The sequence below is a fragment of the Camellia sinensis genome, chromosome 9 (genome assembly GCF_055761805.1).
Source record: "Camellia sinensis isolate YWXY chromosome 9, ASM5576180v1, whole genome shotgun sequence".
NCBI lineage: Eukaryota > Viridiplantae > Streptophyta > Magnoliopsida > Ericales > Theaceae > Camellia > Camellia sinensis.
In genome coordinates, this window is record NC_138969.1 from 22,681,749 (window position 1) to 22,825,927 (window position 144,179).

The 144,179-nt window shown below is 37.1% G+C and overlaps 8 protein-coding genes across 13 annotated transcripts; 3 read left to right on the top strand and 5 right to left on the bottom strand.

Moving 5' to 3' along the window:
• Window positions 1-27,670: 27,670 nt before the first annotated feature.
• Window positions 27,671-29,297, bottom strand: LOC114312339 (uncharacterized). Its single transcript, XM_082888843.1, has 3 exons — window positions 29,211-29,297; window positions 28,649-28,832; window positions 27,671-28,314 (listed from the first exon to the last, which is right to left on the bottom strand). The coding sequence occupies exons 1-3, from the start codon at window positions 29,295-29,297 to the stop codon at window positions 27,671-27,673; spliced, it is 915 nt and encodes a 304-aa protein (XP_082744969.1).
• Window positions 29,298-35,156: 5,859 nt separating this feature from the next.
• On the top strand, window positions 35,157-42,757 carry LOC114312304 (U3 snoRNP-associated protein-like EMB2271). Its single transcript, XM_028258527.2, has 7 exons — window positions 35,157-35,833; window positions 37,068-37,410; window positions 39,129-39,353; window positions 40,592-40,817; window positions 41,040-41,230; window positions 41,938-42,003; window positions 42,287-42,757. Exons 1-7 carry the CDS (start codon window positions 35,400-35,402, stop codon window positions 42,362-42,364), a joined length of 1,563 nt encoding a protein of 520 aa, XP_028114328.2. The 5' UTR covers window positions 35,157-35,399; the 3' UTR covers window positions 42,365-42,757.
• A 1,386-nt stretch (window positions 42,758-44,143) lies between these two features.
• LOC114312303 (SIT4 phosphatase-associated family protein) lies at window positions 44,144-63,596 on the bottom strand. 6 transcript variants are annotated; one of them, XM_028258523.2, is made up of 20 exons: window positions 63,118-63,523; window positions 61,828-62,018; window positions 59,224-59,327; window positions 56,084-56,170; window positions 55,864-55,939; window positions 55,697-55,771; window positions 55,475-55,528; window positions 54,261-54,320; window positions 54,031-54,147; window positions 53,290-53,384; window positions 52,984-53,186; window positions 52,126-52,223; window positions 51,835-51,938; window positions 51,561-51,726; window positions 51,165-51,287; window positions 50,775-50,857; window positions 47,652-47,793; window positions 46,859-46,888; window positions 45,603-45,673; window positions 44,144-45,204 (listed from the first exon to the last, which is right to left on the bottom strand). In XM_028258523.2, the coding sequence occupies exons 2-20, from the start codon at window positions 61,945-61,947 to the stop codon at window positions 44,583-44,585; spliced, it is 2,430 nt and encodes an 809-aa protein (XP_028114324.2). In that variant the 5' UTR covers window positions 61,948-62,018; window positions 63,118-63,523; the 3' UTR covers window positions 44,144-44,582. The 6 variants fall into 6 exon arrangements, with proteins under 6 accessions (XP_028114324.2, XP_028114323.2, XP_082742420.1 ...); XM_028258522.2 differs by having other exon boundaries at window positions 47,646-47,793; XM_082886294.1 differs by lacking the exon at window positions 61,828-62,018 and adding an exon at window positions 58,569-58,893 and having other exon boundaries at window positions 63,118-63,469.
• Window positions 63,597-67,743: 4,147 nt separating this feature from the next.
• CPSF30 (cleavage and polyadenylation specificity factor 30) lies at window positions 67,744-89,635 on the bottom strand. Its single transcript, XM_082886295.1, has 7 exons — window positions 89,100-89,635; window positions 83,903-84,289; window positions 78,754-78,916; window positions 78,458-78,568; window positions 72,867-72,935; window positions 72,449-72,535; window positions 67,744-69,003 (listed from the first exon to the last, which is right to left on the bottom strand). The coding sequence occupies exons 1-7, from the start codon at window positions 89,471-89,473 to the stop codon at window positions 68,113-68,115; spliced, it is 2,082 nt and encodes a 693-aa protein (XP_082742421.1). The 5' UTR covers window positions 89,474-89,635; the 3' UTR covers window positions 67,744-68,112.
• A 2,153-nt stretch (window positions 89,636-91,788) lies between these two features.
• ACD11 (Glycolipid transfer protein (GLTP) family protein) lies at window positions 91,789-97,685 on the bottom strand. The gene is made up of 4 exons (XM_028258519.2): window positions 97,263-97,685; window positions 96,007-96,179; window positions 92,750-92,895; window positions 91,789-92,089 (listed from the first exon to the last, which is right to left on the bottom strand). Exons 1-4 carry the CDS (start codon window positions 97,464-97,466, stop codon window positions 91,983-91,985), a joined length of 630 nt encoding a protein of 209 aa, XP_028114320.2. The 5' UTR covers window positions 97,467-97,685; the 3' UTR covers window positions 91,789-91,982.
• A 1,721-nt stretch (window positions 97,686-99,406) lies between these two features.
• Window positions 99,407-105,892, top strand: LOC114302910 (uncharacterized). The gene is made up of 8 exons (XM_082888844.1): window positions 99,407-99,653; window positions 102,955-103,117; window positions 103,205-103,446; window positions 104,043-104,264; window positions 104,354-104,446; window positions 104,531-104,635; window positions 104,734-105,086; window positions 105,590-105,892. Coding segments are annotated over exons 2-8 (1,170 nt in total). The 5' UTR covers window positions 99,407-99,653; window positions 102,955-102,963; the 3' UTR covers window positions 105,591-105,892.
• A 2,257-nt stretch (window positions 105,893-108,149) lies between these two features.
• On the bottom strand, window positions 108,150-109,279 carry LOC114312337 (protein FAR1-RELATED SEQUENCE 5-like). Its single transcript, XM_028258574.2, has 2 exons — window positions 108,756-109,279; window positions 108,150-108,684 (listed from the first exon to the last, which is right to left on the bottom strand). The coding sequence occupies exons 1-2, from the start codon at window positions 109,277-109,279 to the stop codon at window positions 108,150-108,152; spliced, it is 1,059 nt and encodes a 352-aa protein (XP_028114375.2).
• A 5,004-nt stretch (window positions 109,280-114,283) lies between these two features.
• On the top strand, window positions 114,284-116,340 carry LOC145799296 (uncharacterized). The gene is made up of 4 exons (XM_082888845.1): window positions 114,284-114,731; window positions 115,150-115,542; window positions 115,985-116,043; window positions 116,335-116,340. The coding sequence occupies exons 1-4, from the start codon at window positions 114,284-114,286 to the stop codon at window positions 116,338-116,340; spliced, it is 906 nt and encodes a 301-aa protein (XP_082744971.1).
• The last annotated feature ends 27,839 nt before the right edge of the window (window positions 116,341-144,179 follow it).

A 144,179-nucleotide genomic window follows, 5' to 3' on the forward strand; every position in this document is an offset into this window, starting at 1 on the left:
GTAGAAGAAGGCGGCCGATGTTACAACCACAGTGCTTGTCGGGGGCATGGAGATGAACGATGAGAGAAAAATATCAGAGAGGTGTGGGTCCATGGATAAGCAATTTGGAAGCAAAGGTGAAGGTATATTTGGAGTGAGAAATAATGGAATGAGAGGATGTGCACAGAGAATGTGAGGGTATATTTAGAATGTGAAGTGTGTGGATTGAGATAAAAAAGTAAAAATCAAATTACTAAATGTGGGAATTGAGAAAAGATGTATACAGAGATAATTCGGTGTGCGGAAATAGAATTTCTCAACTTTAAGGAATGTATTTATGATTTAGGGGAATTGACTAGTAAATCTCATTTTGTAAACTTGTAATCTATAAGGTCCTAAATGTTTTTATTTTTATTTTTATGACTGAGTGGTCTCTTAAAATATTTGTTGACTGTTTTGCCAATGTTAATACAGTTGAGGGACAAGTGGCATGGTTATGTATAGGGAAGGCGGTGGGGTGTTTATGTGTCACACTATTCGAAAAGCGCACTAATAGCTTTTTAAAGTTTGGTTATTTTTAACATACGCATTGTGGGACGTGAATTCCTTACTAATTATTTTTTGGCACGTGACGTGAAGACACGCAGTAATTCAATCAAATTGGATCCACCACGTTGAAGTGTCACATATCACGTTTAGAAAAAGTACACTAAGGAGTTTTTAATTTTTTTAGAGTGGCCCAACATACCCGCCACGTTGTTACATTTGAAAAAAATATACTAAGGAATTTTTATTTTATTTGGAGTGTCGCATCACACTTATCACGTTGTTACATTTGGAAAAAGCACACTAAGGATAAGTAAAAATTTTGGAGTGTCACGTTATACCTGCCACGTTGTCACATTTGAAAAAAGTACACTAATGAGTTTTTAATTTTTTGGGAGTGTCCCATTATTGGAGTGTCATATTAATACTTTCCACATTAAAGTATCATACCATACCTGTCACATATTCCAAAAAAAAAAAAAAAAATTCCCAATTAACTAGTGAGGGTATATTTGTCTAACCAATACTCATCCATGTTTGAAAAATGACTTACTAGTCACACACTATATTTAATAAGGACTCCTCAATCAACCATTTAAAATGTAGGACCAAATGGTACAGAAGTTCCCAAAATTGGACTTTCCAATAAATTTCCCTATAATTTATTGAAATAAATTAATAAATAAATCAACAGAATTGGCCTGATTGACTATAACTCCTGCACCTCAGTAGGGATTAATAATTCGAATCTCCTCACATATGTTTAGGTCTTGTTTCCCATGTATTAATTGAGACTTTCTCTTTCACTTTGAGAGTTCTCTTTGTAAGAAAATTTATATTGTATTTGATTTTCATCACTATGAGTATAATTCACTGGGTTTTATTATAATATCGTATATGAATCAAATCTAAAAACTAAATTCATAAATAAATAAAATATGACACGTATATCATTTTATTAATGCACAACATTTGAGACTCACAAAAAAATTCTCACAATTTGACCTACATGAAGGTATATGATAGGTGTCAACTTTTGATTAGTTCAATGATCAGTCTACCTTCATTGTTTGAATGAATTTGTGGATCTATGTATAACGGAAGAGAAATTGTAAATCGGTAAAAAAAATGGACAAATTATTGAGCCTTCGTTTGGGATGTAAGTTGACTTTTTGGCTTTTTAATTTTTTGATTATCTTAGCTTAGGGTTAAAAAGTTTCATTTTGGATAGGCTTTTTGGCTTTTTTGACTTTTGTGAGAGAAAAAATGAAAGAAAAAATTATAGAAATGGTCCCTATAGTTTACCCGTAGTTTCATTTTGGTCCCTACACTTCTAAATGTATCAATTTTGCCCTTGCAATTTGGTTTTTGGCTCGAATTAGTCTAATAGTTAACCGTCGTTGGGATTTTTGACGGAAACCCATTTTTCCCAAGGGCAAGGTTGTCATTTCAACACCCTCATACCCATTTTCCCCAATTCTGCAACTGATATATAGATATATGTACATAATATATTACGTATGTAGGTTGAGGGCAAGACGAAGAAGATGAGAGAAAGAAAATAAAATCAATCTGTTGCCAATGTGGGTTGAGGGCTCGAGTATATGCATATCTTGAACTGAGAATAATCCCTCAAGAAGGTTTATGGGTTGTCTCCGTTATGGAGTAAGTTAATATATATATATTGAGAGGGTGAATTGAGAGGGTGATTTATGCTCCGGCGTTGGGCCGAGGTATAAACCGAACAGGTTGGGGGCCCAGCAAAGCAGTGGGCCGAGATGATCGACTGTTCACCCGGAGATGGGCTACCAGAACTTGGGCCGGGCAGAGTTTGGACTATGTGCTGCCCCGAACCGTGCAGAAGGTGCTCGGCCAGGAAGTGACCGGTCAGACCAGGATGCTCGGTCCGAGGATTGTCGAGATCAGACAGAACGAGAGGCCGGCGCTCGGAAAGGCGCGGTCAGCCGAGGTAGTTGACTGACCGGCGAGAAGACCGACCAAAGGAGGATCCCGGGCTAAGCTTTGCCGAGATGCCGCCTAGCCCGGTCCTTCATTCGGTTATCCGGTCGGGCGCTTAAGGTATGAAGCATGGTATGACCGAGGTAGGGCAGCTCGGCTGCCGAGCTCCAGCTATGCTGGCAGGCAGTTGAGAGCAGGTGATGAACGGCATGGTTTAAGCTGACAGATGGGATAGCAGAGCCACGTGTCAGGAGATGACAGAGAGTGGATATGGGGCACAGAAGGTATATAAGCCTGTCTGCGCCCCCCATACGCGACAGACGAACACTCTGTAAGAAAATCCTTACACTCAAACACTCTCTCCCTTCTCTCTATTCCCTCTTAGGTGTGTGCTAACTTGATCGTCGGAGGGTGTTTCCGGCCACACACCGCCGGGTAGCTCACCATTCCTTGCTCGCAGGTGATCGGACATCGACGGAGCTCGGAAGAAAGGAGTACGGGCTTGCCGGAATATTTGCTCCCCGTACAACTGGCGCCGTCTGTGGGAAACTTGACAGACAAAACCTTGTCTTCCAGGTTCATCTGATCGCCGTCCATGGCGAACAACGACGAGTTCCCGTTGTCTGCCATCGATGGAGCCACCCCGGAGTATATCCGAAGGAGAGAGGGACCACCTGCCGTCCATCCAATGGCTGAGTTGGGGACGCCCACTGGAGGACAGTCAGGGGACGCGCGGGATAAGCGCGGAAGGAGTCATGGGCATTCACGGAGTCCAGACGGTCACCGGCAGAGAGACTCACACGCCAGGCGACTGGAAAGCAAGTTAAGGGACCAAGACGCTGTCATCAGGCGTATGGCGGCGGAGATGGAGGATCTTAAACGGCATGTCAAAGGGAAAGGTGTAGCTGGAGTGGGTGACCACAGTGAGCGCACCCTATCCCGCCGTTCAGGTGGACAGAGCCAACGACATACTCAGTCCATATCTATCACCAGAAGTTACCAGGTTGGTGATTCCGACGTGCGTGCAGAAAAGTCCAGCGCGCAAGACAGCACCTACAAACCCTCACGTCCGGCGACGACGTCGAGGTATTCTTATTCGGCTCATTCAGAGGACTTACGGGCAGTATTAAGGAAGCGGGCTCGCCGGCGCGAAGCTCAGAGAATACCTGCTTTCCAGCGGCTCTCCTACGGGGTTCACGGCAGCGAGGAGGTCGGAATGCCTCCACCCCGCCCAGCAGCGCCAATATTCGAAGATACAGACTTGGCAAGGCTGAGTGCCACTCCTTTTTCCCTGGAAATAGAAACAACGCCGCTTCCGGCAGGCTTCCACCAGCCAAAGTTCACACTCTACGACGGAAAAACCGATCCGTACATGCATGTAAGCCACTTCCGACAGGTTATGGCCGGACATCGGCGCAATGACGGACTTATGTGCCTAATCTTTCCGTCAAGTTTAGGCGAGCTGGGCTTAAAGTGGTTCGAGAGGTTGCCGGAAGGGAGTATACAAAGGTGGCATCAGTTGGCCGAGGCGTTTGTTACGCGCTTCAAAACCAACACAAAAACACCAAAGGAAGTTGATCACTTGCTGAGTGTCAAGATGGAACCGTGCGACACACTGAAGGCGTACAATTCAAGGTATTGGGAAACCTTCAATGAGATCTTAGACTGCCCGGTCAACCTTGCTATCACGCAGTACAAGCGCGGTCTCCCGGTCGGACATAGATTGCGGGACTCGCTTACCATGCACCAACCGACTTCCATGGGCCAGCTCATGCAGCGCATCAACGAGCACATCCGAGTAGAGGATGATGCGTCGGCTTCCACCGTGAAGGCCACTCCGGTCGGAACAGACAAGAAGACAGCAGGCAAGGTGCACGCAGTTGGGCAAGAGTCCAACCGCTCAAATGACCGGGCAGAGGAATCAGACCGAGGTTCTAATCGAAAAAACCGGGGTAGAGGACGTCGGAATGACCGGGATGACTACCCCCGTGATGACGTTGAGGATGCAAACAGGAGAATGAAGGCAAGGTCAGGCATAACCACGGTCTTTAAGATTCCAATCTATCGCATACTTAGCGAAATCCGAGACGAGGAGTATGTCCGGTTTCCTGCTAAGTTGGGCGATGGACAAAAGGGGTACAACCCGCGGTATCGTTGTACGTTTCACCGGGAGAGGGGCCACCGGACTGAGGATTGTTTGCCTTTGCGACAACATTTGGAAGAATTGGTTGCGGCCGGGCATCTGGACCTTTACATTGATGGCGGAGTGAAACCAAATCAGGCTCCGGTTGATCCCAGGGGACAGGACGACCGAGATGCACCACCACAAGGAGTCATTAATGTCATCCACGGCATCGTGGAACCGGAGCGTGTCTGCGAACTCCGGGGCATGATCAAGAAGGCAGAGCACATGAGGGAAGTTTTGTCAGTACAACCCGCCATCAAGAGGGGGAAGACAGAAGAGAAAGACGTGATAAGTTTCACCTCAAGAGATTTAGAGCGCATCCAGACGCCGCACAATGATGCTCTTGTAGTAACACTACGCGTCAAAGAATTTGATGTTAGACGAATCTTGATCGATCAGGGAAGCTCGGTCGAGATCATGTATTATGATGCGTTCAAACAGCTCAAACTCCGTGAGACAGACTTGGCTCCGGCCACTTCGCCACTGGTTGGATTTAACTCGCAGCCGGAATGGCCATTGGGAAAGATTATCCTGCCGGTCAAAGCGGGATCCGTGGTCAAGCAAGTGGAGTTTTGGGTGCTACAAGTCCCTTCAACGTACAACCTTATCCTTGGAAGAGGATGGCTTCACGCCATGCAAGCCGTAGCATCGACCTACCACCAGGTGATGAGATTCCCCTCGGCTATGGGGGCAATTGAGGAGATTTGGGGTGATCAGGTCATGTCCAAGCAATGCTTCGTGGCGGTCAATGGGAGCCGGGCTGCCAAAGGATTCGTTCAAATGATCGAGGGACCGGAGGACCAGAGTGTCCTGGATGATGTTGGCACCAAAGCCGAGGACAAGGCTGTCGAAGATTTGGTGGAGGTGCGGATTGATGCCGAGCAGTCGGACAGATTCTTCTTGCTCGGTTCAAGTCTCTCGGCCATGGAGAGAACCGAGATGATTGAGTTTTTGATGGCAAATATTGAAGTCTTTGCATGGTCGCCCTACGACATGCCCGGCCTTGACCCAAGTTTTATCTGCCATCACCTCAATGTCTTCCCTGGCGCTAAGCCGGTCATCCAGCGGACAAGGAGGTCGGCTCTGCATCACGCCGAGGTAGTAGCAGAGGAGGTAAAAAACTTACTTGAAGCACGAGCAATACAGGAAGTGCACTACCCTCGGTGGATTTCCAACACGGTAGTGGTGCCTAAGAAGAATGGAAAGTGGCGAGTTTGTGTTGACTACAAGACAGTCAACCGAGCTTGTCCAAAAGACAGCTTTCCTTTGCCGCGCATTGACCAGCTAGTGGATTTGACGGCTGGACACAATCGGCTCAGTTTCTTGGATGCGTACCGCGGCTATCACCAGATTGCCATGCATGGGCCTGACCAAGAGATCACCTCTTTCACGACGCCAAGGGGACTCTTCTGCTATCGAGTTATGCCCTTTGGTTTGAAAAACGCCGGGGCAACCTTTCAGAGGATGGTGACCAAAATGTTTGCTCCTTTGCTCGGTCGGACAATGGAGGCTTACATTGATGATATGGTGGTAAAGAGCAGACAAGAGCCAAACCATTTGTCCGACTTAACCGAGATGTTCGCCATTCTGAAGAAGCACAAGCTGCGCTTGAACGCCTCGAAGTGCGCCTTTGGTGTGGGATCCGGGAAATTTTTGGGCTTCCTAGTCACGAACCGAGGCATCGAAGCAGACCCTACTCAGATTAGAGCCGTGCAAGAGCTGAAGCAGCCCAGCTCGGCTAAGGACGTGCAGCATCTGGCCGGGATGGCCGCCGCGCTTAATCGATTTATAAGCCGGTCATCAGATCGCTGCCGCCCTTTCTTTCAAGCCTTGAAGTCAAAGTTCTCATGGGATGACGAGTGTGACCAAGCTTTGACCGAGCTCAAGAATTATTTGTCTTCTCCGCCACTATTGGTTACACCAGAGCTCGGTGAGGAACTCTACCTTTACCTTGCCGTCTCCCAGCACGCAGTTAGTACGGTGTTAGTCCGGGCTGAAGGGATCAAGCACCTCCCAATTTTTTACGTCAGTAAGACCTTGCTGCCGGCTGAAACGAGGTACTTACCTTTGGAGAAGCTTGCGTTGGCACTGATGATGGCTTCGAGGAAATTGGCACATTATTTTCACGCCCATACCATCGTCGTATTGACCGAGTTTCCCCTCAAAGCCTTGTTTGAGCGCGCAGACTTTTCAGGCCGCATTCTAAAATGGGCGGTCGAGTTGGGACAGTTCGATGTGAAGTTCCAGCCGCGCACCGCGATCAAAGCCCAAACCTTGGCCGATTTTGTTGCCGAGTTCTCACCTGGTACTCATCCGGTATGCCCGGTCGATATTGCCGAGGCAGATGATGAGACGCACACAACGCCAACCGAGGAACAACCAGCCAAAGAAGGTCGCGCCGCGGAGTTAGCGCGCACCTCCGAAGTTCCCTCAATTTGCACGGACATACCACCCCGCGATGCGATGACGGAGTTGTGTATCACCAACACATCCACTCTGTCCGGCACCGCATCACCAAGGGGGGAAGGAATGGTTCCACACAGCTCAGAACTTGATGATTCGCCTACGGACTTGGGCAGTCTGAACCAACTTGCTGAGTCCGGTGTCGAATCATCAATGGGGGGAGGAATGGTTCCAGGCAGCTCAGAACCTTCGGCCGGCTTCACACCGCAACCTGGTGATTCGCCTACGGACTTGAGCATTACTGACCAACGTGCTGAGTCCGGTGTCGAATCACCAAGGGGCACTGAATTTGAACCAGTCAACACCAAACTTGGCACCGCGCAGCCGAGCAGTTGTGATCCCATTGCCCTTCGCAACTCTCAGGACCCATCTGACTGCTGGAAGCTTTTCATAGGGGATATGTGGAAGCTTTTTGTTGATGGAGCGTCCAACCGTCATGGCGCCGGCCTCGGTATTGTTCTCATCTCCCCGGACGGCCTAACCATTGAGCATTCTATCACACTCGGCTTCCCGGCGTCTAACAACAAGGCTGAGTACGAGGCGCTTCTTGCCGGGCTCAAAAGCGCAATTCAAATGAAGGCTGCCGAGCTTCTGGTATATAGTGATTCCCAGCTTGTGGTCAACCAAGTTTCAGGGATTTATGAAGCGAAGGACGACAGGATGGCGAAATACCAAGCTCTGGTCAGGAACCATATCAAGCAGTTTGAGGCAATCCGAGTTCAACGAATTGGCCGAGAAGAAAACAGCCGGGCTGATGAACTCGCCGGCCTCGCTTCCATGGTCAATAGTACGTCTCCAAACCCTTTGTTGATTGATTTTCTTCCGCGGCCGAGCATTGAAAACACCGGGCAGACGGATGTACTCTGCGCCGAGCTAGGCCCCTCATGGATGGACCCCTTGATCTTGTTCCTCAGAGACCGGATTCTTCCGACAGACAAGAAAGAAGCGCACAAAATCCGGGTGAAGTCAGAGCGGTTTTGGCTCTCCCCATCTGGCGCGTTGTATAAGAAGTCCTTCACCGGTCCTTATCTCAAGTGCGTGCATCCGAACAGCGTGGAGGCCTTCTTGTTCGAAATTCATGAAGGCATTTGTGGCAGCCACATCGGGGGCAGGTCCTTGGCCTACCGAGCTATTTCGCAAGGATACTGGTGGCCGTGCATGCAGGCCGACGCGCAAAAACATGTCCGCAAGTGCGAGAAATGCCAGAAATTCGCCCATCAGATCCACCAGCCTGCCAGGGAACTTCTTCCCCTCACCAGTCCTTGGCCTTTCGCCATGTGGGGGCTAGATATAGTGGGACCGTTGCCAACAGCACCGGGCAACCGGAAATTCTTCATCGCGGCCACAGATTACTTCACAAAGTGGGTTGAAGCTGAGCCCTTGGCCACCATCAAAGAAAAAGACGTGAAGCGATTTGTCTGGCAGAACATTGTCACGCGATTCGGCGTCCCCAAGATTTTGATCTCTGACAACGGCACCCAGTTTGACGGTCGCCTATTCAGAGGATTTTGTGAAGATCTGAAGATAGAATTCTACAACTCCACCCCGGCCTACCCGCAGTCCAATGGTCAAGCCGAAGCATCAAACAAGACTATACTGGATGGGTTGAAGAAACGGTTGGAAAAGGCTAAGGGCAAGTGGGCTGAAGAATTACCGAGCGTTCTTTGGGCTTACCGAACAACCCCGCGACGTTCTACCGGGGAGACTCCATTTGCTTTGGCTTATGGCATGGAAGCGGTCATACCCTTGGAAGTTGAAATGCCCACCCTCAGAACTGAGAGTTTTGAGCCCGAGCTAAATGCCGAGGCTATTGCCTTGGAGTTGGACCTAGCGGAAGAGCGCCGGGAGAAAGCCCTCATCCATGTGGCCGCCTACCAACAAGAGCTCTCCAAGAAGTATAACAAGACAGTGCATCCCAGACCGTTCAAAGTTGGGGATTGGGTTTTGAGGAAGATTATGGGCAACACCCTGGTGCCAGGCGAAGGCAAACTAGGGGCAAATTGGGAAGGACCCTACAAGATCACTGGTCTGGCTGGCAAGGGGGCTTACCACTTGGAGGATCTAGAGGGAAGAGCCATACCCCGGCCATGGAATGCGGCCAACTTGAAATTGTATTATTTTTAAGCTTTTTACTTTCCCCTTTTTGTAAAGCAATTTTTTGGCTTGCAAAGCAGAATGTAATTCTTTTTTGTCAATCTATAGAAGTAATTTCGCCCAGCACTAGCACTTTTGTTCTTTTAATGCTTAAAACCGAGATGATTTGCTCCGGTTGGAAGAGTTGGTGTTTTGTCCAACTTAGGATTCCCAACCGAGATGATTTGCTCCGGTTGGAAGAGTTGGTGTTTTGTCCAACTTAGGATTCCCAAACCGAGATGATTTGCTCCGGTTGGAAGAGTTGGTGTTTTGTCCAACTTAGGATTCCCAACCGAGATGATTTGCTCCGGTTGGAAGAGTTGGTGTTTTGTCCAACTTAGGATTCCCAACCGAGATGATTTGCTCCGGTTGGAAGAGTTGGTGTTTTGTCCAACTTAGGATTCCCAACCGAGATGATCTGCTCCGGTTGGAGGAGTTGGTGTTTTGTCCAACTTAGGATTCCCAACCGAGATGATCTGCTCCGGTTGGAGGAGTTGGTGTTTTGTCCAACACTTTGGAGTCCCAACCGAGATGATGTACTCCGGTTGGAAGAGTTGGTGATTTGTCCAAAAATTCCCAACCGAGATGGTGTATTCCGGTTGGAAGAGTTGGTGTTTTGTCCAACTTAGGATTCCCAACCGTGATGATGTACTCCGGTTGGAAGAGTTGGTGTCTTGCCCAACTTTGGAGTCCCAACCGAGATGATGTAATCCGGTTGGAAGAGTTGGTATCTTGCCCAACTTTGCTACAACCGAGATGGGTATTTCGGTGGGTGAATTTGTTTTGTTATGCTCAAGTTCTTCGACCGTGTTATGGACTCCGGTCGACAAAGTGTTGAAATGACAAGTTATACCGAGATGGTTTGCTGAAGACGGAACTGATTACTACCGGGCTAACACTTGACGAAAATTCAAAATTTTTCATTGATAAAGAAATTCATTACAAAAGGTGGGGACAAAGCCCGGTTACATCAAGTGTATTGAAAGCAAAAATACAAAGAAAAGAAACCTAAACTAAGGGGGAAAGATTGGTGAACTCATCCTCGGCAGCATCAGCATCAAGGTCAACAGCTTGGCTTGCTTCTTGGGCGCCGGGCTCATCGTTGCCGGGCTGTTCAGGCACCTCGGCCTCTTCTTCCTCAGAATCTGTGTCATCCTCTCCATCTTCAAGTCCTTCCTCGGCCTCCGCTTGAAGCGCAGTAAATACATCATTTGCATATGGCACGAGGTAGACCGGTAGTGAAGCTTTGGGAGGATTGGCAAAAACGTCGGTGTCAGAGCCCTGGCCGAGGTGTTCACAGGCAGACTTCCAACCGGCCTTGAAGTAGATGTCTTGTGTTGCAAACACCTGCTTCTTATAGCTCTCCTCGGCCTCGTTGAACCCGGCCTTGTTGGCAGCCCGGCAAGCCTTCTTCTTCGCCTTCTTCAAAGCGTCAACCTCGGCCTGAAGCTCACTTTGTTTTTTCTCGGCTGCGCCCAGCTGACCGAGCAGTCTATTATTGTCATGGTTGGCCATTTCGAGAGAAGCTTTAGCCCGGCCGAGCTCGGCTTGGAGGCTTTCCACATGGCTGGCAGTGTCGTTGGCTTTCTGCCTAAGCCGGTGGATGCGCTCTAGGACCAAATGTTGTTTTTGAATTGCCTGCACAAAGAAGCAAAGTACATCAGAAAGGGGACCGAGCAAGAAGAACCGAGCAAACACTTGTGAAATGTTAAAAAGAACGCCGACTTACCCTGGCCATCGACTTCACAGAAGATTTTACCAGCCGGGTGTCAGGGACGTGGTCACTGCCTACCACGTCGCCCGGTAGGAGAAATGCTTTGGAGAGATCGAAGGCAAGCAAATGTTCTTTGTCTGCCTTGATCGATGCAGTCGCCGGGATGTCCTGTCCCCGGTGCTTTAGCTGAGGACGCCAAGCGGGCACGGGAGCAGGAGTTTCAGCAGGATGCTCGGTTGTCAGCTCGGTGACGAGCTCGGCGGAGGGATCTGCCCTTGGTCTTTTTCCAGCCCGGCGCGCTTCTCTGGCAGATTGCACGGCAGCTGGAGCTGGAGAAGCAAGGGCTACAACGGCTGCACTCGATTGACCGGCAGCCGGGGAACGGGTGGTGACGCTCGGAATCTCGGCTGAGGTCGCGGTTAGGAGGTTTTTGATCCGAGATCTTTTGGCCATTTCTTGCTCGTCGGTTAACCGGATTAATGGGACGTCTGGTAGGGTTGGATCTGGAGGTGGCGAAGGAGCTCTGAGGAAGTCGGTTACTCTACTCCGGCGCGGCGCAGAATATCTGTAGGTGGGTGTGTAGCCGAGCAATTCGTTGCAGTCTCGGTGACGGTACCTAAGCACGGCCCGAATTGCCTCGACGTTGGGGAATTGGTAGTTGGCTTGCAAGGCTTGGATAGCTGCAAAAGAAACAGGGAAACCGGTTAATAAAACTAAAAGAATAAAGTTAACCGTGCAAATTTGAGTGGCTTACATGAAGAACCGAAGTCCTTGCTTATGAACCAGCCCGGCACCTCGGCTGTTTCGTAGTTGCCGGACACCCAGAAGAAATCATCATCGTGCATATCTTTGTCCGGGGTGCCGGTTACGATTTTTTCCTTGCCCGGTCTTATTTTTAAGTAGTAAGCTAGTCCGTCACCGGTGTGGCCCATTGTGTATTGCCTCAATATCTCGGCTAGGCCTAAGTTGGTGCCTAGCCGTTGGTTCAATTCATGTACGCCGTTGATTATTCTATAAGTGTTGGTGGACACTTGGGTTGGCGCTAGCCCGGTACGGCGTAAGAACTCGGTAATCAGTGGGTTGAGAGGGAAACGAAGGCCCCCTTCGACAATGGACAGCACGGTGAAGGGGCATTCCTCCCTACCCCAAGGCGTGGTCTCTTCTTCGGCCAGCTCGAGATGGACATCGGCCGGGACGCCGTAGTCCTCTCTGAAAGCGGCTAGCGCGGCCGGAGTATCCACAAGGAAGCGGAACTTCCCCATTTGTGGCCGACTTACTATAGCCCGGTTGATGGGTTGGGCACGGTGATAAATTGCTGCAGCTCGGTCCTGAGAGGTTCAGGAATGACAGGGGTCCCCTTGGACTCTGCAGGAAAAGGATGGCAAGTGTAAGTGTGTGGTTTCGTAAAGGGAGCTAGACTTCAGCTCGGTCGGTAAGGGGGCCAAATTACCTCGGTTGTCTGATTAAGGAGCTCGGTCGCCCAAGCAGACCTGATGTTAGCCCGGTTGAGCGACCAAGTCCTTTGATTATCTCGGTTTTTGCCCCGGTTGGAACAAACACGTTGTTTGCCCGGTTTGGCTGGCTTCTTGGATCAAAAAAAGGTCCAGAGCCCGGTTCACCCCAGTTCTTCGACGTTCTTCAGGAAGACGAAGAACACCAAGAACAGTGGGAGGTTTAGAATGTTTTCTATGGTCTAAGCCCTAAAAGCTATGTTTTTGGGTCCTAATGTGTGCAAAATAAGAGTAAATAGCAACATAAGAGAGATTGGGCATCTTACCTGTAAAGGGCTAAAGGTGTTCTTCCCAAACACGAAGAATGGCAGGATGGCAGTCAAGCTTGGGTCTGAGAATCGACAGAGATGGATGCAGCAGTAGAGGAAAAATGGAACTGGAGGGGCAAGTTTGTATAGGCGTTAGAGACCGCCCAAATTCAAATTCTGGCAAAAACGGCGGGTTGGCTGCCCGATGACCAATGGCAGACCGCCACGTGTCACCATTTATGGCTTTGGCAGGACTGAAGCGACGGGTTGAAAAGACGAAGAGCCAACCGAGCTACTTTCAACGAGAAAAGGTCAGCCGAGGAATATAACCGGTCAAATCTGCGGACAATTGCGTCAACTAGCTCGGTCGAAGCTTGGCATCTTGACGACCGGATAAACGTTATCTCGGACGAGGTGAATAATCCCAGTCATGCTTCCGCGGACGGAATTAAGGGGCAATTGAGAGGGTGATTTATGCTCCGGCGTTGGGTCGAGGTATAAACCGAACAGGTTGGGGGCCCAGCAAAGTAGTGGGCCGAGATGATCGACTGTTCACCCGGAGATGGGCTACCAGAACTTGGGCCGGGCAGAGTTTGGACTATGTGCTGCCCCGAACCGTGCAGAAGGTGCTCGGCCAGGAAGTGACCGGTCAGACCAGGATGCTCGGTCCGAGGATTGTCGAGATCAGACAGAACGAGAGGCCGGCGCTCGGAAAGGCGCGGTCAGCCGAGGTAGTTGACTGACCGGCGAGAAGACCGACCAAAGGAGGATCCCGGGCTAAGCTTTGCCGAGATGCCGCCTAGCCCGGTCCTTCATTCGGTTATCCGGTCGGGCGCTTAAGGTATGAAGCATGGTATGACCGAGGTAGGGCAGCTCGGCTGCCGAGCTCCAGCTATGCTGGCAGGCAGTTGAGAGCAGGTGATGAACGGCATGGTTTAAGCTGACAGATGGGATAGCAGAGCCACGTGTCAGGAGATGACAGAGAGTGGATATGGGGCACAGAAGGTATATAAGCCTGTCTGCGCCCCCCATACGCGACAGACGAACACTCTGTAAGAAAATCCTTACACTCAAACACTCTCTCCCTTCTCTCTATTCCCTCTTAGGTGTGTGCTAACTTGATCGTCGGAGGGTGTTTCCGGCTACACACCGCCGGGTAGCTCACCATTCCTTGCTCGCAGGTGATCGGACATCGACGGAGCTCGGAAGAAAGGAGTACGGGCTTGCCGGAATATTTGCTCCCCGTACATATATATATATATATCTTTTTCCTGTGTTCAATCATGTTATTTTGAATTTTTTTTTTTTTTGGTTTGATAAATGCAGATATGGAGTAAGTGAAAATAGATATACAGATATGTATATTTATCCTCTGTTGAATCGTTCTTGGTTGAATTATTATTTATTTTTTTTTTTTTGATAAATGCAGAGTAGGGGTGCTTGTGGGTTCTTCATGTGGGTTGATCCTCCTGCTGGTACTCGAGTTTAAGAGGTGATTAATGGATTACGTAAAAAGAATTAGGGTCATTGAAGACCAGGTCCAATTGCATAGAGGAAGAGAAAGGAAGCTACTGATCTTTGTAGTGATGTCATGGATATTTTTCTTATGGTGCTACCTCATAACAGAGCAAGATGGAAAAGTTGCTGGTAGCAACAATGACAATGATTCGACATAATGAGAATGAGAATTGTAGATGTAGGTGTTTCATGTTTTAATGTTTTGAATTTGGATTGTGTTAGTTTTGTAAACAATGCTAGAATAGCATATGCAATGATAACCATGTGTAATGTTGTCTGAATGGCTGAAATGAAATGGGTTTTGTATTTTTGTGAATTGCAATGCCATTTGAAGATTATGTATTGAATTATGTGAGCCTTGTGATCAATGTTAGACTACAATTGGATTACATACAAATGTATAATGTGTTGTGATTTGGTAATATTGATTGGCATTTCCAATAAATAGAACAATACAATGCCAAAAGGCAATAAGAATAAAACAAATACACTTGGTTAATATTCATTCATTAAACAACAAAAGGCAATCGCATTGTTTACCAACAAAAGACAAGATTCACCAACAAAAGACAAACTAAATACAATAGTTGATCAACAAAAGTGATTACAAACCAGCAAAATGATGAGCACATCTAGTCAAAAAGTGTAACTACAAAAAATTGATCAACATTGTTAACCATAGCAAAAAACAGTAGGTCATAGCAGTTCATGTACAAAAGACAATTGGGCATTGTCCTTGACTGCCACTAATTTGCAGTCTTGTTGTTGGTTGCACTACTTGCTATGATACCCATGTTCCGTATTATGCTAATTTATCCTTCTTATGCATATGATTATGTGTTTGTTATGATTTTGAGTGCCATTTATATGAATATATGTGGTTTTGAATTTCTATCTGTTCACCGTAGGAATATCTATTTGATTATCTGCCTTGGAATTTAAATTGAAGGCCTTATTGGCCACAGAACCCGAAATTGATTGCGCCATCGTGATTGGCATAATTTTTAGAGTCTACGATGAAATTTGATTGAAAATTGATTCGGATCAGGTTAAATTGATTAAATTAATGGATTAAGTGCCCAAATACCTTATATTAAAATATTGTGTTGAGTAGGGGTTTATAGTGGGCCACTTTCACTCAAATTCTCTTTTTAATTCTCATTTGGCTAAAGAGAACTCTAAGAAAGGGGGAGAGGGTTGGCTATAGAAGAGAAAGGGGAGAATTGTGCAATTTTGGTTCAGGACTTGAACCTCTTGAAGATTAAACTCAAGATTTGCTATAGATTGGGAGAATTAAGCCTCTAAGTGAGTAATTCATGGATCCTAGTTTGTAATCTTGTGAATTCAAGTTTGAATAATGGTCAAGAGCATGGATTAAATTGATTATGAGGAAATTGAGTTGATGTTGTTGTATTTGAAGCCAATAGATGCATGCATGTAGGAAATTGCTATAAATTTCCATGTTTGGGCATAAAGTATGTAATACATGTTGAATCTTGTTTGAAATCTATGTATTTGATCATCTCTTCACCAATTAAGTTGAGAATAATATGTATCTCCCACATGCAAGTGTATGAAAGTGTAAGCTTTGCATGTTTGAATTGATGTGTTGGTGATGAATTTGGGTTAATTTGGGACATGCATGTAAATAATACAAGAAATTGAGCTTCATAATGATGTAATTTGGTATTCATACCATGTTAGTATATGTATATGTGAAGATTGAGCAAAAAACATGCATTTTGAACCTTTGTATATCAAGTTGAAGCGCAAGAACACAGTTCTAGAAAACCCAGAATTTATGACGTCCACTCGAGTGTGGAAGGCCCCACTCGAGCGAGGATTTTGAGCTCCCAGTATTTTCTGCAGGCGTGGTGTCTGCTCGAGTGGGGAATTTGACACTCGAGCGGGGAGCCATGTAGAGAGGCCTTCCGCTCGAGTGCCGGAGTGGACGATCGAGCGTAAATTTGACATAACCAGTACTTTTGCAGGCCTCAAGGGTCCGTTCGAGCGGGGAAGTCCACGCTTGAGCGCGGACCCTGTTTCTGAAAATTTTGTGTGATCGTTCTGTGTTTCGTTTTCCGTTCTCTTTCATTTGCAAGCACTCTTAGGCATGCATTAAGCATTGTAATTGAGTTAAAGAGATAAAAATGAAGCCTAAAGAGGAATATGTGAATTAAAGAATGGATTGAATCGTTTGTGACCCATATGTGTTATATGATGTGTAGGGTCAAACTCCAGGGCAAATCCACAAGCCGATCACTGTGAGTAATATCGATATTTTGAAGTTTGTCAATTGTCCAATTGCTTATTTCTTTACAAGTTTGCTAGTTTGAATTGTGGACAACCGATTGACATAAATGATTAGGCCGAAGACCGTTTTGATAAGAATAAATGATTGGGCCGAAGGCCATTTTGACAAGAATAAATGATTGGGCTGAAGGCCGATTGACCTGAATGATTAGGCCGATGTCAAATGGTTGGGCCAAAGGCCGTTTTGACACAAATGAAAGTTTGACATGCATGAATGGGCCAGAGGCCAGTTTGACATGCATGAATGGGCCAAAGGCCAGTTTAACACGAATAACAGTTTGACACTAATGAATTGGGCCCGAGGCCGTATGATGTGTTTGGAATTGCAGTTACTTAACTTACATATGTCTATGTATGTATGTATTAGTAGAAATATAAATTGGGCCCAAGGCCGTTTGATGTATATTGTTCCAATATATATTCCTTATTTGATATTATTCACTGGGCTTTCGCTTACGCTCATTCATGTGTTTGTAGGTGAGCCAAGAGAAGTCCAAACCCAGCCCCAGTGAAGTCTATTTGGAGCAACTAAGGTTTTGAAGAGTCAGCCCTTGCGTATCACGCACGAGACACATCTTCGCTCTTCTGCCATTCTATGTTATTTTGTCATGTTGGCAAGGACTTTGGTGTACGTCTATATATAGCTTTGTTTTGGCTGACTTAGATTTGAATGATCCTGTCTGTATAGAACTTCATGTTACTATACTTTCTGTTGTGAGTTATTAACATATGTATGTATGGAATGTTATGATGTACATATAAGCACGGCTCTATGGACAAAATTTTAAATTTGCTTCCAATTTGGCCCATTTACTCTAATGAGTTTTGTCTGGTTTGACTTGAGGCCGTAGGTAATCTCGTGATTACTGACCGGTTATGGCCTTAACCCATAGGGGCGGGTTTGGGTCGTGACAGAGTGGTATCAAAGCACGAGTTAATAAATCACACACTTGTCCAAAAGAGCTATAAGCGTCTACAGAAGATCTAGGATGCATTCATATGATAAGTGTGCATTTGGAAGCATCGAGAATATGCCTAACTGTTTTGATATGAACGATTATGTGCTATAAGTTTGTGAATTGCTTATATTGCAAAATATTTGACTATGTATGCTCTTTAGTATATGCATACCCGTGAATCTTTGGTATAAACTATAATGCGAGTTTAATCAAATGTTGAGAACATGTGATTCTATGAGATACAAATTGTTATACTAATGTGTATAACAAGTTTGTTTTGTTATAATGCACATACATGAACATATGAATCATGAAAAGTTGCCTATGTGCATTCGATTCTGCAAATGGGTGTCTATGTGAAATATGAACATGATTTGAGTATATAACTACCTAGTAAATGTTCAGCATGCGATATATGATAAGTGTGCAATCATCTGTTACGTATGTGATTAAAAGTTGCCTATGTGCGAATGTACGCATGTGTATCTGTGTTTATCTTTGTATTGGGCATCCCGGTATTAGGCAGGGCTTAATAAGAATTTGTGTAGAACACGGATAAAGTAAAGGCATACGAGTTGGCAGACTCTTCCATGGCCCGATTTGATAGACCGAAAAGAATAGTACAAGAAATGGCCGAGATCTTAAGACAACAATGCCAGTTGCCGCTATGGCAAGAACCTTTGCCACCACCAGTGTAAGAAACATTGAGGAGTTTGTTATCGGATTTCTGGGGTTTGTTATAGGTGTGGTGAAATGGACCGTATGGCGAGGAACTGTCCCCGGATTGAACAGAATGTGAATAAATCTTCTGCCTCAACTAGATCCGTACCAATGGTAGGAATTGCTAATCAGGATAGAGTAATCACACTCATCCCAGAAAACGCTCAAAATACTATGACCGTTATCCAAGGTATCTATACTTGTAGACACCTCATTTTTGACCGTCCTCAAGACTTGGACGTCATCGTTTGAACACTCAATGATCATCCTTGTTCGTGTTCGTCTTGAGTTCTCGGAGGTTTCGGTCGCGCGCCTTGCCTCAAGACCTCTCGACTTGTTTGTTTTGTGCTTGGTTGTATACCAAACACTTGTGTTTTTGTTTCTGAGGGCAGGGAATGGCTTGTTGGCCATCCCCATACCTCACCGGCCTTGGCTTGAGGCCACCGGCCTAGTTTTCTTGCTACCGGCCAAATATTTTGGTCGGTCGGCATTGTTTTTGGTCGGCCGGCCATTTTTGTTGGTCAATCAGCCATATTGTCCAGCCGACTCCTATTCATCTGCTTTATGCAGATATTTAGTGCCAGCTGGCACACACAATTCACCCCCTCCATACACGTGTATGGAGGGATTTGTCTCTTGCTTAGCTTGTTTTGGAAGCTTTGCAAGATTGGAATTCTATAAAGAGGGAGCTTCTCCTCCCTCCTCAAGGGTTCCAGAGGTCTGAAATTAGTGTTAGAAATAGTTGTATCTATCTATCTCTATATCTCCCTCTCTTTACATATATGTGTGTGTATAAGGTTGTTTTGTTCATACTTTTGCACACAAACACCTAGCATTACACCATCCTCTAGGAGCTGAGGTCCTTGGAGGTTGATTTTGGTGTTCTTGGGTTGCTTTGAACTCAAAAAACCTGCTGGACCATTGTTCTTGAAGAAAGTCTACAAGGGTGAGTGTTATTGCTTTAGTTTTCCCATTTTTGCACAAGCTTTTAGCCTATCTTGCATCTGTTTTTAAGCTTAAATTATAACTGATAAAAGTTCTGTTTTTAAGTGCTTAAAATAGTTGTTTAAGATCACTTTGGTGTTTGGGGTTGTTTACCCCTTCTTAGGCCTTTTTTGGCCTCATTTTTGTGTCTTTTTTGTGAGCTTCGGGACCACCTTGTATTGGCCTTCTCACCACTGAAATCCCTCTAGATTTTAGTGGTGGGGATGGTGTTTTGAGGTCCTAAGAAGGAAAGGGCCATCCCCTCTCCTTGTTGTCTTCAATACTTGTTATATTTGCCTCATGTGTGAACACTTTGTTTAAGTTCATGTTGGCCATGTCTTAGTTGATATTTGGTGTTATTTTGCCATAATTTACCTCTGTCCAAAGTTGGTTTAGACATGCCATGTATGCTCCATATACTTGTCTTGTAATCCCTCGATTTTGCCTTAACATGCGCCTAGCATTAGACCATTATGCTTACTTGTTTTGGCCTAACTCCATGAAGCTTTTGGCCTTCTCTTGCCATGCTAAAGGTCTGATTTTGGTTGTTTGGGTCATCCATGACTTGCTTTGTATAGCTACCATGCAACCTAGCTTGTATGCTTTAAGTGTTGGTTCCTCTAGCATGCTTTATTTGCATCATTTCTGTGGTTTGACACCATTAGTTATGATATTTCAGTCCATATGTTATGCTTGTATGCTTGCATTTATAACTCCTTTAATGCTTTAAAGAGTTAGGGTTATATGCCTCATGGATGTGTCATTGTGTATGCCATCATGTCTAGGCATTTGGGATGCCATCTAAGTGGGTTTTTGGGCTCATTTTAGCATTTCATATCTCTAATTTTTGTTGTTTGAGTCATGCCATGTTTGGTTGTATTAGGTGTGGTGTAACACCTCTTTGGTGGCCTTGTATGCCTCATGCCTTGCCCCTTTTGTTTTAGCTTGTTTTAGCTTTGGCCATTGCATGTTTTAGGCTTACTTTGGCATGATTTGGAACTGTTTTGGTCCACTTTGGTCATTTGCTTCATGTGTCACATGATCATGGTTTGAGCCTTTGGGTTAGTTTCAAGCTTTTCGTGCATGACTTGTTTGCATTATTAGGTTGATTTGGCATCATCCTTTGCATGTTTTCAGAGTATTAAAATGCTTGCCATATGTCCATGTTTGTCCTTTTTAAGTGTCCTTAAAAGTTGCCCTTTCATGCTTAAGTGTTGGACCATTATACATGTATGTTTGTATGTGACTTTGTCCCTCATCCCTTAGCATATTGGCCGTTGATTTGGGCCTATTTGAGAGCTGTCCATATTGGTTTAAGACCATCCTTTGCATGTTGTTGCATGCTTGCCTTGTTTGTTGTTGCATACTTGGCCCATTGCATATTGTTGTATGCTTAAGTTGCATTTTGCATGCTTGTTAGCTTGCATTTTGTCATGAATTTAATATGTTATTACATGCTTGCATGTTTGCATGCTTGTTCACATGCTCATGTTGCATTAGTTTGCTTGCATGTCTAGGTTGCATAGCATTGTGCATGTTTGCATCCCTTGCCTCTTGATCAATTATGATAGAGCTTAGGATCATTGTGTGTTTGTGTGCATTTCATTTGATATCAAATTGCACACTTGGCACCTTGGGCCATCATGCATTGAAATGTGTGATTGATGGCCCGAGGGTCGAGAACCATGCTCCTCTAAGTCTCAAACATGCTGAGGAGGGTGGTGGTGCATAAATTGCTTTGAAAATGCATTGCCATGTCTTGTCTGTCCTCTGTTGCAGCAAACCAGTATTCTGCAGGAAGAAATGGCCGGCCGACAATTTTCAGTGCTGGCCGACTATCAAAACACAGCCGGTGGTATAATTTTTGGTCGATGACCAGTTCTCCATGGCCGGTGGTGTTTCCCATTGGTCGATGACCTCCTACAATGCTCATGGAGTAGTCTAGAAGTAACCTTGAGACTTGTGCAGTCCTCAGAGGTGTAGAGCAGTGTAAACAGAGGCAACATGTGACATGGCGGTAGATTTCCGAGCGAAGCCGAGCGTGCATGCATTCGTCCCTCTTCCCAAGGCTGTTTTACTACTTTCAGTAATTTAAATAATTTGTTTAATTAATTAAGGGTCTGTAATATTTAATTAGCTTGTTAGTTAATTAATTTGTATTATTCATTCAGACCCTCCGAGAGAGGGCAATTTTGTAATAAGCGTGCGTGTGTGTGATGCATGTCTTCCAACCACCATTTCTTTCTCCCTTTCACTTAACCGCTTATGATGGTTAGTTCTAGGGCACGTTTCAATTAGCATCCTTATGCTATGCATGTTTGCATAATTCATCTGTATTGCATGCACCGGGCTCGGCGCATCATACTAACTACATAGTATTTTAAATTCCAAGTTGAATACGTGTATTGAGTTGTTGCATTTCACATGCCATCCTTAGATTAGCCGAGCCTATTCTAGTTGCAGTTTGCATGTGTTGCGTTAGCCATCTTAACATGAATTAGGATCATGCATGATTACTAACTAGTTTTTTGTTTTGGCTCGGAGTACACTGTGAGTATTTATGCTTTAGCATCTTGCATGTATGTTAGTTTTGCCATGATAGCATGCTTATCATGAGGCTATGTGCTTATGTGATATAACTGCCTGAATGCCTATGGGTGAAGGTTGGATTGCTTGAATTGGGATAATTCATTGAAATCTGTGTTTTAGCCTACTTACGAGTAGCAAACTTCAAATCATTTTCCAAACAAACGGATATGCGATACTTTGTTCCAAATTAGGCGATCTAGTCTATACTTGTTTTGCTGCGTGCATCAATAGTAAGATTAGCTAATTAACCGGAATAAGAACGCATGTGTTTTCAAAAACGAGATATCATGTTTAGTAGTGGCCGATCTTTGATCGGGCGAGCGGGGGTGCTCATAGCTGACCTTCCCCAATCGTACCTATACGGGCACGAAATATTCTTCCCATATAATCCTGTTGATCAAGATTGCGCTCCTCCGTACGACGTTGCTTTATTTCCTGAAAACACAAACGTGAGCTAGCCGGCGAGTGTGTGCCGGATACCTCTCCGATGCCTAAGTCAGCAAAATAGACAAATAGACAAAAAACTCTGTGTATTCGAGAATCAAAGTTGTGTTACCTCTCCATAGGTGACGTTGTGAGCTTTTATAGGTTCCGCGTGGCACAACCTTAGTAGGACTCTTACTCCTCCATGTAGAGTCCTCCTAAGAGTCATACTCCTGAAAAATAATGCTTATCCTTCAACACCCTCCTCACTGCTTAAACCAAGTGAGATGGTTTTACCATGGTCGGACTCCAATATGACCGAGGTAAGCATGGCTATGCTGAGCCGCAGAGTAGACCGAACTGAGCAACCCCTGGTGCAGGTAGGGGTGTGCGCGGTGCGGGTCGATGCGGTTTGAGAGAAAAATAGAAACCGTATGGCGGGTGGCGGATTGATAAAAGTGTCACTAGAATTTGCCATTTTTCTTATCGAAAATCGGCGGTTCGGTTGGCAAATAATGGCAGATTTGCCTTGGCGGTTCGGGCGGATTGACGGTTTATAAAAAATATAATTCAAATTACAAAACTTAAATCAAAGAGTAAAAAAAAGACGAGAGATATCGTAATGTTAAGCATCTTGTGAAGCTTTCTTCTGATGCAGCAAGTGTAGCAACAACATGATAATATCAACGACTATACCATCAGTTCATTACAAGCATCTGTGGAAGCTACAATGATCAAATACAATACATAAAATTTCCCTCGAGTAGTAATGTAATACTATATTCTAAGGTATAGAACAACAAGCAAACTTAAGTAAAAAAGAATTTTTAGAATCCTATAAAACATGATTTAATAGCGGAGCGGGTCGGTGCGGTTTGGAAGAAAAATAGAAACCGGCGGATTGATAAAAGTGTCACTAGAATTTGCCATTTTTCTTACCAAAAACCGACGGTTCGATTGACAAATAATAACGAATTTGCCTTGGCGGTGCGGTTCGGTGCGGTTTTGGCAGTTTCGGCGGTTTCGGCGGTATTATGCACACCCCTAGGTGCAGGATATTCAGTAGACCGAAGAGGTCAAGAACTTCGACGTTAGAGCAACCCCTAGTGCAGGATATTCAGTAGAGGTCTTGGAATTCTTGACCTCAAACTCCAGGGCAAATTCACAAGTCGATCACTGTGAGTAATATCGATGTTTTGAAGTTTGTCAATTGTCCAATTGCTTATTTCTTTACAAGTTTGCTAGTTTAAATTGTGGACAACCGATTGACATGAATGATGAGGCCGAAGGCCGTTTTGATAAGAATAAATGATTGGGCCGAAGGTCGATTGACATGAATGATTGGGCCGAAGGCCGTTTTGATAAGAATAAATGATTGAGTCGAAGGCCGATTGACATGAATGATTTGGCCAAAGACCGTTTTGACAAGAATAAATGATTGGGCCGAAGGCCGATTGACCTGAATGATTGGGCCGATGTCAAATGGTTGGGCCAAAGGCCGTTTTGATACAAATGAAAGTTTGACATGCATAAATGGGCCAGAGGCCAGTTTGACATGCATGAATGGGCCAGAGGCCAGTTTAACATGAATAACAATTTGACACTAATGAATTGGACCCGAGACCGTATGATGTGTTTGGAATCGCAGTTACTTAACTTACATATGTCTATGCATGTATGTATTAGTAGAAATATAAATTGGGCCCAAGGCCGTTTGATGTATATTGTTCCAATGTATATTCCTTATTTGATATTTTTCGCTGGGCTTTTGCTCACGCTCATTCATGTGTTTGTAGGTGAGCCAAGAGAAGTCCAAACCCAGCCCCAGTGAAGTCTGTTTGGAACAACTAAGGTTTTGAAGAGTCAGCCCTTGCGTCTCACGCACGAGACACGTCTTCGCCCTTCTGCCATTCTATGTTATTTTGTCATGTTGGCAAGGACTTTGGTGTACGTCTGTATATAGCTTTGTTTTGGTTGACTTAGATTTGAATGATCCTGTCTGTATAGAACTTCATGTTACTATATTTTCTGTTGTGAGTTATTAACATATGTATGTATAGAATGTTATGATGTGCATATAAGTACGGCTCTATGGATAAAATTTTAAATTTGCTTCCGATTTGGCCTCTTTACTCTAATGAGTTTTGTCTGGTTTGATTTGAGGTTGTAGGTAATCTTGTGATTACTGGACGGTTATGGCCTTAACCCATAGGGGCGGGTTCAGGTCATGACACTTGCAGCTTGTTTTTGTGGAGACAAGGACACCAATCTTCTCCCCGTAAATATAAATGAGTCTGTGGGTGTAGATGTTGATGACTGAGTTGTGAAAATGCAACTAAATCCAGACGGTGGTGTTAACCTTGCCATGGTAGGCATGCACGGTTCAATGTTTGGCCTTGACTTTGCCTTGTTGGCCATGGTTGGTTGACTACCACTGGCTCTTACAGGTGCTGCCTTTGCCTTTTTGGCCATGCTTGGTTGACTGCTAATACCTTTTTGCAGCTGTTGCCCTTGCCCTGGTGGCCATGCTTGGTTGACTAGCACTAGGTCTTGCAGCTGCTGTCTTTGCCCTGGTGCCTATGCTTGGTTGACTGCCAATAGGTATTACATTTGTTGTCTTTGCCCTGGTGCCTATGCTTGGTTGATTACTACTGTAGCGATCCTAGTTTTGCCACTTCGCTGACTATGTCGAGGATCGAGCTGCCCGGTCAGCTCGCAAGGGTTCACGGGGCAGCGCCTTGGTGAGGATAGAGCTGTCCGGTCAGCTCGCGAGGGTCCAGGAGGCAGCTCCCCTTGGCGGGTCCTAGGGCAGCGCCTTGGCAGGGTTGAGGGGCAGCGCCCCCGAAGCAAAAATGCAAAATGCATTAGAAGTTGCTTGTCTGCTTGAGTGGCCGTTTATGCGCTCGAGCGGAGAATGTTTGGTTTCAGAAGTTTGACCTGTCTGCAAAAGTACTGGGAAAATGTTTTTGACGCTCGAGCGGACCATGTTATTTCAGTTCATGAATCTGATATTTCAAATCACTTTTGTATATATATCTCTCTCTCTCTCTAAAAACCATTTTCTCTCCCTTCTCTCTACATTTTCCTATGCCAAATAGGATCAAACCTTGATTTCTCAAGATCTATTAGAGTTCTGCCATAAGCAAAAATGCAAAAATGCATTAGAAGTTGCTTGTCTGCTCGAGCGGCTGTTTATGCGCTCGAGCGGAGAATGTTTGGTTTTAGAAGTTTGACCTGTCTGCAAAAGTACTGGGAAAGTGTATTTGACACTCGAGCGGGGCTTTCCACGCTCAAGCGGACCATTTTATATCAGTTCATAAATTTGATATTTCAGATCACTTTTGTATATATCTCTCTCTCTCTAAAAACCCTTTCCTCTCACTTCTCTCTACATTTCCCTATTCCAAATAGGATCAAAACCTTGATTTCTCAAGATCCATTAGAGTTCTACTATAAGTTCTTCATCAAAGTTGGTTAACTTCCCGAGGGCTTTATTGTGTGCGGTAAAGATCGAGTTTCGACACCGTTGATTTTGGAGGTTTCATCTCGTTTCTTCTTCAAAACTTGAGGTAGGGATTTTCTTAGAGTTATATATATATTTTTGCAAGATCTAGATAATTTTCGAAATCATCCTTTGATAGCTTTGAAAATTGATTGTTGATTCAAGAAGTTGAGCGATTTTGAAAATGGGTTTGTCTCTTGTTCTTTTAAAATGATCTTATGGGTTTTGATCTTCGTTGATTAAAGAAAAGATAATTTTGGAAAGTTTTCTTTCAAAAGATTTGAGTTGTATAGTTTTGGTGCGAAAACCTAGAATTTGGGGATTTTTTTAAAAGAGACTGAAAATCCATGAATGATATTGTTATATTTATTTTGTGTGTCAAAATAAATGGATGTTTGTAAAAATTTCTTATTTATATTTATATAAATGATGAATTTCAGGAAATATGAGAATTGTTGTTCATTTTGGAAATTATTGTTCAAAACGTTGAAATAGTCTTGAAATGACTAATTGTTGAGGATACTTGAGAAGAGAGAATTGTGTTATTCCTTGGATGATGAATTAGAATAAAAGTATTTATATTCATTTTGTATTATTGACATATCAATACATTTGATTACATTAAACTTTGAAAGTTGATTTGAAAATTTGCATTGAGAAAAGAATGTTGAGAAACAAGTTTCCATGAATTGGTTTTGGGGTAAATACGGTAGTAAGTCTTGACAGGTGGTGTAGTTGAAATTGAATAGGTGTCGAGTCTTCCAGTTAATACTGGTAAAAATGACAAATTATAGGTGTCGAGCCTTCCAATCAATGCTGGTAAAAATGACAAATTGGTAGTACTTGTATAGTCTACTTCCAGATACCGACCTAGGGATTACCAGAGTCATATTTACCGCCCTTGAAATAAATTGTTAAGTTTTGAATAATTGAAATTGCATGATATCATTGAGCATAATGGTTTTCAAATGATGAAAATGTCATTTATCTTCAAAAATGGCATAGCATGGCATGTGTATTTCATCTCTTGAGACTTGTATAAAATGTATGTACTTTGTTAAGAATTTCCTGCTAGGCTTTATGCTAACCTTACGGGATTTTTGTGCAGGAAAAGATGCGGTGATTCCACCAAACTAGGGGCGTGGAAGTATGTGTGTTGAGAGTACAATGCTCTCATTTGCTGTGACTCTGTGTGTAAGCCAATGGCTGTGTTTGTGTGGGTTTGAATGACCGTTTTGTGTAACCAGGCTCAAGCCTTGGAAACTTGTAAACCCTTGGGGGTATTTATTTGTTTATTTACTTGTTGTTGGATTAATGTATTGTTGCATGAAGAACTATTGTATTATGTAATGTAAGTTTGGAGATTGGTTTTCCTTGAAAGAGCCATGATTGTTGTCTTATCATTTGGGCTAGAAATTTGGGGCGTTACAGCCACTGCCTCCTGCAGCAGCAACCTTTGCCTTACTCCTCTTTGCCATGTTTTGCTCAGTACCCATTGGAGGTATTTCAACTTGGCTTGAACTATTATTATTCCTTACCTTCAAACATGGTGAAATGTAATCTAATTAATCAATCAATGCCTCGTAGAAATTACAATGTAAGAGTGAAATAAATTGACAATAACTTTACTTATAGGTAAGTTTGCCTTTATAACATTGCCTTCAACTGGTTGACCTTTGCAACTTCTTTTATAGTGTCCAAGATGACCACATGTGGCATATGTGGCTGTAGTGTGTTTTCTCTTCAACTTGTAGGGGTTTTGGGGTTTATCTGCCTCTCTCCTCCTCAATTTCTTTGGCCTCCCTGGTTTTTTTTTGACTTTAGGTGGCAGTGGTGCATCTAACACTGACTTAGGCCAAATTTCAGATCCATTGATGAAATAGATTAGTGGCTCATAAGAGGCCATATAAGTCTCTTTCCTGAACTAGTGTGCCACATATTTTTCAGGGTTCTCATGTTGATCATAAATGGTTGCTATTGCATAACAACATGGGACACCAGTTAACTCCCATTTTCTACATGAATTGGTGTTATCTTCTAAATCAACCACAAATTGTTGTCCATTAAAGTAATTGATCTGGTTCTTTTGTTCCCCTGCCCAAATTGCAATGCAATTACATGCATCCAATTTTCTCTTCTCTAATCTTTTTTGGATGTTAGGACATATAAGACCCTCATATGCCCTAATTTCCTCTCTCCTTATTTGCATAATCTTCATCAAAATGCATCTAATATCCTCAAGTAGTGGCAAAATAGTCTTACCTCTTGCATCTAGAATCAAACTGTTGAAGCTTTCACACATGTTATTGTCCAACTCATCATAGTTGTTGTATGTTGTGAAATGAGACCTGCTCCAGAAGCAAGGTGGTTTGTCTGCCAACCATGTGAAAGCATCTTCATCTGTCTTCTTTATATCTTCCATATGATATTGAAACCTTTGCACATATGTGGTTTTGGCTGCACAAAACAAAATTTCTTTTAAATGGATGCCCTTGAAGTTGTCTTTGGAGTTGTAGAAATGCCTAATACATAATATGTGCTCAGCATATGGAAGCACCTCTGCAACCGCTGGAATCAGTTCCCGTGACAAAAATAAATGGAAAAAAAACAAAAACAAAAACAAAAACAAAAACAAAAACAAAAACAAAAACAAAAACAAAACCAAGACAACAACAATTAAAAGCCAACCCAAAAGCAAGTAATATAGGTTATCCACAAAAGACTAGTTAAATTAAGTGAAAGAATACCAAAACCTTTACTTTTTGTTTATCGGACATGACTGTGAACCATTTGTCGTTGCCTATCCTTAGATCTTCTTGTAGTATCTTCAGAAACCACTTCCATGAGGATTTTGTTACCCCTTCCACTACAGTAAAAGCCACTAGAAAAGTGTTATTGTTACCATCAATGGCCACAGATTGAAGCAACTGGCCTTTGTAAGGACCTCTCAAATGGCAAGCATCCACTTCAATATATGGCCTGCATCCTGCAATGAAGCCTTTCTTAGACGCCCCCAAACATACATAAATCCTTTCAAATCTTGATTTCCCTCTATCATCCTCATCCTCTAGCTGAATCTCATGAACCTGCACAATAATGGTTGACTCAAGATTTGATATTCTAATTTCTTCACAATAATCCCACAGCTTTGCATATTATTCCTCATGGTTACCCTGAATCAGGTCTTGTGCTTTCCTCTTGGCCCTATAAACTTGACTCTTTGACACCCCAACTTTGTGGTCCATCTGCACAGCTTTTTGGAAAACAGAGAAGGGCTATGTAGGGGAGGTCTTAAGTGTTTCCATGTATTGTTTAGACAACCAAATGGAATTGACTTGTCTATTGTGGAAAACTCTGCCACAGTTGTGTGTGGGGTGGTAGGTTTTTATTTAAAAACTATTTTCCCCTTGAACTTTAGATGCAAAAAGGACCCACTTACATGGAGGCTTACAGTTGGCTCTCACCCTAAGGCTATCATTTTTGATAAACTTGATTGCTTTTCCAGTCTTTATAGCATGTTGTCTGACAGCATCTTTAAAGGGCTTAACCATATCTGTATGCATATTAATTGAGGGTACTTTTCTTTCTTCTTTCCATTGTCCTCACATTCAGTTGCTGAATCAATGCTTCTTAGCTCATTTGAAGTTGACTTATCCTCCCACCTCTCTTCAACTTGTGAGTACCTGTTTCATCAATGACATTATCCCTCATTAAACCACCACATATCCACATGAGTTTCAAATAGCATGTCATCTTCACTTTCATCAATTTCATTATCCTCATATTCCTCTAAATCTGTGGATTCTGTTTGAGAACCTTCATCATATCCACTATCAAACAAATCATCAACTTCTGCTACACCCTTACCTTGTTCTAACTCAGTTTCTCTACCACCATCCTTTTGGAACTGAGTTTCTACTACATCCATATACCTATGAAACTCATCTTCACCTCCAAACAACTCATCAATGTCATCAATTAGTATTGAACTAGGTTGTGTTATAGGATACTGTTCCAAATAGAAATCAATGTGCCTACTTTTATTTAAGAATTTCAGCATACCCATCAATTCATTGTCATTCTTTACATTGACTAACCCACTAGTAAGATCTTTATTAGGCATTCTGTAGTAATATGACATGTTTCCAGTACAATCCAATTTCTCCACCAAATCCTCTATGTATAACATACTCATGTAATCAGCTTTGCCGTAGTCAAAGTACTTTTCTTCCCCCCCTCCACATACAATCTATTTGGATTACATACAAATGTTCCCCCAAGATGCATTTTTAAAGTGAAATAATCACTATCAGGATTTGTGAGATTAAATTAATCAAAATTGTCAGGGGTTGATTACTTTTCCCCATGTGCATGTCTATTCGTGTGGGAACCAATGTCAACAAAAGAGGGAACAAAACAAAGAATCCAACATATAAAAAGGTGCATCTCAGATTAGTCCAACAAGAAAAAAAAAAAAAATAAAAAAAAAAAAAATAAAACAAAACAAAACAAAGGTGAATCTAAATACAAATAACCTATATGTATGCATAAATCATCGTTTAACCACTATGAAGTAGAGGGACCAAAATGAAGACGACAATATACATAAACAAACAAATGTTTGTTATAAAAGTCAAATACCATATTGAGGGCTCCCAGATGAAACATCTCTCAGAGCCATCGACTTGGCTTGTGTCACAACCCAAACCCGCCCCTATAGGTTTAGCATCGTAACCGGCCAGTAATCCTAAGATTACCGAAGGCCTCTGAGACAGATTAACATAATATTAGGGGCTAGCGGAAGCAAATAACAAATATACAACGTCCATTGAGCTGTGCAGACTTATGTGAGACAGAAAAATTTTAAACTTTTTATATACATATATACACATCATCCTTACGTCATTATATATATACAGATTAGACAAAAGGGGGACTTAGCCATATTTACAAAATACACAAGACTTGTTCAATCAAACACGAAAACAAAACTTAAACTTTAAATCCCATAGCCATAGTCACTTGACATATTCGGAACCTCCACAGGAGGTACATAGGTTGGCTGACAAAAACAGATTCCAGGCAGATGCCTCTCAGTCTGGTCACGCGCCTGATCACCTACATACATAAATATTACAGTGAGCTAGAGCCTAGTGAATAATAACAGAGTAAAGGGTTTTAATGAATGATGTCCATACCAAATTCAGAAATCATAATTCAGATTCATAAACAGATTCATATTCATATTCTTGTTCAAATCAAATACATAAATCAGAGTTCATGCTTAATCATACGTGGTACATCCCTTAGCTCTAACAGAACAGATGCAGACACATGGTGGTTATGATTAACCAGTTCCATAAGGAACCTCCGGATCCGGGTAACAGAGAATAAACATGTTGAGCCTTATGATAGAGCCTCCGGTACGGGTAACAGAGTGCAGACATATTAAGTTCCATAATGGAACCTCCGATACCGGGTAACAACTAACATATATCACATGATGCTAAGGATGCCACGAATATATGTCAGAAATTGGACAATCATTCATTGTACAGAACATAGCATTTCAGAAAACAAATCTTATTGCATCATACAGAAAATAAATAAAGTTGAACAGAGCTTTACTATGTTATTACTCACAGTGTTCTGGTGCTTGATTCGTCCACGCATTTGACCCTACATAATTCATAACACATTTGGTCATATTACAATCCATTCCATTCTTTAACTTATTTAACATTCTTAGGCTCCTTTCATGTTCTTTAATTCATCTGCAATGTTTAATGCATGCCTAAGAGTGCTTTGAAATGAAATAGAACGGAAAACGAAGCATAAAATATCTTTTCAAAATTTTTGAAACAGGGCCTTCTGCTCGAGCGGACCCCTTTGGTCTGCAAAAGTACTGGTTGCTCGCAAATTACGCTGGAGCGAGACTTTTGATGCTCAAGCGAGGAGTCTAGTAAAACAGGGTACGCTCGAGCAAGACTCTCCACGCTCGAGCGGACATGTCGAATTTTGAATTTTTCTAGATTATGTTTGAGCTTCAAAACTTGGTCCCAACCAATGTAATTAATATCATAAGACTCATATTTCCACCATATAACTTTTAACATGAATATAAGGGCCAATTTTACAAGATTTGAATATCAAATTTACATAAATCCATCTCATAAACTCGAATCATATCAAACTCACTTCATAACTTCAAAGCTCACAAATTCTAAAATTTGAATTGAGCTCTCAAAATAATTTCAAGACTTGGGTTCATACATGGCCTATCTAAAAACATACAATTCTTAAATAATCAAGAAAATATGATCAACTTTAAATCATTTACATCATAACTCCTTTAATTTAAAAATTGAACTCTTTTGTTTATAAATTCATAATTTTCCAAAGTTTAGTTCTTATTTCATCAAAACATGAAATCAATTCCAAGAAATCTATGATGCATGTAAATTTACATCTCATATATATCAAGGTTTCCAAACCCAAGCTCAATTGAAGAATTATAATTATTTCTATATTGATTAACCTTAACCATGTTCATGAATTAATTCCTTAATTTCTCTAAATTACATGCATATAAAAATAAGGCTCAAATTCCTATAAGATATTCAAAATCAAACCCCAAATAATTAATTTCTAAGTTAATTTTCATAATCATGAACATAACTCCAACTTCTCATTTTTTATTTATTTATAATTATATAAAATTGACTTCAAGCTCTTTCTATTTTCCTTAAAAATATGAAATTAAAGTCATAAATTTCTTAGAAAGTCATTTGCATGCATGAAACATTTATCAAAATCCAACTAATTCTACATAGTCAAGCTCAATCCATAATTAAAATCTTAAATTGCTCTAATTTAGATTTTTATTAATTTTTCTCATATCAAATCCAAATTCAAACTCATAAACATAAATTAAAATCTTAAAACTTTGAAATTTCATGATGCATGTAAGGTTGAGTTTCAAATTTATGAAGAATGACAAAATCAAACTCAAACTAACCACTTTCCAAACTTATTTCCTTAAATCATAGATGTTCCAAAATATGTTTAATTTGAGTCAAACTCTTAAATTCCATTACATGCATGGATCAAGATCAAAACCCATATTTATTTATTCTTTTAATTCTTTCAAATTACATGCATGTAGAAATGAGACCCAAATTCATGCAAGATATTCAACATCAAACCAAAAATAATCAATTTTCATGTTTATTTCCATAACCATGAATCTAGCTTTATTTTCCTATTCAAACCCATTTCCTTACAAATTCTATGGAGATGATCTTAAACTCTTCTTAATTTCAAATATAAAGTGAAAGATTCTATATAAATTGAGTATTAATTTTCTTACCTTTGGTTTTAACTTCAAAAGTTGTAATTAATTTCCCTTCTTCTCCTTCTCTTCCAATTTCTTGAGTTTTCCTTTGATTTATCTACTTCTTCAATCCTTTGGGTCTTTCATTCTCTCTCTCTAGACCCTCAAAGTCTTCCCGCACAACAAATGAATAACACTCTTGAACCCATCAGAAATACACTCACACACACCTCACTTCCTCACCATGTAACACGTGTGCACACTTGCACAATTGTTTGAGCTCCACCTTAACACTTACATGCACACCCACTCACATAATTCTAATTTGCTCCATAATTTAATTTATGTCTATGATTAATTTAATTAAGCACTACTTAATCTTAATAAATTTTGATTAACACTAAATTAGTTAATTATAACTAATTTCAAATCCCACATAATTTAATTAGTCTAATTAACTCCCATTAGAACCTGATTAAATATATTCAAATTTATCAATCCGAATAAGATTTTTAATCAAACTTCCAAAAGACTCTAAATATTAAATTAAACTTATTGCCATCATCAATTTTGACTTCCCCAAATCATTAAGGCCTTCAATTTCGGTTTAAACTTCAAAATCTTTGTTAATAAATTACATAATCAATTGAACACCTTAATTGAATGCCTCATAAAGAAATTTAATTCATAATAACCTTAATTCCCAATTTTCATAACTAAATTAACTCCAATTCAGACCTAATTAATCAAATCTCAATTTTATAAATCTGAATCAAATATTTAATTAAACTTCCCATATGGTCCGATACTCGAAATTCGATTTACTATTTATACTTTCTTGAGCCATTTAGGCTTTCAACTTCTAATTCCAAAATAAATACTTAATAAAACCATAAATGAATCAATCTCCATAATTTTCGTAAATCCCAGATTAAATTGGAATAATTGGCAATTAAATTTCAAATCTCCTTAATTAATTAAGTGCTAATCATTATACGTGGTGAGGTCGTTAAAGCTTGCTGCTTTCTTACTTTAATGGATTTGATTCACTTATTAGATTTCCTTCAGACACCTTTGAATTCAAATCTCAGCTCTCATCAATTTGTTGTATTCCCTTTTTTAACCTCTTTCCTGACCTTAATCCTCTATTTGTTTACACAGATCATGTAGGCTACATATTCGGGTGGGAAAATGGGTATGGAGGTGTCGAAATGACAACCTTGCCCTTGGGGGAAATGGGTTTCCATCGAAAATCACAATGGCGGTTAACTATTGGACCAGTTCGAGCCAAAAACCAAACTGCAAGGGCAAATTTGATACATTTAGAAGTGCAGGGACCAAAATGAAATCATGGATAAACTATAGAGGCTATTTATGTAATTTGCCCAAAATGAGATAATTAGGGTTTGAATGTGATATTTTATTTTATTAACTTTTTAGTCTATTTTATCTTTTGTGGCTATTTTAGTCAAGAAAAAAATGCCAAACATAACCTGAGTTATAAATAGAATATTTTATGCTGCAACCCGAGAAAGACTTGCATCAATTACATGGGGGGCATTCCATACACACAAAATTTAAACCACCATAAAAATACAAATATTATTTCACTATCTCACTAATTTATAATTTCTCCCATAATTTATGACAAGTTAAAAGTGATAATCTAAATTTTACATTTTCACTTAAGTAGATTATCATGATATGTTAATTAAAATTGTGAACTTTTACATTTTCACTAAAGTTTCATACTTCAAAAAGTATGAAATTTTTTAAATTTAAATAGTTAATAAGCAGTTATTGAAAATTGTACAAATTTCAAAATTACATTTTAAAATTTTAATCAATGATAATATAATACTTGAATCAATAATAAATTACTATATAACTCAAAAGTTTGATTGGGTGATAAAAATTTTAAAATAAGATCAAAATTCAAATTTAAATCAGCAAATAGGACATTTAAAATTTGTATGGTTATGAATTTTAAGACACCACACAAATTAAATAAAAGTAAAAATAAAAATAAAAATAAAAATTACAATGACAATATTGTGTTGGGCCGACCCAATAGCCTATGTTGGACCGGTGCAACGTCTCTCTATTAGGTTTAGGCCCAACCGCTACATCTCTCTCCCCCTCTCTCTCTTCTCTCACAAAACCCTAACGATAAACCCTAATCTCTTTCTCTCTCTCTCTACACTGAAACTGTGATCAGAAACCCTAATCATTTCAAAACGTAGCAACTTTCCTCTCTCTAAAACTGCATATTGCTATATCTACATACACCTTTATCTGCATTGAATTGCTTCATTTCGCCATGAAGAACAATAACCTGAAGAGAAAGAAAGCTCCAGCTCAAAAGGGAACCAAAAGAGCCAAGAGAGATTTCTCAATCAACGCAGACCCATTCTTTGACGCCGAACCGAAACGCAGAACAAAAATCGCTGACGATGAGGACATAGAGAGCGGAGACGAGTCGGAAGAAGAATTCAACGAGTCCGGCGGAGAAGGAAAATTGGCGGCGGAGGAGGAAGAAGAAGAGACTGCGGCGGAGAAGAGGAAGAGAGTTGCGGATGCGTATTTGGAGAAGATAAGGGCGATAGCGAAGAGGGAGCAGGAGGACGAGGATGAGGAGAGAGGGAGCGGTGATGAGGGGGAGAGAGAAGGCGAGAGGGACACGCTTGTAGCTCAGATTCTGCAGCAGGAGCAGCTTGAAGAGAGCGGTCGTATTCGCAAATTGATTGCTTCGAGGTAATTTTTACGGTTTCAGAGCATAAATTGAATCAATATATTGCTTTTCTATGGTGCATAGTACATAATTGTTTGATTTAGTTACTTGTAGCTTGATTTTATAGTTAAAGTTCTTGAATTTTAAACTGTGGATTTCTATTTAATGTGAATAGAATCAATGTGCCAAAACCATTGCACCGCCTATCTATAGTTGAGCATGTTTAACAATTTCAGATTGTAATTATTTTCAGCATTTTATTGAATTGCTTCATGCCCAATGAATTTTCAGAATTGAACTATCAATCACTTCATCTACATACGTGTATGGGTAAGTTGATACAGTAAGATCGGCAAGAAGTACAGTATGAGTTGATACGGTAAAATTTTGAAAAAGTAAGCTATGGCTATGGCTGTGGCAATATTTAACACAAAAATTAGTTAAATGATTTAGTTTGTTAAGATCCAATTTACGATTCACATTTAATGCCAAAAAATAAAGATATAAACTAAAATTAAATGTCATTATTTTTAATAATTTATAAATCATAACTTAATTTTAAAATCATGCTAAGCATTAATTTATAATAAATAAAATCTAATGAAATTAATTTTATCTCTGTATTAGAAGAAAATATTGTTTCGATTAAAAACCCCAAGGGGTTTGGCTTAGTGGGAGAAGAAGGCAACCAAAAGAGTTACCTTACCATCCAAGAGGTTGCAAGTTTGAATCTCACAAAGGCCAAACATCCCTAACCTTCGGGCCACTAGGGGTTTGTGCGGTCGTTAATTTTAGGGCCTCGGGATTAGTCAAGGTGCCCATAAGCTGGCCTGGAAACGCAGTTATCAAAAAAAAAATTATTGTTTCGACTAGGTATGTATGGAGTACGGTAAAAATTAAGAAAAAAAAGTTTGATACGTATTTTGTATACCTGATACGTATGCAAAAGTACTATATGAAGCACCACTATCTTGTACAGGTACGGCATGTTTTTTTGAAGTAACCATGCTTACCACAAGTTTGCTAACTACTTTGGAGAAATTTTATGTAGGGCATGTTGGTCTGATTATCTATATGTGAGAATTTATAACTGTATTGTGTATATATATCATGTGGGTAATAGATTCAGGGTTTGATAAGTTTTGAAATCGAGTATATTATATTAACTATTGTGAAACAATATATCTATTTGCTCATCTCCTTTCGTAATTGTGATTGTTTATTGTATGATTGTGTCATTTATTACAAACAATTTAGGGTTCAAAAGCGAGAAACTGCTGATGGATATCGGGTCTTGGTGAAGCACCGGCAGTCCGTCACTGCTGTAGCTCTGTCTGAGGATGACCTGAAGGGGTTTTCTTCTTCCAAGGATGGCACTATTGTTCATTGGGATGTAGATAGTGGGAAAGCTGAAAAATACCTTTGGCCGAGTGAGAAAGTACTAAGGTCCCATGGTGCAAAAGATCCAAAGGGTAGAGCTACAAAGCAAAGTAAGCATGTTTTGGCATTGGCTGTTAGCTCAGATGGTCGTTACTTAGCAAGTGGAGGCTTAGATCGTCATGTTCATTTATGGGATACCCGCACACGAGAGCATGTTCAGGTACCATTTGTAAAAAAAATATTTTTCTCATTTTTCTTCTCTTTTGCTTCACCATAATTTCACTTGCTTGCCTTTTTTTTCAAAGCTTCCCTGCTGGAATTTTTGTAGTTTTTAATTATTATTTTTTTAATGATTATGCTTTTATATACTTAGAACTTGAGAGGTGTATGTGAGGGGTGAAGATGTCTACCTATCTGAAAAATGTGAGAGGTGAAGAGATTTAGGTGTATATGATAGCGTCACTACCCTTCCCGATAAAAATGGTTATTCCGATGCCAACATGAAACTTAGTTGACCTTGCATGGTAACCAGGGAATTTTTTTGTTGGTAGAAGTAATGGAAATGAAGGGTAAATAATGGGGGGAGCAAATTGTGGAAGTTAAAGTAAAGGAGGCATTTAAAAAAAAATTGAAGCTGTAGTCATGGGGAAAACAAGTTTATGCCACATGTTGCAATACCGTATTGTGCCACAACTACATTTTCCTATTTGAGTATTAATTGGACAATCAGTGTCTGCCACAAGGGACCAATACTCAATACAATTTACTATTGCACCATGTGTCTTTTAATAAATTGTGGAAAACAGCATTAACCAAGTCAGGTTCATGCTTATTAATGTGATATTTTTGGTCATTCACTCCCTAAAGATCTGGAAGTCTTGATTGGCCATGTGCGTAGTGCATATTCAACTATTAAATTGGATACTGTTGAATGTCATAGACAACAGGTAAATTTAGGCAGACTATAATCCTAGTCTTGTTACTGCTATGATAGCAGTTAGAGGTTGCTTTACATGTCATAACTTTTATGGCCTTTGGGTCTTCTATAATGATTATGAAGGCACTGTGAAAGCCTGCTACTGGCCACGACAGCCTACAAGGCTACAAACAGAACTTGAAGTTAGGAAAGACATTTATATCCCCAAGCTTGCTTGTTTAAATTATAATCTCTTAATCTATCTGAATACACATTTCCAACATAATCTATACCTAATTTAATAGTATGAAAAAAGAGTAAGTGTTGAAATCAAATCATGAACAAAAGTTCTAATTTGAAGGACCTATGAATCAATTGATTTATGGTTATTTGTTTGGGTTGGAATTTTTTGTTTTTAGAATAATCCTCTGTTTCTTCTACAATTTAAAGCAGAAAGATAGCATTTCCCAACCACAACTGGATAATCATTAAAAGAGTGTTTCACATATTGAATTATTTTAACATAAAAAACAATTTCTTTTGAGATCATGAGAGACCTAAGTCTATGGGGCCATGAATTTAAAACTTGTCTATATAGGTAATTTGGTGGTGGGGTTTGGGTTTGAAGAAAATTCATGACTTTGATGTTTGCATCGGTGGCAAAATATACTTAAGTTCTACTTGATATGCACCATTTGATGCCAATTTATAAAAATGAGTAATAGGTTATTCTTTGGTTGGGTCATATTCTCCACGTTCATCTAATATTTTGATCATGTGAATTAATCGGTCTCCATTTTTTGGGGGGACCAACTTTTGAATTTTTCAGCGAACCCTTTAAGGAACCTGTTGGACATGACTGCTGAACCTTCACTATATCCCTTTGAAATAAAATTTCAAATTGATATGGGCCTTAATGCATGAATGTCACTCTATAGCTTGTTAAATGCTACATCATTGTGCCAATGCCTTCAGTTCATGTTTCTTGTCACTATTGTAACTTGTCATAATGTGATTTACAGGCTTTTCCAGGTCATCAAGGACCTGTGTCATGTTTGACTTTCAGACAAGGGACTTCAGAACTGTTTTCGGGTTCATTTGATCGAACTGTTAAGATATGGAATGCAGAAGATAGAGCTTACATAAGCACATTATTTGGTCACCAAAGTGAAGTGTTAACTATTGATTGCTTGAGGAAAGAACGGGTTTTGACTGCTGGACGTGATCGGGCTATGCACTTGTTTAAAGTAAGCAACAACTCTGTATATTAGTGGTTACTTGGAATTTTGTTCATATCCTTTGTAGACATGGGCAATTCAATTTATTGTCATTGTTGTTTATTTGGCTGTTGGGACTTGCCTGATCCCTTATTTTGTTTCTTCTATGGTAACTATTAGAACACAGGCCAAGGAGCGTAAAATATATTTGCATGATTATGGATGACATACGATAGTCTGTTTGTCTAGAACTTGTTCTTTTTGGTTCGTAGCTTCCACTCAACTGCTTATATGGAGAGAAACAAGAAACCATAATTCATCGTGGGAATGCCTTGTTCCAAGTGTAGGGTCTCAATTAATATGTTAGATGGACATCACCTATTTGGAAAATTTTCAGATTGAATTGATCATTTACTTAGCATGTATTGTTATTGGGCCCAAAGTGGAGAATGCGCTTGGGCTTGCAAATGAGCCAAGCTGGGCTAAACTCAACACTGGTCATGCTTGTGCTCACTCTTTTATTAAATGAACGAACACAAGCCTAGCCCCCTTACCTAGAAAGCTAAACCGATGGATATGTATTGTCAGTTTTAGATTATATGTATGTGCTCACAAACATGACAAGCTGAGCTTGGTTATGCTCAAGCTTGGCTACTCATAAATAGAACTCAAGTTCGGCTAATTTACAGAATAAGCAAACACAAACAAGTTCATGAACAACCTTGTTCATTTGCAGTCCTTATCATACCTATCAACCCGCTTCTCCCCACCCAACCAGACACGCACACAAACGAGAAAAAATCATTAGAAAAGTCTGATGAAAGATTTGATGCTAGGTTTTTAAGACAATCACCAGCTGATATTTTGTACTATCGACCTCTTCCTTAGTATGAGAAGCACATGTAGTGTGTCAAAAAATAAGGGGGGAGGGGTTTTTTAAGCTTTTGAGGGAGTTATTTTGTTGATGTAGTAAGGCATCTATATTCTTCTTTTGTCCAAACCACATTTTTTTGTCAAGTCTAGGTAAAACACTTTTCTTGTTTGTGACCTCTGCAGATGTATATTTTCTATATTTTTTCGACTACCTATCTAGATATCTGTGTGATGCAGACTCTATAAATGGGTTAAGGACACATTGGCAGGACAGTAAAATATAATAATATATAAACACATGCATATACATATATTTGTGAGTACTTTTGGCTAAGTCTTTTCTTTTTTTATCATTCATCTGCTATTGACAGTTACTTTACTGTTTTGCAAAATAGGTCCCCGAAGAATCACGGCTAGTATTTCGTGCTCCAGCAACATCTCTGGAGTGCTGTTGTTTTATTAATAATGACGAATTCTTATCGGGCTCGGATGACGGAAGTATTGAGCATTGGAACATTCTGCGGAAGAAGCCCGCTCACATCATAAGAAATGCCCATGCTTTGTTGACTTCTCATGGGTTGGAACAAAGAAGTAATGAAGGATTACCAAATGGGCACACAGGTAAAATTTCTGCTTAAGAGATAACACTTTATTCTTTTTAGAATCATTTGCACACAAAGCTTAGAACCCTTGATTCCTTTCGTACTTGACTATTCCTTCAGCGTCAAATTTTCTATGTTCCTTTCACTCTGCTTCAATGGATTTATTTATGAATTTGTATTCATTATCACAGTACCTTTGATAGACTGATTAAGCACTATTGTGATGAGATGTTTTCTTTAGATTCCACTCCTGCAGAAAATGGCATTCACATTCCTGAAAACTGTATTTCATCAGCACACTCCTGGGTGGGTTCTGTTGCTGTATGTAGAAGCAGTGATCTTGCTGCTTCAGGAGCTGGTAATGGTTATGTTCGTCTATGGGAAATTGAAAATGAGTCCAAAGGCGTACGGCCCTTATTTGAGCTCCCAGTGGTAAGCTTATATGTACCAAATTTTAGTTTCTTTTGTGATGCTTTGTGAATATAATTATTGTAGTGACATATGCTTCATTTTGGGTCCGTGATTGAGAGTTCTTTTGCTTCTTTCTTTTTTTTCTTTGTTGTTGTTGTTGTTGTTGAATTGTGTATTGTATTTTTAATACACCTGTCACAAAACATCCCAAAGACTTTTTAATAAACCTGTCAGAGAGACATCTTAATTCTGTTGCACTAAAGAAGAAGAGAACACTAGGTAGGCCATAAGGAGAAGGAATTTGCTTGTATGATGACATCTGACACGGTGTGGACGTGTGAATGATACTATGCTTGCTAAGTTTATGCGCAATAGATACAATTCCATCAAATTTATAAGCATGTTAAGTCTGTGATGTCTTCTTGCTCTCTGAACGGGCCTACAATTCGTTCAGATCCATTTGTGACTACAATAGGGAAGAGGCCTTTAAAAGGTTCTTTGTAGTTGACCTCAAAAGCAAATAAATCTAAATTGAAACGCTTAATCATGGAGTGCACGTGCTAATATCTAAAGATTGTTGTTTTTATTAAGCCCTTGGCACGGTTAAATGTTTTCTAGGCTCTTACCTCTGGTGTATATTGATTTTAGATTCATCATGGTTGCTGTACTGGTATGTCTATGTCAATCTGGTTTTAATGGTTTTTATATGCATGTCTTTTGCAACACAGGTTGGGTTTGTAAATTCATTGGCTTTTGCGAAATCTGGACAATTCCTGGTTGCTGGAGTTGGGCAGGTAAGGTTTCTCTTTCTTCAAAGTCATTTCATAGTCAAAATGTTGTTTCATCTCACATTCTGAATATCAATAAGAATGCAACTGAAAGAATTGATCTTTTTGAACTCCAGTTTCTAAATAACATATGTAAATAGTTTTTGCATTGAACCTCCCTTTATTTACATTGTGTTGAGTTCCATTATTTTGGCACTACCCTACCAAATCAAGGTCATGCATTGGCTTATGTCATTTTCTTCAACTAATTTAGTTTTAATTTGCTATTAAACTATGCCCTTTTGTGCAGGAACCCCGCTTAGGAAGGTGGGGACGTATTCCTGCTGCTCGAAATGGAGTCGCTGTGCATTCCTTGAAGCTCTTGTGAAATTGGGTATAGGGTTCCTCAATTTTGTCTGACCTGAGTTTAGAAATTAAAATGAGAATTTGATGTTTGCCGGTCTTTTTTGTGATCTTTAAAATTTATCAATGACCGATATATTTCAACTACGTTTTTGTACATTCTGTTGATTTTATCTTTTTTCGTTATCATGGATTAAAAAGAAAAGAAAGGGAATTTCATGTGGACATGGAGCTTTTCCATGTGTTTTTATTGGAAGGGTAGGTATAGGGCATTACCAAAGGGGACTGCCATATTTGATTTTGAATTTTAGATGGTTTAGGGTCATAAATTGTTATTTTTTGAGTGGCAATATGTTAGGTATTATATATTTAAACAAGTTTTGCCTAAATACATAATTTAAATGCCTTGTAAGACCAACTGTTTGTTTTTCTTCTTCGAATTATGCTTGGCCTGTTTTTTTCTGAGAACCAAATGATATTGTTATTGTTAAACTATAGGATAAATTACAACAACAATTATAGAGAGCTCTATATTTTAAGTTCTAAAAAGTTCTAGTGATGTGGTAAGGGTAAAAAAAAAGAAGAGAAAAAATGGTTGAGAGCAATAAAAGTGATGCTCTAATAGCAACACTAATGATGTGGCATGCCTTGTTTGTTTGGTTTTTTTTTGGTGACATTCTCAATGCATTAGTGTTATTAGTGGTATTTTTTTTTTAGTGATATGAATCATCGTTGAAAAAAAAAAAAGGATCAAAATATTACGTCAATGGAGTGGGGCTCACCCCTAGAGTTCTTTTAGAGCTCATGTTTTAGAGCTCTAAAACATTTTTGAAATTATAATAGTTTAATCAAAATTTCACTTTGATCATAGTCAATGAATGAGCTTTTACTATGATCATAAATTTCTTCAAATGAATGAGCGGCAAATACAACAAAAGAACCTCATCAAAAAAGTCCATGGGCCAGCCTGGACTAAGCCTCAGGATGGGCAGACCTAGCCAGGCTTAAAATTATGCACTGGGCCTGAGCTCAAGGGTGGAACTTGTGGATCAGCCCAATAAGCTTTTTAGGCCCAACTCATAGCCCAATTCATTGGCCCATATTTTGGGTCGGCCAATAACTTTTTTAAGGCTCAACCTACGGCCCAATTTATAAACCCATTTTCGTCTCCTTAACAATTTTTTGGCCCAGCCCACGACCCATATTATGGATGGACTTAATAATTTTTAGGCCAGGCCCACATCCATGTTCATGGGCCTATCTAAAAAATCTGAATTAGGCCCGAAATACAGTATAAAATGATTTTATCTTTCTTTTATTTTTTGTTTTTTAAACCTTTTTTTGTAAACCTATGCATTTTTATTAAGACGGCAAGATTAAAATTAAATAGTTCTTCTAATAAATTTACAATAATAACAATAATAAATCCAATTTAGAGCCAAATGGTACATATTTTAGAAATTTTGGATGTCCAAATTGACTGATTAAAGCCAATGTTTAGGACCAACCCAGTCCATTAATGAAAACTTGGTTATGGTTACAAACACAGGTTTTCAAAAGGAAAGTATTGTATCCAATCCATTTTTAGGATCAAATAAGGAGATATGAATGACCTAAAATACTGAACGGAGGGCAACTGTTAGTAGAAAAATTCAAAGATGATGCATTTGATATAACAACAATTAGAGTGGTCTGTGTATATCTATCATGGAATGCAACCATGTAAAATAAGTGTTCCGAATAAATCTCCGCATATTAAGGTTCTTTGGCGAAACAAATTCCTAAAACCAAAACAAACTGCACATTTTTGAGGTCCACACAGAGAGAACCATGATCATTTATGAAAATATAGCATCCCAACTGCATCATCAGTATGTGATTCACCTAGCAGCCAGAGGCTAAAATAGTAATATCATATGAAATAGCAATATCTGCATTCCCAACCCTAAAGAATCACTTCATTGGAAAAAAACTTCATCTCCCCCCTTCCCTTTCCAGAATGCAGAGAAAGCGGGGAGAGAGAGAGAGAGAGAGAGGGAGAGAGAGGGGGGAGAGAGAGAACTCATTTACCAACTACCGATGGGGAAAGAATGATCAGCCCTATTTGACAATTAAGCCCCATAATGTACATCGGGGCACTAAAATACACACTGTAGACCAGAAGTACTTGAGTCATCTCCCCACTAGATCAATGGCACTGGCATCATTAGTTAACCCCGTCAAATTCATGATAGAGAATCGCATCAATTCCCTAATTCAACCTTTTTCTCAGCAGAGCCTTGTGTTCCAACTGGCTTATCCACATCTGTCGAAGCACTTGGATTCTTAGAACTTGGATTCTCATCTCCAGATTCAGGCGGCGGCTGGGAAGCTTTCGAACGGGAGTTGTCAGTTGATTCTGGTGATCCTCCAGCATTGGTTTTGCTAACTGATGCATCATCAGACGATGGAGAAGGATTGGCTGTATTTGGGTCAATATCATCGGTCCGATTTTCAGATTCCACTTGCAGTTCACCGTTGGGTAAAACTGAAGGCTTATCAGTATCAGATGGCTCAACCGAATCTGAAGTCTCCCTCCATTCGACCCATTCAGGCGGCTTATCACTCTCTTTGGTTCCAGTTTCACTCGATTCCTCGGACAAATTACCTAATGTGGTTTCTGAACCAACTTCTGGTTCAGGCACTTGAGATGTAGTGCTAGTTAAATTCTCATCTTTGTCGACATTAACCTCATCACCACAACCATCGACAACGCCAGTGCCCTCAGTATTAGGTGATGGAGAAGCAATGGAATCAGCAGAGCGTTCGTTAACTATTCTGTCATCCTCGAAGGCAAACCAGTTGGAATTTGTAAAAAGAGAGCCACTGAAAACGTGACATAAAACACAAACATTAATTATAATATCAGGAAGTAAGGGCATGCAAGCACTCTCATAGGCAAAAATAAAGTTTTACCAAGCATTCACATTATCCACAAAGAACATTCAATATAAAATAAAAGATTTCCAAAATTAGTTCTAATACTTTACTGATCTAACAAATATTTGATCCTTGCCAAATAGGACACATGAAATTACAAGAATGATCAACGATAATGTGGCCTTTAAAAATCAAAATGTCAACAACCTCCTATGCTAAATATTATGAAATATATAGCCTACATGCATGCATGGTCATGGAGTAAAGTGCCCTCCAGTAGAGCTCCTCTGCAAGACAACAAAATTCTCTTTTAATAATGGAAGTGGTAGAAAAATAGAACTTACCTGTCCTGGTCATCTCCCAGACGAAGAGAAGATATGACAACTTCAGCAGATTCATCATCAAAGTAGACATCCTGCCACCAAAAAAATAAAAAAAAAAATTGTAAAGGCAACTTAAGAAATTCACTAGTCGGTGTGTGGATATTGTGCTCAAACTTAGGTGAGTTGAACCTAAGGCAAAAGCAACAAGTTAACAATATCTTGAAGCTATAAATAGATAACTTGAGTGCTTTTTAGTGCCTATATCACAAAACCAAGTTCAGGATGACCAATTGTTTTGACAAATTTTCGCAGTTTCCTTCATTCAAACTCACAACATTTTTGAAGTCCATAAGGACATGCTGCAAGTAAGACACACATGGGTGACAAGACTGATAATTTATATAAAAGTTTGGATTACATTAAAATATTGTCAAGGCACTTGTGCTTCTGGCCAGGGACCCCAATAGTTTGGATTATGGTAGAAACTATTATGCCATTCAGTTCAGTGCGTCTGGTTTCAATTTTTTGGAAATTAAGTTTTTTATTTTTCGTATTTTTTTATTTTTAGTGAATATTTTTAAAATTTTAAGCATTTTTTTTTACTTTTTTACATGCACATTACTTAGATGTATCTAAAAAATAAAATATTTGTAAAAAAATATTTTAAAAAATCAATAAATACACAAGACTACGAAAAATGTACCGAATTCTCATATTAATTTTTTTTTTTGTATTTTTTGGTATTTAGTAAATATTTTAAAGTTTTTTTCACAAATATTATACTTTTTAAGTGTATTTATGTTAAGTGTATCTAAAAATTAAAAAAATTGCTTAGAATATTAAAAAAATTCAGTGAAAATAAAAAAATATGGAAAACAAAAAAATTCAATTTTCTAAAAAGAGAAACCTGAAAATCCAAACCAAACAATTGTAATTTTTCAATTAAAACAAAAAAAAAAACTACTATAACATTGATGCAATCTATGTAAATTCTTAGCAACCAAACAATCATATCATAATATAACATTAAAGTCATGTTTTAGTTTCAAAATATTTGGGAGCTTAGGGAGGGAACTCAATACTAATATATATAACTAAATAGTTAAGGAAACCTAGTTCAGGTTAAGTATTGCTATTTTCTACTTTACCGTTCATCAGTGTCGTATTTGATTCCAAAAAATTCTATTTACTATTAAATTTTTTTTATTATGTTGTCACTTAATCATTTACAGTATTGTAGGATCAAAACTCATCAGACAAGGCCAACTCAAGCATACCTCATCATCCCGCTCATGCGAGCCATGAGCCTGCAAGAAGCAACAAAAGATGTGGTAATTCAGAATACAATTGTAATTCATAGCTACTACTACATAACCAGGACCTACGTCCAGATAAAACAGTAAGAAAAGCAAACATAGCATGAAAGAACAAATGTGAAAGCAAACTGAAGTTAACCGTAGGTCAGAAAAAAAAAGTATTCCATCCCCTCCTTTGATCAATCTGTCACTTATAACAAGATACAAACAATAATGTAATGAAATGAAATCCAATTACAAGAAACTTGATGAATTTTAAGGCTATTGGAGATCCTAAATTTAAAGTCACAATGCAAATTGAGATGATCAAGGCATGTAAACTACTCACAGAAATCGTGAACATGGACAACATATATTTGGGTATATTACAAAATGTGAACTATAACCAAACAACCAAAACATGCGACCCAAGTAATTGGGGTTGTCTAAATGACTGTTTTTTGCCATTTTGTTTTGTCAATGGCTTCAATTGGGATAAAAGTAGTTCAAGTAAATGGAGCTGAGGGGAGACAAATGTAAAAACATAAATAAAATTTAATGGATCTTAGTAGTTCATGCAAAGCACTTCACCGACTATGACATGGATAAAACCTCTTGGAGCACCATACTTTTTTGATACATGATTTTCGTAGGTAATGCATGCTAGAAATTTGATCTTCGAAAATTGCTATTTTGGGCAATAGAAACTTCCTGTAATAATTTATAACAAAACTAAAAGGGATGCCCACTAGTTTAGAGAAGTAATTACCAGTACCTCTTCCATATCATCATTGCCATAAATGCCATATCTGAAGGCCTGGCTTAAATTATTTGCTAGAGCAGCTACATCATAATCTCTATCTTGGTAATCATCATCATCACTATCCCTAGTCCGATCATGCAAGGCAGTTGGCCTCCTGTTGTAGTTGAGGAAGCCACAATTAAATAACATTCAAGCAATATATAATTATATAAGGGTAAATTACATTTACCTCCCCTGAAGTTTCAATAACAACACTTAACCTTACTTACTTTTAAAATTATAATATATAGAGGAATCAAGTTGATGTGTCGTATAATGAAAGCGTGGAAGAGAGTAATAGAACGTCGATTGCGAGATATGACAGAGGTGTCAGATAATCAATTTAGATTTATACCTGGTAAATTAATAATAGAAACGATCTATCTTTTGAAGAGAGTAATAGAAAAGTATAGAGAAAATAAAAGAGCCACTCATATGTTTTTATCGATCTTGAGAAAGCGTATAATAAAGTGTCTCAGGATATAATTTGGTTGGTGTTAGAGAAGAAAACGGTGACAAAAGATTACATTGATGTGATTAGGGACATGTATGAAAGTGTGGTAACCACTATTAGATCGCTTGTTGGAGAAACAAGTAAATTTTTAGTTACTATGGGGTTACATCAAGGATCAACTTTAAGTCCTTATCTTTTCACTTTAGTTATAAATGAGTTGACGAGAAATATTGAGGCTGATGTGTCATGGCCTATGTTTTTTACAGATGATATCATGTTAGTGAATGAGACTACAAAAGAAGTTAACATTAAGTTGGAGATTTGGAGAGAAGACTTGAATCTAAAGGATTTAAGATAAGTAAAAATAAGACAGAGTACATGGAGTATAATTTTAGTAACAACAACAATGAAAGCAGAGGTGAAGTGAAGATTGAGAACCAACCTAAGAGTGAATATTTTCGTTATTTAGGATCGATTATCACAACGGTTGGGGAGATTGGAGCAGATGTAGTCCAAAGAATTAAGGCAAGCTGGCTTAAGTGGATGAGTGTGATTGGGATACTGTGTGATAAACGAGTACCCACTAGACTAAAAGCAAAGTTTTACAAAACGACTATTAGACCAGCGATGTTATAAGGGATGGAATGTTGAGCAACTACGAAACAACATGTAAATAAGACGAGTGTTGCTGAGATGAAGATGCTAAGGTGGATGTGTGGCAAAATTAGAAAAGACAAAATTAGGAATAAGTATATTCATGAATGGGTAAGAGTAGTACCAATAGAAGATAAGTTGAGAGAGAATAGATTGAAATGGTTTGATCATATACAATGGAGATCAACTGAGGTAGTAGTGAAGAGATGCGATACAATGATAGCAGATGAAAGTGTTAGGGGAAGGAGCATACCTAAATTGACGTGGGCAAGTGTAGTAAATAGAAATATGAATCTCCTTGATTTAACCAACCAAATGTTTGTTAATGGAATCGAGTGAAGAAGAAAGATTAATGTAGCTGACCCCATTTGATGGGACTTAAGACTTGATTAGTTTGGTTTGATTTTGTTTGAATACACAAAATGCCCCTTAATTGTATTGTATATTCAAGGACCCAAAAAAATCTTTTAGCAAAATAATCAAACATGAAAATCTTTGGTGCTTACTTTTATTCTGTCATTTACATTGGGGACTGCTTATTTTATATATTTTGTCTTGACGATTAGCTTCTGTAACTCTGTTGGGAGATGAGGACTATTGGTTAATTTACTCTTTGTAGTGTTATTTAGGATTGCAGCTTTGTATTTGGATGTATTTTTCACTTTGGGTTGGCATCTTGCCAGCTTAAGGCATGCCTTTGGGTTTTAGATTAGGTTAGAACTTATTTTTTTTTTAGTGTGTCCATTTAGTTGGGATATACCTCTTAGTGATGAAGGTTTTTTCTTGCAAAAATGATAATTGCAGAAATTTAAAATATAGAAAATGCACAAAAAGTATAATGTATGGCTGAGATCCATCTTGAATGTTATGTGAATTACGCTTAAAATAAATCTAAACCACTGTATTTTCTGTACACTTTTCTACGTTTTAATTATGTGCATGCATAATTGTTGTTTTTCTTAATCACTATTTTCTTCATGCATCTCTTTATTCGAGTTAAAAAAATTTCTTTTTGCCAATCAAAAAAATAAAGGCATATATAATAAATTTGTATTTCCCATTTACAATGAAATACATGCATATAATCAATCTTTAGTAATTCCTACCTCAAAGATATTCGGGTTGCACCTGTCTCTCCCAAGTTGTAACCCCTCACTGAATAAGGTTCTCCCAAGTGTAAAAACATCATAACTTGGGAGGTTTTTTATACAATAGGCATAATGGCTGGGAAGAACCAACACAGGTGGTTGTGGATAACTTATGTCACTGTTAGCTAGTGGCAATTACAAAATGGAAACTTGCTGATAATGCCAAGGCCTTGGTCAAGCTATAGTTTTATATAACGCTTGGAGTAAACAATGTGGCAGATTCATAAAGAGGGGAAGACGGGATGGCATAGATCATAAGGGTACATTAGTAATTTTATAGTCATTTTTAACAGTCTGATGCCCAGTTAGTATAAGGGGGAATCTGAGGGAATCTTGATAATAGTTTCAAAAGTAAGAAAGGTTAGTGTTATTATTGAAACCATAGGAGAGGTCCTTGCAATTATGCTTAACTTCAAAGGAGGTTAGTATAATTTACCCATTATATAAAATACAGGGAAAAAAAGGAACAAAGAAAGGAAAATTTAAGTAGATTAACAAATATCCAACTTGCAGCCGACCCCATTTGATGGGACTTAAGCTTGGTTTGGTTTGGTTTAACAAATATCCAACTCGCAATTTTGAATTAGAAATCAGCAGTTAGCAAAGGTTTACTGCAACCACTACAAAATCTGGAGAAGCATATCTACCATGCCTGTTATGAATGCTTGAAATCAACTGACAGTATAACATCAACACAAACAGAAAACTATCATCTGAGTCTTTAACTTCTTCATTATATGCAGAAAATAACATGCCTGCCTTGCTGAACACCAAGCTTGAATATCAACTGATAATATGAAAGCAACAGCGGGACAACAATTGTAATTAAGGAAGACCTACCCGCATGCCCACTGGTGGACATTTTCTACAGCGTTGCGCTTGACTAAGACATTTGTATGCCAGTCTACCCATTCACTATTCTCCTGCCAGGAGAAGAAGATAACAGACATTCAGGATGGACACAATACCACTAATATGCAAACATGGCTGCAAGGCCGAAAAAGTAGGCAAAATAACAGAGGCCGAAAGAACTAGAATTGAAACTTAATGTTTGGAATACCTCTCGCTTATAGGTAACATGTGTTAAAGACAACTTACTGGAAATGGTTAAAATAAAAGTTCAAAACTTCGACACTAAGTTATCATGCTATTTATATTGATTAACTTTAGCGCTGATCAAAAAAATATTGATTAACTATAGCTGCTGATCAGACAGAGGTCAGGAAAAACCTGTAGATATGCCTGCATATCACTGTTGTTGTTACCCAATTGAACAAGTTTGTTAGATATCCGTGTTATGTGTCCAATATTCCCAATCCTGGGTGGTGGTTTACCCTCAGCAGGGATCGAAGGCTGGAAGATACATAAAAAATAAATAAATAAATAACTTAATTATAAATCGGATTCAACATGCATAACCAGAATTAATACATACCAATTAACATAAATTGGATTCAACATGCATAACCAGAATTAATACATACCAATTAACAGCACAAAGTAAAAATAAATAAAATACAACAATAAAACAGTACACACAAATCTAAGAAAATGCAAAAGGAATAGCAAATGAACAACTAATTAACCAAATAGATTGTTGAAACCATAGATAAAATAAATTATTACCTTGTTTGGATCAGCAGCCAACGTGATGTTCTTTTCTGCTTCAAGGATTCTCCCAACAAGATTACAGTCATGAAGAAGATGTTCAATAAAAGAAGAATTCTTGCTCTCCAAGCAAGACATAATAATGTGCTCAACATGGTGATGCAGAAAATTATTGAATGGGTACCTATAATCGCATCAAAACTAAGTAAGATACGCAGAATTTAGTTGCTCCACTTCAAATGGTAAGAAGGAAAAAGAAGAAGAAAGGAGTAAATTGAACTGAGGCACTTACTCAAAGAACAAGTCTAAAATGCATTTTACTGCACCAAGGCAGATCAATTCCTTCTCAACAGCTTCACTACTAACAGTCGCTAAGACTGAGATGAACTCTATAATCTGAATGGCAGCATGTTAAATGATAATCATAATTAAGTAGCGTTAATTCATATTCACCATCCATCTTCATTTATGAAAACTCCAACATTTTCCCTTGGGACCAGGAGAGCAAAACAAGGCGAAGTGGTGGATTTAGCCTCGCACAAATAACATTTTGTTACTCTAAAATGCCAAAAGAAAAGAATACCTTCAGACGATGTTTTCCAAGAGGTGGCTGCAACTTGCCATATGTTGTAATCAAGGCATTGTCATCCGATGAAACATCCAAAAGCTTAAGTAAATCACCTTCAAAAGAAAACAGAGACGAAAATTATTGGTTCCTCATGATATCCTAATATTACAACTCTTTGACCACATTTCCTTCTATGAAACAAATTTACAACCATAACGATTGGATAGCGATGTGTGATTCGTAACTTCGTTTCTTTTCTTGGAAGATTTCTTGCTCTCATTTGCATTCTCTTGTTATTTTTTGATTACTATAAATTCATGCTATGGCTGAGAAAAAAAAGAAGTATTTTCCCCACATATTTGTATCAACAGTACCATTATCAATATGGAGCAGGCCTACAACAATGTACACTACCATGCAGCATATCATCCAGCTTACAAATCCTCTGAACTGCCAATTATTTTGCTCAAAAAATTTAAATACAAACTCAATGTTGGATATATCTGAGTTGGGAGAACTAGTTTTAAACAATCAGAATTTCCTTAATCGTAGCATAAATAAGCAAAACACAGTTTTTCTCAAAAGACCCAAATATTGCTAATTCTACAAAAGAATATGTACACCATACCCAAGAATTACCTAGAAAATATAAATTATCAGATAATATCCATAGAAATTTTTTTCTCCTAAAGGTGAGAGGTGCATTGAAGAAAAAAAGCTTGATAAGTTTTTTTTTAATAAAAATCACTTTCGAAAAGTGGCTGTTTTTTTCCCATCTCATAATGACAACGATCTACTATTGACAGTAAACAGTAGAGTGAAAGGCTCCCCATAATTCACAACTCAAATCATGAATAAGTTCTGTTCCCTTACCTAGGCTCCCTAGCATGCCCTCTACTGTCTCGGGATTAGCACTTATTGTAGATCCATGAGACAGTTGGCGGCTGTAAAAATGATATGTCCCCAAGGTCAGCCTTTTGGGGTCTAACAAAGATATGCATACAGACAATGAGTTAACCAAAACAGATTTTGGCCGTGAATCCTCCAGAGCATGACAAAAGAGTCTTCCTATAAAACTGTGAACATAAAACAAACAATTACTTCTCTAAATAATAGGAAACAAACAGATGATATAATATTGTGAACTTCCCGCAAGATCAGAATGAAAACTAGTGCTACCTTGGGCTGGTGATTTTAGCAGCTAGGCCAGGAGGAGCATATCGAGTTATAGCACACAGTGTTTCTGCTGTGTTGGCATGCACTTCTGGGCAATCCTGCAATAAGTGTTTAATAAACATTTAAGTGAAATATATACACAGTTGCAAAAAAACCTGGAAAACAACTTCGTTAAATCCAAGTTCAAGCATTTAGAAGCATGGATAGTCAGCCATGTACACATAGGAGAAAAACTCTAAAGTAACTAAAAAAGATGAACATAACCATAAAACTCTAAATCCAAGCTCAAGTACTTATAAACATGAAAAGTCAGCCATGTATACGTGGGGGAAAGCTCTAAACTAACGAAAAATGAAGAACTTGCCCAGGATCATCTCCCATGGCAATCATTCTCAACTAATTCCATCAGTCAAAAAAGGAGAATCACTAACATGGTCTAGAGTAGTGCAACAAATAACAAAGTTAACCACTTTGATAAGCACATTGGTGATTCGTCACAAAGCAGCATAATACATGGGGTTTATCGTCTCTCTGATAAAAAAGTTGACCAGAAATACCTCCATTAGTACCTTTTATGATGGGTTCCAACAATTGGGAAATGTTACTTATGTACAAGAAAATCAAGAAGGCGTGATTTCTTGAATCCACCTACCGAAGCTCAAAGAGACTCAAGCAATATACAGGCCCAACGAGGTTATACCAGAAACTCATCAATTCAATAATTTCCAGATCAATGCGACTTACTGATGAGCTGTATTTATCCACAATCATCTCCAGCACATCCGTATCCTCTACCCACTGCATCGAGTCTGTGTAATTGCTATAGAGATGCTCATCAGCACCAATTAAACGAATCAAAACCTGTTAAACAAGGAATACATTAGCAAGAGATGCATAATTCGCCGTGCGCGGGGGGGGGGGGGGGGGGGGGGGGGGGGGAGGGGGGGAATGGGCGCAAATGCTGAGTAACCAACCTCCATAATGGACGTTATTCCAATAAGGTCAACCAGCTTCCTGATAATTTCCTGATGAGCCTAAATGAGCACATAATGTAGATATCAGCTCAATGCCATTTACATATCAATCAGGAAGCATAAAAATTTCAGCAAAAAAAATGGTAAGTTCCTCCACCTGGTCAACTAGTGCAATTTTATTATGGTTTATTAGATTATATGATTTTAGGGGTATTCCTTATTTTTTCTAGATTTGCTGGACATGACCAGTGGTTTTGTCCCATCCCATCGGTCTATCTTAATATGGATCATGTTTTCTGAGTATTGCACATAGTCCATATAAATTCTATGATATATGAACTAATCAAAATTCTAAGTTCCCTAAGTTGGAGTATTAATTCTGTAGTAGCCACCAAATATGCATGTAATATTTCCAATAGTATAGTTGACATTATTAGAACTTTATGATTGTGTGATTTTGTTTCAACCTTGCAAGATTGAAGACTTCTTCCACTCTTCTTATTTTTCTCCTCCACGCAGCAACCAAGTTACCATTCGAGTAATACTGTTCACAGCGCGCTTTCAGCCCAAGAACACTTTGAACACAAGCCAAAATCTACGCTAACCCCTTTCCATACCTAAACCAAACCAACCCTAAACCCTATTCTACTTTAATTTAACCCTGAATTCCTTTAAAATACTCTCCAAAGATTCCAGTGCCTGATTAGTTGGATTCCTGTAACCTGCCATTTCAAAAATCCAAGCCAATCACAACCCCTTCCAATTCACAAGCCTACATCCTTCCTTCTACCTTATTGAACCACCGGGTGTTAAAGAAGAAACTTGCATATGTTGCTTCTACGGTGTTGGTCATGAGATGGACACTTGAAACTACTATGAGTACCCTCTAACAATGAGCAATGCCAATTAGTCCACTTATTTCTATGTTTCGTTTTATGATTTTTTATCTTTACCTCTCAATAGATATTCTACCATCCACTTAAACCAACAGTAACTGTTCGTGGTTCTTGTAAAATACATTGAACATAATATGTAGATGGGTGAAAAATTACCTCAATTCTAAAGTTACAAATTATGAGCACACACATACCATTGCATGTGCAAGTGTGTGCAAAGGTATACCATATCCATTAAACCTCAATCACTCAAAAACTCATCACATATGCAAAAAAAACAGTAATTTTACCGCAAGAAAGTAAATCTCCTGGACTTACTTGAATATAATTCATAAAAGGAACAGTCTTCCTCAACAAAAGGCATATGACAACCTAACAACAGATAGAAATCAACGCATCAAAATCCACATAATATCATGATAATACCATGAGAGAGATATTAAAAACATAAATAAATTTGAAAAGAATACTTTTTCATTCTAATCAAAATAGTAAATGATTCTGCCATTATGAATATTTCAAAGTAAAATAACAAAATACCTTGCTGAAATAACCAGCCAGTAGAGTACTATGAGAGTGTTCAGGTTCTAAGAAGGAGAACAAGAAGTTCATCAACTGTCGACCAGAAATAACGAATCAGTTTACCTAACTATATCAATCAGAGAGGAAAAATTGAAGTGGACAAAAAACTCTTATTAACTTCTCACCTCCTCATCCTCTACCAATGCTTTGAGTATGATATCAACTTCACAAGTAAAAATCTCGCATGCAATAAAAGGAAACCTGTGTACACAATCAAATAACAAAATCCGTCATTACACACAGCCACAGATACAGTGAATCACAGATACATCATAAATTGCATCCAGGTGTACAAGGTAATTTTTATTTATTTTTTTAATTTACATAGCTGCCATAGACACATACTTAAAAGTTCGTCTTTTCTCAGCATCCTCAGGAGCTTCTTCCACTATATATCGAAGAAGTTGTTCAACCTGAGCTCTTTCTCGCAAACTGCAAAGGAACAGTGCAAAAGAATCACAAAAATTTCATTGTTGAAGTACACATGGACTGAACACACATCATTCATTTTAAAAGGAAAAAAGAATCCAGCAAATCAACTTTGGCCTGGCAAAGGGGGGAAACACTATAAAATACACTGAGAACATATTAAGAGAGAGCAAATCTATAACAAGTGATGATCATAAAGAGTCACATCGCAGGTGCAAGGAGAATCCAACATCTTGCAATGCACAAAACCAAGTAATTTCTGCAACCATCCAATAGTTTAGTACACATTGAAAATAAAATTATGTACACAGATAAGATTACTACAAACTACAGTTGTTAAATGCTCAAAGCACACAATAACCAAGATCTCCTCAAGGCTATGCGCAAGGCGCAACATAAAACGCAAGCCTAAGTGAAGGCATCTATGTGATAGGCATATATATGAAACAAACAAGTAAAAATAATTTGAAATGTGCAACACAGATAACAAATAACAAAATTAAAATTCTCACATTTTAACTTAGAGAATTAGTTATAATAGGTCAAAAACAAAAACTATATATACATATATGCAAGGGATCATTAGATTTTCTCCACCAGTTCAATAGCTCAATGGCTTTCAAATCCATTCTCACTTTACTAAGGGGTCGTTTGGGGTGTCCTAAATAAGTGTACTTTTTGTCTTTTTGGACTAAAAAGTTAAGGAAAAAAATATGGATGTTTGGGTTAACTTTTTGACTTTTCATAAAAAAATGTGTAATAAAAAATTGTAAAATTTGATTTGTAGAGGAAAATTAGGATTGGGAATTGTGCAGCCGTAATTGTTGACTTTTGGTGAATAGTGTTAACTTTTTAACTTTTTGAGTAACTTTTTAACTTTTTGGCTTTTTTTACGTACCCCAAACTTGGCCTAAAGTTCAGAAGTTTTACTCAAGCATGGATCGTTGGTGCCAACGAACCAACTATACAAAAGGTATAAATTTCTACGCTTCATTTTAAAAGAGGCTCTTCCTTCCATCAAAAGACCTCCGGTTATGCTCTTCCCAAATGCTCCACATCAGATACAAAGGCACCAAAACAAACCCAACCTTCTTCTTCTAATCTTGTTCCAGCTTACCAAGTACCAAAGGTGATATATTCTTCCAGAAGCAGGCAAACATAAACCTTGAGATTTCAATTCCAGCCAACCTAAAACTAATGACAATGCAATAAGATACATGATAAAGAAATACCTGCAACTCATGCAGAAATTGGAGTATCAAAGTGTCAACATCAACAAGTTTTTGAAATTTCAAAAACTGATTTTCCTCAAAAATGAAAATGATGTGATTTTCAAACTTTTCATTCCGTGTTTCTGAGAACATGAAAGATGAAAATGAAGAAAACTAAAGCACGACCAAAAAGGCCCTAACTTTCTCAGATAGACAGAAAAAGAGAGCAGAAAGCTTGGGGCTTCTATATTCTTCTCCAAGTAATTAAGACCGAAAAGAAAAAAGAAGGAAGCAGCAGGAATCAGGATCAATATAAACTGGACAGACTAAAACTGCTCTACGAGTCACTTACAAAATCTGTGATTTTCAGTGATTATTTATGTTTTTCTGTGAAAAAATGACACCAAAAGCAATACTGACATTTAAAATTTTCATGTTTGCAAGCAAAAACTGCATCCTAATAATGCATGTCTGTACTAGATACATCTCGAACGCCAACACTCGTTACACCTTCCCAATGTGTTGAACACACGTCCAAAAGTGTCAGATTATTTTTTAAATATTTTAGACATTGATGGATAAGCTTCGGACACTTGAGGGATAAACACGTCCATCACTTGGATACACATTAAACACATTACAAATTTGAATAAAATAACTTGGAAACCAATAATTAAAATATATGTATATATATATATAAAATTATACCTACTAATCTCTCTACCTCCAAAATTAGAAACTAGTATTTGGTTGTAACTTTTTATAATCTTTGAAAGGAGAATACATATATATATGAAATATAATAAATAGATTGCATTTTCTGAAAATTGTGGTGCCAACGTGTGTGTGTCGTGTTTCGATGTTTGTGCTTCTTAGACTGCATCTACCAATAAAATCAAATTAAAAGAATGAAGCATGTGTATATAAGCCAGTGGCTGAAAAAAAATAATGTTTTTGGTTAATAATTACTAAAATAACCTTTGTGATCAAAGGAAGCAATATAATAATCTACACCCATTGACTCTACCTTCTTGTACAAAATCAACAGCCAATATAGAAGGTCACATAGAGGTTGGATCTAATTTATTGATTATTACTATGATTTGTTTCTATTAGGGGTGGGCACGGGTCGGTTCAAAATACAAACAAAATATTTAAACAAATCGAAAACACAAAATCTTATAAATTACTAAGGGTGCTCGCGGTTTGGCGGTTCGGTTGCGACCAAAGGAACCTCAAATTCGCCATCCGTCTGCCAAATTGGCAGATTGGAGAAAATCAATCTGCAACCGTCCGCTCGTCATCACGCATCCGTTCAAAATGCGGCGGATCGGCTCGGTTCAGTCGGTTTTGGCGAATCGGTATATCCGCTGCTCACCCCTAGTTTCTATCTATATACAAAAATTATTCCTGTGCCCATATATATCCAGCATCAAGTATGATTCCAAAACCAAGCACCAAACAGCAGCACCATTGTATCAAACAAGGATAAAGAATCTTGTTTATCAGATGATCCTGCCACAGAACCATCCTTGTAAGCGTTAACAAATGCTATAGAAACTAATCATTGCTTGAATACAGAAGAAAGGTAAAAATGAACAAGAAGCAACTAAATAAAGAAAATGTTGGCAAGTGCTTGACTTGTAAGCATTAACAAATGCTATAGAAACTAATCATTGCTTGAACACAGAAGAAAGGGAATAAAAAATGAGAAGCAACTAAATAAAGAAAATATTAGCATGTGATTGACTTGGGAACTTTACGAATAAATAAGGTGTCAATTACAAATGTCGCATTCTTCTGCAACTAAACTGCAAAAAAGTGCGAGCATGTGGAAAATCATACAAATTAATAAGGCGGCTATTAAGAGCTTTGCATTCTTGAATTATTTCATCCTCATCAAGAAGCTCCTCCAATGTAAAGTTCTCCTTATCCATAATTGTCTCCACCTGCAATGAATATATGGAAACCAAAATATAAAATGATGGATGAATTTAAATAATTTGTTTATTATAAATTCCAAAAAAAATGGTTGCCATTCAAATTTTGGCATAACAATAGCATAATTGTAACTGAATCCCAATCAAAAAGCTAAACAAACGAAACAAGGGAAGTTTTAGAAAATTTTCACCATCTCTCCACGAAGAAATATATAAATGCATGAGCACATCCACACCAGCTCACCAACACAATGCACACAAAATCAAAATCAATTTTGAGAAAATGGAAGAGGCAGATGTGTGATGTGCAAAGGTTTCTGAGCCTTGACTCAAGGTTTAAAAAATTAAGCAGAGGTATTATTGGGCATATTCCTCACAAAGCAACGCATAATCAGGGTGTAACACTTGAGTTCTTGGCTCCTAAGGCCTATGCCTCATGTAATCAGGCTTTAGTTTCTCCTGTGATTACTGATTTGACACCACAATATTTCCTTTTTTTATTTCTTGTATGTATTTAATCCTATTTCAACTTCATTTGAATTTCTATAATATCAAGTTCTTTTTTATCAAACCATGTAATGCCTGTTTTTAGTTTCTACGTACAATCTTTTTCTTTTGATAAATTTTCTTTAATTTCTATGTATCCTCATCGTATAACTAACTGGCACTAATTATATTTTGAGGATTTACCAGTCTAAAATATATGCTCTTAATTTCCCCTCTATTAGAATTGGCTATTCCCAAAACCCAATCCAATCCCAAGTCCAACCTACCTATTAGGCTTACCCAACAAAATCAACCGGCCAATTCAAAAAAAAAGTGAACAAAAATATATATAAATATATATACACCGTGTTCCTCCTTAGTAACAGACAACGTTGAGTTAAACTCAAAATTTGGTGCCTTACATCAAGACCTACAAGAATTGAAGGCCTCCCAGGACCGAATGTCAAATCAATTAACATAGATACAATCAACTTTGGACAAATTGTTGACTCGCTTTTAGGAGGTGCTTCATGAATCCTCGGACAAAATGTGAAGATCAACTGGAAGTAGGTCCAATGCTCACAGAAAGTGATGTTATTTTTTGAAGAAAATTCAGAAGGTATTGAAATCCACGAAGGGCAAGAAAACCATACGCTGAAAACAAGTTCACTAAAAGCAGCTCTCCCTATTGACCAACCACCAACCGATTACTTATTCAAGTCCAAAAGAGTTTATTTTATAGGTATTGAAAATTTTCTTTGCATGTTCAATCCATGTTTGTTGATTTATTGGCTCACTTTTTAATATTTATGTACATTAATAGTTTAATTAGGATCTTTGTGATATTTAGTTTCTTATTTTATTAGGGATTAAGTTTACAAATAATACGATTCAGTTGCCTACTTTGAATTGAAGTTTTAAGAAATTGAACAAGCTGATGCAAAATTTACATCTACAACATTTCTACAATTGCATAACACTCTAATCATTTTGCTTAAAAGGCTAAATATGTTGTCATTTAAATTAGGGGTGCAACTTGGGCGGGCTCAACCCGAGCAACCCGAGCCCAGCCCGAGTTTTTTTAGGGCTTGGGCAACTATATCTTGCAATCTGGACGGGCTTGGGCAAAATTTTGATGCCCGAATTGCAATTCGGGCCGGGCTTGGGTAGAACCAATGGCCAGCCCGAGCAACCCGAACCCGAATTGAATTTAATATATTATATAAATTATATAATATATAATATATATATAATTTAATAAATTATATAATATATATAAATTAAGTAAAAGAGTTAGTCTTAATTTTTATTTTTTATTTTTTTTTTGGTTAGTCTTCTATTAAGTAAAAGAGTTAGTCTTAATTTTTATTTTTTATTTATTTTTTGTTAGTCTTCTACCATTAGATTAGCATCTTTTATGTCTACCCTTAGATCTACCTACAGGTTTCTGGACTCGGGCAATTCGGGTAATTTGGGCAATTCGGGCAATTCGGGCTAACCCGAGCTCAAAATACAAAGCTCGGGCCGGGCTTGGGCAGCAATGCTCGAGTTCATGGTCGGGCTTGGGCGGACTTGGGCACTGCCAAATACAATTCGGGTCGGGCTTGGGCAGACCCCCAACCCGACCAAACCCGCCCGAGTTGCACCCCTAATTTAAATATTCTATTAACTTCCTATTATAAATCCTTTGCCATTATACATTTTTTTTTAAGTGCGGCTTACTTCATCAGGCACATGCTTGCACTTTGTGCTTTGCAACTATGCTCTAGGCAGCCTTTAAATGGCTTTTCATAGGTATTGACTTTTTTTTCCTTTTTTATGGAAAAGTTAGTTTTTGGCATTTTTTTTTATGAAAAAGTTAGTTTTTGGCATTTTTTTTGATAAATAAACCAACTTTATTAAAAGGCATCAAGGCGATGCAAAGAATACAAAAGCTAGACTAACAAACAAAAAGCAGGCTGAACCGGAACTACACAAACATGAATAAAAGCAAGCAAAAGAACTATGAAGACAAGTCCTCTACAAATTCAACAAAAGACAAAACAGCCGGGTCCACAGTCAGCGTTAACCAACTATGCACCACGAGGAGCAAACGCCTCTCCAACCAAACCGCCGAACGCATCTCCATGCAAAAGTTAGTCATTGGGCTAAAAAGACCAAATAAACTAGCTTGTAGGATGCAGTCAAAGAAAGCCTCAAAATACAAGCCAATCCCTGCAGCATGAATCAAGTAAAGTCTTCATAAACCCACTACTCTTGCAAAATTTTGAACAACAAAAATGTACAAAGAGCTCTGCTTCAAAAGCATCCTTCATCGGCACCAATTAATATTCTTTGAACGGTAAGAATGGTATTAAGCCCTACCCAACTCCAATTTCATCAAATTTGTACACTAATACACGTAGGACACCACTTTGAAAATTCAAGATTAATGCTAGTTCCAATCTCTTTCCAGGTGAGCTAAAGTCTAGAATTGTTTATAAATAAAAAGGTTTCACAAATCCTATAATGTAAATGGTTTGTGGATGGAATTGGGTTGAATAGATGAGGTTTGATGGCTAATTTGTACTGGAGCAAGACATGAAATATAGAATCAGCAAAAATTCATCTATTAAGTTCTCCATATTGGAATAAAAAATCTCCTATAAACAAATCAAGTATTGTAGTAACCAACCGTATCTCAAATTTCTCAAAGAAAAAGCTTACCAAAACCAGCCACTTTATTGATCTAAGTTAATTCTAACCCTTTTGGTTTACAAACCCTACAATTCTTCTCCTAGTGGTATTAAACCCTTAAGTCACAAGCTTATTGTAGCTCCAAAAATCGTAATTTTAAATTTCCTATAATTGTCGTGCACGTCTCAATCACGTAACAAACTGAGATGATGTGGCTATTTAACACAGGCTATTAAAGAAGGCTTCTGAACCCCAATGCACTGTCCTCGGAAACGACGTAAACGACAAGCCCTTCTCACCATAATTTTGTTGGGTAAATTATTACAAAACACATAACACCAAACCCATTCACGCAAATCTAACAGTGCGTATCTCCTCTAACACTGTTGCATTGAATTACGATAAATTCAACAACAGGATCCAATATAAACGAACAAAGCACTAATTTAATACTACATTTCCCGAAAACAAAGCACATGATTCCAAAGAGTAACTTTCTTGCCTTCCCTTTTCTTTTTCTTTCGTGTTCTCAGCGGCCAAACAGATGGTAAATTACAACCAAGAACTTCACACCAATTTCAATATTCACAAAACTCTAAGCCAAAGAATGAATCTAAAAAGAAAGATGAATACTTACAGGCGATGCAGTAGACAAACCAGCCATACGCCAAAACATGTTGAACAAGGAAACGAAATGGCCTAGGAGGAATCGTTAAAAATTAGATCTAAAAGACTTTAGAAACCCTAAAGCCTCAAGAACAAGGCTCTGCTAGTCTGCCGAAGATCTTTAACAAACCAAGCCCTAGAAATTCGAGACGCGAAACGAAATTGATATACGTAGTTGAATCTGGCGAAGAAATGGAACAAACCCTAACTTTGGAGGGATTGGATTTCGATCGATTCCAAGGTTAGAGAGAGAAAGAGGAGGGAGGGAGAGAGAAGGATAGAGAGAGAGGAATTGCAATCGCAGGGGCGGTAGTGTTTGGGAGAAAATTAAAATATCAATCAGTAGAAAGAAATATATCTAAAAATCAGTCTAATCTGATAATGATAGAAAAATAATAGGTAAATAAATAACAATTTTCAGTGCAATTTCAAAGAAGTCTTTTTCAGTGCAATTTCAAGAAGTCTTTGGGCAAATTATGGATATAATAATTTAATAAAAAATCACCATCAACCAATTGAAGAAAAAAAATAGGGAGAATTACCAATAAAAAAAATTATTATTTTATTATATAATAAAAATCATAAAAAAACTGGGAATCTTTTACTAATTACACGGGGATCAAAAGTTGTAAAAAATAGTTTTTTTTCTTTTTACAAGTTTGACCTCATTTTTTTTATTTTCTATCTCACTCTTTAAGCTCCCCAATCATTCGTATGAACCATTGTCGCTACTGGTGTGTTTGTTTGGATTTTTTTGAGTCAATTTATAATTTTTAGTTTTGAAAAAATTATTTTGAACTGCTTGATTAAACTTATTTCAAACAGTTTATGATTCTAATAATTTATTTTAATTCAAAAAAACAGATTCTAATAAACTACTCATCCTTACTTTTGATTATCAATTTCTGCTGTAAACATGCTAATTTATGGTTATATTCTTAGATTTTTTTTTTACAATTTTTTTAAAAATATAAAAAGACCCAAATAGATTATAGATTATTATTATTATTTTTTATGAGAAATGTAGATAAGTAATGAATAATAAAAAAAAAATTAATTAAAAAAATTATTTCACAATTTATTTAACAAACACTACTCAGCAATTTAAATTTATAATCTAACAACTACACCAAACAGATTAACAATTTCTGATTAAAATCCTAATCTATAATCTATAGCTACACCAAACAAGACCACTAGTCTTGGTCTCTTCTTAGCCACCATTACCACTATCATCACCTTTGCTTACCATTGGTTGCTCCTCTCATGCCACCATACAACACTTAAACCTTGCATTGATCAAATCGAATGCCACAGGGCTTTATCATGACTTTCACTAGCAAGATCTCATTCACCAAGATCAATTACTTTGCACTCACCATCAAAACCTCCTCCATTAAGATTGTCTATGGCTCCGTTTCAAATGTGGGTTAACTTTATAATATTTGACTATTTAGCTTAAGTCTAAAAAGCCTTGCTTGGGTTAGATTTTTATTTTATTTTTTTAAAATTTTTGTGAGAGAAAAAATAAAATCATTATAATTTTGATGTGACATTTTATCTTTTTAATTTATTTGTAATTATTTTAGCCCCCAACCTCATTTTAACCTATGCTAAATGAGGGCTATATCTAATTTCTCTTATTTTTTGTTTATTTCTTTTTGTTCTTCTTTTTTCTTTCTCTCCGTCTATTACGGTTTTGTTTCTCTAGTTGTTTGATAAAAAGGGGTTGAGGGGTTGGAGAAAGAGGCTATAGGTGGACTAAAAGAATTGGAGATAGTTAAGAGTGAGTGAAAAGGATTGGAAGATTGGGTAGGACTGGGATAGATAGAGTTGAAGTGTTGAGAAGGTGGAGGCTGGAGAAAGTGGTGGTTGACAACTATGGAAGGTAAGGAAGTTGTGCTTGGTGGTTGTGAAGGACGGGGAAGTAATAGCCGATGTTGGAAAGTAAAGGAGACACAGAAAAAGAAAGATAAATGAGGAGAGATGATATAGATAAAAAAGTGAGGGTATTTTGGTCATTACACTATTGAATTCCACCACTCGCAAATTTGTTTATTCCTCACTACTTTTGTAAATAATTGCCCTACTTTCCATTTTTCAGTAGTTCTCCCCAAAAAATTACACAAATACTACAAGGTTTTATGACAATTACAAAAATATTTAGAATAAGATAGGCTTTTCTCTTAGCCTCTTTTAAGTAGTGTTTCGATATAGATAAAAAAGTTAAATGTGAAAGGAAAAGTAAAAGACATATAAACGATTTTTTTTTCTTCGGTAAATCCATCTTCAAATTCATGATCAAAACATAACTAACTACCTATTTTCAAACCTACAATATTTGGGCACATGGGTCTACATGTTCCATTTAATGATTCATTTCGTTTACTTTTAGGCCTTTGGTGTTGATTATTCATAAAAACAATCAAATGTATCTAATAATTATAACCATTTGATTTCATTAAATTTGTCTTTAAAAAATTAACAAACTATTTTCAAAATCAGGTTTACGGTAAATTTGATAAAAATTATGTAACTATAATTATTGGATTAATTTAATTTTTTTTGGTGAACAATTTATATACAGACATCTATAAGATGAATAGATCAGATCATCAAGCCTACATACCAAAATTAAACTAGACTACTTCAATTTACACGGTGAACTTGAAACAAGCCCAACTTGGTTAACATGACTGACACCTAATTGTTTGCTAAACACCTTTAAAAGATAAAAACTACTTGATTATCCTAAATGGTTTGTGCACACTTTTAACATTAAATATATATGCTATTTATAGTATAACATTAGTAATATAATGGTGTGTTTTTACACTTCGATTGGAGGATGATAGCACAACATATAGAAATAGAAGGTATAGCTGTGATAGGATATTTTCCAAAACTTTTTAGTTATGTCAACTCGTAAGGTATTCAAAGGATAGTGAATGCAATATATGTTAGGGTGAAAGAGACCATAAATTGAAGGAAAAATTGTACTAATAGCCATTTTATTCGTTGAAATTACATTGACACCCCTCTATTTCCCAAAATTACAATGGGATCCCTTATCATGTAATACTATTTGTTAAGATGGTAAAATTACCACAATACTTACAATATATTCCTTCTCCTTTGTTCTTTCTCTCTATTTTTCTCCACATTGTTACCATTTGAAAACTCACTGGCCACCAAGCCTCTACTTGCAACCATAACAATCAATTACTACCACAGATGTCCATCATTTCTAGTTGCCACCATATTACTAATCATTCTCTTTCACCTCCCATGACATCGACCAACATCCAATATTAACACCCAATAATAACCACCATTGTCGTCCATTTATTTATAATTTTTGTTATGTATAAATATTTACAAGGGCAAAGTTGGCATTTTCATTTTAACTATGCTATGGAAAAGCAAAGTTGGCATTTTCAGTTGTTAAACAAATTATTATGGAAAAGCATTGTAATTTAAAAAAATATAGGAAGTATTAGTGTAGTTTCAATATAATACAAGAGGTGTTAGTGTAAGTTACTCTAAATTCAACGGTTAACTATGGTCAGACCTGAGGTGGTTAGAGTAGTGCTTGATGTGCGCTTAATGGAAGACAATTTATAACCCAGAGAAATGATAACATTGTTAGGTTGATTCCAAAAGGTTAAAAGCTAAGAAACCAAAAGGTTAAAAAGCTAGGAAAGTTTTGGATCCATATCATTGTGCAATGTGGTATACAAAAAGTAATTCCAAAGCCACTAGCAAATAGATTGAAACATATTCTTCCCCAAGTAATTTTAAAATCACAGAATGCTTGCTTTTGAAAAGATTCATCAGTGACAATAAATATAGTAATTTTAAAATATTAATTTTTTAAAATATACTCAAGTTGAGAAGTGAGTTAATACCCACCCTGTTCTTAAACCTTGATCATATTAGAAAAAACTCATATATTATAAGGTGAATGCAAATGAGAAGGATAAGACGAGTTAAAATGGTTATCTCCAATTCTTAGGAGGAAGAAGCCCTCAAAGCACAAAATGACCACTTTGAGCGAGTTGAAGAGAGTTGCAGAGAGAGGGAAAAAAAGAAAAAAAAAAAAAATTCACAATTTTTACCGTCTAACTTTCCTTGGGACTTTTTAGCTATTTTTTTATTTTTTTATTTTTATTGCAACAATGAAATCACTAAATTTCAACTTGCATTTCAATGTAATACTTTTGTCACCTAATTTATCTTCTAACCCTTTATTTTTATAATATTTTTCCTTTTCATGCACAAGTGAAATCCCTAAATATATGTTTGAATGACAAGAAATAACGAGAAAAAATTAATAATTTCAGCCCCAAGAATCACATACTAATAATAAAATTCACGTGAAATCATAGAATTCAATAATCAAATTTTCATTCCTGTCATCGAAACCTAGTCTAAAAGTAAACAAGAGGGTGAAGCAGAGGGACCATTACCAGACTACAAGAACCCAGATGCACAAGAAAATAAAATGAAACATAACAAAAAAATACAATGAAATATATGCCAAAATAAAAAATTAAATTAATTGAATAATTTCCATCAACCAAGTGGTATATCATCCTTTACTGCAACATCCATATATATATATTTTCATTTTTCAGCAATTTTTCCACATTATCAGAATATAAGGTATGATGTGGGGGGTACATGCTACATTATATCAATTCCCTCCCCACAGTGCAAAGTAAAGCAACAAAAATAATTCACACCCCACCTATCCCTACATTAATTTTGTTTTAATACATTATACACACAACAAGATATTTGAAAATCTAGACCTAAAAATAAAAGGAGAAATTTCCCTAGAAATTTTTGTAGCAAACATTCTCAATTAAACAACAATACAACCCCAATGTGAATAGTATAGATTTATCATCATCTTTCGAAGAAATGAAGTAACGTTATACCTACCCTTTTTAATGGGATATTACTAAGTTTGTTGATCAGAGCCACCAGTAGCATCGGCCTCCAAACTCCGCCTCTTCTTCTTTCCCTCTCCATGTCTCGACCTTCTTGGCGCTTCATCCTCACTTTCACTCTCATCATTCCTAAAGCTGTTTCCAGCACCAAATTGATCCTCTTGATTTTTTCCTCCTTGCTGATATTGCGTCTCGTCATCAGCTCCCGAACCACCCATCTCTTGACCCTTGCCTTGATCTGAACCGGCACTGTATCTGTCGTTCTTGTCATTAGCCGGTCCCCTCTGATCCCTCCTAACTGGACGGTTTGAGTGCTGCAACGGTTGTGACGGTGGTGGTGGAAACATTGGCGGCATACCAACCGGCCGACCGGCTCTTGCTGGAGGTGCAGCTCCAATGCCCATCCCACCCATAAAAGGTGCTCGTCCTGGACCCATCATCATCCCAAATCCGCCAGCTGGTGGTCGGCCATGAAACATCATGCCAGATGCGGGACCTGCAAAGTCATTGGGGAATCTTGGACCATACGGAGCAAAAGGGCGTGGGCCCACACCAAAAAGATCGGGCATGGGAAAACCATCGGGCGTGACAGCTCCATATGAAAATCCATCGGCACCCATCATAACAGGGGGAAAGCCCCGCATCCCAGGGAGAGGCCGGGCTCCACGTGCAAAAGGCATATGTGGGGGCCACATCATTCCCCGGCCCCTTCCTCTGCCTTGAGCAGCAGCTGCCCCAAAAGCTTGGCCATAGTTCTCATCCTCTTCCTCGCTTTCTTCCTCTTCCTCCTCCTCATTGTCCTCAAATGGGACAATATCTGGGTTCTCAGCCCCATTGTCCGAATTGATTACTCCCTTTGCTTTTTCCTCCTCACGCTTTGTTTCTGCTGTAACTGAGATTGCCTGCAAAATGAAAAGAAAGAAGCATTGTAAATAGCTTTTGTTATCCGACAAAATTTGAATTTACAGCATGTAATGGTACAATATGATATTCAATATTTTTCCATCTTCGGTATCCAACGTCCAGTTAATGAATCCTACCAAACTTATGCTATAAACTAATAATAACAGCCCCAAATATTCATGAATGAGAAGGGTGATAAAAAATAAGAACGGGATACAAAAACCATAATCACTAAAAAAAATCTTTCGTAATTTTTACAAGCAAGATAACAAGAAGTAGAAAACAGTGTCTTACCCCAAAAATTGTAAACATGAATCATGGAGTGAAAACAGACTTTGTTTTATGGCACAAAGAAAAAGAAATTAAGGACAGAACAAACAATTTGAACCTCATCCCTATCATCATACCCATGTCCAAAAAAGCATTGGCCTGTTAAGATCAGCCCTGCTGGAACTGTTTGTGCAGTCCAATCAATGAGTATTCCAACAATAGTACATTTAACGAGGGGGGAAAAATGGCATGAAACCAATTTCTAATCTCTCACAGCAGTACCAAATCCTGGGTACACCTAGAAAAGTATGTGTAGATTGAATAACAATATTATGAAAGCGAGCCTCTACGATAACAAATTTTGAAAGACCCAAAAACTGCCTCATCAGAAACAGGATCATGTATAACTTCAACTTGTAAAAATCTGAATCAAAGAAGCAAGCCGAGCATTTTTTCCTCATAATCATATCACAAAGGCATCAAGCACACTCATAAGAACTTTGAATCTACTAAAGAGTAAAACTTTAAAAAAGAAGAAGATACATAAACAGGAACAACCTCAAGGTAGAAATAGTCCTCTACATCCAAGCAATCACATCAAAAATTTCAATGCTAGCAAAACAATGTTCTTAACAAATGCCCATAATTTAAATTATCACATGGAACACTGCATAAACGAAAGCGAGCCTCACATTGCTTTAGAATGAATAAAAAAATAGCTAGGATATAATTAGCAGACAATATATTCAAGTTTCCATTATGAGTTGAGAACCTCTTGTGGGGTTCATATGGGCCTATCAGTCAATCAGGACCTGAAGCTCAAAGTCATACAACGCACACTTGAGTAATTGGTTGAAATTCCATTAACCACAGTAGATTCCCACAGAACAATACCACTTCACAAAGCCTAAACGTTTGAAAGGAAAGCCTCACAATCACAAATATAAGAAATAAGGATATGGCAGTACCAGTGTGCCTACATTTGGTGGTTTTAATTCCACTTCCAGACTTTTAATATGCCAACGATTTTAAGTTCTAGACTTCTTTCAATACACTTGCTTGGTGGATAGAGTTTACCCCAGTACAATATTATAAAGCATCAACTGAACCAAGCCCATTAATGAATAGGTTATGAAAACCCAACTCAAAACCAATCTTTTTCATCTAATCATAACCACTTTAAAAATCTCAACCCAAGCAGGTACACTCATGTAGCACAAACATCGACACCTTATAATAGTACAAGCTTCTCCTAGCAGACCTCATAGATCCCATAATTCAATTGCAGATTATATTTCAGCTTTCATTGTTGCAGGCACCACTCCTTGCCACATCTACTGCACTAGGTAGAGCGTGTTAGGCATAAGCAAAAGATGGATAGAAGGAAGAGGGCAAGGGAGGCACTTTCCCTTGTTTGGTAGAATAGATGAGAGAATGGGAGGGAAAAGAGAGGAAAGAAATCCACCCGGTAAATCCAATCTACCCAGAATTAAGTGAAGACAGGAGAGAAAGAACTTCTCAATTCTTAAAATGTGAGTTTGCCCTCTTAAGCTTTTGGTTTTTTCCCCTTAAAATAAGGGCAGAATTATAGAACAAAATTAAACCCATTCTTTTCACTCAACCAAAATATAATGAGGAACCACACAATGCATTCCCTAGGGATGCTTCTTCCATCTCTCCTTTCCCTTCTTCCTACTTGCTAGCCCTTGAAACAAACATAGCATTAGACTCTTCCATAGCAATTCAAGTCAAAAAGAAAAATATGTGATCATAAACTGAAAACTGATGGTCATTCCTCCAGATAGAGGTTACTTTTATATGGTCAGAAGCAAGGACACACTCTTTTCCACTGTAGGTGAGGCACATGGTCCCTTATTATTTTTCATGAACGGAATGCAGTACTGTCTTGCTTGAAGGCAATTTTTGTGTTAATCAAATGCCACTAATCTCTTCCATCAGTTATTCTTAACTGCTCTGTGCAGCTACTCTCCTTCTTGCACTCACTTTTAGATGATCCCACTTGGGGCCACAGTATATTGGAAAAGAAAAGCCATTGGTATGTGTGAAAGGCATCAGCTAAATTGTTCAATAGATGTGATTCTAAGATACATTTGGTAATAAACTAGACAAATATTTGAAGCCTAGAACAGAATATTTCAATAGCAAGATATCTAAGTAATGAAAATCACGTAAGAGAGTTATTGGGATAGAATTAGAATATGTTAGGTAAATCTAGAAATCAGCATCCAGCATTCTACAAGAAATCAGCAAGCAGCAGGGTTTTAAAGGACTAGTCACAAAAGTCACCTTTTAAATTGAACCAAAGAATCTTCACTAACAAAGCTCCAAGAAAAAAAGTTTGCAAACATCTTTGCAAGAATATTACCTAGCTATATGCTATAAACAATGCTGATTATGAGAATCTCAAGCCTGCTTTAAATTCTTCTTATGAAACTTACGTGAGATACTAAAACTAATATTTTCTAAGGTGAAAATAAAGCTATAAACATCAACCATTGCTGCCACCACGAATCTGCAATTTTATTTGGCCACAACATATTGTAATCAGGTCCAAGGATAGCCGGCTAATTAATTTACTAGACACACCGAATCAATACACGTCAGTTTCTAGTTTCTGACAACTGAATAGTATAAAATTACTACAGCTGCACACATTACTCCCAAAACCATCATCTCTGCAAATGAATTCAAAAAACCACCAGGTAGCTCAGATCCTTAAAATGATTGACAAATTCAAGAAGACGGGTACAAAGTCCAATAACAAGAAGCTCAAGTAGATGACTCTTGGGGAAAGGGTGGGCGGGTCTAAAGGGAAAACAAGGAAAGCAAGAAATGTAAAAGAGGAGATATGAGCGAATCAGTTTGAAATGTCGTACTATAATTAATCAAAATCATGTTGAAATTGAGCCATCTTGAGCTTCAACACAGAGATAGACTGGAATATTTTGAGCTACAAAGAAAATCCCATATATTATCAATTCTCAAGCAAAGGTGGTCCATGCATCCTGTTTGAACATGATGGGGATTGCAGAATAGATGCATATATTTTCAGTTTCTTTGGACAACTCAAATCAAAATATATATTTTCCAGTAAATAGCATCGGCTCCTCTTTGAGCAAAAGTAAATACTCTGAGGGCAGGAAAAAAATATACCATGAGTTCACTATCTGGCTCAAGGTAGAGCAAGGAAGCCAACTGCTCACCAACAGAAGGCTCTAGCTCCTGGCAATCTCTGCTAATCTGCAATTATATGAAGAAAACCGATTATAGTTAAAAGCTGATTGGAGGCCATCAAATGATTTTGGCTACAGACTGCAGAATTACAAGAACCAGAAAGACCAAAGAACATGTGGCATTTGAATACGAGATAGAAGTGTGTTGAATGGTCAATATGAATCAGAAAAAAAAAAACTCATTTCAGTGCTAGAACTTGAATCTTGCAAAATTATAAATTCTCCATGCAAGCTCAATTTTTATTTATTGGCAAATTTAAATGGGAAGGAGAACAATAACACAACAGGAAATTAACAATGTCAAGTAATCAAAATAGACTTAAGGCCGAAATTAGTACCTTCACCGGTAGGTTCTCATTATATGGATTCCTCAAAAGACGAGTTTTGTGGAACGACAATTCACAGAGCTGCATGTAAGAAATTGCAATTTAGTAATTTAGTTATACCATCAGAATGATCATATGATTTACAACACCAATAACTTACAGATGCATTTAAAAAATGAATGGTTCATTATGTTTTCTAGAAAATCATTCAATTTGATTAAGAAGGGGGAAGGGTAAAGAAGAAAAAAGGAAATAAGTCCCCTAGGCTAACAAAAAATAAATAGATGAAAAAAAAAAAACGAAAAAATTCACCAAACTATGTTGGATAGCATCAGTGATCAAATAAATAAAAGCAAAGGATTTTCAGTCCTTCGCTCTAACTAGCTGAGCTACCTGTTTTGAATAGCGCCCTACCTTACAACCCCAAGGGGTTGGCTTGGCAGCAAGGCCTTGGGTTTTGGGGGTGTGCTCCCTCCAAGATTCAGGACCGAAACCTTTTAGGTGCTAACAATTCCTTGGGGCCATCGGATAGGGGAAAACCTTTGAATTAACCGTGGTGCACTTGCGGGAAACTCCTTGCTGAGGGCCTATGCACCCCCCAGGGATTAGTCGGACTTTGATCTAGACATCCTTAGTGCCAATAAAAAAAAAATAGCACCCTACCTAACAACTTGATTAGTAATGGAAAAGCAAGCCTTTTACTATAAAAAAAAAAAAAAAAAAAAAAAAGTTAAGGATTTTTTGTCTGTTCGTCAAGCTTTCGAGCACCTCTTTCAACTGCTGCCTAATCCCCTAACATGCTCAAGAACCGAGAGCTGACTAGGGACTACCACAGGGAGCTTGCTTATAAAATGATGATAGGCAGGCCGGTCAAACAAAAACTACGTGCAACAGGCTCTCCGCTCCTAGTCACTAAGTAGTGCTATTCTGTTCTCCAGGGAACTGATTCCACAAAGAGGTTCTATCTCACATAATTTTGCCTACCCTTTCCACTTCTGTGTCGAAGGAAATAGGATTTACACCCTTGGTACAATCTTTTGGTATGTCGATTTAGCAAACCAATGCCTTAAGCCACTCAGCCATACCTCCAAGTTGTTGATCGGAATGGAATTTGATGGGCTGAGTTTGGTTGGTTGCCCAGAGGACTATTTAATTGAATCAACCACATAAGCTATACTCGAATCAACCACGTAAGCTGTAGTGCACTAACGCGTACTCTGCGTCTATGAGCGAGACTCTATCCAAATCTAAGGCTTGTTGGGTGATGCCTTATTTTCTATGAACAACCCACCACTAAATGACGAACTCGGCTAGTTTTTGCCTCCAACGTGACAAGGAGAGAACACACAGTCAAGCCTCTTACTATAGAGAAGGCATTAGCACCCCTCATTGAAAACTCAAGGAAAGTCTAACCGATACCAAAAACAAAGACCACAAAACATGGGAAAATATTTATGTTTCTCTTTCCACCTTCGCAAGAAATATATATGACAAGGTTCTTAAATATCTTTATTTTTAGTTTTTTGATAAGTAACTTACATTTGAAAGAACAGTGTTAGAATTTCCCATCTTTAACTTCACCTACCTCCACTTCACCACACACTCCACTTCACCTAACCCACTATCACCTCCACTACACCTACTACCACATTTTCTTCTATATATAGATTGTATAGGAATTGTAATTTATCAATCTTGTAACACATCAAGATATAAATCAATAATACATATATTTTTACATGATATCAGAGCGGGTTTAGAACCTAATATTTTCGCTTCCCCGGCGGGCGGCAACCTCACCTTAGCCGCCCGCCGGACCTCAACCTAGTCCACTTGTTTTCTTTTTTTTGTTTTACACATACCTTCTTCCATAATTGAGCTCTTCTCTGCCTTTACAATGGCTGCCAACGAAGACCAAGAGTGCAGAGGGAAATTTTGTTGTGGTTGCTACAGTTGTAGATGTCCAAAGATCGTGAGTTGTCGTGATTGAATCTTCCGAACCATTTGCACAAGTGGAGTTGGGATCATCTGGCTTTGATCTTTTATTCTGAGCCAAAGAGAGTGGTTCTGCGTCAGCTGTACACGGTAAAGGACAATCATCTGACCTTTCCCTCTTGCAAACAAATGACCCGTTTTGAGAACTATTTGGAAGCTCAGTTCGACACAGAGGTGCCTTGATGGAATAAGTGTGAGCATCCTGCTCAAGCTCATCCCGGCGGCCAGCTCACCACCACCACCGACGTCGCGCACTCCCCCGGCTTCCCAGAAGGAATCCTCGGCTTGGACCTACTGGCAAAGTGCCGAAACCAATCCCTCAAATTCGGCACCGAGATCTTCACCGAAACCGTGACGAAAGTCGATTTCTCCACTCGTCCCTTCAAGGTCTTCGCCGATTCCAAGGCCGTCCTCGCCGATTCGGCGATCGTCGCCACCGGTGCCGTCGCGAAACGGTTGAACTTCCCCAGCGCCGAAGACGGTCCCGGAGGGTTCTCGAACAAGGGTTCTTCCACGAGATGTGTTTCTTCTCTCTGGCGTTTTGATGGTGTTTCCGACGTCATGGAGAGAGAAATAACATAGAAGGGTGAATGGGGAGAAGGCTTGTTGTGTTTTTTAAAAGAATGGATGAGCTGATTGATGTTGGTACATGGGCAAGTGGACACACGTGAAGGTAGCAGATTTTGGAATCTCATGCTTGGAACCGCTCTTTGCCTTTGGTACCAAAACAGTGTTCTCTCTCTCTTGTTTGGAGATGGTGAAGCAGAGCACATGGTTTTGTCCCCCTCTTTTGCTTTATTTTATTTGGAAGTCATGAGTACTAGACAAAGCTACACGTAAACAAGTACACCACCGCCCTCAACATTATCTTTATTTATTTTATTTTATCTTCTTTTTTTTATTAAAAAAAAAAAAAAAAAAAAAGACACAATCACGTTCTTTCTCACTTTTCTTTTAATATATATATATATTTATATTTTTTTTTTATTATAATATTTTTTTCCTATCTCTCTGTTTATTTTATTTTCTTTTTCCTACAACTCGTCAGTGAGTATACCCAAATATTTTTCTCTATTTTCTTTATCCGTTGTTTTATTTTATTTTATTTTTATTCTTAAACAAAACCACCACAACAAATAACACCACAAACATTCCACACACTTGTCATTTTTTTATGCCGGGGATCAATCCCGATCACCATTTTACATAAAAAAAAAAAAAAAAAAAAAAAAAACCAACAACACAAATCGAAACAGTGGGATTTTTCATCTCTACTCTGCCGCCGGTCTTTTCTTCTTGCCTCCGTCCTGGGCAGTCCTTGACAGTGTTGCCTCCGTGTTTCCTACTCCACTGGGCACGATCACTACTCCCTGCTCCTCCACTGCAGCATATGGAGGACCTCCAAATCGGAACATCACATTGGCCTTCCGCTTCAGCTCCTTGTTTTCTGCCCTTAGCACGCTTATCTCTGCTCGTGCATCCTTATACATGCGTTGGAGCAGAGCCAGCTGGGAGTTTAAATGCTGCACCTCATTTGTCCTACTCTGCAGCCGGTTCGACAGGTTTGTGACCGCCGTCATGCTTTCCACACATGCCTTCAGAGTATACTGATTGGCCTCCACATCCGACTGCACTGCCATTCTTTGCTCCACAGACCGCATCGGAAAGTTCAGCGGAGTAAACTCCGGGGCACTCGGTTGAGGTTCCAGTGCCACCGCTCCAGTTCTCTCTCTTGTTGACTCGTTGAGGTCGGGAAAGAGGGTGAGCAGACTCCGGGAAGACGAGGCCATTTTCTGGGCAACAGAGTGTTACAGAATATCTCTCGTTACAGAGTATTACAGACTATCTCTCTCGGCACAAGGAACTCTCTTTCTCAGCAACACGAAGGATTTTTCAGAGGTTTCTCTCAGTTTTTTCTCTGCCTCAGCCTCTGCCTTCGTCTTGGTTATATAGCCAAGGCAGCCACGCGTATCGCGCGCCACTTGCCACCAGACGACAAACAGGCACGCCAACCAAGGCCCTCACGTGCCTCGCCATCATGTCCGGCACACCTTTTGATGAATTGGGCACGCCTTTTGATGGCACGCCTTTTTGACAACTTTGGGCACACCTTTTGAGGGTGCAACTTTTTCAGGGGTCCGACAAGACTCTGTAAACTGTCCCGACATTGATTCCGGTTAGCTCCTTCATGGGTCCGACAAGACTCTGTAAACTGTCCCGACATTGATTCCGGTTAGTTTCTACAAGGGTCCGACAAGACTCTGTAAACTGTCCCGACATTGATTCCGGTTAGTTTCTACAACGGTCCGACATGACCCCGTAAACTGTCTTCTACAACGGTCCGACATGACCCCATAAACTGTCTTCTACATCGGTCTGACACCACCATACAGTGTCCTCTACAACGTTATGACACCCCCATACAGTGTCCTCTACAACGTTATGACACCACCATCCAGTGTCTTCACCAACGGTCTGACACGACCATACAGTGTCTCCTATCCTTTTTTATTTTTATGTATTTTCTTGTTTTGTTACTCTCTCCAAACTCAAGTTGGTTAGTTTCTCTCCTCCTTGAGTTTGCGGGGGGCTGTTAGAATTTCCCATCTTTAACTTCACCTACCTCCACTTCACCACACACTCCACTTCACCTAACCCACTATCACCTCCACTACACCTACTACCACATTTTCTTCTATATATAGATTGTATAGGAATTGTAATTTATCAATCTTGTAACACATCAAGATATAAATCAATAATACATATATTTTTACAAACAGATACAGCAAAGATCATTTGGTAATCTAAAGAAACTCCAAATATATGCTGAAAGGAATAGTGAACTAAACCAATTCCACATAACTACCACACAAAATAGATTTTTCAAAAGATGCAAGTGTTTGACTAAGAAAGGACCGAAAAATTCAAATCACAAATAAAATGGAATAAACAATTCTTGAATCCGAGTTTTCTTATCTATGAGAGCTGGGCAAGAGGAGGTTGCTCAACAAAGGTAAAAAAAGCATGGAAAGCAGCACCTTTGTGTCTGATGTGGTGCATTTGGAGGGAAAGAAATCAGCACATTTGATGATGTAGAGAAAAGATATATACTCTTATAATGGCACTGTTACACTGTTTTCATTTATAGTGGAGTTATCGTTTGTTGATGTTGTAAAGTTTCTTTTTTTTTCTCCTAGTATCTTGTGCCCCTTTTTTGGCAACTTTAGAGAAATTATTTGCTTAGAAAAAAATCCTAGTTTTCTGATTGTGAGCAATCAGTTTGCATGTATGCTTATCATAGAAACCCAATTTGAGAATTTACTAGAAAAAACACATAATAATATTCCGTGAGATAAAGCCACCCAACAACGAAAAAGACGTAAAGATACCAAATTCCATTAACTAGTAATCCATAAATTAAACCTGATTCATTTTTCTCACCTATCTCTGACAGTAATCCATAACACGATAAGAACATATGATGGTAACACTTGAGTGAATGACAAACTTAATATGGTAACAGATTCAGGACAAGAAACACCATGTGGTGTTGACTACTAAATAAATTCTAAAATCTAATAAACATGATAATTAAAATAACGTACCTTTAACCATTTGACAGAGAAATTCCGCCCATAATGAGCACTTCCATGTGCATACTTCCAGTTCCCTCCACCAACAGAGCCACCAATTTTAGATGTCATTTTTGCACAACCCTAGCAAATCATTGACAGATTCATACTCAATATCTCTCATAAAGAAAAAGGTAATACTTTGCCTTATGCAATAGAATTCCTTTAAAACCTAGTAAGCTGTGTACTGTATAGAACCTGTTTACAGAGAACCACAATAGTCCAGACTGCAATTTGCACAACTACAGGATACTAAACCCAAATCCTACCTGGAAATGTCGAGTCCGGTTGACTGAAAAGATCAAGATAACGTTTTCCACAGAGTCAAAAGCCTCATTCAGTTTAGCCTCATTGCTCCGTTGAGTTGCCCATACTCCTTGTTCTACCGATAATTCCAAATTTTCACGATTGCAACTTTTGACAATAAAATACCTATAGTTCATGTATGAAATGGAAGTAGATTAGAAAGAAATTCTTAGAGAAAGCAATATAAAAGAACAGGAGATGATATGTATAGGAGATATATTATAAGTAATGCAGCCTGAAAATTCCATACGTAGGACAGACAGATAGACAAGGCTAGATTGTTTACAGTCAAAATACTTCTAAAATTTCAAATAAATACCCACCAGGAACAATGGCTTTTAACTTCTTACCCTGACATTAATATCTGAATCAACACAACCCTCATGTATCGTGGCCTCAGATTGATTATAGGACACCAATGCAGGTACGTTAATGGCAGATTGCAGATTAGCATTAAGATAATGACAATTCAGGACACAAAAATTTCGAATTTGAATCAACTTAAACTTAGCTACAACGCTGAGAAAGATATCAAGTCTGCTTGAAACTTTCTTAGACAGGAAACTAACAAAAATTGCAGAAACGTCAGTGGATGCAAATGAGTATTGTTTCCCAACCTAATTTATTCATCAGAATGTAGTCCCAAAACTAATAAATCATCTACCAAATGAGAAGCCAATATATTGTTGTCTTTTTGGTCCTTTAAATTCTTGCTAAACACGCTTTAAAAGCTATTTTTTCAGCTTTATTGAGTAAATTTGTCGCTTCTTTTTGAATGCACTGAAAAACTCAATGCACTCGTATCTAGGTGAAGGGTAATTTAACTATATAAGCAAGGCTTGGAATATGGAAAAATCTAGCTAAGCCCAATAAATAAATATGGCTACTGCTTAGACATGCCCCAACTAATGAAGGGTACCTAGACTCTAAGCCTAAGCAACTCAATACATAAAGTTCTCTTCCTCAAAGGTCACAAATAGTAGCACATGTATAATCATCTTAAGGAATGGTTGGTAGTCATCAGGTCAAAGGTGTTTGATTGTTGCTTACAAGATATACTGGAGATGGACAGGCCTCTTCTTAATAATAGTAGGAAATTTATTGAACATTCAACAGAAGAAATAGAAGAAGAGGATGAAAATCGTTATTGATATAATAGATAAAAAAATATATGTATAAATATAGTACTTAAAAAGAAAAAAGAAAACCAAAAAAAAAAGAGGGGAAAGATATAGGACAGGACAAAGAGAAATCATTAGCTAAGGTAATAAAAGGGAAGTTCAGAAAGAAAAGATCCACAGGATACACAAGGGAAAACTCCACAAAATTGAGACACTGCAAAACCAAAGAACTATTACTTCTGCTGCATCCAATGAGGACTACACTTTACCAAATGTGAACCTATTCCATTAAATTTCTCCCCAACATGCCAAGCTTTTGAATCTTCAAAGTAAGGCAAGAAACACATGTGAACCTTTAAGAAAAAAAGTATACCTATGAAACATGGTTTATTGTTTTGGATAGTTACTGTCCAAAAAGTATATGTTATTTTAAAATGATCTCTATTATAGAATAAGAATGCAAAAACAACTTCCTGATAAGTGAGCAAAAAGAGCATTAAGAAAAGAAAAAAAAAAAAAAAAAAAAAGAACACACAAATTAAAAAATAATAATGACAGAAATACAACTTATCCCTATTCGCTGGACAACTATAGAAGCAACAGAAAATCTTTAAGCATGCATGGTTTCGAATTAGCAAACCTCACCTCTCCACTTCTATGTCCCAAATATCAAAAATGACAGGCACCCATGGACGCAATAACAGAGAATAATAAAAAAATTTTTGACTAAGGCAATCTTCAAAGGATTGAAGGGTCATCTGCATTTCACAATCTGCACACAGATCTCATAGGATCAATCAAGTGGATTAAAAATACACCAACTAATTAAAAATGATTAATCATGCAGAAACCTTCCCATTATTGAAGGATCTTCCCAACCAGAAAATTGAATTAACAAGAAACTCCTATGGTGGCCTCACTCCTTGCTCCGGATTGTCTGAGTGCCCCTGCCCCCGCTCCCACTCCCAACCTTAAAACTCTTCTATAGGGCCCTCACTTCCCCCACTACCACTTGGTGCAGCCATGGTTCTTCCTAGATTACCAATTAACCAATTATAAGTCAAAACATCATCCCAATAATGCTCATTGTATAAACATGCTATTCCTCATGATTTCTCATTATATAGCATGCATATGTCAACAATCTTATAGAATTAGCCATTCAGTCTAGCACGCATTAATCAGTCACAGAAACACTTGCCAAAATCTCTGTTCAATATTTTAAAAAAAGCCCCGAAAAGGGACTGCAACCATGGGTGATTTATTGTGATATATTGTTCAATATCCCATATTTCCTCTATAAGAAAAAGCAAAATTAAAATAAAACATATGCATATGTATCACTGTACATTATATTGTGCAATATATATGCTATAATTATAATTCTTGTTATGTTATGTGTTATTTCCCTATAGGTATTTTAGTGCTTTGAGTAATATTAACATAAATATGATGGAATGAGGGAGAGAACCCTAAGTTACTCTCCTCTTTTATCTTGGATAATTCCCTCTACTTCTCCTGACATCTTTTACTTCCTTCTTATTCTACTTTCGTATAAATCCCCTAAGCAAAGGTTGTTAAGTGTGTGTTTATTGGTTACTCTGCAACATGAAACAGGGATAAAGCTAAAGGTAACGTGTCGTGCCCGACATCATGTCAAACTCCAACACGACACGACACGACACTCGCTGGATACTTCCCAACACTTAAAGACACACATGAAACAAATTACAAGTTTGAATAAAATAACTTAGAATTCAATAATAAAATGAAAATTGTGAATTTATACCTATTCTCCTCCTTTAGGCTTTAAAAATTATTATTATTTATTTAAATATTTATATGATATAATAATTATTTATCCTTATATATGACATATAATAAATATATAAAATTATATATTTTGCATGTGTATCCCATGTGTCGTGTCTTATACTTTTTGAAAATTTACACGCCCGTGCTTCTTAGAGAACAAGTGTTATGACCCCTGACCCACAAGGTATTTGTTAGCATAGATGTTACATTTAGGGAGTCTGAGTAATTTATTTTTTTTGCTTTGTCCAGAACATCTCTTCGGAGGAAGATACATAGTTAGGAAGAGATGTTGATGCCAAAACTTGGTTCTTCATTTGTTGGATAAGGAAAATACAAAGACATTCCAAACGTCAAAAAGATCACACAACTTGTGATCCACCTTGTCAATCATCATCTCCGGCCCTAGTTCCAAAACCTCCAGGTTCAATTGATGATAAACAGTCCACCTCAAGCTATTTTACCTTCCTAGGAGGGAATCTGGTTACTTAGAATAGTAAAAAGCAGGTTGTAGTTGCTAGATCTAGTATAGAAATTGAGTATAAAAGCTAGACTCATGGCATTTGTGAACTTATATGAAGGATTTGGGGTTACATGGTGTTAGTCCTGCGAAGATATATCGTGATAACAAACAATGTGATAGAACAAAACATATGTTTCGAAATTGACAGACACTTCATTAAGGAGAAGTTGAGCAAGGATTTAATTTGTATGCCCTTTGTGAGATTTGAAGACTAGCTAGTTGATGTGTTTACTAAAGACTTAGTAGTTAAGTTTTCTCATCCTGTTGTGTGTAAGTTGGGCATGAGAGAACTTGAGGGGGTGCGTTATGTTATGTGTTATTTCCTTTATGGGGATTTTTGTCCTTTAAGCACTATTAATATAAATATGATAGAATGAGGGAGAGAACCCTAAGTTACTCTCTTTTCTTTTTACTCATTGTTTTCTCTACTTCTGTTGAAATCTTTTACTTCCTTCTTATTCTTCTTATGTGTAAATCTAACTATTTTCAACACACATCAATATGTCAGTTCTCAACTTATTCAATATCTGACAACTGCAAAGGTGATGTCAGGGAATAAAAACACGTAAAAAACCAAAGCAAATGAGGCATGGTTGTCAGACTCATCATCTGCTTTATCCACAAACATAAAAGAAATGAAAAATAAAAACTAGTGCAGCCAACATAACTTAAAAACAAATTTTAAAACTCATTTAATTGCTCACGAGCTGGACTAATGGACTATTGGATATAAAACAAAAAGTACTACAAAAATATTAAAAGCTCAGGAAAATCTCTTGCAAAGTATTAAAAAAAAAATGGCAGTAAGTAGAACTTTAAAAGTATAAACCCTAAGCATGTTAAATGCAACAAGGGGATTGAAAAGGTACCAGTTTTGCAAATCAGAGCTTTACAAGACAGCTTCCATGTAGAAGGCAGGAAACTCAATGCACAATACACATCAGAGACGAGAATTACACTAAACAAAACAGGTTCACTCCTGCTTAGTGTTTACATCAAAATTTTGGGCATGAACTGCGAGAAGGTAAGCCACCAAGGCTGCACCCTGCCCAACTTTACTTAAAACTCTTTAAATGCAAACTTCAAGCCATCAGCCTAACCTGCGCACTAATTATTGGCTCTTTGGGATACAAAAACCAGAAAATATGGCTGAATTGAAAAAATGTCTAAATTATAGTGGAGACTTGCTTTTCGTAGATTTAAGAAGCAAAAAAGAAAAAGAGATCCTTAAAGTAACATTATGTAGAAGCATGTTCTTTCTCCGAAAACCTTGCAGTCCATCTGACTAGCTTCAATGCAATTCACTTTACCATCGCTAAATTTGTTTTTCTTCTCAAAAAATAAATAAAAACAAAAGTGCTATGTCTACCATGATTAAACAAGGCAATACTGTGATTATGCAATTTCTTTCTTGCTTGTCCAAGCAAAAAACAAGAATGGAATAGAAAAAAATGGACCAAAACAAATTCATACATCAATAAGTAAGTCAATAGTACAAATTAAATAAGTCGAAACAACTATGTCTACTACTGTGGGCTTAAAAAAAATCAATTACAGCTGACGCATGAGGATAGCCCTCTTTGAAAAAATGTCCACGTTTTGAGTACAAGAAGTAATTACATGACCTGATTAAAAACCTTAGAACTCTGAACACACCTAGATATTCCTTGAGGCAGGGGTGTAGAAGATTTATTCCCTTGATTTTGCTGGCCATTTGGAAAATTTTGTATTTGAGTCTGGCCGACCTGTTGTTGGGACTGTTGAACTTGTTGCTGCAGCTGCATATTGGGGGATTCTGTTGTTGAAGATTTTGCAGCTGTGGCTTGATTGGCAGCATTTGGACCTTGTGGAAACTGCGGTTTTTCTGTTTGTTGAGGATAATTAGAATTCCGGTTTTGAAAGAACCGGTTAGAGTTGCCATAATTGTAAGAAGTCATCTGCTGAATCTTCTGAAGGACTTCTTCCACAGGAGGGGGAGGTCCAGGCAGTTTCGCATGCCTATAGCGGCAATCAGGACCATTTGGACAAAATCCCAACTTGTACCTGCGACAACAAAACTATAGCATCAGAATCATGTACATGCTCTTACTCGAATGAAGTAAAAAATTTCTCAAACTAATAAGAAAGCAGTAAAAAATCCTCTGGATTGCAACATATGCATAACATTTTCTCTCCTTTTTTTTTATAATCAGGGATCCAGGTAAATACAACTAATCCTGAGACCCACGCAAAGCGCACCCTTTACACGAGTCAGGCAAATCTCGGGCTACACCGGCGGGCATGGCCCCAAAGGGATTGATAAGTGAATAACATATAAATCATGATGCTAGGTGAATAAGACTCAAGTTGAATTCAAGATGATCACTCAAAACTAACAACTTAATAAACAAATTAGCAAATCAACTTAAACCAACCAGTAGTTGAGAGAGAGATAGAGAGACAAACCAAGCAATAAGAGAAAGAATGCAGCGAGTAAAGAAGTTACAGTTAACAAAGCCCTCGAACACCACATAGGGTGAAGGGCTAAAGTGCCCATTCCTTATTTATTAATGATATCCAGCAAAAACCTATTACCATTGAATATTACTTGAGTAACATGTAGGGTGAAGGTTTATAGAGCCCATTCCTTATGTTGGTGTAAATGACGTCACTTTTTTACTTTTCCAATAATGCCCTTCCCATGTAGTAACTGTCACCCTTTCCACCCAAAAACCGTTAAAATGCCTTTTCTCCTTTATCAAACCATCCAAAACTGGTAATTAGTTTCCCTCAATCATCAAACTATCTAAAGGTTTAAATATAAAATGCAAATGTTGTGTTTGCACCCACCGTTAGTTTATTATTAATTTCCAGCAAAAATAGATTCACATAGAACGGAATGAAGTGGCATTGAATACGAGTGGGAATGGAATATAAGGTTGAATGGAACGCCCATTCTCATTCCATTATTTGGTTACTAACATGGCATGATGTAGGAATAGAATAAGGATTCTCATTGTCATGTTTAGTTATGTCTATTAAACTGATAGAATGGAATGAATCTTTTTTATAGAACTAGTAACAACCAAATTAAACACTCGTAATCAATGATAGTGTAGGTGATTGTGGAAGTGGTGCTGGTGGTCGTGATGGGGTGGCAATGGTGGGGGTGGTTGTAGTTGTTGGTGGTAGGGTGAGGATAGTGGCTGTGGTGGTGGTGGTATGAGTTATATATAATAAAATATTTTTATGTCACGTGACTGTTAATGTGTCAGTTTTTGTTTAACTTTAAACATAAGTTAGCTTTTGGAGTAAATTGGAAAAAACTTGTATCATGTAGGAGCCAAAGTGGTGGGGAGGGAGGGAACTTTAAGGGCCAAAGTGAGAAAATGACCAAACATAAAAAAGGCAAAGTGTAATTTATCCCAAAAAAATAAGAATTTCATGAAAAAATTATAAAATTATCTTCTAATGATGTAGAGTTTTTCATTAATATCAATATATATATATATATATATTTACATTCCACGAAAACAATATTTTCCCAAAGTTTTTCACAATTACTACAACAAAAAAAACTATTATTTCCAAATCTCAACACAAAATCCAAAGGTTAATCAAATGCATTCTGGTAATCAAATTTTTTTCACAAACCAATATACAAAACAATCAATTAGAGAACAAGTATGCAATTAAAATGAAGAATGAACATCATCTAATAAAGGGTATTAGGGTTAGGTAGGGTTAGGTAGGAGTTGTGTGGGCTAGATTGTAGGTGAATTAATAATTTTTAAACGACATACGAACCAACCCGTCAATTTTATCATCTAACCGTCTAACCCAACCCAACCCACTAAACCTTCTCAAACTGCGTTAATCAATGTGGTTCAACAACACAAATTGATGAATTTATTTTTTTTTTTTTTGCACACCTCTCTGGTACGCTTTCATTAATTAAAAATGGAACAAATGATGTAAAAGGTGGTAAGAAGTTTGTGGTATAATATATTTGCAGGTTAGGAGGATCGCTAATAGAATTGCAGTGGTTTGAGATAAAAGGGTGTTGAAATGTAATGATAGGTTGATGGGAGGATTATGTCTCTTGCCCATTTTCTTCTATGGTTGATGAGTTTTGTTGGATGCTTTCCAGATGTATGACCCTTGTTTGGATGATCCTAGGAAAGGGTCATTGGGTGGATTTGAGGGAGGTTCAAGGTAGGTGGGGGAAGCCTCAGTGCATAAATTCCCAATTTAGCCACATGGATGCACTCGTATTTCTTCAATTGACTTTATAGAATACTATTGAGCTGATTAACTTGCTGTTGACAGAATTGAGACTTACTTAAGAGGAATAGCAGAGAAAGTCCTCCCTTCTCGAGGATCAACAGATTCTTGGTGCCTTCAGAATGGGAGGCACATTTCTTTTCACTTTGTCCATTGGCTCTTCCTCGACTAGTTCTAGATTATGCACCTCTTTTGTTGGATTGTGGGGGGATATCTTTAAACCAATCCAGAATATGAACCATAAAAGAAAAGACCTATTGAACCGATCATAGGAATACCAGTTTCAGTACCTATTAGCCAAAGAGGAATCCTTCCAGTAGAGTGAATGGATCAATTGATAAAGTAAAGAATTGGTAAGATCTTAGATATCCTAGATTTGTTCTTGTTATGAATAACGAAGCTAATTTGAAGGCCTAGCTAGAACAAAAGGGACGAGCTCCCCTCTATACCCCTCTTGTAAGCTTCAATCTAGACCCGCATCGATGATCCGAACCATCTTCCTCGTAGGCCTTGCAGTAAAAGTTCTCTATGCAAAAAATTAGTTTTATTTTATCAGACAACTATAAACATGTGAATAAATTGTATTTTGTTATATAAAATAGATGGCTTAAGTTACAATCATATTTGTCATTCATTTTATAAAACAAAATGTGATTTGTTCTTATATTTATAGATGTCTAATGAAGCTAAAAAATGATCTTTATTGCGGGACCTACTAGATAGACGGTTTGGATTATTGATGCAGGTCCGAATTGTGGCCCACAAGAGGGATCTGGAGGGGTATGAAGAGATGAAAGTATGAAAGGGAGCTCATCCCAAAATGAGAGAGCGTTTGGGAACTTAGCTTTCCAAAAGGCTAGTGTTGCGCATAATCAAGCAGATTGATGGTAAAGAAGTTGAATACGCATAAATGAAAATGAGGGACTTCTTAAAAATGCTTAAGAAGAGTTGGGCTGTATTATTCTTGTAGAAGATATAAGGGGTGGTTTGGGATGATTTAAATAAGTGTACTTTTTGACTTTTTATGAAATATGGGTTGAGTATGAGTTGACTTTGAAGTAATGTGTTAGAGAGGTGATGTGACTTAAATAAGATGATGTGACTTAAATAAGATGATGTGACTTAGGGATTGTCTGGAATGTCCTAAATAAGTGCACTTTTTGGACTAAAAAGTTGAGAAAAAAAATATAGTTGTTTGGGTTAACTTTTTGACTTTTTATGGAAAAATGTGTATTAAAAAATTGTATAAATTAGTGTGTAGGGAAAAATTAAGATTGAGAGTTGTGCAGCCGTACTTTTTGACTTTTGGTGAATAGTGATAACTTTTTAACTTTTTGAGTAACTTTTTGACTAACTTTTTGACTTTTTGGATAACTTTTTGGGCACCTGCCAAACTTGGCTTTAAATAGGACTGTGACTTTTTGACTTTTTTAGAATATGCCAAACAAGGTCTAAGTTGGAGAGAGAAAGTCAGGTCCCTCTAGCTTAAGGGTATCGAAACACAAAATTCTTCAGCGGACAGTTAATGCTCACAAAAAATCTAAACATATTGGGAGTAAAGTGACTAAGGCATCATTTGGGAACAAATTATTTTGGTATTTTTTTTGGCCTTTAATAAAAAGATATGTAGAAAAGTAGATAGAGTGATGTGACAATTTATAGTGACTTTTTGGCTAAGATATAAGGTTGCCAAACGAGGCCTGAGAATTTTGAAACTAAAAAAGAGGAGGCCTTTCAGAGGGGCATTGTCAGCTTTTATGAGTCTTTACAAGTAACCGCAGGAAAGTAGTTCTATGTTCAATAGATTGCATTTTTCTTCCATTTTCTATGAAGCTTGGACTTGGCTCGAAAAGCCCTTTTTGGCTGAAGAGGTCGTGGAAGCTTTGAAGAAATGCAATAGGTACAAAGTGCCTGACCCATATGGTAAGACAATGGCTTTTATTCAGTCAGTTGGGGCAGTGGTCAAACATCATCTTACATGGACTCAGGTAGTCCAATTCATCCAACTCCTGTATCCAAGGACTCAAGGAAACAACAAAAATTCATTTCATATTAATATTTCTTTTATTTTCTAGGTAAAATGGTATTGGTGTCATATAGCATTTTACGAATGTTCTTGCCAAGAAGAGATGCTTCAATGTTAGAATGCATCACACTATTGATGACCTTGGAATCATCTGCAATAAATGATCTTTGATCTTCTTGCAAAAACAGTGCTCTTCAATGGTTCTTTATGCCACTTCTACCTCTGGAAGCTTTGCCTTTGTGGTTAATGTACACAATTTTATTCATCAAATCCATGGGCAGATTAGACTGGATTTAAAACCCACTTGTAATTTTCTCATTCAAACAACCCAGATTTCCTAAAATTAACCACAAAAAATAAAATAAAATCAAAGCAATTCACAAAAGACCCAGATTTCAAATCAGCACTATCCTAAAATTAACTAGCAAAATCAAAGAAATTCACAACCTAAAAAAACCTATATTTTTCTTCTTCTTCTTCTTCTCAATCACAGCAAATGACATATCAAATCAAACACATCAATCAATTATCAATTAACCAAAAATACAAAAGAGAAAAACATACATATTGCACTCCTTGATATCCTCATTGGTGTGCTTGTACACACAATCCTGCTCTCGGCACTCTCCATAAAGCCGAAAGAACCGGCACACCGGCATCCGAGACTTGTCATACTGGTGGAGGAACCCGCAGGCGTCGCCCTTCATACAAAGGCTCCGGAGCCAGTGCCGGCACACCGTCTGCCGGAAGCTCCGCCTTCCCGCGGGGTTTCCCTGCGGCGGTTCTGCCGCGGCAGGGGACGCGGAGGCGTTGTTTGATGCTCCACCGCCGGCGACGGCGTCGGATTGGACTACCGGTACGGATGCGGTGGGGTTAGCTGGACCTACGTCGAGGCCGCCCTCGAAATCGAAGCTCAGACCTCCTTCTCCGTCGTCCATCGATATATGTCTGTGTTCAATATGATGTATATATATATATATATATAGAGAGAGAGAGAGAGAGAGAGAGAGAGAGAGGGAGAGTGTTAGACCTGAGGAGGAAGAAAGAGAGGTTTTAAGGGGAAAGGGCAGAGAGAGAGGCGTTTGGACACAGGATTTGGTAACATATGGGAATTGGAATTGGAATTGGAATTGGAATTGATTAGTACAAAAAAAATTGTTTGGTATCCATTTTTGTTGTTGATAAAATAAAATAATATTAGCGGGTGACCATTAAGAATAAAAAAATAATAAAAAGATTAATATTATAATATATATTAAGTGATATGAGTTTTCTTATTTTAAATCTATTTTACACACTTCTTTGTATAATTTTTTATTATAAAATAAAAAATATTATCAAGTGACATAAAGGTTATGTTTGATTCACAAGATTAATAGTGAAGTATTAAGAATCCTATTAAATTAGTGTGGTATTCACTATCCAATTGGATTAATAATCTCACCCCTACCTCATTACTAATAATCCTACAAATTTGTTTGATTAATTATCAATTGGATTAATAATCTTAAACTAAAATATTAAAACAAATATAGGATAATTGGGCCAACGGATTAATAATTTCAATCCCATGCTCTAATCCATCCAATCAAACATGGCCAAAGAGAATAAAATTTTACTACACCAATTAAAACCTTCACTTAATAATAACATATAAATATAATATAATATATAACAATAATAGAGAATTTTAAAAATGAGCCGAAGCAAAAAAAAAAAAGGCCAAAATATCACATTAGGAAGTGAAGCTCGTCTATTAGAATTCTTAATTTAGAACTCTTAAATATAAGTATATAGAATATATATAAATAAATAATAGTTTATAAAAGAAAAAATTATAAAATTTTGTAAAAAAAAAAACAAGAAAGCATTTTTCACTTGTTCATATTTGTATTCGTATAGTTTACTCATTTCCTTCCGCCACTACCTACAACCTACAACCAATCGCCACAGCTGGCAACTCCCTGCAAACACCGTGAGTGCCCCACCGTCAACTAGGAAAAATCCACTCTGATAACTACCCTTTTAGGACACCTCATTCACTTAATATATCAAATATTTATAAAATGATAAAGAGACTACTTTTAAAGTGAATTGTAAAAATAGATTATTCAGTTTTTTTTTTATCTTATGTTTGATTTTAATTGATACATGTAATTTGTAAGTAACTATAAGTATTAATTTACTTGTAAGTTCAATGTGATCTTTTATTGAGAAGATTACTCAGCATCAAATTTTAAAAAATAGAAAGAAAAAAAATACTTATGAGGCTAATTTTAATTATTTTTATTATTATTATAAGATTAAGAGATAAGAAAGAGGAACAAAAAGTCAAATCTCATGACTTAACCTTTCACAATGTGAGGTTTTAATGCTTTCATACAAGTGATGGACCTTGTTGAACTTATGAATTGAATGGGAGGATGAAATTATAATTTGATTTGGGAGGATGGATTGAGAAAATTAAAATTTCATAAGGAGTAAACAAAATCAATGATATCAATGAAATAATTGGAGGTGTTTGGGCCATAACAATGTAAAATTTAAAATCAATCCGATAATTGTAACTTTTTTTTCTTTTTCTTAGATCAAACCTTTAAGAAAGGGAATAAAGTCCATTTGAAGCACAAGGTTCAAGTGGTAGTACAGCCTCTTATACACCACCCCCAAAACTTAATCCTAATTTGCATTGCATAATTTTCACATAATATTGGAAGCATTTACATGTGATCTATGCAAATTGTTAGTTGTGATTGAATTGTGGACTTTGATCAAATTAATTTTCACATGGTCAATTTTATGAGAATCCACTGGTTGGGGGTCTTTGGAAGTACATTTCAGAAATTACATAAACTAAAGATATATATATATATATATAAAATATTCCCCATCTTGTAAAGTGTAACTGACTAAAATAAAAAGTAACAATGTTATATCCACCGAATTTGAGGTTGTTCAAATCATTTGAATTTGTGTATGTCAGTCGTTCGGTTGATCATCCAAGAGGTCATCTGGGAGGTCATTCACGCCAATATTGATTGACACACCGGTTGACAAGAATGATAGCCATGATTGACAAAGGTGACGCGGGTCATCTAATTGACACAATTTGGGCAAGTCCAAATTCAATGTATCAATCATTTTTCAATAAAAAAATACATGTTAGCTAAATAAATGCTATTTACCATGACAAATTAGCAATGCAACTTCAAAAAAAAAAACAAAATAGTACCTGAAATCCAAAGCACAGACATTTTCAACCAATCACATCACATTAGCAATGAAAAAAACATATGTTTATTAAAACAATATACAACACTCACATGAGGGATTTGTGCTAATTCATGCAAGGAAACAGTTAGCTGTAATCTAGTTTTTACTTAGTACATCAAGATGTTTGTTCACAGTGAAGAAATCCAGTGAAGAAATCAGAGTGGAAGTCCAAGTTCACCAGTCTAGACCCAACTCTCTTGAAAGGAAAAGTTTGTCAACGTACAGGATGACTGGAGTAGACGCAGCGATGTAGTTTTGCATCTGAATCCGAGCCGAGGTCTCTGAAAGTCACAAAACAAAATGTAAGCATAATTTAAAGCAAAGCAATCATTTCTTTGATCTTTAGAAAATGAAACGGAGTCAGCCCAAACAACTCAAGTCCTAGTTAGTAAAATTTTAAAAGTTCGAGCAGTATAATTTCAAATTTAGTTAAAATGTGAGGTAAAATTTGTCAACGCGAATTAAATTCAGTCAGTGTGTGGGTAGAGAAACTCACAACCTGAGTAACCTGAATACAATGCAACCACAAACCAAATTCCTAGGCACTTTCAAACCCCAAAACCAAGCCAGTGTTGTAGTAGCCCAACCCAAACCGCCCAAAGGCAGGATCAGGCCAGACCAATTCAGTTCAGAAATTACATTGCAACCCAGATGAAATACAGGTTCTGGTTCAGAGTCTTGTCAGATCTGGGTCAGATTCCACGATCCTATAAGATCCAACTACTAGGATCGAATGATCCTACTATAAGGGATTGTCTACAAGATTTCGATTTATTTTGCCCACTTGATTGGGACAGAAGGCTTAGTTTGGTTTGATCCTAAGATCCGGATTGGGATTCTGATAATCATGGTTCAAACACATCACCGAGTTAAAATGTTCCAAAGAACTTGTTGATATATTTAATTATGGAAACAAAGGCATCAGTTGGCCATCCACTCACCATCTTCGTTGAGCTTCTTCAATAGCTGTGCCTTGGTAGGAAGGGCATACATCCCAGCAGCAACAGCTTTCCTAATAGCCCATCCATGGTGTGGAGCAAATACTTGTGCATAGGCTGTTGAAGCTGGATCCTTCAACGAATTTCCACTGTCAAAAGAATATTCAAGAGTTACATATACTTAACCATTGATATGAACTAGCTAGGATCTGCAACCCATACTAAATATAGTTGTATGGAAAAGGGGCAAGTGTGCTGGTTATACTGAAAGTGGCACCACACAATAATGCTATGCAAATGGAGAGGAGATTATGGCAAAAGCAAGTTTGTGAAAACAAATAAGAGATGTGTACACAGCTATATGCTGGAGTTCCATTAATATGACACGCTATAATTTCTTGTACAAGAAAAGGCATTAGACCCACCATCAGATGGATCACACTTGGGAGAAGCCAAAGCAAAAGACCAGAATAGATACTTTTTCATTGTCATCCATGATTAAGTTCATGATAAGAGAAAAAAGGGAGCAAAAAATAATTATTTTATGGAGTATATGTCATGCAGTCCATAAGAAAAAATAAAAATAAAAATAATAAAAAAAGCATTCAAACTTGAAAATTTGTTACTTTCAAGCTAAACTCATTTGGAATCAACTAAAATTAAAACCATATATAAATAAGTTAGGGGGATTTTCCTAATTTCAAAATTTTCTAAGCACGGGTTGTAGCTCATGAGACATGCAATTTGGTTTTTATATATGGGTAGCATCTAGGTATTTTGGAAGTCGAAAAGTTTTAGACTTCCATGCTCTCTTTGGATCTTGGATTTGTAGAGGGGAAAAAAGGGGGGAATGGGTTTGTCAAAATAATTTAGCTTCTATTTCATTCACGTTTCCCTTTCCCTTTCTTTTCCCTTTGCATATCTAAAATCCAAACATAGCCTTAGTTTCCAACTACGTCACATCCTATTAATAGTAGGATTTCTCATATGTCCAAATAAAGCATGCTTCTAATTCAACAAAGTTGATTTTGAGTTGAAGCTTTTGAAGCCCCTCTTGTGCATTGCATTGATCAATTCCCCGCCTAGGTGATGCCTTCAGAAATCTGGGTGTGATGCCTAAACCTAACATCCTAATTCTATGAGTACTTTTTTTTGGCCTCTAGAACCACAAAACCACATCTGCATTAGCCCTTATTCAACACTCAAATATCATAGTTCCTCAACCCTGGCACCCTAACTTGCAAAAGATTATAAAACCAGCAAAGGGCCATTCACGGGTACTGCTCACATAAACCAGAACCACCCCAGGCCCCAAAATCTTCTCCTTACTCTTTTACTACTCCACATAAGGCCAAAGATCCTCTATATTTATAAAATAAAAATCAACTAAAATAGCCCAAAACCCTACTTTTCTGCTATACATCAAAGTTGGGTTCACTATTTGTAGAAGAGTGAGTAATACTTGCGGTTGTCCTACATCAGCATGCATTGGACCTTCCCTAACAAAAGTTATGGTTCAATTTGAGTGTTTTTTTTTTTTTTTTTTGTGCGATAGTTTTTGGAATCTATGCTGCTAGAACGATTTTCCTATAATTAATTAGAGGTCATCGGTAGTTTGGTAATTTTCAGATTGATCAGATATGGCTCCAATATGAGTCCTTCGGTCATATTATGTATTAATTTAGGTTATATGGCCATTTATAGGTGATATATCTTTATTAATTTATTTTTAAATACACAAAACTCTATCAACACAACAAAGTCATGCAAATCAAGAAACCTGATAATTTGAAAACTGAGCCAAGTTCAACTCTTATTTGTCTACAAACCCCACACACATCTTATTTAGAATGACATTATCCACAAGCTTTTCACAACCTTTTCCCACCACAAAGCATATGTGGGTACAATATTTTGAGTTTCCTAGCACTTTCCTACATCAGTCCTAGTTGCAAAACAAATGATACTAGTCAACCTTGCATTTTTTTATTCTAGGTTTAACTACCATGTCATCTCTACAGGTATCTAAAATAGGCACAACTTGCTCCATTGCAGAGGAAAAACATCCATGTCACTGATAAAAATAGTTGGACAAGGTTTAGGTTATGTTCAGTTGATACCCATGAGCTTGGCTACAGTTTCAATGAGTTATAAAAATAATGAACAAGAGAACACCTATTTACAAGTTTATAACATAAAATAAAAAATAAAGTGTGATAGTGGAAAAAAATAAAAATAAAAATAAAAAACAACGCATAAACAGTGGATTTCCATATATAAGTTAAAATTATAACTACTTATTAAGAATATGTGTGCACAGGTCATCCACATACCACAACTTAGTGGTCTAACAACATACAAAATATAGCTCAACAACTAATTCTATACAACACAAAACTAAGGGATTGATTTCTAATTAGACTTTGTTTAGGTTCCAACTATACAGACTTCATGCCAAAGCCATGCGCATGTTAGTATTAAAAGCAGAACCAAGTCCATCATCCAATGGCTCATATCCTCTTCCATATGCTCTTACAGTTCAGCAGCTCCTATATCGTCACCTTTTTAAGATAAGCGTATCCTGCTTTATCTAGACCATGTTTTCTCTCATAACGTCTTATTCTCTTGCGACCTTGATTCATGTTCATTCAGGCCTTTCTTTAGTGCATGCAATAGAAATCTAACTTCATCCTCACAATTGCACTTTTGGGCCTTTAAATATCCCAAACATCTTAGCCTACTTTTTTACATCTTGCCCCCAATTAAGCTACATCATTCATCTCACAACTGTGCATGTTTTTAGCTTTAGCTTTCCCATGTTGCTGGTTGCTCAGCACTCCATATCATAATTCATGATCAGCCTTGCCTAATACCTCCTAATTTCATCAATCATACAAGCATCTCTAGATGACCATTTATCTATTCTAACATCCTCTTTCATCTTTCCCTCATAAGAATAGTCCAACCAAGTAATCAAAACAGCCAAATTTGGGAGGTCCAAGTGATGAATCTGATTTCAGACCAGAAACCAGCACATCCATTTCCAAGCTAGTATCAAATATCTAGAGTTAAATCCATATACAATCCAACATTTATAGATATTACTTCAAGGCATTCTAGTTTGAGCGGAAAAGAAAAAATGGATTATCAAGTCCAAACTTGGAACCAACCAAACCCTTAGATAGTATGACGTGCAACAAACATGAATTTAAATCATCATTTCTAAAGATTATTAAATAGAAAAAGTTCAATGAACATACTCTGTAACTATAATCTGCTCAAACAATACCCTAACCATGTCCAACCCACGCTTCACTCTCAAAAGGTTCCTCGTATGACTCCCGCCTTTCCTCACACAATTCGCCTCCATATCACGATCGATCATTATCTGCAAAGTCCCAATTGACTGCGATGTCTCACAAAGATCATGAACCTGTTCAATCAACCCATCAATCAAAGTCATCAAACCACATACACACAAAGCAAAAACACAATTACATACACATATACCTTTTATATATATTAATTTCATTTTTTTTATCTCCTAATCTATCATCATTTTTTTTTATTTTTTATTTTTGCTATTTCAACAAAAAACTATCAATTTCGTCTATTTAGTTTTCAATTTATATGGTCCAATTGTAGACAGCCAGTCCAAATCAATAACAAGTAAGAGCCTAAACTAATCAGTAAAAGGGTAATTTTACAATCTGAACAACCTAAATTATAACATCAAACACCCATCTTCTTATTTACACTGTGTTAGACATCTTACATCCTACAACCAAATACTCATATTCTTCTCCATCCATCCCTCAATTGAGTGTTTGATTGTCAGATTTAAGTTGATCAAATTTTGAAATGACCTTTTTGCTATGAAATTAGGCTTTAACTCTTACTGATTTAAATTAACTGTCTTGAATTCCACATATGAACTGAAATCAAAAAATTTAGGACTAAATAGACGAAACTCAAAGTTTAAAAACGATGATAGATTATTCCATAAAAGTGAAATTAGCCCTATATAACAATATGGACAACCTAAATCATACCATCAAACACCCATGTTCTTATTTACACTGTGTTAGATAGACAGACAACTAAAATCCTACAACCAAAATACTCATATTTTTCTTCTCCATCCCTCAATTGAGTGTTTGATTGTATGATTTAAGTTGTTCAAATTTTGAAATGACCTTTTCCCTTATCAAATTATGCTTTAACTCTTACTAATTTGAATTAACTGTCTTCAATTGGATCATATGAACTGAATTTTTTTTAAAAAAATAAAAAAAATAAAGTCAATAGACAATTCAACCCAATTCTGATATTCTTCTTCTCCATCCCTCATTTGAGTGTTTGATTGTATGTTCAAGTATTGAAATTGAAATGACCTTTTTGCTTATCAAATTAGGCTTTTTAACTCTTACTGATTTGAATAAACTGTCTTAGGAGTAATAAATAGACGAAATGAAATGGGAAAAAAATGATGATGGTTTAGGCGATAAAAGTGAACCTTGGAGACGTAGTCCATTTCGGCGAACTTGAAGGCGATGCCAAGGCAGCCAAAGAGAGGGGAGACGAGAGAGCAGGCGTGAGAGAAAGGGCCGACTTCGAGTTGGGCATCTGGTATTTGCGAATTCAACGTGTTGGCGAGGTCTTTGAACGCCTCTGCTATCTTTTTCAGAGGCTTTTGATCATCGTCAACACTGTTCGCCATTCAAGCTCTCTCTCTCTCTCTCTCTCTCTCTCTCTCTGTTTCTGTGTCTGATCAAAGTTGTTGGAGGGGAGAGGGAGAGAGATGCTTTGATTGCTTATTTTATGCCCCCTCCAGGAGGCAAACGGGGACCACTTTTGATGAAGTCGAATCGGATCCCCCCAACGATAACCGTTATGCCTTTTCCCTTCATGCCGTTTTCTTTTTCTTTCTTGTCATTTTATTTTCTTTTTTCTTTGCTATTTTGTAATATGGTGCAACACTAATTTTTTTTTTTTTTTATCGGAAGAAATATGTCATTTAAGAAAGTTAAATTGTACTTACAAGAGTTCAAACTATCCAAAACTTGGAGGAGGGATCCCTGCTGTGGAGAATTCACAGCCGTAACTGCTGTGACGTAACGCCACCATTTTAATTTTTTTTAAAATTTAATTAATGTGAGGGTTCATTAATTCTTCATTAATTCTTTCACTATAACAAACAAAACAATAAACCTAATAGGGATAGAGCCATCTCCTGGGTCCCGCGGTCCTGTAAAGTTGAAGGGGGTGAGTTTGTGTTAAAAAAAATTATTTTATAAATAGAAAATATAATAAAATAAAAATAATTCATGGAACAAATCAATTCATGAAACCAAATTGTATTTTTTTAAAAAGATTAATTTTAAAATTAAAATCAAACAAACCCTACATGTTTTGACTTTTTCAAAACTGACTTAAATGCATCAAAAGTGAAATTGAAAGGGAAAAAAATTGTATTTGAACAAATCAATTTATCAAACCATAAGCAAAAAAAATGTAACTTCAAAAAAAAAAAAAAAAAAAAAAACCAACTTAAGGCCAAAATATATTCAATTCACATCCAACATCTATATAAAAAAAATAAAACAAAATTCTGAGACATTTAAACTTCAAAATCTCCTACCAAATATCCCAAAATCTGTCTCAACCATTCTAAATTATCCAAACAAAATTCTAAAAACCTTCAATTTGAATTCTCAAAACAAAAACTACAAAGTGGATCCCCATGTCAATTTTGTGGAGGCGGTTGGGAATAAATAGAAAAATTAAAAGAACTCTCATTTCTAAATTCGGTCTCCATTGGATTGTGCCCCACCGGATTAAGTGATATTCCCTATAAAAAAAGAAAAGAAAAGAAAAGAAAAGAAAATTCATTAGAATAAATTTTATGGACTAAATTATATTACAAACATATATATATATATATATTACACTACAACAAAAATAGTCTTTAGAGACGAAAACTAATGACGAAATTTTTTTTGTCACGATAAACGTATCTTTTAATGACGAAAATCATATTTCGTCTCCAAATGTACCATTTTTGGAGACAAAAATAAAATTTCGTCACCAATCTAAATCATAATAAAAAAATTAGGTGACGAAATTATTTTTCGTCATTATTTATAATTTTTTTTGTCATCAAATATTTTCCCGCTAATATTTTCGGAGGGTGCCAAACTTTTGAGACTTTTAGTGACGAAAAAATTAGTCACTAATTATAAAATTATTAATGACGAATATATTTTTGTCACCAATAATTTTTAATATTTTAATATTATTTAGTGACAAAATGATTTTTGTGGCCAATATTTCTATCTTTGGTGAAGAAATAATTTTGTCACTAATAAATAATTTAGTTACTAAATATTTAGGGGGGAAAAAAAATGTTTTGGCACCAAAGAAATAAATTTGCTACTAATAAATAATTTAGTTACTAAATATTTAGGGGGGGAAAAAATGTTTTGGCACCAAAGAAATAATTTTGCTACTAATAAATAATTTAGTTACTAAATATTTAGGGGGGAAAAAAATGTTTTGGCACCAAAGAAATAATTTTGCCACTAATAAATAATTTAGTTACTAAATATTTAGGGGGGAAAAAAAATGTTTTGGCGCCTCAAACACCCACAATAATTTATCGGTTCAAACCTATTTCTCACACACACACACACACACACACACACAGAGGCGACGCCGCTGCTCACTCTCCTCATCGATTCAGACACAGATTCATCGCCGATCGGCTCACTCTGCTCACCGCCGTCACCCTCTCCTCACCGCCGCTGATCTGTTAGCTTCTCCTCTCCTCACCGCCCCTCGCTGTTGTGCCGATCTAGCCTCTCCTTCCCTTGCCGATCTCATCTCCTCTTCTCACTGCCGCTGATCTGTTAGTCTCTCTCTCTCTCGTTGCTCTTTTCTCTCGATGCTCTCTCTTTCTCTCTTTTCTTTTGCTACTCTGTGTTCTGTATACATTATATTGTTATACATATAATATATATATATATATATATGTATCCTGCTCTATTTTATTTATAATTAGATTCTGAATATAATTAGATGATTGCAAGTTTACTATTTCAGGAGCATTCACAACCAAAATTATAGTTGGAGTAGAACTTCTTACTCTTACACTCCAGAACAAGATTTTGTGGTACACCAATTATTTTATAAAATCCACAATGAGTTGCGTGTTTCTTTCATTCTCATCATGCTCACCAAATTCCAATTTGATTGGAGATTGAGAAATATCTCATCCATATAAAACTCCAAATTATAGCCATGAAATGTTAGGAAGTAGAAAAGACCATATGGATTGTGTGGCCACTAATTGCTGATTAACAAACATGATGTGAAAAACAAGGACCAAATACTTCAACATAAGTTTGACAAATGTGGGCTCCACAGAGAAGTTACTGAGGAATGTAAGAATATGAAGCTTAAAACAATATGTAATTTTGATCCTGCCTCAGCAAAAATATTTTACATCCATGCATATATATAAAATACAATATACTATTACATTTGTCAATTCAGATTGGTCAACTGGAAGATATAAAGATACCAATTATTCTCATTATTACAATTTTTCTATACTCTCTTTCTTTATTTATTCTTCATTTAGATTTAGATTTTCAAGTAGTACATCAGTCACAGAGTATGACAGACTAGGGGAACATTTGATGTGCTTCTCTGTTCGTTTGAAAAAAAAAAAAAAAACAAACAAACACTGAAATCATCATTGGCATTTTTGTGATGAAAATTTCCAAGTGGTGATTTTTAAATGGATAACTACAGCTTTCAATTAAAAAGCTTGGTTTGTATCCTTGTTTGATTTTAGTAGTAGTGTCCGCTTAATTGGCTCTGTGACATGTACTCTAAGTCGTACATTTTCATGTTCACAGAGATGAAAGTCCTTTTGCAGTTCTACAATGAATTTTTAAAATCTGTTACACTTTCTTTGAAAGGCTTCTACTAAAAAATATATATAATTAGCATTTGGTTTTATCAGAAAAATCTTGAGTTTTAGCCCTTTCTTCCACAGAGACATTCTTCTTTTTTGGTCATCAACATCATAATCTGGTTTTCAGTTCTTGAGGTTTATACATTTTCTTCCTCTCCTTAAATGCCAATGGAATTGTTGTTGTCTCTGTAATGCATTTTAGGTAAAAAGATAATGCCTCATATGAGGATAAAAGTATTTCCATAGCCTCCTGTCTGACAGACTAACATAAAAGACTCATAGATGAATTTCATGTCCTATTCATTGTACCATTCACATTATCCAAATTCTTGACGTTGTGTTTGATTAGAGGATTTGAAAAGGAATTTAAAAAAAAAAAAAAAAAAAAAGAGAAAAGGTATGTAAAATTAGGTGAAATGTAGGTATATTTTATTCACATTTCACTTATCTTTTTCCTCTATCTTTCCAAATCTCTTCTCAAATCCCCTAACAAAACACAACTTAAGAGAGCTTAGTATGGTGTATGCAATTCCAATTCATGTTGGGTGATATATTTCTTCTTCAATTCCTTTTCATCTTATATATTTCTTACAACCTGAAAACAGATGTCCCAGAGACAAATTTTTGTCATGTTACTTCATTGTGTTAGCATAAGGTGGACTAGATTGAGGAGTGTCAACACTGCACTGTGTCAAGGAAAAGTGGGGGAGGTGATTGAACTTTTCATGTAAATTTTTTAAAAAATTTAAATTTGATATGATTCATGAGCCAATATACTAATTTTTATAAATAAAAAATAAATAAATTTAAATTAGTACTTTGAATTGTGTTAATATATATATTAAATAGTTTTTAATTAATATGAATAAAATTTTATGTTAGACTTACCATTTAAAGGATTTTAAATTTCAAATTTAATATGATTTAGATATAATAATTACAATTATATTTGGACTTTCCATATAAACATTTTTAAAATTTTAAATTAGATGAGGTAAGATAAAATTTCACTATGTGATAACAATAAATATAATGATTTTTTTTTTTCCTTTCAAAACTTCATATTTATTATAATTCTCATTTGATAGTTTTTATTTAATGAGAGGATTCCAAAATACAAACTTTATTTTTATAAAAAAAAAATAGAAATTTAAATCAAAATTATTGAATTTTTAAATTTTCAAATTATTCGAAAATAACATAACAGTGCTAACAATTGGGGGTATTCTGGATCCAAACTAGTTTGCGAAACTTTATTGTTGTAAAATCTTATCATGAGGAGAGATTGCTGTGTATTTTTTCCTATCCAATTTTCGTTTATTTACTCATGCAAAATGAATAAATATTAGTAGTTCCATCATCACCACAAGCATCAAAGCATTTGGGCAAACATAGTGAAACTGTCCATCCAGGAATTAGAAAATCAAATGTAATATATGATTAATGCAAGACATAATTATGTTAAGCATCAATGATCATCAATCCTAATTGGATTTAAAATATATGCAATACAGGAACATCACCTCTTTTAAGAAGAGGATCTCTTGTCTTGATTTTTTTTCCATGGAAACCTTCACTACTCTACAATATGATTTAAAATTTTTACGTGAAATATTAATTCAAGGGATTGGAACTTCCTTGTTATGAAATATTTGGAGTTAAAATATATGCATTACAATTCGAAACATTGGGATTATGTTCGGGATTATGTTTTTCTTCTTTTATTTAATGGTGAATAATTATATTGTCTATATTTTCCAATTAAAGTTGAATTATGTTATATAGTTGTAGAAAATGGTCAAAGGAAAAAGACAATGGCTGAAACCAGGTGATTTGAGAACTAAGAAGCTAACAGAATATGAGAAACAAAGAAATAAGCGAATCAAGAAGAACTATGAGGTAATGAACAATCTTGGAGTGAAGAATATTACAAATTCTTTGATGAGTGTGGTTCAGCCCAAATGTGCAAATGCAAAGGAAAAGGGAATTAGGGTTGAGGTAGATGATGATGATGAGTATAATCCGTCAGGGAGTGAGAACGATAGTGATAACGAGTCATTGGGTTCTTTTTATCGCAAGGTATTATATACATTATTTTATATTTGTGTGTGAACATATCATTTACTATTTAAATATCTTCTTCATATATCTTAAACATCATATCTTTTTTAAAATATATTTTAACTGTGTTAAATATATTCTTTACTATTCGATTATGTTATTTCAGGAACAAGAGATGCCACCGGGGTTACGTTTACAGCCTTATTCGAGGCCATTAACTCCCACCCCAGAAGAAGGGATGGATCCCCCACGTCAAGAGATTGGTACCCAACCCTTACCATCTCATAATGTGCAACTTGTGCATGAGGTGACTGCATCTAGTAGTGTTGGTAAGTTTGCAAAGTTGTTTATATTTAATTTAAGGTCTAACTTGCATTTGTTTACTTATTAACTCAATTAACATTATGTCCTTACAGCATCACATGACAGACGTGGTCGTGGTCCAACACGCGGCATACAAACCCAACGCATTGTCCAGAAAAATGGAAAGATGTTGGTTCCTGTACCTGAACATTTCCGTGCGCCAGTGGGAGATCAAGCCTCTAAGTTGGCCTCCAAGATTGGCATAGAGGTTCGAACGCAATTACCAGACTTGAGCATTTGTAGGTGGAATAAGGTTCACGATGCTGATAAGAAGCCGATGATCCAACGCTTGGAGGTAATTATTGTCAAGTAAAAGAGGCATGACACATGAAAATTGAAATTGAAATTGAAATTACATGGTAATTATTGTGTGAAAGAAATACTCTCTTTGTTAGGGTGATTACAAGAACTTGCTGCTAAACAAGATATTACATGGTAGCATATCAAAGACTTCTAGTTTTGGAACGAATTTAACGATTAGTAAGAATGCAACTATAACTATGTATTTAGGAAGGTCTTGGCAATATCTTCACAGTAAAAAGCAATATTTACAATAGTATACACTTATGATTCACATATTCTTGCTGTTAATGTTTTTCATTACAATATATAATGCCTAGAAAGACATGTAGGACATTTCATGTCAAAGCTTGACATTGAATTTTTAGGTTCCTGTAGACTGCCTAGAAAAACATGGACATCATATTCCTCTGTTAACACATCTGTTGCAACTGTTACAATATATAATGCCTGCATATCTAGGAATTAAATTGCAACTGTTAACACATCTGTTGATGCAATCTTTTTTTCTTTGTTGTTTAATCAGGCTCATTGCTGCTTGTCTGAAATTTAGGTTATTTAACTTATAAAAAAAATGATTTGATTTTGTAGGATCAGTTTGATCTACAAGGCAATCCGAGTGATGTAGCAAGGACTTTAAACACACAGTTTGGTCGGCGATTGAGTAGCTTCACCTATAGGTTGCACAAACAATACAAGCAACTTAAGGATGCAAGAGGGGAGGAGTACGCGAGAAGCCACCCACCTAAAAGTGTTACTCTTAATCAATGGACATCTCTAATTGACAAGAAGTGGAATAGTAAAGAATTCATGGTATAATTTTTTATGTTAATTGTCAAAAATTAATTTTCTTCTTACTAATGTTAAGTTTTGTTGTTTTTATTGGTGTTTCAATCGTGTAGGAACAATCACTAACTAATGTGAATAATAGGATGCAAATGAAAACAAAACATAGATGTGGATCAAAATCAATCCCGGTTAGGGTGCACAGCTCGGTGTGTTCTGCTATTTTATTTTATCAGATTAGTAGGCTTTGTTATTTAAATATTTGAAATAACATTCAAAAACAAATGAATCAGATAATTGCAAATGGAGAAGTTCCTGATTTGGCAAAGTTTTACAAGTCCATCCACTATAATTCGAACACACATGAATGGATTTCGTCGGAGAGCCAAGCTAATTATGTATGTACAAGGCAATGCATATTAATTTTGATAAAATTATTTATTTGCTTTGTAGGGTAGAATAACTAATAATTGTTCGATTTATTTTAAATTAACAGGACAACATGATAAAGACGCAAGCCGAACACCTCTCGCAGACTGGTGTGATCCCTTTAAGCCAAGAGGAGTTGTCAGTTAAGGTGCTTAAGCCAAGGTCAGGTTATGTGAAAGGACTCGGCTTGAGGCCTTCTTCTTCTATGAAGACTACTGTTGTACCTGCTGAAAATAGTGACTATGTTCAACGCCTTGAGATGCAAATAGCACAGCAAAATGAACAAATTGCAAGGTTTCAAAAGTCAGAGAAGAAACAAAGCAAGAAGATACAAAGTATCATAGAGTGTTTGACGCAGAAAGGTATCACGGGAAATTTTGAGAATGGGGAAAGTTCAGATTCTGATGAACAAGCTTCTTGGTTAGTATATTATGTTTATATGTTAATTTAGTAGAACATTTCTTCTTTAACTAGGGTAGAATAAAAAACTACTTTTGACATTTAGGCACAAGGTCCCGGGAAAATAGTGAAGTATGCATCTAAAGGCCCGAAAAACATCACAAACACCTTGAGATTATCAAAAATTATCACGAACACTTTGGGAGGAATCAACATAAGTTGTGAAAACTTACAGAACAATCATAGGACTTTCGGTTGGAAAACATTTAGGCTTGAAAATAGGCCGTTAGGGAGTAAAATCTTGAAATAGTCGTTAAAAGGCCAAGAAATATTATGAACACCTTGGGAGGAACTAACGTAAGTTGTAAAAATTTACGGAACAAGCACGGTAAAAATTTGGTTTAAAATTTACTTTGAAATTTTTATTTTTTTCTCTTATAGGTTGCATATTAACATATTTAGTGAATGGTTACCTTAACCTTTTGTTGTTGTCTTTTTTTTCTTTTTTCTTTTTTAAATGGCAGATTGGAGATGAACGAATTTGGTAACCTGCATAGCAAGAGTTTTTTGTTGATATTACCAGACACATCCATCACAGTGTAGTTGTACTTTTTGTTGATATTACCAAACATGTATTTTGACTATGTTGTTGTGGGCTATGATTATATTGTGATGGATCTTATCTTTTTGTTGATATTTTATTGAATAGATTAAAATGAACAGGTTTTTGTTGATATTACCAAATGAACAGGTTTTTGTAATGATTTGTAATGGATATTATATTCAGCAGGTTATTAAAATGCACAAGTTATTTTGATTGTGTTGTAGTTTTTGATTTTACTAAAATAGATGTTATAATTTGGATGTTATATATTAATTTCTTGATACTATGAGACATGTATTTTGCTTGGGTTGTTTTATGATAATGAACAAGTTAATTTTATATTGATTTGTATTAAATATTTTATTTAATAGATTATTAAAATGTACAGGTATTGTTTATTGAAAAAAATATATAAATTGCAAATATAACCCTCCCCTCAATTTTTAAAAATTATTTATTATTGGTGACGAAAAAAATTGACACTAAAACTTTCTAATCCCAACAAATAATTTTGTCACACATATTCACTATTTCATCACTAAATTAAAATATTTCTTGACAAAAAGTTTTCGTCACTGAAGGGTCTTTTTTTTCATCTTTTGGTGACGATATTTTCGTTACTAAAAACTTTATCACTATTTTTAATGACGAAATATTTTGTCATCCAAAATAAATATAATAAAATTTTATTTAATTTTGGTGACGAAATGGATATTATAGATGACAAAATATTTAACATTTAGTGACGAAATATTTCGTCACCAAATGCCAATAATAGGTGACAAAATAAATTTTCGTCACCGGCTACTTTTAGTGACGACGAATTGGGGACGAACGTGGTGACGAAATTATTTCGTCACGGATCAATTTGGTGACGAAAATTTCAGTATTGGAGACGAAGTGATTTTGTCATTAAAGTACCATTTTGTTGTAGTGTTACTTACTTGAGAACTTTGTGGACTATGTGATGCTTGGAAAGACAAAGGTTGTAATTGTGGATACCTTGGTGAGTATGAATTAGTATCATGTGTGAGAAGATTATACCCATAAGTTATCAATTGTGGCCAATAGAGACTCCCACCATCCTACTCCATAAAACACCATGAAAAGTAAATACACTAATACAATGTAGTCTAAAAATTAAACAAAATAACATAAAACAAGAGCTAACTTGTGGTTGACTTAAAGATGAATTTTGAACATTTGTGATATTGCTTGATTGACCAATAATCTACATAAGTTGTTAAATTTATGAATACATTACACAATTTATAAAAAAATAATAATAAAAATAAATAAATAACATAAAACAATAGCTAACCTGTTGTTGGCTTGAGGATGAATTTTGAACATTTGTAGTGTTGCTTGATTGACCAATAGTCTAAAGAAATTCAAAAAGTTATCAATACTTTACACAATTTATAAAAATAAATGCATGTCATTTGAAATTTCAAAAGTACGTAGGTAATACCTTACTAAGGCGAGTAGGTTGTGAAATAACTTTTGTCTTCTTATTCATCATCTCATGCCAAGGTTTTAATCTACCCCTCCCTTTGTGTCCAACATCTTTCTTCTTTATGCCCTTAACTTGTGCAAAATTGGGGTCGTCCACATCTAATTCATTGGTACCAAAATTTCCAACTCCCTTCATCATATTATTTACTTTTACACACAATTCCTTAATTCCTTCATCAACCAATTGATAGGCAGGTTTGTGCATAGATGCTTGAGTTGCTAGTTTCACCGTTCTTGGACAAAGATCTCTATAACGTGCTAATATTAACAACTTCGAATCATCCTCATCCACTACAACATTTTTTTTCTTCAACTTCACAATCTTTTGCATCCAATCTCCATCGGCCTAATATATACCTTTCGGGAATTTTCATAACATTCATTCTATCAAGTGCTTTGATTGCATGACTACATAAAATTCCAAAGTTCTCAAATTTCTTACAAGTACAATGTATTTCTTGACAGCTTTTTTCTCCTCTTAGCCCAGTAACTTCCACCCTACCCTCCATAATATACTCTTCACCATTACCATACAAGCCAATCATGCACTTAACTTCTCCTTCTAACTCATGGAATTGCTTCACTTGACAACAAAGGGACGTATCCAACTCACAATGAAATAAATCAAAGATAGGAGGGGTGTACAAACTCGCAACTTGGATTAAAATAAGAGACTTTTTCAATTTCATTCTTGGCAACTTTTGTCTAGAATTATATATTGCAGAAATTTCCTCATATCGCTTATCTACAACAATCCGATTGAAGTGAGTAAAGAATTGAACAATGTTATGATCACCTTTCAAATATCTCCTTAATGTTCCATTTAGACTTTCACTAAGTTGTGTGCTTCGCATTCCTCCAGTAAATATCCACTTCATATACACATGCGCCCACTGCTCTCTTTTTCTCCAAGTTCTTTTCATCCACTCATTCTCTTGCAAGTTGTATTTATCAATCAAAGAATTTCAAGCTTCAATTAATTCATGCTCATTCTCGTAGTCATAAATGCAAGCTTTTAAATCGCTACTAAATTTTGAACCACTCTTGAGCAAGTAACCTAAATGCTTCAAAGCATTTTGCATTAGGTGAAAAGTGCACAACCCATGAAAAACCTCAGGCATGATTTGTGAAATTGCCTTAGCCATTGCTTGATCTTGATCTGTGAAAAAACTAACAGGCTTTTTTCCTGACATTGCATCCAAAAATGTTTCAAATAACCATTCAAATGACTCTGTAGTTTCATCATATAATAATGCTGCACCAAAAATCACTGTCATTCTAAAGTGGTTAAAGCCAGAAAATAAAGCAAGTGGACGGTACTCCTTATTTATTCGAAAAGTTGTGTCGAATGACACCGCATCACCGAAAAGCCCATAATCTGTTATCATCTGATGATCAGCCCAAAAAATATTAGTAATCATCTCATCTACATCCAACTGAATGGCATAGTAAAAATATGGATTTTCTGCCACTTGCTGCTGGAAATATCTTAACAAACTCCTGCTTCACCATACTGCAAGTTTCACTGTCTTTTTGCACGTAAGTAGGTTTTCTGATCCTCTTGCATGAACCCTACAAATTCCTTCCCTCCTGCTATAGCACTAATAAGATTATGTGAAGCCTTAAGAGATATTCCACTCTCATTAGCTATGTCAATATTTATACCCTGAGCATCACATACCTTTCTCTGAGATGGCATCAAATGAGTACATTGAAGAGGATGCAAAGGGTGGTTGTGGTTGCTATCAAACTTCGACACAATCCACTTTGACAAGTCCCGCTTAAAAGATATATGCATAAATGCTTTACAATTTGTTCTTGTCTCACTTCGAGGATTTTTTATCATCGTGTACCATTTATCTTTTTCCCTCTCTCCCTCCTTACAACAAACAAACTTTCTACTAGTCATAACACCATCTTTCTGACTTTTGTTACAATAATCTCTTCTAATACTAAACCCCACAATTCTTCCGTATTCATTATAAAACTCATATGCAGCTTTTTCTGATGGAAACTCCATACCAAGATATGGTGATTTATCCTTGGCCAACTCTCTCATTTCTTCGATGCATCCATCAAGTCCACCATTATCCATTATACTATCCTTCATTTCAACACTAACAAATATGGGGAAAATATATATATATATATATATTAAACGAAACAAGAATCTGAGCAAAAAAGTTATTAATTAATTTTAAATGCTGAGTAATTAAACAAATGAAATCTAATAAATCAATTAATAATGTAAATTAATTAAAAGGATAGGGGAGAGGGAAAAAAAGATGTGTAATTTGTACAGTAACATTGGAAATTTATTGTATCTGAGTAGATTATAATATACAATTGCAAAATTATATTAGAATTAGTATATTATATAATATAGGAAATCTTTTGGCAGACACGCTTAAAGATGTGAATCATATGCCCTCTTATTATATAAATTTTTGATATATGTTTTGTATTTTTGTTACAAATGTTATGTCATTTTTTATTGAGTTATAACAATTTATGATTAAAAAATTAAATTCGCATTTTATAGTAAGATTATAGAAAGATTACAAATTTTATAGTAAGATTATATAAATTCGCATTTTATTGAAACTTTTTTTAGACCACAAAATGCATAACATTATTACAAAAATAAATAACATTATTATAAAAATGTGTAATATTTTCACAAAAATACATAACATTGCTATAAAAAAAATAATTATGAATTACAAATTATCGTAACTCCTTAAAAAAATTATATAATATTTATACAAAAATACATAATATGTACAAAACAAATTACATAATAAAAAAAATTTCTTATAATATACAATTGTGTTTCTCAATCCATTCACAAAAAACAAACCAAACTATTATACTTGTTCAACCCACTAACATACTGTACAAAACAAAATACAAAACATATATACATATAATATATATATATATAGATATACATACCAGTTTGTTGAACAATAATGGTCTGTAAATCCAGCAGAAGAACGGTGAAGCAAAAATAGAGAACACTGTTCAATCTGTTTGAGAGAAGACAAAAATGTTAGAAAATAAAAAAATAAAAAATAAAAACTAACTTTTCAATCCATGTCAATAGAGACTTTTGCTTACTGTGAAGACGGCGGCAGCCCTGTACAAAAATGTTTTGGCAAACAAATAAATAAAAAATAAATAAAAACTAACCTTTCAATCCATGTCAATAGAGACCTTTTGCTTACAGTGAAGACGGCAGCGGCCCTAGGTTTATTGTTTTGTTTGTTATAGTAAGAGAAGAATTAATAAACCCTCACATTAATTAAATAAATAAATAAAAATTAAAACGGTGGCGTTTTACGTCACAGCAGTCACGGCTGTGAATTCTCCGCAGCAGGGACCCCCAATCCCCAAAACTTACACCAAAACATAGTGAAAATAAAGCAAGAAGCACTAAGGAAGAAAACTATAAAAATATTCAGACGTACATATCGTACTCGTGTTCGTACTGCGAAGCAGAGTCGATCATAAAAGTTCGGCAATAGAGCATGTTTGAAATAAATCATAAATCTCAACCACAATGAGGGTAAGCTTAACAAATCGCACAGATGGACTCTAAGAGAACCAAACAAACCCAAAACCAACGCAAACCATAGGAAAAGAAAAACAAAAGAAAACAAACATAGGACTAAACCAAACAAACAAAGCATAACAGACCCATGCCCAAACAAGTCCGGCAGCGGCTTCAGCGGATTCGGCGGTGGAGAAGAATGGCGATGAAGAGGCAGTGGAGAAGAGGCGGTAAAGGTGGCGGGAGAGGCGAAAAAAAGGCGATGAAGGCTGCGGGGAGGTGAATTTAGCGTCGGCAAATCAAGCTATGGAGAAGACGACAGGGAAGAGGTGGTGAAGGCAGCGGAGAAGGTGCAGATCAGAAAAGGCCACTCTCGGAGTTAATGGATGAGGGAAAAACACCTCACAAAGGAGGGAGATGATGGAAAGCCAAAGCTTCCAAGTTATGGGAAAGCAAAGTAAGGAAAATGAAGAGCAAGAGAAGGGTAGGAGGAGGGGAGAGGAAGCCGGAGGCCGCTGAAAACCCCTCCTCCACTGCCGGCAGCCACAAAATCTGAAATCCTAGAGGGAGAAAAGTTTAGAGAGAGAAGCTCTCAAAATAGAGAGAGAGGAGTCGGAAACCCCTCCCCCACTAACACTAATCTTTGCTTGGTTCTTTTTTCTAAAAACACTTTTCAAAAAATTTTATTTTCTTATTTTTCGTATTTTTATTGAATTTTTTTAATATGTTAAGCAATTTTTTTTTTTTTACTTTTTAGACATACCTAACATAAATATACCTAAAAAATAAAAAAATTGTGAAAAAACTTTTTAAAAATTCACTAAATATAAATACCAAAAAAAAAAAAAAAAAAAAACTAGAATTCAGTATATTTTTTGTATTTTTATATATTTATTAATTTTTTAAAATATTTTTTCACAATTTTTTTTACTTTTTAAATACATCTAAGTAAGGTGCATCTAAAAAAGTAAAAAAAAATGTTTAAAATTTTAAAAATATTCACTAAAAACAAAAAAACACGAAAATAAAAAAATTCAGTTTTCAAAAAACTTAATTCAAAAAAACTCAAGCCAAACACATTGAATAAATCTTAAAATATAACAACAACATTAGTATACATTAATGTGTATTTGAGAGAGGAAAGATTGAATAGATACTTAATCTTTGGCATAATACACAAAGTGGTGGCCCCAAAACTTGAACTTATAATCTCAAGATTATTAGACCAAGTCTTAATAATTTTAAAATATAACTTTGTAAATTGGTTAGTTTTTTTTTTAATAAATAAAAAGGTCTCATTAATAAATTACATAAAATTGTAGTCACTTACACGTTTATGTTTAATTTTTGAGAAATAAAAATAGATTTCTCAAAATGTGAAATTACGCATTTGGACAATCCGTGCTATAGAAGTTATGGATTTTCTCACTTTCTAGAATAAATCTCACATTACGAATAAAAACGTAATACTCTAATGTAACACTTCAATAACGTAATACTCTAATGTAACATACTTAAAAACTCATTAGTGTATTTTTTCTAAATGTAACAACGTAACACTCCAAACTTTTCTTAAATATAACACACAAAAAATTCCTTAGTATATTTTTTTCTAAATGTAACACTCCAATCAATGTAATTTCAAATGTAATACTTCAATATAACACATATAAAAATACTAAAAAGTTACTTCGTATACTTTCTCCAAACGTAACACTCACAGTTTTAAATTATACATTTACCCAAAACTTACTAAGGAATTTTTGTACTTCTTTTGTAATAGTTTGAAGAATCTCACACCTTTTTGGAATAGTTTCAAAAGTCCCGCATCCTTTTTCTGGAGTGTTACATTGAGATATTACATTTGAAAAAAATACACTAAGAAATTTTTTTATATATTACATTCGAGTGTTATACTAAAGAGTTTTTTTGAAGTGTTATATTGGAATGTTACGTTTGAAAAAAGTATAATGAGTTTTTTTGGAATGTTATATTGGAGTGTTACATTTGAAAAAAATATAATAAGGAGTTTTTTTTGAAGTGTTACGTTTGAGTGTTACATTGAAATGTTATAGATTGAAATTATACATTTGATCAAAATTTACGAAGAAGTTTTTGTACTCCTTTTGAAATATTTGAAGAATCTCATATTTCAAGTCATTCCAAATAAAAAAGATTCCCACATAAAAATTCATCCAAAATTTGATTCTCATGGTGTTTGGAAAGTAGGTTTTTATGTAGATTTTTTTAGATGTAGGATATTATTGAAGAAATTTTTTTTTGTGTTTGGGAAGATAGTTGGGTTTTTTTGTGGTTAGATGTGATGTTTGTGAGAGAAAAAGTGAAATGATTATGGGGTTGGATGTGATATTTTGTTTGAAAGTGTTTTTTTTTGGTTTTGCAAAATTTTTGTCTTTTAGTGGAAAAAATGAGAAAAAACCTAACTAAAATTCTTCCCAAACACCAAAAAAAAAAGAGGAAGAAAATATAATAGAAATAAGGGTATAATCATAAATTTAATTTTCAAATAATATATTAAATTTATTTTTCCAAAATCAATGGGACTAATTGGTCTATAAGAAAACTCTTCGGACTAATCAGATCATCATTCCTCAATATAGGATTTATAGGTAAATTTTCCTTGTAATAATAATAATTATTAAGGAAAATTATTATAAAAAAAAAAATTTAAGGTTGAACTCTTATAACAAATTAAACCTTCAAATTTAAATTTCATGAACTTTAAATTTTTTAATTGTTAAACTGTGGAACCGGATCAAAATCAAATCATAGAAACCGATTTGGTTCAATTCGATTTTAGAAATTTTGTATAACAATAAATATGAAATATATTTTATATTAATAAACAAACTAACAATAATTAAGTTAGTCAATTTGATTAGAGTTTATCAATTCATAATGAAGGTTAGTATTCATATCTTATAAGAGACTTTTTATATTTTAATTTTTACATAAATAAATATGTCACAGTCCGGTTCGATTTGGTTCAAAATTGTAACCAAAACCTTAGAAGTAGGAACTAGACCGATTTAAATGGTTCTACTATTTTCAAAATCAGAACTAGAACATAAGCCAATAAAAATCAGATCAAATTGGTGATTTAAACCAAATTGAATCTGTTTACCGATTCGATTTTTTTAACACCCTACAAGCAAACAGTTTATATTAAATATGCACTAAACAATATAAATAGTTTGTAAAAAATATATTTAAAGGTAAATAAATATTTTATTAGCATGCTGGGCTAGGCTAGAAACCAAAAATTCCAAATCTAGCCCGAAAGTTGAATGTGTTTAAAAAATTAAGGTTTTTTACTGGCCGGTCCTACTTTTTAAAAATTTTCCCCTCTTAGTCCTGAAGATTGCTCTTGTGCACCAACAGGTCCTGAGCCTTTTTTTTTTTGGTACCGTTTTACCCCTGTTTTTTTTCCTCTCTTAGTCAAAGTATTCTATTCATTCCGGTTTTGATTTTGATTTTGATTTTGTTAAGAATGACAAGGATTGTGTCACTGTTTATTGTAAGAGAATGGCTGATTTGGGATGTCTATGGAGTATGCATACTAGGGTGGAAAATTCTAATAAAGCTTTTGTTATTAAACAATTTGATGATGTTCATACGTGTGGATCTTCTTTTCGTACAGTTAAACATGCTAAGATGACATCGAGTATGATTGGTGGGCTAATTTCAAGTGAGATTTGTAATAAGGCTTTGACATCGGTTAGTGAGGTGGTTTGTGATTTCAAGGGCTGTTATGGAACAGAAGTTTCTTATCGGCGAGCTTGGATGTGTGTTGAAAAAGTAAGGGGTGTTGTTTTTGGTGACTATTCATCATTTGATGATCTTCGTTGGTATGTTGATGCCGCTAATGATTGTAATCCGGGGAGTATTTTTGATATGGAATTTGATGTTGATAGTAAAGGAAGGCATTTCAAATGCTTGTTTTTGCTTTTGAGGCATGTGTTCATGGTTTCAAGTATTGTCAACCTGTGTTGATGCTTGATGGAACTTTCTTGAAAGGAAGATACAAAAGTTGTTTATTGGCTGTTACGGCAAAAGACAGTAACCAATGTATATTTTGTGTCTATTTGTTATTATTATTAAAACAGTGATAATTTTATCATTTTTGTTACTGGAGAGTGTTGATTATTGAGTATGGTCAATCTATTAGTGATAAATTTATGTTGTATACTTTTGTTAAATTTTTATATTTATACAGTGATAAATTTATTATTCATTGATTCTATATGTTGTATGCTGCTATTGATTTTTTCTAGTTATACAATGATAAATTTATGTATGGTTGGTGCTATATGTTATATACTTTGCGTTTTACTTTTGTTTTGTAATCAGTTTTATTTGTTATTGATAAAGTGTATATATTTTATTTGTAGGTTTATATCCATTATGTTTTGCCATTGTTGATAGTGAAAGTTATGACAATTGGCATTGGTTCTTGTCAAAGTTATTTGTTATTTTGACTTTGGGGAGGAATATTGCGTTTGTTACTGATCAGTATAGAGGTTTGCTGAAAGCTTTAGTCGAGGTCTTTCCATTTTCTTCTCATTCTTTTTGTCTGATGCATTTGAAGACAAACTTGAAGACTTATTTGTCAGTAAAGAGCCGTGAATCTAAAGAGTATTTGCTTACTCGTTTTAGTAGATGTGCATATGCTCCTACTATTGAGTTGTTAAATGAGCTATTTGAAGAATTTAAGGGTCGTTGTGGTCGTAGTGTTCAGAAGTTCCTAATAAGTGTTGGTGTAATGCTTATTTTCAAGGCAAGAGGTATAGTGAAATATGCACAAATGTTGCGGAATCTTTTAATTCATAGATTTGGGATGAGCACCATTTGTTTTCAATTAGTCTTGTTGATGCTATACGGGCGAAACTAATGGAGCAATTTTCAAAAATGATAGAAGTTGGGAATAAGTGGAATTGTATTGTTTGTCTTTTTGCAGAGAAAAAGTTGTAAGAAGCTTTTAATGATACAAAGGCATGGATAGTTAAGAAATGTAGCGATGACATTTATGAAATCCAATTGGATCATTCAGTTATGGTTGATGTTGGGAAATATTCTTGTTCTTGTCGATTGTGGGAAATTGATTCTTTTCCATGCAAATATGGTTTTTATGCTATAAGAGGAGTGTGAAGCATCTGAATTGTTTTCTTGATGATCACTACGGTGTTCATGGTTATTGTGATTTTTATTCGCCTTCTATCTATCCAGTTTCAAGTATGTGGAAGCCAAATGTAGTTGTTGATGATGATGTTTTTTACCTTCTCTTTGTAAGAGACCAGCTGGACGTCCAAGAACAGAGAGAATACCTTCTAAGGGAGAAATCAAGAGAATTAGGTGCAATAGGTGTGCAAAGATGAGAACTCATAATTGGAAGACATATAAAGAAGCTCTGCTTTAGTTGTATTGATTTTAATTGAATTAGTTAGTTGAGAGTTAAGAGGTATTACTTGCATTGAATGATTGAGCATTTTTTGAAAGATATATCATTTCAGTACTTGCATTAAATGATTAAGGAATTTTTTGAATGGAAATTATATTTTTTGCTGATGTTTTTACAGGATTAAGTTTCATAGATTTATATTATTTGATTTTGGTTAAATATAGTTACTATTTTTGGTGTTTTATACAGTGGTAAATTTATCACTAGTGAGTTAGTGGATTATTTTTTTGTAAGAGTGATAAATTTACCATTGTCTCAAGGAAGCAATCAAGTATTAATGGGGTTCCTGAATTTTGTTATTTTAAAGAATGATAAATTTATCACTGATTGTATGGGAAGAGTTGATGGTTTATTACATTTATGTTAATGGTTGAGAAATGTATCACTGCCATATCCAACAAAATGTTCTTTTTTACAGTGATAAATTTATCATTGTCATACCCAAAATAGCATGTTCTTACATTCATTCTCAAACTTGGAAATATCTACTGTGGAGAAGTGGTTTGGAATTACTCTTCTGATCCTGGGGAGCATTCGAGATCCGCTGATAGTCTCCTGAAAAGAAATAAACACTCCGGTCGGGGGTGCCGAAATTAGCACTCCGAAGGACAAGTCAGTCTCTACACTCAAGAATGCTTGTATTCTAAGTTAAGCACAATAATTCTCACATACCTTTCTTAGTCTGTTGTTCCTTTATTTATACTTGTTTCCTAGGCCTCGTGGTCAGGCCCACTTGTCACTCATTATCCTCTTATTTACTCGGCTCCACAGTTCAGTATCTATTCGGCCTATCTATTATATTCGGCATCCTTATCGTGCAGGGTAGAGTTGTGTAATATCTGTCTTCTAGAATACGCTTATGATTATTCCAATTATTCGGCTCCCACAATTGCCCCCCAAACACCTCGCTAGCATCAGTTAGTCGGCGTGTTTGGCTAGAAGTCAAAAATTCGGCGGTTAATCCTCTTCCCGATGCGTGTCAGAATGCGTACGTGTTTTTTGGTCACTGTAATGCTTTCCCGCCCCATTCGTACTTCTCTCATATTTATTACGATTTGAAACTTAAGTCCCTTCGAAAACATGCTTTTTCGAATATTTGAACCTCCTGGACTGCCAGTCGGTATCTCTTTTTCGACGCATTTTCTGCAACTCCTATCCGTTCTCTTCTTGTCTCCTTTGCCTTTTGTAAGTTTTCTTCTCTTCTCCTTGCAATCCTATTTTTCGCTTTTATTTTTGATTTAGAATATCATTGAGTCCTTATTAGAATGGCTAAGCATTTGAAAGACCTCCTTTCCGATGGTCAAATCTCTGGGTTCTGAAGACATTTTTCTATCCTTGAGGATGTCCATCTTTCTCTGGTAACGGACAATACCCTTGATATGGAGAAAGACGACCAAAATACAATCGTCTTCCCTCTCTTGTCTATCGCGGAGGGCGGAGTTCGCTTTCCCCTACACCCATTTCTCAGGGTCGTTCTCTGCTATTAGAGTCTGATTGTTTCACAACCCAATGTGAATTTTTTTCGAATCGTAATGGGAATCGTAGAATTGAACCGGCGTCTCAGGATTAACCTTGGCATTCCGGCGATTCGGCATTGCTATGCTTTAGCCAAATCCTTCAGTCAGCTCGGGCGCTACTTTCTCAGGGCCAAGGACACCGACCATCACTTGGTAACGATGCTTGCCAGCTCTGGCAAATGAGTTGACGATGTAATGGTCAATGTCTGAGGCAACTGGGAGTTCGGCGAAGGCAAAGATTGCCTAGACCCTATTCCCAAACGGAGGAGTGAACAGGTTGCCGTGTAACTCCTTGTTTGCTGATCTTTCTTTTATGCGACTTTTTCTCCAAACCTTACCCTTTGTTCTTACAGGCAATAAGTTGAAGAGGGTTTTGACCTCGGCTGACAACACAGTCCTTGTGGAAATTAAAACTGCACTAAAGTACTTTGGCCGTCCAAACGTACAGAAACAAGGGAGGGCTGCCCATATTCTCCTGTGGTATGAGCCTACCTACACTATGTTCTCGGCTGCAGAGGACATCCCGATCCCAACCGGCGAACAACACCTTACGGCTCTTGTCTTCCCCAGTTTCAAGATCCTTAGGCAAATCGGTCTCGAAGCTTCTGATTCGGAGCAAGGCTTAGAGCCGGCTGTCGAGGTAGACGCCAAATTAACAAGGGAGTGTAGACACCCCATTTTTGACCGTCCTCAAGACTTGGACGTCACCATTGGAACACTTGTTGATTATCCATGTTTGTGTTCGTTTGGAGTTCCCGGAGGTCTCGGCTACGCGCCTTGCCTCAGGATCTCCGAACTTGACTGTTTAGTGTCTGGTTTTGCACCAAACACTTGTGTTTTGCCTTGGAAGGGCAGGGAATGCCTTGTGAGGCATCCCCACACACCACCGGCAGTGGCTAGAGGTCACCGGTTGGTTTTTGTTTCCATCGGCACATTTTGTTGCCGGTCGGCACTATTTGTTGCCGGTCGGCACCCCTTTTTGCCAAAATGGCATCTTTGGCCGGCCGACTACTGTGCATCTGCTTTTGCAGATATTTTATCACAGCTGTCTTGCTTTTGGCTCCCCTCCATACACGTGTATGGAGGGATCTCTCTCTTGGAAGCTTGTCTTGTAAGCTTTACAAGACAAGAAGCTCTATAAGAGAGAGCCTTGTCTCTTGGCTTTAGGGTTAGAGACTTGAGAGACCTTAGATATTTTTGGATAGCCATTTTTAGGGTTTTGAGTTCTAGGGTTAGAAACCATACACTTTCTATCTCTATATCTCCCTCTTGTGTGTGTTTAAGTGCATTTGTGTCTTACTATTGCACATAAACACATAGTGTTTCACCTTCACTTAGCTACTGAGGTTCTAAGAGGTTGGTTTTGAAGTTTTGGAGCTGTTTTCAAGCCAAGGAAGGCTGTTGGAGCATCATTTGTGAAGGGGTCTTCAAGGGTAAGAAACTAGCCCCTTTATTCCTCAATCTTGCATTGTATTTTTACCTGTCTTAAAATCATTTTTGAGCTTGGTGTATAATACAAAAAAGTTCTGTTTTTTAGTCCTCTTGATTGTTTATTAAGAGTGTTTTTTGGTTTGGAGGTGTTTGACCCCTCTTAGGCCTTGAAAGGCCCCATTTTGAGCCATTTTGAGCAAGTTTCAAGACTTTGGTGTTTGGGCCTCTTCACCACTGAAATCTTGAGGGATTTCAGTGGTAGAGATGGTGCCTTGAAGTCTCCAAAAGGAGAGGGCCACCCCCTCTCCTTGTTGTCCTTGAAATGGACCCCTTTTGGCCTCTTGAGAAAGCATCATGTTAGAGTGTGTATTGATCATATCTTGGCTGTTTTCCATGCTTATTATGCCATGATATAACCTTGTTGTGTGTTGGTTTTGGTACACCATGCATGCTTAGCATACCTACCATGTAATGCCATGTTATTGCCTTAATATGCCTTAGGTTGTTAGCCTTCGTTCGAGCATGTTTTAGGTCTAGTTTTGTGAAGCTTGTGTGCTTATTTTGCCATGCTAGAGGTCTGTCCATAGTTGTTTGGGTCGGATTTGGCATGCTTAGTATAGCTCCTTTGCATTCCGGCTTGTTGGCCTTAAGTGTATAAATGTATAGCATGACATTCTTGTATCGATTTAGTGATTTGGGACTATTCACCATGTTATTTCAGTCCACTTATCATGCTCATATGCTTGCATTTCATGACCCTTTTGATGTTTCAAGAATTGATGTTTCATGCTTCATGTTTATGCCTTTGTGTATGCCTCTAAGATTAGGTCATTTAGGTGCCATCTAAGTGGTTCTTGAGGCTTACTTTTGCATGATTTGGGGCTATTTTGATTCAATTTGGTCATTTGCATCATGAGTCATATGGTCATGTTTTAGGTCCTTAGGTTTGGACTCATGCATAGCTTGCATTGGTAGGTTAATTTGACATCATTTCCTACATGTTTTCAAGGCTTATAATGCATGTCATTTATCCATGATCATTCCCTCCTAAGTGTGCTTAGAAGTAGTCTTTTGATGCTTAAGCATTTAGGCCTTTAACATGTGCATGTGTGTATGTGTTTGGTCCCTTATTTTGGTCACTTTGGCCATTGTTTTAGGCCTATTTAGAGTTGCCTAAATCATGTGTAAGTACACCTTTCCATTAATTTGCATTACCTCATGTTTGCTTGTATGCTTGCATAAGTGTCTTGCCATGCCATGTTGCACCCTTAGCTTGCATGCCTAGGTTGCATTGCATCTTGCATGCATGCCTTATTCCTTGACTTGGTGATAGGAATTGGGTCTTGGTTTGTTTGTTTGGTTTGCATTTCATTTGACATGAAAGTTGCACACTTGATCCTTTGGGCCATCATGCATGGAAATGCGTGATTGGTGGTCCGAGAATCGAGACACATGCCCCTTTGAGTTACAAACATGATAGGGAGCATGATCAGTGCATACATTGCTTGAATTGTATTGCCATGCAAGTTCTGTCCTCTGCTGCTGTGAGTTGCAGGTTCTGCAGGCATTCTTTGCCGACCGACAGTGTACATTGCCGACCGGCACTCATATCTCTGCCGATAGCTTCACCAATGGCCGGTAGCTATATATCACTACCGGTGGTAATCCCACTCGGCCGGTGATGTCTTCCAGTATCCAGAGAAGCAATCCCGAGGTTTTGGCAGCCTCCAGAGGAGTAAAAGAAGGAAAACAGAGGCAACCTATGCATGGCCGTGCACTTCCGAGCAAGACCCGAGCACGCACTGCATCTGGCCCTCCCCCCGAGGCGGTTTACTGCTTTTCCTAGCTTAATTAGTTTGTTAGCTAATTAGGTAATTTGTAATATTTAATTAGCTTGCGTAGTTAATTAATTTGTATTATTTATTTGGTCCCTCCGAGCGAGGGCAAATCTGTAATAAGTGTGGGTGAGTGTGTGTATGTCTTCCAATCCCCACTTCTTTCTTCCCTTTTATTTACCTGCTTTGATGGTTAGTATTAGGGCACGTTTAATTTAGCATACCTTATGCTATGCATACGTGCATTCATGCATTTGTATTGCATGCATTAGGCTTGGTACATCATGCTAACTGCATTTGTATTCCAATCCCAAATTGAATACGTGCATCAGTTAATCGCATTTCACATGCCATGTGTAGGTTAGCCGAGCCTATTCTAGTAACATGTTGTATGCGATGCATTAGGCACCTAACATGGACTTGGATCATGCATGTCTGCTAACAAGTTCTTTGTTTTGGCGCGGAGTACTATGTGAGTATTTTAAAATGTTTTAGCATATCGCATGCGTGTGAATGCTACCATGACGGCATGCTTATCATGTGGCTAAGTGCTTATATGAGATAAACTGTTTGAATGCCCGTGGGTGGAGGTTGGATTGTTTGAGTTGGAAAAACTCGTTGAAATCCGTATTTTAGCCTACTTGCGAGTAGCAAATTCCAAAGCGCTTTTTAAAACAAACGGATATGCAATGCTTATTTCCAAATTAGACAATCTAGTCTATACTTGTTTGCTGTGCGCATAACATAGTAACGTTAGGCTAAATAATTGGAATAAGAATACATAACGTTTTCAAAAAACGGATATCACGGTTAGTAGAGGCCGATCTTCGGATCGGGCGAGAGGGGGTGCTCATAGCTAACCTTCCCCAATCGTACCCTAGCTCCCGAGCCGAGAAACTCCGGTGATGACGAACATGTGGCCTTCGGCATCGAGTCAGGGTTTCCTAAATTCCCCTATAAAAAAATATTTAGGTGGCGACTCTGTATCTGGCAAAGCAATCCATGTTTGGCACTTCTTTTCAAAAATCTGTTTCTCAAAACGATTTGCCGGATTTGGACTCTTTGGTTCAGATTAAGAACCGTGACAATTTGAGAGTCCGAGCTGTAGTGACCCCACAAATGAACAGAACGGGACTCACCCTCCCGGGGCGTTCGGGGGACGTCTACAGGGAGTTCGCCCCCGAGGCCAAAGAGGTCGACGAAGCTCTGAAATCAGCGTTTGAGGCAACCGGTCTTAACCAGCCTAACTCACCATCCACTTCGGGTTGGGCGGAGTTTTCCTTCGGAGATATTTTTACAAACTTGGGAGACCTTTCCAGCACTTTTTCAGAAGGCATGGTTGGGGAGAATCTCACGCAGATGGTGAGAAAGAGAAACACCGAGCAAATGGCCGCTCGTCTTGAGCTTGCTCCGGTTGAATCTTTACAACCGGTTACTGGTGAAGAAAAGGCGCAAGTTGTTGTGGCCGAGATGGAGGGGGCTGAATAGCAGGTTATGGAAGAACGGCTGGTTTCAGAAGAGCGGGGCGAAAAACATTCCGCCGAGGGAGAGGTCGGCTCAGAGGATAGCCCTGTTGACAAACGGCCTCCCTTAGAGGAATCCGACGTGGTTGTCCCCTTCGTTGTTCAACCAAAGATCAAAGACACGCCAATCTCTTCTGACGCATCTGCCATGAAGGATCCAGCCGTGGCGTTCAGCTTGGCCGCTTCGGTTTCGCTACCAACTGACAAGGCCACCTTTTGAGAAGAGCCGGATTTGGTAACTATAACGTTCGCTGCCCAGTTGGCCCTTCTGGTATGTATACGATACTTTCTTTTTTGCTCGTTTGGTTTGGTTTGCATACGATGTTGTTTGATGTGGTGATCCAAACTTGTTTTGCAGACGGTTGGAAGGATAGCCGAACTAGGCCGCCGGCAGCGTGATGCCATTGAAAGAATTGGCCGCTTAAAGTTTGAAGCTGAAAGTGAAAGAAGCAGGGCCGAGTTCGAGGCGATGAGGGCCGCGATGGAAAGTGCTCGAGCCGAAGCTGAAAAGGAGGGGGCTCGGACTGCTGACTAGCTCAAATCCGAAGCCGAGGATAGGGCGAACGCGAGCGAGGAGTCGCTTAAGTTAGCCCAGGAGGCGTTTTCCAAGGCAGAGGCCGAGTCAGAAAAATTAAAGGTGGCCCAGGAAAAAGCCGAATCTGTAGCTTATACGGCGCTAGAAACTGGGAAGAGTGCCGCCTTGAAGGAATACGTAGATGAGGTCCCCAAATTCGAGAATCGGGGATTCAAACATGGGTGGCTCAAAGCCCTTGCTGCCGCTGGAGTTACATTGGCCTTGCCAATTCCATACGAGCAAGTGGACGTTGAGCCACTTGAGTCTGATCCCGAGGATTGATTTGGGAGACATTCTAGTTTTGTTAGGTATCTTTAATTTCAATGTATGTTTTTGTTTAGTGGATTCAAGGTAATTTTCATGTGTAAATTAGTTACTATCTGAGCTCAATTTATTAATGAAAATTTCCTTCCCGTTTCACTGTTACTTGTACGCAGTTTTTGATATTAATGAAGGGTTTTACCTTCCACTACTTTGGATAATAGTGTAATCTTGGCCATTATATTAGTTTAATCTCAATTTATCCGAACAAGTAAATTGACTCTTTGTGCCGAATAGGACTAGTAAATCGATTCATAAAGCGGCTGCGGCACTCAAGCCGAATAGATTGATGAATCTTCCGTTGCCCCAGCTGGTTCATGAATTTGAAACGCCGAATAGTACAATATTGATGAGTATTTTCGTGAAGCGGCTGCGGCACTCAAGCCGAATAGATTGATGAATCTGGCCTTGCCCCAGCTAGTTCATGAATTTGAAATGCCGAATAGTACAATATTGATGAGTGTATTCGTGAAACGACTGAGGCACTCAAGCCGAATAGATTGATGAATCTGGCCTTGCTCCAGCTGGTTCATGAATTTGGAATGCCAAATAGAACAATATTGATGAGTGTATTCGTGAAGCGGCTGTGGCACTCAAGCTGAATAGATTGATGAATCTGCCATTGCCCCAGCTGCTTCATGAATTTGCCCTTGCGGAAGTTAAGACTGCCTAAATCAGTATTTGTTGGGGGCACGACTCGGTCGGCTCTGGGCTGTTGAGGTTTTGATTTTAATGAGATTGCCTTGGAGGCGCTGCCCTCATAGGGAATTAATGAATGAAGGTCTTATTTAAGTGCTCAGTGAGCAACTCAGTCCAGGTCTTTGACAAAGGATAAACAAGCGCGAATATCGAATAGACTCTTATTTAACAGCAAAGGGGAAGCGAGGACGCTAGCTGAGCTGGGAGGAGACATGAATCGAAGTGGCAAACCTTCGCGCTCGGGAGGTAGGATTTCGAGGGATCGGGAGAGACGTCAATCTCCTCATCGTCGAAGTAGGTCGCCCAAGAGGGACAAGGAGCCACAGGGTAAATCCCCGCAACCCCGTTCTGGAAGGGAGTCCGGTGAGAACCCACGCCCATTGAGTTTTGCAATCCTCGCGGGGAATAGGCCCATGATAGATGCGGACTCGATCGTTCGAGATTCAAGTGTGGCAGTCGAATTTGCTCGACAGATTTTTTCTCCCGAGGTCTAGCAGTTGATGGTAGGTCGACAGGACTTCGAAGTGTTTCGTGAAGGCATTCACGGTGCAGTAAAGGGGCTCTATACCGCCTACGAAATCGGCACGCGTCTCCGTGCTTCTCGCCGAGAAATAGAGAAGAGGGATGAACGCATCCGAAGTTTGGAGGCTCGCGCAGAAGCGGCCGAGCGTGAGCTAAGGAAGGTCAAGGCCGTTCAGGCACAACCCGTCGGACAGGCTAACCCAATCGTGGAAGAAAGGGTCACCCAGTGGCTTATCAGTACCGCGCTCGCCGATCGCGATACGGCGAGCATGTTTGCGATGGAATCCGCAAAGGGGAGGGCCTATGAAAAAGGCTTCCATGATGACCGGAAAGTAGGGATACAGAAGACCAAGGAAGAGCTCGCCGAGGAAGTTTGCTGATGCGAAAATCGTGGATTTAAGCATGGTTGGATTAAGGCGCTTCAGGCCGAGGAAGCTTTCCAAGCAGCGGGGGTCAATTCGACATTGCCATTGTACCAACGTAACCATTTTTCATTTTTCGCCTTTGAAGTCGAGCAGAGTGAGGATGAGGGCAACTCCGTATAAAAATATTCAATGTAACGTTCGAACGCAAATCTCGTTGATAACTATGTAATTATTGCCTGATTGAATAAAACGTTTTATTTTAAATGTTTCTTTGTAAATTTCATTTGGCACACACGTGTTTGCATGCGTTTCATTGTATAAACATTGACCGGCTCGAATCAACTAGGCGCTTTAATTCCGAACGGTTATATGCCGGCTTGTCATGAGCATTCTTCACTAAATATATTTTTGGCGTGTCACGCAAGGTCAATTGCGTTGATGAGGTTCCGAATTCGGAGGCTTAACCAACCCAAAGGTGTCATGCACTAGGGGCTCCGAATCCGAAGACAGCCTATCTATAATTACTGTTTATATGATTAGGCCATTTTAACTCCAAAAAGAAAAAGGCCAAAGATTGGTACATGGAGTGGCTACGACCAATATCGCTCAGCGTCTGTCTTTTGGAGTTCAATGTTAAGGAATCGCCTCAGGGCCACTACAAGGATTTTAGAAATAAATCGCCTCGGACTTTTCGCTCCAGTGACTTCGCTTACTGTGCTTAGACTCGATTTAAAACGATTTTGTTGCGTGGGGTTAGATAAGTGTGAATGTCGAATGGAGTTTTTCTTCAGCAGCAGAGGAGAAGTTCGAACTCTAGCTGAGCTTGACATTGCAATGAATCGCAGCAGAGAACCCATTCACGCGGGAGGTAGGGCGTTCAAAAAATGGAAAAAACGTCAGCCTCTAAGTCGTCAAAGCAGATCACTTCGAAGGGAGAAACACCAATGGCGAAGTTCTCCGCAATCGCGACCGAGAAATGAGGCCGGCGTAGCGCCGCGACCGTTGAGCATTACTGCTTTCGTGGGGAATTCCTTTCTTGTCTTGGATCTTGGCCTTGACGTTTCCTATGGTGTCAAAGGTCCTCGCCTCAAGGGTGATTATATCGTCGTTGTGAGTTGTGGATTTAAGCGCGGTCAGATCAAAGAATTTCAAGTTACAGGTACTCTCTGATCAGCGGGCGTTGATTCAGGGCTGCCGTTTGTAACAACGCGACGCCGTATGAGAATTGTAATAACCCTCATCACTGCTTACCGATAAACATTGATTACCGTCAAACTGAACTGATTATGACTGATAATTGAACTGATTAAAGTACTGAACTGACTGACTGAAAACTGGAACTGAATTGACTGAGTATGTGTGTTAATCTGTATTCTATCTGTTTGATTGTTTACTTGATCTGTTCACGTTTTATGTTTAAACTGCTAATTGAAGGCCTTATCGGCGGCCAAACCGGGAATTGATTGATGTTTTATGATCCTTACAATTAATGTGACTTTATGGTAAATTTATCTGAAAACTGATTAGGTATGATTAAATTAGATTAAATATTGATGGATTGCAAGTTGACTTAATTACCAAACTAACCCTAGTGGTCCACTATCTCACACACATTTGAGCCTTACACTTGATTATAACATAATTCCTTCAGCCTTTCTTCTTGAGCCTTAGCCGACCAAGAGAGAGAGAGAGTGAGAGAATTGGATTCCATCTTGAGTTTTGCTTGCTAATTGAAGAAATTGAAGGTTGATCGTTAATTTGAGCTCCTAAATCTTGAATACAAGACTAAGGTAGGAAACTCATCTTCTTATTGTTGCCATTGAGCTAGTTCTTGCATGATTCATGCTTCATTGTAGAACTAAGTCATGTTTTGGTTCATTGTTGTTGAATTGAAGCTCAATCCTTGCATGCATGGTTGTATTGTAGATGTTGAGTTGTTTTCATGGAAAAATGTTACATGCATGCTCACAATTATGTTTAAGTCCATGATTTCATCATGTTTTGGAAACAATTGGCTCCTTAGAGCATCAAATTGAAGCTTTGAATTGATTTGAATTCATGCATGTTCGTATGTTCATCCTGTTCTTGAAATTGGTTTGAAATTGGGTTTGAATTAAACACCCTTGGGCTTTGATTTCTTAAATTGAGTTTTGAATCATGTTATTCCATGTGTTTACAAGTGTTTTTCCAGAAATTAGCCCAAGAGGATTGAAAATTATGCTTTTGAGCTTGAGTTTGAGCTTGGAGGTGCAATCTGGAATTTCCAGATTCTGCACTCCCGCTCGAGCGGGTTAAGTGACGCTCGAGCGTGGAATCCGAGCATCCAGTACTTTCTCTGCACTGTTTTACAGTCCGCTCGAGCAGAGGATTGGGCGCTCGAGCGGAGGCATGTGTCTTATGATCGAGCGGGTGTTGAACGTCCGTCGAGCGGAGATTTCACCCATCCAGTACTTTTACAGTACGCTCGAGCGGGAAAGTTGACGCTCGAGCGTGTACCTTTGTTGCATGACCGCTCGAGCGGGGAAACCTGAGCTCGAGCGGGACTCTGTTTTTCTGAAACTTCTGAAACTGCTTTTAAACGTGCATCTTTGCATCCTCATCTCATCCTAGGCATTCTTAGGCCTAGTTTAAGACATCTTATTGAGGATATAGATGTAGAACACACCGAGGCAAATTAGGGACTTAGTTATTATCTTTCCCAGCTATGTAGCTTAGTGTGTTCAATCTGTTAACTGTGTAGGGTTGGCGACTGGGGAGACACGCTCTAGCATACTGTAGCCCAGAACTCTGTGAGTAACGTTTGTGTAAAGATATGTTCGCAAATGATTCTCTTCTGAACAATTGAACTGTACTGTTTTCTGAACTGATTACTGTTAACTGAATGAATGTATGTCCTATATTCTGAACTGTATTGTGGCATCCTTAGCACCTACTGTTTACTGTTACTGTTACAGAGATCTCTGTCGGTTCCCTTGTTGGAACCACTACTGTTTACTGACTGATGGCCATCATTACTGTTCGGTCTTTTAAGACCTACTGTTATGCTAATGGGTGTACCACATATGACTGTACTGATTGAACGACTGAAACACTGTTTAAATGGACAGTTTTCATTACTGTAAGGACATTCATTCTTAACCCCTTTACGCATTATGTTATTCACTGGGCTTTAGCTCACTGCTCTTATATATATGTAGGTGTTCAGGCACCAGACTGCGGCTAGGAGTGTCAAGGTTACTCCAGTTTTGTCAAGCCAGCTTATGTGCCTCACTGTGAGGTTCCGAGCCTATCGTGTTAAGGCTTAGGGGTGTTTTACAATTCCCCCTTCTGTACTGTCTTACTGTTTTGTATAGACCGAATGCTTACTGTACTGTGATGTAAAGGGTTGAGTCCCTAGTCTGAATGATTGTGCATTTTGTGCATACTGTTCTGTACTGATTATGTATATATGTATGAAAATCCTTTTGCATACAGACTGTCACAGCTCATTGGACATTGTTTATTTACTGTTTTGGCTTCTGCCAGGCCCTGTACTCTGTTTTACTACTCTTTTGTTCTGCAGGCCTTCGGTAATCTCGGATTACTGGCCGGTTACGGTGCTAAACCCATAGGGTCGAGTTTGGGTCGTGACAAGAATAGACATTGTAATGCTTTAAACGCAGATTGCATTTTTTGTAATTACTATTTGATCGAATAAAATGCTTCATTCTAAAAGTTTATCTCATTTTGAATTTTTGTATGCTGAATTAAGCATCTTATTTTGAATGCTGGAATGTTTTGTCTTGTTCATGCGGTTGTACTGGTTCAACCTACATATCCCTGCTTCGATGTGTAAATGTTTTCATTCTGGAGGGCGCTTCGAATTCGGAATATTACTCGGCCCTTGAGCGTCGCTCGGTGGCACTATTTGGTCGGCCGAATTCGGAGGCTTTGTTGGCCTGAAGACGTCGTGCGTCAATGGGGCTCCGAATCCGGAGACTTAATTTGGCCAATCGTGACATCCACGAAGGGTGCTCCGAATCCAGAGGCTTTATCGGCCCGAAGACGTCGTGCGCCGATGGGGCTCCGAATCCGGAGACTTAGTTTGGCCACTCGCGACATCCACGAAGGGCGCTCTGAATCCGGGGGCTTTATCGGCCCAAAGACGTCATGTGCTGATAGGGCTCCAAATCCGGAGACTTAGTTTGGCCAATCGTGACATCCATGATGGGCGCTCCGAATCCGGAGGCTTTGTTTGGCCAATCGTGACATCCACAAAGGGCACTCCGAATCCGGAGGCTTTATTGGCCTAAAGACGTTGTGCGTCGATGGGGCTCCGAATCTGGAGAGTTAATTTGGCCAATCGTGACATCCACGAAGGGAGGTCCGAATCCGGAGGCTTGAATCCGGAGGCTTTATCGGCCCAAAGACGTCGTGCGCCGATGGGGCTCCGAATTCAGAGACTTAATTTGGCCAATCGTGACATCCACGAAGGGCGCTCCGAATCCGGAGGCTTTATCGGCCCAAAGACGTTGTACGCCAATGGGGCTCCGAATCTGGAGACTTAATTTGGCCAATCGTGACATCCACAAAGGGCGCTCCGAATCCGGAGGCTTTATCGGTCCAAAGACGTCGTGCGCCGATGGGGCTCCGAATTCGGAGACTTTATTTGGAACACTTTTGAACTGGATTGCACAGCGAGTGTCATGAATCTTTGCATTACAGAAGTGGAAAGTGTACACGGTGAGCCATTCAAAACCAATATCATTCCCCATAGGTCGGGTTTAATGATAGAATTTGTGCAAGTGCATTAGGAGCAGGGCCGCGTGCCTAATTTTCCATCAACCGGCCTCCTATCATCCGGAAATACCTTCAGGAGAAACTTTCCCGGCGTGTAGCGGCGCAGCTGGACGCGTTAAGCATACGTCTTGGGAAGCTGCTGCTGATATCGCCTAGAGCTTCCGCGGCTTTTCGATAGGGAGCTGTCCGACATCGTTAAGACTCTCACGATTCAACACTTTAGTGGAGTTGACCTGCGTCTCCGTTGGTGTCTTTCCAGAAAGGAGATAGCATGCTTGTGCGGATTGCCGGGAACCACGAATTTGCTCAACACCGTGTTTGGTCGGGAAGCGTAGCAGCTGATGATAGGTGCTTGGCACGGCCTGAATAGTATGCAACCAAGTTTGCCCTATGATGAGGTTATACGGCGAAGGAAGCTTGACGACCAAGAATTCCACATCCACTGTTTGGGAGCCCGCCCGAACGAGTAATGTGATTTTCCCCAACAGGTACTCTGGATTTGCGTTGAAGCCAAATAATGGATGAGGAGTCGGAGACATGTCTAATTCGTTAAAGCCGAGTTTGATGAAGGTCTCGTAATACATGACCTCCGAAGTGCTCCCCTGGTCTATGAGGACGCATTCAACGGTAAATCGGTTCACGTGTAGTTTAATGACCAATGGATCAATATGGGGGAGCGTTATGCCGATAAGATCGGAATCGTCGAAGGTAATGCTTGGAGCTTCGTGGGGCTGTTTCGTTTATGTACGTTGCTTCTGGGGGGCTGAATGAATTACGTGTATGGTACGTGGCGTTGGAAGGTTGTATATCATATGTATAACGCCGAGGGGAGGTGACTCTTGCCGAAGGGCGACAATTTTGATTGTGCTCTTCCGGACGTGTTGCTGGAGCCGACCATCTTGCACAAATTCCTTAAGGTGATCTTTCAAGGCATAGTAACTGTCCGTGTCATGATCGTGATCTTTGTGATATTCACAACGCCTGTCCCGCCTTCTCATGTCAGGAGGTCCCACTATCTTGGACGGCCATTTGAAGAATAGAAGATATTGGATTTGGACATAATCGAGCTGATTGGCTCTGATAGCTCCGTATATTTCTTGTCGACGCGCTTTGTGCGCCTGCTATCGACCTGCAGTTGCTCATTTGCTTGGTGTGAGCATTGATCGCTGGATCGGCGAGAATCCCGTCTTTTGTCTTGTTTAGCCCGCTGTCGTAGTTCAGGGCTCTGAGGTGGTACGGAACTTATTGGTTGAGCAATTTCGAGAGAGGCCGTTTTGTTGGCCCCGTGTCCGACTTTAACCCGTAAGGCGTCGTCTTCCACTTTGTAGTATTCCTCTGCTTTCTTCATCAACCCCCAAACTGTTTTGAGGGGTCTTCTAGTCGAGGAACTGTGGAGGGCATTATCTGGGTGTAATCCCATTTTGAAGGCGGTGATGGCCATGGAATCATTGCAAGCGTCATCAACAAGATTAAAGCATTCCCAATATCACGCCGAATATGCTCTTAGTGTTTCTCCTGGCAGGATTTGCATTGCCCAGAGAGAGTCGGCTTGTTTCGGCTGGACTTCGTTGGTGATGAATCTGGCCCTGAAGGATTTCTGTAGTTGGTGGAAGGTTTTAATCGAAGCCGGCTCCAGTTTATAATACCACCTGGCCACCAATGATCCCAAACTGCTAGGAAATATTCGGCACATGAGGGCCTCGTCGTCTATATGTAATGTCATGGCCTGCTTGTAGTGGCGGATGTGGTCGGTAGGGTCTGATTTGTCGTCGTACAAGGTGAACGATGGTGCTTTGAATTTCTTGGGTAGCACAGCCTTTGCAATTCGTCGTACAAAGGGATCATGTTGGTCTTCGTCCGAACTGTTCCTTTTTCGCTTGTGTATTGTACGGGGACTTTCTTCGGAAGAACTGGTGGTTTCATGTCGTCCCTTCTTCCTAGGCTCCGAGGATAATGAGTCAGAGTCGCTATCAGTGTCTTGTCGTGCTCGAGGTTGTCGATCACCTGCCTTCGAAGATCGTTCCGAATTTAGGCGCGCAGCTTGCTTGGATTTTGCCATTTCCAAGGCCAAATCTTCACGAAGACGTTCGTTTTCAACGATCATGTTCTCCAACCTCTGTTCATTTTGCTTTGCTTGTTCCATGATCGCTTGTATTGTCTCGTGCTCCGAAGTCGAGGGTGGGGCGAAATTCAAGGCACGTCTTGCGGCGATAGTCTCTGTTCCAAGCAGGTTTATTGGAGTGGTTTCATCTTGCAGTATAGGGTCGACGGTGACTGTCGGAGGATCTTCCGTCACACTTGCCATGGATGTGCTTGAGTATTCCCACGGACGACGCTAATTGTGGAGAAGTGGTTTGGAAATACTCTTCTGATCCTGGGAAGCGCTTGAGATCCGCTGATAGTTACCTGAAAAAAAATAAACACTCCGGTCGGGGGTGCCGAAATTAGCACTCCGACGGACAAGTCAGTCTTTACACTCAAGAATGCTTGTATTCTAAGTTAAGCACAATAATTCTCACATACCTTTCTTAGTATGTTGTTCCTTTATTTATACTTGTTTCCTGGGCCTCGTGGTCAAGCCCACTTGTCACTCATTATCCTCTTATTTACTCGACTCCACAGTTCAGTATCTATTCGGCCTATCTATTATATTCGGCATCCTTATCGTATAGGGTAGAGCGGTGTAATATCTGTCTTTTAGAACACGCTTTTGATTATTCCAATTATCCGGCTCCCACATCTACAAACTGTAACAGTATTTTAATTTCCAATTTGGACAATGTAATAGTATTTGTGTTTTAATTTTTAATTTAGGTAATTTTTATTTTTTATAGTGTTTTGTTTACTTGAATTAGGAAAAAAGAATGAGAGAGAGAAAGAGAGAGAGAGAGTTGCTGATTTTTTTTGTTTGAACAGTGATAAACTTATCAGTGTAAAAAAGAATGAAAAAAAAAATTGTCATGTTAATAATGAAGGGGTCTAAATCTGTTATTAACCTTTAAATTTGACACAAATAATTAGATTATAATCAATATTTTGAATGAAATTTGCATAAAACAAGACTGATATCAAAAGTCAGATCTAGTAACAATATTACTAAAAAAAACTGAATGTTTCATTTAGTGTATTATCCATAAATTTGACATTCTGACAACCAAGTATTGTAATATTCATTGAAGCAAAGTAAGAACCAAAATGATGAAAATATAGGTAACACTGTAACAACCAAACAAGAAAAATGTATGAAGTATTCACATCCAAACAACCAAATGAATCAATGTTTCCTTTTTGTTACACTGTTATACTGTAATAACCAAACAAGCAAAATGTTTTCTTCTCTTTCGAATCTATTGGTTATTGCGGAGGCAAGTCATCAATGTTTTCATCAATTATTTGTTGTTGAGCAGTTTGTTGGTCAGTCAAGAAGATAGTTAATATATCGTCTCTCAATTTATTGCATTCTTCCTTGAAAAAAGTAGGCATTATGTTATTGTTGGAAACATATTGCCTCATGATATAGCAAACAATGATTCCACAATCAAGTCTGCAAAAACATTTTGAAAACAAAATATTATAATTTGGTTTCGTTGCATTTTTTTTATAAGAATGTTTTGTTACTGATCAACTTACGAAGTGTCTACTTGTTGTGGACTGTTGATGACTCTCTTTGTCTCTTGTTGAAATTTATCAGGGCGATGAGAGTTGGCTTCTCATCCTTTATGTACTTGTCAATAATGTTTTTCTACAACATATAGATTTGTATAATTATTCTATTAGAAAGTCAGTTGAAACAATTAATGAGAAATTGTGCATTTAAAGAATGATAAATATATTACTATATAAATTTTTTATGTATAATTGAGCATGCATTAGGATTGTTGTATTGGATGGTAAGTTTGATAGTAAAAACATTTTTACCACTTCATTTACGGCATTGAAGTGTGGATCTTTATGCATTGCTTCCCTTGGTCTCATGGAATTGTAGAATTTCCATGACAAGTATAGTCCAATGAAAATTTTGGTGGATTGGGAAGAGAATGTATCTTCCTTGCATGGCTTCAGGCATCAATTTGTTCAACATTCTCTTTGTTGCTTCCTCATCTTTTGTTGTCAACAAGTGCTAACAAATATAAATAAAAAAATAATGTTAATTTAAACTTTTTCAAATTAAATAGGTGGCGAGTATGCAATTTATAGTGATAAATTGAAGTACTTGTATTATAATATCAATTATAATACTTTATTTTTAACTTAATTAAGCAAACAGAGTATTATAAAGTCACAACAATGAACTCAACCACACAACATAAACAAAAAGGCTTAAATAATTTGTTACCACAAAATTAAGTAAATTTATCAATGTGATCAAAATTTTATCATTCCATATCAAAATTTATCACCGCATTGCAAAATTCATTACTCAGTTAAGCAAACAGAGGTTATACACTGATAAAACTTATTTCTTGAATAATTTCCTAGCATAGATGAGATGCCGTGAAGATTACAAAAATTTTTTTTCATTAAACAATACACAAATATCTGAAAAAAATGACAAATGCTATGTATTATTTACATGGCAACTTGAAATGAATATGAATGGTGTTGTTCCTTGTTTTTGTGCAAGCAAGTGTTCTGCATATGCGTCTATTACATGTTTTGAAAACAAAAAACAAAACAATGAATTAATATAAATCAAACACTAAAATGTTATTTTAATGAGTTACAAATTTAACTTACAATGCCTGCCAAATCTCCACGTTTCAATATTTTGTCAATGCCATTTAAATAGACATAGGTTGCATGGTCACCTCCTTGCCACACCGACTCATCCTTGAAAAAAGAGTTATTAGTGTTAGAATAATAAATTTATTAATATTTTTGAAATATTTGATACTTATAAATTCAATGTGAGTTAATGATAAACAGTTGACAAAAGTGAACTACAGGAGTCAAGAGAGAAGATTGTTACTTTTTCTTTATGTTCGTCGAATGTGCAATGAGATTTTGTCTTATTTTTTTGGTAGGATGTTGAAAACTTCGTATGAAGTTTTCAATTTCTTCATTGCAGGCTGTTCTTGTGTGTGTTGTTCTTCTAAGTACTTGTTTGCCTCAGCCAAGATTGCAATTCTTACATGGAGTATCTTCATTTCTTTATCTTTCCTTTGCATTTGATTTTTTGTAGTTTTCTACTGATCTTGCATGTCTTTTGTTAGCTTTTTGAGTTGCTGCTGCAGGTTATCATTTGAAGTTTGAAGGATGTCTTTTTCCATTTGTAACTTTTCCATTTTGAGCATATTGTCTTCTATTTTCTGAAAAACAAGTACTTCTACCAGATTTTCATCAACTTCAGGTTGATTGTCAACTTGCCTTCTTTCATTCTTTTGTGATTCAAAGGGTACTAATTTCTTTTTCTTTTTAAGACATGTTTCGTGTGGATGTGGTTGCCATGTTTCATCTTTGGATTTCTTTTCAATCAATGTTTGTTCTCTTTTTTCAGGATTTTCAGTCTGATTTTGTTTTTGAAAATCAGCACCTTCATCTTCGTCTTCATCTTTATCCTCAATTTTTGCTAGTAACATTCGATATATTTTTATCTCTTCATCTGTGTGCTTCAAATTGTTCTCTAACATGGATGAAAATTAGAAAAATGAATGATATGATACAAATTTTAGTGATAAATGTATCATTGGTTGGTTCAATATGCTGGATGGAGCTAAAAATGTCTAATTCAATTCATTTTTAGGGATAAATTTATCAATACGAAAATCCAATCAATTCTAGTCTAATATAAAGTAACACAAATAAAGTAAATATGAAACAAAACTCATGCACAGTAGAGAAATAGAAAAACATTTACTACACAGAAGAATTTATCACTCAATTAGGTAAACTAAGGGAAATTTGTCACTTAATTAGGCAAATTAAGTAAATTTATCAGTGTGAACAAAAATTTATCACTGCATAAGAAAATCTATCATTCGTTTAAACAAAACAAAGGTTAGCAATGCATACCACAATATTTTTCAGATCTTGCAAGGATGAATTTGCCAATTGTTGTCCCAAATGTGTGATGTTCCATTTTGCAAATCTTGGGATTGCGTTATTGTCATTTGGTTTGATGATACTTGTATGCTTGCATATCCAATACTGTTGATGTCACGACCCGTTCCCCGTACCCATGGGTTAAGTATCGTGATGGCCAGTAACTGAGGTTACCTCCGGCCAATTCTTAAACAAATTAATTAACGCAAGTGGAAGAAATATTTAAGTAAGAGTATCAAAATAATCATTGGAGTTTCTATTTTCATTACAAAATGTATTGACTAAAAAGGCCAATATTTACATATAAAAAATATCATAAAAGTGTTGTGTGTGTCTATTCCGCAGCCCCGCGTCTAAGACTTTCCAAAAGCTATTTTTGAATTGCATTATTTCTTGAAAATTGGTAAACAACTATAAGCACATGGCAGAGTGATAAATATTATATTAAGAGTATAAGGGACACGAAATAACCATAGATAGTTAGTTAGGCTAAAACATTTAAGATAACTTAGTCGGAACAAATAATCCTTTAAGTAGCAAAATTGAGATTATATAAATAAATAACCACAACCACAGTAATTTGGTAAACAGATCATTTAAGTGGCAGAAACTGAAATACATAAATTATGTAAGTAAATGACCATAACCATGGTACAGAACAGAACAGAGGCCACAGAATTGACAGTCAGAGCAGAGGTACGGATTCAAGAGGTGGCTCGTACGGATTCTAGAGGTGGCTCCCACAATAGTGTAGCACTTAGCTCTGCACAAAACAGAGGTACGGATTCAAGAGGTGGCTCGTACGGATTCTAGAGGTGGCTCCCACAATAGTGTAGCACTTAGCTCCACACAGCACTTTGCTCCGCACAGAACAGAGGTCAATGGATCAGAGGGCCACAAAGTAACCAAACAGAGGCCAATGGTTATTTAAGTCTCCCAAGGCATGGGACTCCCGTAGTGGTACTTACAAAATATAATTGTATATAAGGTCATACTCAAATATTCTTTAAAAGTAAAACAAACATATCCATGGGTTTCCTTTTAACAAATAGGGTTTAGAAAATAAAACCACGTAACTGAAATCTTTATATAATTTATAATAGTTCATAAAACATAATTTGTATAAAATACATATGGTAAGTCAAAACATACGTAAAATACTTTTAAGTAACTCAAGATATAATATAACTCACTTTAACTTTAATATATTACTCTTTCTTTCCATTACCAAATACCCTTTCAACTTTCATTATTTTTTCTTCGTTTCTTTCTTTCTCTTATCTTTCTTTTCCTTTCTTTCTTTCTTCCAGGTGAACCAAAGCCTCCCTATTTATAGGGAGGTAAAACCTCATTTCGCCAACACGTGGCCGGCCCAATTCATCCCACAGATTTTGATAACAATAATGATTCATCCCACTAAAAACATCACCACTAATAGCACTAATACATTAAAAAAGTAAAAAAAAAAAAAAAAAATACAACTCCAAGACTAAAACATCACATCATTAATGGCAGGACCCACTGCCACCTAATTAGTGGGAGCACTAATTAGTGCTCCCAATCATTTTTCTTTTGATAATAACTTCGTAGATTCAATCTTATCCTAAATAGATTCAATCTTATCCTAAATAAATATTTAAGATAATTATCATTTGACCTAATATTTTAATATAATTATATAAATTAATTAATTCTTAATTAAATTATACTTTATTGTATATCAACAGAAAATAAATTATTTATTTTACTACCACACCCATTATTATTATTATTATCTATATTATTATTATTTATATTTTGATCCCTAAATTTTTAATAATTATATTATTTTACAAAATTACACATAATAATATATAATAAATTATATATTCTTCTATCTGAGATTAAATAATATTAGTATAAATTCTACAGAATAATTAAAAATTTGAGTTGTTACAATCTTCCCTCTTAAAATTTCATCCTCGAAATTTGTCATATGTAAGCTATCCGCTGCGCACTCTGATAAATATATGTATTAGATGATTAGTCTGATATAAAATATTATCTAAAAAAAAAACTTTACCAAAAACAACTTACTGTCTAGGTGTCAAAAATTGTTTTGCGTCAAATGAGAAACAATGGGTAACTTTAAAAACTTTTCACTCGTTTTATTTACAATAAAAATAAATAAATAAATAAATAAATAAATAAATAAATAAAATGAGAACACAATGACAGAATTATATGCAAAAATTAAAAAATTTGAGATGAACTTTTCATTGATGGGAAATAGTTTCAAAATTAGTATATTTATAATTGGAACCCACTTTTAAAAGTCGAAATAATTTTTTTTTTGAATACTGAACTGAAAATTATATATATTTAATTATATTATAATTTTGGTAGGTACTTGAGCCCGACACCCTCTATTTTTTTTTCCTTCTTTTACTATAACAAATATAAATTATATCTAATATCCTTCACAAATTATGCCCCTAAAAAAAAAATTATATATATATAAAATCATATAAAATTATAATATAATTAAATCGACTAACAAAATATAATATTTAGGTATTACTTACCCGCTACGCTTAAATGTGCATGTGTCCTATGCTCCAATGATGACTTTTTTTATTTATTTATTTTTTTTAACCATTGCTTTGATACCATTTGTCACGACCCGCTCCCCGTACCCAAGGGTTAAGTATCGTGATGGCTAGTAACTGAGGTTGCCTTCGGCCAATTTCTAAACAAATTAATAAACGCAAGCCGAAGAAATATTTAAGTAAGGGTACCAAAATAATCATCGAAGCTTCTATTTTCATTACAAAATGTATTGACCAAAACGGCCGATATTTACATATAAAAAATATCATAAAAGTGCTGTGTGTGTCTATTCTGCAGCCCTGCGTCTAAGACTTTCCAAAAACTATTTCTGAATTGCATTATTTCTTGAAAATTGGTAAACAACTATAAGCACATGGCAGAGTGAGAAATGTTATACCAAGAGTATAAGGGACACGAAATAATCATGAATAGTTAGTCAGACCAAAACATTTAAGATAATTTAGTCGGAACAAATAATCATTTAAGTAGCAAAACTGAGATTATGTAAATAAATAACCATAACCACGGTAATTTGGTAAACAGATCATTTAAGTGGCAGAAACTGAAATACATAAATTATGTAAGTAAATGACCATAAACACGGTACAGAACAGAACAGAACAGAGGCCACAGAAGTGATAGTTAAAACAGAGGTACGGATTCAAGAGGTGGCTCGTACGGATTCTAGAGGTGGCTCCCACAATAGTGTAGCACTTAGCTCCGCACAGTACTTTGCTCCGCACAGAACAGAGGTACAGATTCAAGAGGTGGCTTATACAGATTCTAGAGGTGGCTCATACAATAGTGTAGCACTTAGCTCCGCACAGCACTTTGCTCCGCACAGAACAGAGGTCAATGGATCAGAGGGGCACAAAGTAACCAAACAGAGGCCAATGGTTATTTAAGTCTCCCAGGGCATGGGACTCCCGTAGTGGTACTTACAAAACATAATTGTATATAAGGTCATACTCAAATATTCTTTAAAAGTGAAACAAACATATCCATGAGTTTCCTTTTAACAAATAGGGTTCAGAAATAAAATCACGTAACTGAAATGTTTATATAATTTATAATAGTTTATAAAACATAATTTGTATAAAATACATATGGTAAGTCAAAACATACGCAAAATACTTTTAAATGACTCAAGGTATAATATAACTCACCTTAACTTTAATATCTTACTCTTTCTTTTCACTACCAAAAATCCTTTTAACTTCCATTATTTTTTCTTCTTTCCTTTCTTTCTTTTCCTTTCTTTCTTTCTTTCTTCCAGGTGAACCAAAGCCTCTCTATTTATAGGGAGGTAAAACTAGGGGTGTACACGGTCCGGATTGGTTCGGTTCTGAGAAAATCCAAGAACCGAACCAATCCTAACGGTTCTGTGATTTTGAGAACCAGACCAGACCGTTACACTTGTAAAACCGGACCAGAACCAAACCGAAAAAACGGTTCGGTTTCGGTTTGGTTTACGGTTCCAAAAATTTCTATTTACAAAAACAAATTGTTAATATTAGTAAAATAATTACTCAAACTAATTACATTTAACTCATGATAAAAACTAATAATATTAAGGCACTACTTAATATTACATATCTATATCATCCTAATATCATTAAAATTATAAAAAACCAATTAATAAAACTAAAACTTGATATTATATATATATATATCTTTTAAAATTCGGTTCGGTTCGGTTCGAACCGCGGTTTTTTCATAAAATCCATTAACCGAACCGTTTTTACGGTTCTCATATTTCTTAATCCGAAACCGAACCAATTCTTAATAGAACCGAACCAAACCGTACGATTCGGTCTGGTTCGGTCCGGATTACCGGTTTGAACGGATTTTTGAACAGCCCTAGGTAAAACCTTCTCTCGCCAACACGTGGCCAGGCCTAATTCATCCCACAGATTTTGATAACAACTTCATAGATTCAATCTTATCCTAAATAAATATTTAAGATAATTACCATTTGACCTAATATTTTAATATAATTATATAAATTAATTAATTCTTAATTAAATTACACTTTATTGTATACCAACAGAAAATAAATTATTTATTTTACTACCACACCCATTATTATTATTTATATTTTGACCCCTAAACTTTTAATAATTATTTTATTTTACAAAATTACACATAATAATATATAATAAATTATATATTCTCTTATCTGAGATTAAATAATATTAGTATAAATTCTACAGAATAATTAAAAATCTGGATTGTTACAGTTGAAGACAAAAAAATTGTTATAAATAATTATTTAGTAAATGTAAATATTATATTTTATAACTTGCAAGTGAGGTATTTACTTACCAATAAGACCATCACACATCCGGAGACTTTATCGATTTGGTTCATGTTGCTTGCTATTGATTTTGTGAACTGTTGTTTCGCTACGCCACACCAATTATAAAACTTCATTTTGTCAATATCCTCGATATATTTCATGAATCCCAACCGATTGTAGTTCTAGTACCCGAATATGACAAAAGCAAATAAATCAAGAGTCACACAAGCCTGACAACATCTTCTCTATTCTTCTTCTTGTTGCTTCTCAAAAGTTTCGTTATCAACTTTTGGATTGATGCACTTATCATTCTACTCTCTGTTATTTTCTTTTTTTTCACCATATTTAACTTTTTTTTTTTACATATACAAGATTCATCTTCTTTTGTCCACATGCAATCCCAAAAATCAACTTAAAGTCATTTCTTTTCAATTTCAGCTTCTTCCCACCAATTTCAAATATGGTTCCATCCATTTGGTAAGTTTGCAAGATTTTTGCAACCACATCATCATATTTCATTGAATCTGTTTTTTGCACATTGTTCTTTGACAAAATGTCAATTAGAAGGAAAATGGAGTCTTTTTCAATTTTTGGAAATGCTCGTTTCCGAGTTTTATCGCATTAAAGAATTTGATGAGAGATTGTATGTTTGAGCGGTACCCATACTTTGTTTCATTGTCGTGAATTTGTTCAGTTCTTGTTTTTCTTCCCTCTATTTTCTTCTTGCCTTTTGGTTTGTGCTGCTTTGGTTCTTGTTTCTTTTGTTGGGGTTTGTTCTGCTTGTTTCTGTTGTTGGTGTTTGCTTATTCTTTCTTTTGCTGCTCCTTATTTTTCGGCTTCATTCGCAGGTTCATTCTTCTGCTGTCTCTGTCTTTTCTTCTTTTGTTTCTGTTGTTGCTGTCTCTGCCACATCTATATGAAAGAAGGATATCAATGAACTAGGCAAACCATGCAAAATTTATGGATATACAACAAAATTTATCAGTTAATTAAGCAAAGAAATGTTATACACTGATATGAATATATTCATAATTCGTTTGGATTCATGAGTATTTAATTATCAATATCCCAATTCTCGTTATCTTTTTTTTCATTTCATAAATGAATGCTAGTAATTTTCCGCTTTTCCGTTCTACCATCCAAATCCTGGCAAGTAGTGTTTCATATCTTACATGATGATTTAATAATGAAGACATACTAGGAACACCTACCACTGGTATGTTCTTATAATGGTTCGATGGTTCTCTCAACCAATTTATTAGAGCTTTTTTAATTTTCTTATTCAGAATAATCCTTGTTGCAGAAAAACTGAAAGCTCAATTTTACTTTTGTCAACCCCATACAAATAGATTTTTATTAAGTTGCTGATAAATTTGGTTAATGAAGCCTTGGACACAGGCACCACAAGAATATTTATCTACCAAATATGTGAAAGCAACTGAAAGGCCCACATCATTGGAACAAGCCATCTGATGATCAGAGAAGGCACAAGGATCAGTTCTCTCCTAATCCAAAAAGAATGTCACTTCTTCTTTTTAAAAGCAGGTTCAAAAGGAATGAGTCATTAGCAGCATACCACTGCTATAATCCTCTCAAATTTTAGACCACTGACATAACTAAAAGGAAAATTTGAAAAAGAATATCAACACACCAAGTTCACAAATCTATAATTTACAACCTGATCTTTCTCTCTACTCAAGAAAATGACTTCGGGCTGGACAATTAGGCATTAGCTCTCATATGTTGACTATGCCCTTTGAGGGCAGTGTATTGAGCTCAATTGTAAAACCTTAGTTTTGGTAATAAACTAACTTACTAAGAAAAAGGAAGTCCAAGTAGTAAACACTAGAAACAGAGAACCATTAGTTCAGTGGTTAAAACTTGACTTACTAACCTTGAGGTTGAGGGCTTTGAACGTAAGGGTAATCACCAATCACTTTGTACAGATTATGCAAAAAGTTAGGTTTGTACCAAAAATGGACAATTTATGCTATAATTTACTCAATCTCTCTTTTTCGTTCTTCATTTTGGTTGTCTTTGTAAGTCGAAAAGGGTACTGATGATTAAGAATAAAAAATCCCAGTTTTGGTATTGCCTCTGAAGCGATTCCAATTTGCCAGAAACCTACTTTGAGATCAAATTTGGGAAAAAAAAAGAAAAATAGACTGAGGCAAATTCTTCCTCAAAAGAGATCAACTTTGTTTAAGTTGGTGAGTCTATTGACTATTGTGCCAACCATCTTCTCTCTACATCAAAATTTTGTAAATGTATCACTACATAGAAATGGAGATGAATGTGTAACTGATAAACTTATCAATTGGTTTGGTATGTGAACAAAACTTATCAGTTGGTTTGATAAACTTATCAGTTGTATATATATGTATCTATGGTTACTATTATGTATGTGAACAATTCATTTTAGTCTCTTGAAACATACTCTTTTCTTTTGTTAAGTGAATTCTTTTATATCAAAAATGAAAAAAAAAATATTTATAAAGTGAAGTATACAGGATTTAAACCTAATCTTGAACTTGAAAATCAACACCCTTATAACTTGAAGAATAAACACTACATATATTTCACTATATATCTATATAATAAAGTAAAGTATAAAGTTATGTAGATGTGGATGGCACATTTTATTTTTCGAAAATGCCCTAATATAATTCAAATTTGCAAGTGGTAATTGAACCATATCTATATATTTGCAAACTCAAAGACTATATATTTACCTTTCTAACATTAGAAATGAATATCAACATCTAGAGTTTCGGAAATGTGTTTGACTAGGGAGAGAAGTTAGGGTTTGAGTTCCTTACATTTTACAGGCATGTTTGGTCGGAATATTTGTTCAAATTGCCTGAGTTATCATATTCACTCTTTAAATGGCTTGAGTTGTCGGGTTCGTTGTTCGAATCGCCTGAGAATGGAAGGGTTTCAACCGACGGTAAAGAATGAAGCCTGAGAATGTGGTTTCAAACCGGTGGAGATTTAATTGGAATATGGCTTGAGAATGTAAGGATTTGAAATTGATAGGCAGTGTGGAAGTGGTTCGGCTCAATCGATGGTCGTGAGAGTCGGAGTGGGAGTGGGAATGGAAGGGTTTAAAGCACGTGTGACTTACGCTTTTGTTTCGCACGTGTGGCAAATATTTTTGCTGGAATAATATCAGCGATAATTTTGTCAGTGATTATTATTAGTTAATCTTTATTCAGACCTAACATCTTGGGTTCAAATTTTGTTTACGCCTTTCAATAATAATAGTGATAAATTTATTAGTCAAAATTTTTAAGTAAATAAGTCTACGTAAATAATAACAGTGATAATTTTTTTTTTGCATCAGTGATAATTTTGTCAATGATTATTATCAGTTAATTTTTATTTAGTAATAAATTTATCAGTCTTTTTTATTATTTTAAATTAGTGGGTGGCAAACATGTAGCGTGTGCAATTTAGATAAGTATAAA

Coding starts and splice junctions, on each gene's coding strand:
- ACD11 (XM_028258519.2), bottom strand. CDS start 97,466: ATGGCGAACAGTGTTGACGATGATCAAAAGCCTCTGAAAAAGATAGCA. Junction 96,180..97,262: donor AAATGGACTACGTCTCCAAG/GTTCACTTTTAT, acceptor TTGATTGAACAG/GTTCATGATCTTTGTGAGAC. Junction 92,090..92,749: donor GAAGAAGCTCAACGAAGATG/GTGAGTGGATGG, acceptor TGTGACTTTCAG/AGACCTCGGCTCGGATTCAG.
- LOC145799296 (XM_082888845.1), top strand. CDS start 114,284: ATGGCTGATTTGGGATGTCTATGGAGTATGCATACTAGGGTGGAAAAT. Junction 114,732..115,149: donor GCATGTGTTCATGGTTTCAA/GTATTGTCAACC, acceptor TTTTATTTGTAG/GTTTATATCCATTATGTTTT. Junction 115,543..115,984: donor GCTTATTTTCAAGGCAAGAG/GTATAGTGAAAT, acceptor CTATCTATCCAG/TTTCAAGTATGTGGAAGCCA.
- LOC114312337 (XM_028258574.2), bottom strand. CDS start 109,279: ATGGATAATGGTGGACTTGATGGATGCATCGAAGAAATGAGAGAGTTG. Junction 108,685..108,755: donor GGAGGGAAGGAATTTGTAGG/GTTCATGCAAGA, acceptor ATGGTGAAGCAG/GAGTTTGTTAAGATATTTCC.
- LOC114312304 (XM_028258527.2), top strand. CDS start 35,400: ATGAAGAACAATAACCTGAAGAGAAAGAAAGCTCCAGCTCAAAAGGGA. Junction 35,834..37,067: donor CGCAAATTGATTGCTTCGAG/GTAATTTTTACG, acceptor CAAACAATTTAG/GGTTCAAAAGCGAGAAACTG. Junction 41,231..41,937: donor CCTTATTTGAGCTCCCAGTG/GTAAGCTTATAT, acceptor TTTGCAACACAG/GTTGGGTTTGTAAATTCATT.
- LOC114312339 (XM_082888843.1), bottom strand. CDS start 29,297: ATGGTTAAGCCCTTTAAAGATGCTGTCAGACAACATGCTATAAAGACT. Junction 28,833..29,210: donor TCAAAAATGATAGCCTTAGG/GTGAGAGCCAAC, acceptor ATTATTGTGCAG/GTTCATGAGATTCAGCTAGA. Junction 28,315..28,648: donor TCAATCTGTGGCCATTGATG/GTAACAATAACA, acceptor AACTGATTCCAG/CGGTTGCAGAGGTGCTTCCA.
- LOC114312303 (XM_028258522.2), bottom strand. CDS start 61,947: ATGACTAACTTTTGCATGGAGATGCGTTCGGCGGTTTGGTTGGAGAGG. Junction 45,674..46,858: donor CGCATGAGCGGGATGATGAG/GTATGCTTGAGT, acceptor TTTTGGTGGCAG/GATGTCTACTTTGATGATGA. Junction 45,205..45,602: donor CTGGGAGATGACCAGGACAG/GTAAGTTCTATT, acceptor TCACGTTTTCAG/TGGCTCTCTTTTTACAAATT.
- LOC114302910 (XM_082888844.1), top strand. CDS start 102,964: ATGCCACCGGGGTTACGTTTACAGCCTTATTCGAGGCCATTAACTCCC. Junction 104,265..104,353: donor GGAATAGTAAAGAATTCATG/GTATAATTTTTT, acceptor TCAATCGTGTAG/GAACAATCACTAACTAATGT. Junction 104,636..104,733: donor CGGAGAGCCAAGCTAATTAT/GTATGTACAAGG, acceptor TTAAATTAACAG/GACAACATGATAAAGACGCA.
- CPSF30 (XM_082886295.1), bottom strand. CDS start 89,473: ATGGACGACGGAGAAGGAGGTCTGAGCTTCGATTTCGAGGGCGGCCTC. Junction 78,569..78,753: donor ACCGGACTCGACATTTCCAG/GTAGGATTTGGG, acceptor ATGATTTGCTAG/GGTTGTGCAAAAATGACATC. Junction 69,004..72,448: donor AGCCAGATAGTGAACTCATG/GTATATTTTTTT, acceptor TTCATTTTGCAG/GCAATCTCAGTTACAGCAGA.